The sequence below is a fragment of the Mesoplodon densirostris genome, chromosome 15, assembly GCF_025265405.1.
Source record: "Mesoplodon densirostris isolate mMesDen1 chromosome 15, mMesDen1 primary haplotype, whole genome shotgun sequence".
Classification (NCBI taxonomy): Eukaryota; Metazoa; Chordata; class Mammalia; order Artiodactyla; family Ziphiidae; genus Mesoplodon; species Mesoplodon densirostris.
In genome coordinates this window covers 24,642,030-24,785,254 of record NC_082675.1, presented here as the reverse complement: position 1 = coordinate 24,785,254, position 143,225 = coordinate 24,642,030, and the positions used below count along the sequence as shown (strand labels likewise).

The 143,225-nt window shown below is 48.7% G+C and overlaps 2 protein-coding genes across 5 annotated transcripts; both read right to left on the bottom strand.

Annotated features, from left to right (window-relative positions):
- Positions 1-11,785: 11,785 nt before the first annotated feature.
- On the bottom strand, positions 11,786-23,162 carry YWHAH (tyrosine 3-monooxygenase/tryptophan 5-monooxygenase activation protein eta). The gene is made up of 2 exons (XM_060118270.1): positions 22,895-23,162; positions 11,786-13,225 (listed from the first exon to the last, which is right to left on the bottom strand). The coding sequence occupies exons 1-2, from the start codon at positions 22,979-22,981 to the stop codon at positions 12,572-12,574; spliced, it is 741 nt and encodes a 246-aa protein (XP_059974253.1). The 5' UTR covers positions 22,982-23,162; the 3' UTR covers positions 11,786-12,571.
- A 26,612-nt stretch (positions 23,163-49,774) lies between these two features.
- DEPDC5 (DEP domain containing 5, GATOR1 subcomplex subunit) lies at positions 49,775-142,626 on the bottom strand. 4 transcript variants are annotated; one of them, XM_060118713.1, is made up of 44 exons: positions 142,418-142,575; positions 141,611-141,728; positions 138,099-138,186; positions 137,440-137,486; positions 135,897-135,982; positions 134,924-135,007; positions 133,310-133,359; positions 129,731-129,800; positions 125,541-125,619; positions 124,612-124,673; positions 121,852-121,921; positions 121,415-121,487; positions 117,391-117,494; positions 116,662-116,736; positions 115,034-115,168; positions 114,190-114,251; positions 113,975-114,048; positions 113,119-113,188; positions 112,892-112,928; positions 111,901-112,021; positions 109,177-109,397; positions 105,358-105,561; positions 103,130-103,265; positions 102,030-102,127; positions 93,824-93,889; positions 90,277-90,433; positions 89,926-90,086; positions 86,720-86,837; positions 86,080-86,247; positions 83,925-84,144; positions 82,472-82,605; positions 77,048-77,156; positions 74,046-74,189; positions 68,111-68,265; positions 65,808-65,885; positions 65,205-65,337; positions 63,989-64,097; positions 62,067-62,291; positions 59,845-60,014; positions 56,329-56,500; positions 53,504-53,564; positions 51,473-51,555; positions 51,002-51,325; positions 49,775-50,921 (listed from the first exon to the last, which is right to left on the bottom strand). In XM_060118713.1, exons 2-43 carry the CDS (start codon positions 141,666-141,668, stop codon positions 51,033-51,035), a joined length of 4,860 nt encoding a protein of 1,619 aa, XP_059974696.1. In that variant the 5' UTR covers positions 141,669-141,728; positions 142,418-142,575; the 3' UTR covers positions 49,775-50,921; positions 51,002-51,032. The 4 variants fall into 4 exon arrangements, with proteins under 4 accessions (XP_059974696.1, XP_059974695.1, XP_059974694.1 ...); XM_060118712.1 differs by lacking the exon at positions 142,418-142,575 and adding an exon at positions 142,587-142,626 and having other exon boundaries at positions 49,775-51,325; XM_060118711.1 differs by having other exon boundaries at positions 49,775-51,325.
- Between the last annotated feature and the right edge of the window lie 599 nt (positions 142,627-143,225).

Sequence of the window (143,225 nt, the reverse complement as noted above, 5' to 3'; positions counted from 1 at the left end):
TATGTTTTCTGGTTTTTTGGCCCCAAGCCATGTGGGATCTTATCTCCCCAACCAGGGATCGAACCCTCACCCCCTGCATTGGAAGGCGAAGTCTTAACCACTGTACCGCCAGGGAAGTCCCCAGACAAACCATTTATGTTAAGTGCCCAACAGCCACACATAGCTAGGGCTACTGTGCTGGACAGCTCAGCTCTAGTGCCTTAACCAGCACTGTCCCTGCTGGCCTAACCAGCACTGTCTTGTGTCCCAAGCCACCGGTAACTCTAGACCAATCTTCTCTCCTAAGCTCCAGGCTCAGAGAGCTAGCTGCCCTCTCAGCCCCTCCACTTGCCTAACAGAAATCTCTGTAAGTTCTCCAAAGCTACATTCTCATTTTCCACCCCCAAACCTATCTCCACAGCCCACTCAACTCAATGACATCACCATCCATTTGTTGCTGGAATTAAAATCCCAAGACTTATCCTTTTTCTTCACCCCCGCCCCACATCCAAACAGTCATCAAGTCTTATCGGTTCAGCCCATAAATACATCTGATTACTTGCCTCCATCTCCACTACGACCACCCTCGTCCAGGCCAACATCATCTTGCCTGGACTATTGCACTCACCTCTAAAATGTACCCGTTCCTACCCTTCCACCCCCTCACTCCATACCCACAAGGAGCACAAAGGGATCAGACCTCTCACATCCCTCAGACTGCTCACATCTCTCCATCAGCTTCCCAGTGCCTTCTAATAAAATCTAAACTCCTCTCCTTGCTTTGCCACACCCTTCATTAACTGCTCCCTGCACCTCGCTGCCCATCACTTTCCCACCAGACTTACACTGCAAACATGCCAAACTCATTCCCACTTCCCTCTGTCTGGAATGTTCTTCCTCCAGACCTTTGCATGGCTGGCTCCTGCTCATCATTCGGGTCTCTGAGCGGCCTTCCCTCACCACCCTATCTGCCATAGTGCCCTCATCCTTAGTCATTTTCTATCCCATAACCTTGTTTTTATTTTCTTTATAGCATTCATCACTCCTTGAAGTTGCCTTCTGTCTCCTTCCACTAGAACATAAGCTCCACGAGAGAAAGAATTTCCCTTCTATTGTCCACCTCTGTTCTAGCAACTAGAACAGTAGCTGGCACATAGTAACCTAGGAATGAGAGTGTGAGTGAGTGAATGTTATTCCCTCCATCTGGAACGCTCTCTCCACTGCATGGTTGGTTCCTTCTCCTTCAGGTCTTAGGTTAAGTGTCACCTGCCCAGGGAGCCTTCCCAAACTGCCCTGCTTTATTTTCTCTCTCAGTATCCCCTTTGCTACTCTCATAGCACGATTTTGACCACAGTCAACTTGTTTACTTCCTTTTTTGTCTTCTCTGACCGCTCTTACGACCACTCTATACTCTGCACCCCAGAAACAGGGCAGCATCTGTACCGTTCGCTCCCATCTCTCACCGCCTAGCTCAAAGCTGCACGTGTGGACGGCCCACAAATGCTTGTTGGACAGACAGCCTCCTGGCACCTCCCAGCCCCCACCCGGGGGTGTCCTGCCGGCCTCGCCCTCCTCCGGCTCCAGGAGCTGCGGCTCCCACCTCGTGGACCACGGGCCCCACGCCTGACGGGAGCAGGGCCCCCAGCTTGGAAGAAAGGGGACGGGCCGGGGCAGAAGGAGCGGACAGCAGTCTCCGGAGCGGGGCCGAGGCTGAGACCCCCTCGCCCTCCTCCCTCCCCCCTCCCCTCGCCGGCAGAGCCTCCTCCCTGCGAAGGCCTCGGAAGCCCCGCGGGCCGCGCTGCGGGCGCCTTCCGCCCCGGAGTCCCCGCCCCGCCTGGCCGAACCTCCGCCACCGGGTCAAAGCTGCAGGCCCGTCCCCGGTCCCCCGCCGTGGCTGCTCGGAGCGCCCCCGCGTCCCGGGGCGATTCTCCTTCCCCTCAGTCTCGGGCCGCGGGCGTCGCGGTCCGGCTGCCCCGTCACCGAAGCCCGGGCAGGGGCAGGGACGCGGCCCCGGTCACGCCGCCGGCCCCGGTCGACCGTCAAAGGCCACGGTATCCCCTGCGGCCCAGGTCAGGCCGCCTCCGCCCCCTCCTCCTCCTCCGCGTCCCTCCGTCGCCCCAGGGAGGCCACCGAAGCCAGGTGGTGACCCGCTCGCCCCCGGGCCTCCGCGCCCGCTCCCACCCACGGCGCGGAGCTCCCGCCACCGGCCCTCAGAGGCCCCGCCGCCCCGTCAGGGTCCCGCCGCCCGGCTCCTCCCGCCCCCGCCTCCGGCCTCGACACGGCGACAGAGCCCCGAGGTGGCCCGAGAGGCCCAGTGGCTGACGAGGAACTTCGGGGCCCACTAGCCGTGTGACTTGACCAACTGACCTTCTGACGGGCTGACTGACTGGCTGACTGGACCGACAGATTGACAAACTTGACTGACAGGATTACTGATGGGATTGACAGGCTGACTGGATTGACTGACAGGCTGACTGACGAGACTGACAGGTTAGCTGACAGGCTGACTGACAGGCTGATGGACGGGACTGACAGGTTGACTGACAGGCTGGCCGACAGGATTGACAGGCCGAGTGACTGGACGGCTGACTAGATTGACTGGCAGGTTGGCGGCTGCGGGTGTTGCCGTGGCCTCTCAGCCTAGGCCTCCGCCTGCCGCTCACTTCACGCCAACTCACCCACCACCAGCGGGTTCCTGAACCAAAAGGCGCCGAGGTGGGCGGCCCCGACGTCTTTCAGAGGCCGAGCCGGAGCCCTTACGCAGCCCACGGCAACACCTGGTGGCCGCGCCCGGAACGGAGGGGAGGGGTCGGGTGGGGGGCGGTAAGGGGTTGTGATGGGCGGGGATAACGGCAGGGCGTGGTTGTGGTGAGCAGCGTGGGTGGGCGGGGATAGAGGCGGGGCTACGGCTGGAGAATGGAGGGGCGGGACCTTCGCTCTGCCCCTGGGTCTTCTTGTCCTCCCCGGCAGAGCGCGCGCGGGTCCCCCCTGGAGCCTGAGCCACGCGGCAGGTCTGTCAGGCGACCTGATGGGGGAGCGAAGTTCCCGGCTTCCTTAGACCCGCTCCCCCCAGCAGCCTGGGCCTCCCGGCTGCGGCAGGGGACGGCGGGACCCTTCGGGGGCCGGGCCGACGCAGAGCTCCGCAGGGGTGAAACCTCTACACACGCGGGGCCCCAGAAGACTCTTGAGGAGCCTGAGGGACCTGAGTGAGCAGGTGGGGACAAGAACCGGTTGAATTTGCCTTGTTTCTGTCACTGGGCCCAGTCCTCACCCCCAGTTGCTCCCTACCACCGTCCCGGTGGCTCTCCGCAGCTCACCTGCCTTTCAAGGGCCTGTCTGGAGCGTGGCGAACACCGGCAAGCCCCCTAGGTGGCAGCAAAGTCCAGAGAAAGTGCTCCCAGAACGGACCCTCCCTTCCGCCCTAAACCCAGAAAGGCAGGGTAGAATGGAGCTACCTCGCAGAGAAGAACTGAAGTCCAGAGCGGCAGGATCCTGTTCACAGCACGCAGAGATTTGAACTGTGACTTGTGTCCCAGGAGAAGAGACACAGGAGAAGAGGACAACAAGGAGGGGCCAGAGACCTTCCATCCCAACCATGTGACCCAAGGGGCGTCCTCACCTGTCTGAGGCTCAGTTTCCTTACCTGTAGAATTAGGGACAAGAAGGGCACCTGCTTCACAGGATGTTTTGAAGATTAAGTGATATCCTGCAGGGAAATCACTTGGCACAGTGCCTGACACATGGTAAGTGCTCAGCAAATAGTCACATTAATAAACGTAAAGCAGCTTCCCATAGGCCTCCAAGACCATACCTAGCTGCTACCTGAGTGTGATGGTTCTGTTTAATGTGTCAGTTTGGCCAGGTTACAGTCCCCAATTATGCAATCGAACACTAATCTTGGTATTGTGATGAAGGTAGATGTAATTTAATCAATTGACTTTAAGGGAGATTATCCTGGATAATCTGGATGGGCTTGATACAATCCTGTCTGGAAGGCCTTAAGAACAGTTCTGAGGGGACTTCCCTGGTGGTCCAGCGGTTAAGACTCCGCACTCCCAGTGCAGGGGGTGCGGGTTCGATTCCTGGTCAAGGAACTAGATCCCACGTGCTGCAACAAATATCCGGTGCAACCAAATAAATAAATAAATATTTAGAGCTGAAGCTTCCCTGAGGAAGAAGAAATGCTGCCTGTGGACGGCAGCTTCTGCCCTTGGCAAGAGTTCCAGCCTGGTGTTACGACCACCTAGAGGGGTGGGATAGGGAGGGTGGGAGGGAGACGAAAGAGGGAGGAGGTATGGGGATATATGTATATGTATAGCTGATTCACTTTGTTATAAAGCAGAAACTAACACACCATTGTAAAGCAATTATATTCCAATAAAGATGTTTAAATAAATAAATAAATAATGGATTGTGGGATTGGGAAAAAAGAGAAAGAGTTCCAGCCTGAGCCTCACAATTTCAAACTTGCCTCACCAGCCCCATACTCACATAAGTCAACTCTTTGCAATAAATCTCTTAATTTGCATCTCCTATTGGTACCATTTCTCTGGTTGAACCCTGACTAATACACAGAGGAAGCAAGGGTATGTATGTGTGTGTGTGTGTGTGTGTGTGTGTGTGTGTGTGTGCTGGAATCACAGGGCCCAATCCTCATATTTATTCACTCCTTTTTAAGGTCAAGGTAGCCTGTGCCTTTAGGGGCCTGTAGTTGGAGGCTAAAGCAAAACCATGGCTGTTTAAAGGCAGGGCTGGAGGGTGGGCCAGGAGGTGGATGGAGCGGAGGGCCCAGGTGCAGGCCTCTTACTCCCTTGCACCACCCCTGCCCCCAGGCTTTGGCCTCAAGGGTGCGACCTGCTTGTTTCCAGGCTTTTTCTAAGATCCTCTTTTCCCAAGGGAGGCCAGGCTCATCCTCCTCCCCCTGCAGCCGGTGTAGGATTGGAAGGAAAGGTATAAACCGCGCTGTCTTCCCGGGAGCCAGCTGGTGAGGAGGCTTCTCCCTCGGTCACCAGCCAGTCCTCGTGTCCCCGACCCTGTCTCTCCCACCTCTGTACCACGGGCCCGTGTGTCACACGCACACCCACATCCCCACCCTCCTGCCCTAATCCCAACAGCTGCTGACATCCATCCATCCAGTCTACACTGGAGCACCATGCTGAGTGCTTTGCTCACCTCATTCAGCCTCAGCACAAACCGATGGGGTGGGAACTCCTACCGTCATTATCCCCATTTTACAGATGGGGAAGCTGAGGCACAGAGGTGGCTCCTCCTGGGGAGACCAGCCCCCAGGAAGGGCCCTGAAGATCCCCTAAGAACACCTGTGGTAGAGAGAAAGGGGCTCCGATCATGAAGCTTTGCAGAGCTGAGGGGTCTCGTCCCTTCTCAGATCCTCTGTTTGCGCCTCAGCACAGATGGTAGAAGCAAAGAAGAAGAAGGTGGCAGGCCTGAAGGTGCTTGGCTTCCCTTCCTTCCTTCTTCCACCAGGAAACTGGGGAGGCTGTGGAACATGGTCTGGGGGCCAGGGGGTGGACTCCGGGGTCAGCAGGCCTGAGTCTGAGGCCTGGTGTAGCCACCTGCGAACGGTGAGTCCTTCAGCAAGTTCTGGAACCTGTCTGAGCCTCGGTTTCCCCATCTGTGAGATGGGCCAGTGAGGAGCTCCCGCCCTGGGCTCCTGTGGGGACTGTGAAGCAGCTGGCACTCGTCGGCACTCAGGCCTCAGGCCTCCAGGCTGTTCTCCCCACTTTTATTAGAGGGCTGGTGGAAGTGAAGTCCCTTGTCATAAACACAAGAGGTGGTCATTATTACTGCTCCAGAGACTTGGTCCCCTAAAACCAAACCAAAGCCTGCTCCTCCGAGGTCGCAGCATTAAGGAGGCACTCCTTTTAGAGGCCGCCCCTACCCCTGCCCCTCATGCCTCCTTAAATGTCACACCCTGGACTCTTCTCTTGCCCACCTTAGCAGAGTCACTCTCCACCCCAAGGCCCTCGTGCCATCCAGGTGTCACCCCTACCTGACCCTTACTCCCTATCCAGTCCCCCAGCAAATCCTGTCAGCTCAACCTCCCAAATATATGCACCTCATCCCTCCATCTCACTGTCGCCACTCAGCTTCCCACCCCCCAATTTCCCTCCTGGGCAAACTGCTCCCCACTCTGCCCCACACAGATTTTGAAGATGCAAACAGGATTGTGTCTCCTCCTGCTCAAAACACGTCCATGGCGCTGCCCAGGGCTCTGGCCTCCGACGCCCTGTGAGGCCTGGTCCCTACCACCTCTCCACCCTCGTTTTACACCTGCCCGCTCCCTCCTGCCCTGCAATCGGCCACCAGCCTCCTTTCGGTTCCTGCTGCTCTGCACACTCCCTCTGCAGATGCTGTTCCCTCTGCCAAACAGACTTCTCCCCATGCCATTCCAACCCCCGTACTAACTCCCCTCCCGCGCTGGCTGCTTTGGGCACTTGTGTTGAACACGTCCCTGGTGCTCTCTGCCTTCCCTTCTGAGCGCTACACTCGGGCTGCACAGCAACACTCAACGGGTGACTGCGCGTTTACCTAGGCCCCACCACACACACACACAAGACTGTGAGCTCGCTTAGGCCGGTTTGCTCACTGTGGTATCCCCGGTGCCCGCACACAGAAGAGCAGAATCCATGCTTATAGGATGAGCCATAGGTGAGGGAGTGAGGCCAGGCACCTGCCTGACCTGGGCAGGGGACACATGCCCTGGTTTGCTGGGGGAGGCCCAGTTTTCATCTGTCATCCGGTATAATAAAAATGGTGCCCTTATTCACTCTCAAGTGTCCCAATCTGGTGACATAGTAAATGGTCTGCCTAGTTATTAGAAAGGAGAAGGGCTTCACCCCAGAGCTTCTGCTCCTCCCCAGCCCCCGCCCTGGCTTCCCATTTTTTCCCTACAAGCCCAAAGCTTTTACTTCTTGTTCTTGATATCTTTTTCTTCTGTTACTAATCTCCCTACATTGTCCCCAAGCCCCCAGAAATAAATAAGAATTCTATTTGCCCATTTTACTGCAGAACTGTCCCCCGGAGGGTTGCCATGGTGACCGAATGATGTCACTGCCCTGGAAACAGTTGCCCAGGAGATGAGTGATGTCACTTCCAGGAGATGATTGCCATGGAAACCCTCTTGGAACTAGGGGGTGGCCAGGAAAGTGAAGGGGGGGTGGAGGGCGGATGCAAAAGGGACAGATGTGAAAGGAGGAAGGAAAAGGGAGGGGGGAGAGCAGGAAAAAGGCCAGGAAGAGGATGGGGACCATCCCACATCCCAGAGCAGTTGAAAATAACAGAGAATCACAGAATCTCCAAAATGCAAAAGTGCCCAGAGACCACCCCAAGCACCTGCCTCGTTTTTAGAGGCCGCTGAGAGGTGAGGACACGCTCAAGGTCACACCGCCAGTTTATAGGTGATGTTAGAACCAAGCTCAAGGGCTCACGGTCCTCGGTTTCCTACATGGCTCATTGGTAGATATGGGCGCAGAAATGAAGGATTCCTTTTGGTCACTTCTTTTGTCAAAATTCCGGCCTCAGATCAGTCATTTACTCATGAAGTCAACAAATTCTTACTGTGAGCTGTGTGCTAGACGCTGAGAAGAACCTGAGTGGCATTTTCATAGTTACTGTATTATTTTATATTTTTATTGTATCCCCCACTAGTGTTAGCCCCACAAGGACAGGTAATTCACCAAGGTATCCACCCCCAGCACCCTGCCCAATGCCTACCACATAGTAGGAGCTCAACATGTTTGTTAACAAGACAGGTGATGAATGCCATCATGTGGTGCAGACCCACAGTACAGGAGCCCAGAGAGGGGCTCACAGTAGCTGGCAGGAAGGTGGGATTTCCTAAGTAGGGTTTGAAGAGGCCAAGATCAGAAAGCCATTCCAGAAGGCAGAGTAAAGACCTGAGCCAAAGTGAGAGCAGGATGAACAGGTGGGTCCAGCTGGGCATGCTGTGGTCCACCTCTTCAGTCACCCTGTAGCTGTAGTCCCTACACGTACCTCCCTTCTGGAAGAAGGAGCCCCGAGGATCGGAGGAAGACAAGCATCAAGGTCCATGTCCCTGGATATGCCTGGGGGTGGGGGTGGGGCAGCAAAAAAAAAAAAAGGTTGATCCGGCTGAAGAGGCAAATGTAAAGGAGAAGGTAACAGAGAAGTGGGCTGGAGGGAGGAAGAGGTCCCATCAATGGAGACCTGGACTGTCAGGCTTCCAGCCTCTGCCTGAAGGTGACACATTCATGACAAGAGCAAGGGCCTTGGAGCCCCACACAGATGCTCTGCCCCTTCCCAGCTGCATGACCACATGAAAGTCACTTTTCCTCTCGGAGCCTCCTGACTGGAGCTACAGCTCAGTTCACAAGAATGTTAGCTCTGAATTGAAATGCATGTAAAGCCCCACTTTGCAGGTGACCGCTGAGTCACCAGCAGAAGGCAGTCGGCAAATGTCCTTTCCCTCTCCCTCCTGGTAACAGCCTCTGCCCTTCAGACCAGCATGGGAGCTGTTCTTTGGGAAGATGAACTTGACAGTGGATTCCTTCGTCTTTAGCTCCCCACCTTCTGGAGCCCTTGCTTTGCTTGGCAACACAGGGGCCCATGGTCCAGGGGAGGTGGAGGGGAGAGGTGCCCGGTGACTAGGAATAATCAGTCAAGTCTGACTCACAACCACCCGGCAGGGGGGCCTCAACCAGATCAGAGGTTTCATAAGAGACACCATTTCATTAGGCCCTGAAGGAAGGATTTGATTTGGGTAGGATGTCACAGAGGCTGGAGAAGAAAAGACAGAGACCAGAGGGGCAGAGGGGTTAGCTATCGTTGACTTTTCTAGAACTCCTTTACTTCAGGTGGGGATCAAAAAACCCATGGTGTGGTGGGAAAAGCCTTGAGGTAGGACTGACCCGGTTTTATCTCAGTGTTACCTCTTACCAGCTACGTATACCACCTGATACCTCATCTCCTCATCTGTTAAAAATAGTATCATTCTGGGACTTCCCTAGCAGTCCAGTAGTTAAGACTCTGTGCTTCCATTGCAGGGGGCATGGGTTTGATCCCTGATCGGGGAACTAAGATCCTGAAAGCCGCGAAGCCCTTGTATCATTCCTACCGTCCAGGGTTGCTGTAAAGACTCAGAGACCATGCACTTAAGGTGCCCAGAACACACAAGGTGTTTGAAATGGTTGTTTCCATCAGCCCAACGGCTGTTCTTTGTAACAGAAGACGATCTGTTCAGTCCCACTCAGCTGTGACTCAGTGCCTGTGCCTGCCCCATAGTTTGGAAGTCTCCTGAGAACTGAGGACCCCCCCTCGGCCTCTGAATGGCAAGTCCTGACAGCTGAACGTAGCCTATTTTACAGAACCAAGAGGCATCCTGAGCTTCCCAATCCCAAGTGACTTAAGATGGCCAAGTATTTACCCAACAATAGCTCCATTATCAAGAATCCTACCCTTTCCTCCAACTCAAACAAATGGACCTTTGAGCAGGGTTTGAGGAGTAATTGAAAATCTGAGCATTAGTTAGCATCAATGTATTTAAACGTTCCTTTCCAAGTATAATTCATTCAACTCTAAGTGAAAATATTAAAAGCACTGAAAGTGTCCCCATAATAGGATGTGTGTCATATCCATTTTTTCTTCTCAACCCCAAGACTGTGGCCCGGTGAAAAGAACCATAAACAAGGATTTAGGGGATCTGAGTGCTAGTCTAGGTTCTGTCACTAACTTTGCATTGGGAAAGCCATTAATTTCTCTGGTCTTGTTTCCCTTGCAGTAGCACTGAGATGACCCCATCTCATTTCATAAATTTATATTGACAAGATTTTTTTGTCTTTTTTCTTTGATATTGACAAGTTTTAAAACATCAGAGTGTGCAGAACTGGAAGGAAGCCTTTGAGATCACACAATAGGGAAGGCTTCAGCTTTACGCCATGTGTAATTTCAAGTCCTCTCAAAGAACCCCATTTACCACTTGTAGGGCTGATTGGAATTATGGGCCCATACTTCCCCACACCCCATTCCAAGACCCAAGAGGATGCCTTGCACATGGTACTTTGGGTTGAATTAAATCTTATATTCCAAATCCTACTCTTAAAAAACGAGGGGCCTGGGGCTTCCCTGGTGGCGCAGTGGTTGAGAGTCCGCCTGCCGATGCAGGGGACACGGGTTCGTGCCCCGATCCCGGAGGATCCCGCGTGCCGCGGAGCGGCTGGGCCCGCGAGCCATGGCCGCGGAGCCTGTGTGTCCGGAGCCTGTGCTCCGCAGCGGGAGAGGCCACAGCAGTGAGAGGCCCGCGTACAGCAAAAAAAAAAAAAAAAAAAAAAAACGAGGGGCCTGAGCCTCAAAGGTTGTTGGCTGCCTGGAGCCTACCAGAGGGCAGTTAGGACTCTGAATTAGAGGTCGTGGGCAGAGGCCATCCTGTGGCACCAGCTGATTCCAGAGGTCCACCACCTCTGCACCTCAGTTTCCTCCCCTGTAAGGTGGGGACAAAACTTTTCACAAGATGGTTGTGAAATGGAAACGTTAAGTGCTTTTTCTAAAGCCCTTTCTGTGAAGTGCACTAGGCACATAAAGCTCATGGCTTTAAAATACCTGACCTGCTAATTGGAGCAAAATCCAATAACGATTTTTACTGGCAATTAGGTCAACTTGAAATAGGCTTCCTAAGGACTACTTATTAGCATGTGGGTCATCCCTCTACTTCAGGATGAGAAAATAGGTTAAATGTCCATGCTCCACCAGTGTAGGTTCAAGGACAGAGACTGGGTGTGGCCACCTCCACCAGGCTAGTGTCAAGCTTCAGTCAAGAATAAGGTGTTTAGGGCCTTTGTGTACCTGAACCAATCCACTCGACAAGCACGTCTGGTCCCGAGCACCACGCTGGAGGTGACAGAAATCTTGAGTGGCTGGAGTCCACATCACCCAAGGAAGGAAGAGTCCACTTGGGGACGCAGGGCCTCAGGAGCAGCCTGAGGTGCAGGCAGATGGGGAAAGTGCACTAGAGGCCAGGCCATTCTCTTTCTTAAACTCAGAGGGAGGTCTGCTGTCTTATTTTTTTTTTTTTTTTTTTTTTTTTTTTTTTTGCGGTATGCGGGCCTCTCACTGTTGTGGCCTCCCCCGTTGCGGAGCACAGGCTCCGGACGCGCAGGCTCCGGACGCGCAGGCTCAGCGGCCATGGCTCACGGGCCCAGCCGCTCCGCGGCATATGGGATCCTCCCAGACCGGGGCACGAACCCGTATCCCCTGCATCGGCAGGCGGACTCTCAACCACTTGCGCCACCAGGGAGGCCCTGCTGTCTTATTTTTTAAATACTCAAAGCTTTCTTAATAATGATCACTAAAGTTTATTTCAGGGATCCAAGTTGTGTCCCTAATTAACATTTTATTCCATCTAGTGCAAAAGAATATTAAGAAAAACTGAGAACATGTACCTACTTTGAGTGATACACAGCAACCAATGTTCCAGTAGGCTGAGTGGAGCTACACCCTCAAAGTCAGACACACACACACCTTCCAGAGGGGCTGTGCCATGGAACACGGCACTGGGGTCTGCTCAGCTCCTCCCGTACAGGTACCAGCAACAGGAAGAGGGGATCAGAGAGGCTGTTAGCTGGGTTCACACAAAACTATTTACAATTCATGAGTCTTTTGTGTACGCTGCAAAACGTGTGACGGAATCAGGGGGCACCAAGACTTGCTATTCCAGAAATGCTTCAGGGTTTGAGAGATCAAACCAGGATTCAAAGCGGTGAGCCATGATAGGGCTCCTTGAGAGCAGGAAAAACAAAGACCATACACACAGAGACAATATCCCCAAAGCAGCATTTATTTACCCACTGAATTCCAAAACATTTAATTTAGAAGTCTGGCATTTCATAATTACCCATCTTGGTTGGCATGGGCTGACACACATGGCGCTGTCAGGATACACAAGGACAATAGCCAAATAGTTACAAAAAAATAAATCCATGATTCTTAAACAGTCGCAACCAAAACAAAAAAGGTTACAGGTATCAAAACTTTAGATGCATTGCATTGAAAAGAAGGTTTGTGCACATCATAATTTAAAGAGGCAAACAAGGCGCTACTGAAACCTCACGTTAAAGTTTATTATTAAGCTGATGGAATGGAGCAAGTGGTCTCTCATATCAGCTTCCCTTAACAGTTTTCCATTAGCTAAGAAAGAGGTGGGAGGGGTGAATTCACTTTTGCATGCACAGATGTACTGCTTTAACAAAACACTAGCAGCTGGTTTTAAGTGGACCATTTAAATACCAACTGTAGCCTGTGTGGTTAATTCTCCTAACTTCCCCGAGGCTTTCGCCTGCACTTCACCTAGATCAGCAGGCACAGGAAAATGCCTCCTTCAGAATGCACCTGTCTGCACAATTCAGAAAGGGAGCTCCCGTGGGCTCAAAGCAACCATCAGTCCAGCAATGCCCATAAATTTACCTGGAACTGCTTCCCGGGGGCAGAGAGCAGATCTGAGTAGCTGTGCTGCCATACAGATAGGTTTAGCACTAGATACTTAGTGACTGTGGTGAGGAAGGACCGGTGGTGATGGGGTGGGGGCGGGGGTGGGCCGAGGCGCTCAGTTGCCTTCTCCGGCTTCCTCGTCCTGCTGGTCGCTCGTCCAGAGGGTGAGGTTGTCTCGCAGCAGCTGCATGATGAGCGTGGAGTCCTTATAGGAATCCTCGTTTAGTGTGTCCAGCTCGGCTATGGCGTCATCGAAGGCTTGTTTGGCTAAGAGGCAGGCCTGCTCGGGCGCATTCTGGATCTCGTAGTAGAACACGGAGAAGTTGAGGGCCAGGCCCAGCCGGATGGGGTGTGTTGGCTGCATGTGCTCCTTGCTGATTTCGAAGGCTTCCTTGTAGGCTGCCTCCGAAGCTTCGACCACACTGTTTTTCTTCTCGCCAGAAGCCACCTCTGCCAGGTAGCGATAGTAGTCGCCCTTCATCTTCAGGTAGAAGACCTTGCTCTCATACTGGAAGTCATTGCAGTTCTTGATGAGGAACTTGTCCAGCAGGGCCAGCACGTCATTGCACACTGTTTCCAGCTCCTTCTCGATCTTCTCCCGGTAAGCCTTAACCTTCTCCAGCTTCTTCTCATTCCCATCAGCCGTGGTTTTCTGCTCGATGCTGCTGATGACCCTCCAGGAAGACCGCCGGGCACCGACCACATTCTTGTAGGCCACGGAGAGGAGGTTTCGGTCTTCATTGGAGAGAGGTTCGTTGAGCTCAGTCACCTGCAACATCCCCAAAAGATAAACACTGAGACCCGAGTCTGAAAACCCTGGAGAGAGATCTTCCCTTCAACCCAGTCAACAACCCTCCTCAAAAACAGGATTACGGACAAGCCACTCAAGAAAAACCAACTGGACAAGGATCCTATCTGAAGGGAGACTGCAGTCTAACAGAAGAGATAGATATTAACTCAAAATATTAGTGATAAGGACTGAAAACGTCATAATTTAGGCCTTCTAAGATGCCGCCTTCACCTTGGCGGAGGTGTGGGAATAAAGATGTTGATGGAAGGTTGTGAGGTGCTGGTACACAAGGAGGTAGTGGGGAAAAGCCCTGAGGCTCAGCTATTCTGCGTAAGATATTCTCACAGTAAAATCATACAATTCCTTTGTCAAATGTTCAAAGGTTATCACAGACTGGAAGTCTACTTCCAGCTTTGTATTCTAGAAAGAACCAATCACACCTCCCTCAAACACTTATTAACAAAGAAGAGCTTCCCAGATGAGCTCAAACACCACACAGATCTAGTGGCCAGAGTTTCACCCTGGTTACACATGGAACCCCACCGGTAAACCCAGCCCTCCTCCAACCCAAAACGGATGCATTAGTGACAGTAAAGTGTCCCCAGCCTCTGCTGAAAGGAGGCATAACTACTCAGCAGCAAGCTTTACTCCTACCTGACAGGAAACCCTGACTGCCCATCAAGGATGGAAGCACCAATTATTGTAAGTGGAAACGTTAAACTTCAAATTCTTCATGATGCCAACTGCAAGTGAGCCAGCTGTGTCATCAGTAGAAGCAGCACTGGACTTTGCTGTGCTGAGCTGTGCCACCAAAAAGTCATGTTGAAGTCCTAACCCCTGGTACCCGTCAACGTGCCCTTATTTGGAAACAGGGTCATTGCAGGTGTCATCAAGTCAAGATGAGGTCATACTGCATAAGGTGGATCCTAAATCCAATGACTGGTGTCCTTATAAGAAAAAGGGAGATCTGGAGACGAAAGCCATTGCCATGTGATGATGGAAGCAGAGACTGGAGTGATGTGTCTACAAAGGCCAAGGATTATAAGGATTACCAGGAGCTACCAGAAACGAGGAGGGGCAAGGGAGCATTTTCCCCTAGAGCCTTCAGAGGGAGCACAGCCCTGCCGACACCTTGATCTCAGACTCTAGCCTTCCAAACTGTGATAAAATACATCTCTCTTGTTGTAAGCCATCCAGTTTGTGGTGGCTTTGTTTGGTGGTCCTAGGAAACTAATACAGACTTAGAATCAGAAAACTCTGGGCCCCAGCAAAGCCACTAACACACTAAATTGGCCTGTATCTTCTATAAAGTGGGGGGATTCCTCAACTATGTGACCTAGTGGGAAAGGTCTTTAATTTTTTTTTTTTTTTTTTTTTTTTTTTTGTGGTACGCGGGCCTCTCACTGTTGTGGCCTCTCCCGTTGCGGAGCACAGGCTCTGGACGCGCAGGCCCAGCAGCCATGGCTCATGGGCCCAGCCGCTCTGCGGCATGTGGGATCCTCCCGGACCGGGGCACGAACCCGTGTCCCCTGCATCGGCAGGTGGACCCTCAACCATTGCACCACCAGGGAAGCCCGGGTCTTTAATTTTAAAAACAGAAAAAGAAAAAAGAAGAGCACTTAGAAAACCACAAAACTCAACAAAAAGGCATTACTTAAATCAAACTATAAGGACAGAACTTGCTCCAATGGAAGGGAACAGCCAAGTCTGATGGAGAAACTTATTAACAACATAATAAAACAGACATGCTTACCATGGATTAAGAAGACTGAGAAGTAGAGAATCAGAAGTTTTAAAAAAATGAATTAAAAAGGATGATAGGTCTATTTGAAAAATTAGTAGTTCAAGAACATAAGCAACAAATGTAATCATTAAATGTGCAAAATTAGAAAACTTGTGCCAAATTCTTAAAAGTGAAACACGCAACTGTCTACCACCACCTCCCTCCTCAACAAATCCCAGACAAAATAAAAATACCAGCTCCCTCTTCTAACTTCCCCATTTCCCTGTCCCCAGAACCCCTACTCTTCTGCTGCAAATCATTAGCCAGGGATGGCCTCTCCCTCTTTGCCTAGTCAATCAACCCAACCCACTTCCTCCTTCAGTGTGGTCTTCAGCTATAAGCTGCCCCTGACATTCCCCAGGACGGCTGCCTGCAAGCCCGGCTCCTCATTCCTCCCCACAAAGACAGGAAGGTCTCCACGCTGGTCTGGGGCAATCCCCTCTTCTCTACTAATCCACAATCCACGCTCCCCTCAAGACCTGTAACCCCACTGGTTTTCTCCTCCAGGGAGTGCCTTTAAACACACTTCCTTACTAAAAATATAAAGAGACATTGTAGATATTTTTCTGATAATTTGGCCTTTTAAGGAAGCAACCCTTATAAATCAAAATTCCATCTCAAATACTATGACAAATCTCAGAATGCTTGAGTCCTTTAGCATGACACTTTTCTAGGCCAATATTCAGTAAAAACAAAACATGAGGCAAGAAAAGAATTTGAAAAGCTCCTCAGATCTTCCAGTAAGTAAATCCAACTAAGGCCACTTGATGTTAAAAGGTAAATTTGTTAAAAGGAGCCACTATATACTTCATCCTGCGACCAGTAAAGCTGCTTTTGTTGGACTACTGCAAAGACACCTCAAGGTATGTCCCCAGAGCACATCATTAAAATTGAGTGCATATTTGAAATATTTATATATCACACAGTGTTTGCACAAGGGGTGGTATCATTACTCAAAAAAAATCTTAAGACATCTGGAGTTTAGCCTGAGCTAGCTGTGTGACCTTCAACAGAACACAGTTTTTCTGGGCATCAAAAGTCAAATAAGGGGGACCAGCCCAAACAGTCTCCAAGGACTTCTTCAGCTCTGAAATCCTAGGATTCCATTTTTCCTGAGCAACTATAACAGGTGTGGTAAGGCTTGAGGTCAATACTACTGAATATCAACATAAATGTGGGTGTATCTGTGGGTTCCAGGAATCCAAGGATCCCTTCTCCATCAGGAATAAAATGCCAAAAAAGGCTACTGGGCAATATTTATGACACCTTCACAAGAAAAATCATTGACTAGGAGCGTCAGTGTTTATGTAACGATCACCTGGTCGCCCGCCAGTCTGAATGAATCACTATCGGCATCAGCTGAGTGTGACTAACAGCTACACAAGCATTGTTCTCAGAACCCCAGCCAGGGCCTAACTAGGAAATAACTGGATACGTTTAAATATAGTGTGTTTTAATACTCCTGGATTACAGCTCGGTTAACAAAAGGAAACTTATGGGAGGAAGACAGTTTTATTACTTGATCGGATAACTAAAGAAAATTGGGAGTTTTCCCCAGATTGGAAAATTACGGACTGAAGTAAAATCAGATGGCCTATTAAAACAAGATTTACAGCCAGTCTTGGCTGGTGATACTTACTGCAAATAACCTTCGCTAATGTTAGTTAGCACGAGTTCCCAACACTTCAAATTCCAAAATACGGGAGCCAGGAGACTTCAAGAGAAGTCTCATCACCCACTAAGAGGCGCAGACACTGGGAGGCAAACAGTGTAGGGAAAGGAAAGCAGGAACGGGTCCCAACCACCCTAAGACTAAACCAGCGGGATGGCCACCTGCGGAGTCTACGGAGATGATTTACTGCATCTCAACAATCACAAGTTTCCAAATGGTTTCTAATAAGGAACAAAGACTAGACACGGATTTCTCGAGACAGAAGAGAACTAGACAAAGGTTCTCAACATTCTTTCTACTCCAACGCCAGTTTCAACACTCTCGTTTCTGGCGCACACCAGCTGCGCCCAGTGCGGCCACCCCAGACATTATATCTTCACGTGGCTATACCAGCTGCAAGGGGTTCCACCACCTCTGCTTGCAGCCACTCTCCTGCCTTGTTCTCCTGCCCACCTCCCCACCCCAGGTAACCCTACTTACAGGCTTCCTGAAAACCTTAAATTGATGGACCCTTCCCATTCAGGAAGGCTCTCCTCTCATCTCCTTTGAGGACTGGACCCCCTGCCAGCCATTCTGCTCGTGTAGGTCCTCACCACACAGCCTATGGCTGCAGCAACTCCTTTCACCCATTTTCTCTGCTCTGGACTACACAGCACTTCTGAAAGTCACGAACAACCTGGTCGGCTATGAATTCATTTATCTTCCCATGACACCACTGGCTTACTCAAAAATCCCTAAGGGCCTCCTCCCACTAACTCACAAGGCAATAAACTATGTGTTTGTGAGTAAAAATAGACCCGCTGCCAAAAACAGCCCAGAGACTATTTGGGAAAACTTAAAGTTCTCAATCTGGGAAACATCCAACCTCAGAAGGAACACTGAGCAAACAAAAAAACATGACCCCTGAGCTGCCAAGCCATGCTGCTCAAGTTGGGGTTGATGCGACTCCTCCTGAACGGCGCTCTCATCCTTCACAGCTATACACACACACAGCCATCACCCTGAACTTTATAGCTACCCACATCCACATGCTACCAGCAAGCTTGCTTTTGATATCAGAGCTTATAACAGAAAAAAACAATCCTCATGAATAATTATGCAAACATAACCACATCATAAAATCTTTAAGCTTCTTTGGCAGAACCCTGTATATATTAAAAAAAAAAAAAATTGAGCTTGAGGGATGAAAGCTTTTTTGGCTGATTGTTTCCCAAGTTAATGCCCCGAAAGTGAGGATTCTGCCTGTACCCTAGCTGGCAAAGCACCTGCCATTGGTCACCACTTGCCCAAGCCTGCAAAGACTGCCCTCTGTCTAAACCAGGGCGAGGCCGCAGTTCTGCAAGGCTGGGAGAGGGGCCAGCTTCAAGCTCAGAGCAGGTGAGTTCAGGTTATGAATATTCACTCTAAGCTTAACATGGGTCAAAATAGCTCCCTTTGTATCGTTAAGAGACCACCTTTGTCTTGCTCTAAACACAAGTAAACATTTTCACGGGTCTTGGCAGGCATTATATACAACCCCATCTGAACAGCGTCACTCTACCCTACTGCCCCGAGGCACCAGGACCCAAGGCTTCAGAAGCTGTGCCAGTTGCGATCACAGGGAAGTGCCAACACCCACCACCAAGGAGGGGATGCCACTGCGGCGAGGAGTGGGAGGGGCAGCCTCAACCTGGACACTTGGGAGCATCTCAGCAACAACCTAGACACTGAAATTTGGGGGCCTCTAGGCTTACAAAATATACTAAAAGCAATATGGAGAAACAATTTCCTAAAACACCACAACTATAATGTAACATAGTCTTGCACTTCTCAATTCAGAGCAAGAACTCAAATTCAATTAATACTTTGCTTCTTAAGCAAAAAAACTGGTCTTCAAGAGAACAGCACAATCCAGATGAGTCTGCCTTTCATGCTCCCCTGCTGCAGCTAAGAACCGTAAGTGGTAGATTCTGTTTTTAATCAAACTTGGCAAAAATGACTTACATCTAATAGAGGGAATTATTTGTTCAGTAAGCCCACTTATGTTAATGGCTTGGAACTTAGTCACCAATGATGACAATGGCTAATAGACCAGAAAGTATACTAGAAAGAAATATGATTCCTTAGCCTCATGGGGCATTGTCACAGTGGTTAAAGTGAGAGCTCTAAATTTGAGAGTTCACATCTTCCCTTTACAACTCGAACTTGAGAAAATTAATCTCTTCAAATCTCATTTGTAAAATGGAGTTAATAACAGGATCCATCCAGAGTTGTTCTCAAGATTAAATGAAAATGTACACATGGAATAAAAGCTACCATTTACTAACTGCCTAATAGGTAAAATGATAAATTTCATAAACTTGATGAATTGTAACATGGAAAACACATCTGGGGTATCCCCTCCCAAACCGTTTTTCTGGAAAAGTGTGACACTGCAGTCTACCACTAATATTAAATTCCAGACAACGATGAGAAAAATACATTTTTGGTTTCCTTAAGGGAGTAGTGAGGTCCTTGACTGTGGGAGCTCTTCCAGGGATAATGCAGCAACCCCAAATCCAGATGGGGACCACAACTCCCACATGAGTGCAGCAAAGCTATGTGAACTGTTCACCAACTGAAGTGTCTTTTAACTGAGAATATTGCAAGAATAATGCAGAGACTTCTTCCTTCCTCAGTCAATACGTGACAAAGCGATACTTACATGGGAAACACGACTTGCTATTTTACATAGATTTCAAACGGTAGTACCAACGTGGCTTTAAGATGTCACACTAACCACAATTCTGGTACACCTCAAAATCATCCTTAGTTTCAATAACTGCAACACGGGTTAGGTCTCACCCTGGGCCACTCAGCTGTGCTCTCCTTTTACATACCACCTGCTCACTTCCCCACTTCCCAGGATCTCACAGTTGTTGGAATAACAGCCTCTGGCCACTGGTTTGGACCTCTTCCCCTCCGACCCATTTCCTTAAGCTGCAGCTTTGTTGCCTGCACTTAAGATTGCTACAGATATTCTTCAAGTCCTTCAGACATATTTCTCCCGTCCTTTGTCGATTTTGTAATCGATGTTAAAACACACCACGCCATCCCAAACAATTTTGACATTTTAAAACTTCATGATTGCCCCTATGTTTTAATATAAACGATGACTAAGGGCAATAAGTGACATGACTGAATTATGTCTGTCCATGAATATTCACTAGAAATCTATCTGGTTAGTAGAATCACTTAGTATTATGCACAAATATTTTTATGCCACTTTATGGGTTTATCTCATTGTTCTCATAAGATGGTACTGTACTCATTTTATAGAGGTTATGAATTGTATAAGGGCATTCCAAGCCTGGTCTAGAAAGGACTTGGGTTTGAGAATCTTTCACAGTGTTTCTTTCTACTTAAGGGACAAGGTACGAGATGGGGAGAGCTGGAAGAAACGTCTTCACTTCAAAAACATTCCTTGCCTCTTCAAATTAGGAGGAGAGGCAGGGAACTGCAGTTCTCAACTGATGTGAACCAACACCTTTGTTTCCAACATGCGTGATTTCTTAAAGCCTTACTGACAGCATCCTCCAGGTGACGCTGGTAGCATACGGAACATCAGTCATTACAGGCAGGCAATGTTATTAGCTACCATTTAAATTATAAAGGAAACCGAAAACAAGTTAGAAGAATGAAAGCTGAAAGCCCACTTGATAGTAACACCAGCATTACAACTTTCACACTTCAGAGGACCAGAAGACAAGAGATGTGAGCTTCAAGGTCACAGAGTGGAGGCATCAGAACATCCCCTCACTCAGGTGCAGTAGAGAAGCCTACTTACCTGCCCTGAAGAAAACCCACACAACCCCAGAGGGTTATCAGAATTCCAACTCTTTCCAAAAGCTATATTTTAGGCCTATGATATTAATGAAATAGGGACTGAGTCTTCTCAATAACATTAAGAATTTAACGTACAAACATCAACTTAACAGGTAAAACATGAGAAACAGTTTTCCACTGACCCTTGCCAAGTCCTTTCCAATAAATATATTCCATTAATTTAGATGAGAAAAAAAAAATTCTTTAATAGAAGAAACAGGCATACTGACCAAAAAAGTTCTTATTTTTTAATAGGAGTTACCTTGAGGGAATGTTTATCACAGTTCTGAAATGACATAATTAGAGTATGCACTGAATTTTCAATGGCCTATCCAACCCATCAATCATCCCAGATACAGATATTACATATTCCCAATACATGAAAGGGTCCATTAGTTTGCAAAATCCTACCTTAATGTCTCAGAGAAAATCTGTGTACACAAGTAGGTAGCTGCAGGAAAGCATTTTTCAAGCCTGCTTTCGAAGACCAGAAAACCAATTATTTTCTCTCCACAAACTGTATTCCATTCGGTTACATCTCTGCATTCTTTCCTTACTTCCAATTTCAAGTTGCCTCGGGTTTCCTATAGCTCCAGAACTACCTTCTAGTCATTTTCCCTTAGCCTCAATTCACTTTGCTTCCAGCCCCATCCCTTCTTTATTCCCCAAAAGGCTCCTAAAACTGCGGCCTTCAAGTCCCACTTGCAGGATAGGCGAGGGCCTAGCTAACATGTCCAGAGAGCGGCCTCAACCCGCACAATCCCAGTTCCACTCGGCGACTGGGGAGAAGAGGCGCACTTAAGTGTCACTTGCTGTGTGGACAGAAGTGGCTTTATCCCAAAGAAGATTAAGCTCAGGACCTCTTCCAAGGAAATGCACTCAGTCAGTCCTGTTTCTGTAAAATTTGCTAAACTCATATACCCTACTTTTTTTTTTCTTATAAGACCCCCAGAATTACACAACTTCAGGTCCCAAACCTAAATCGTCCCTGGTCTGGATGAAAAGCTCCTACCTGGCCCACAACACCATGATCAACTCCGCATCACCAATGAATCAACAAATGGGTGGTGGTGGTTTCCAAACACCTGGTTCAACGTGTGACGTGAACGACATGGAAAAGATGGCACTTCTTACCTGCTTAATCCTAAACACGGACCTCAACATGTTTCATATATTAATATCAAAAGCTTTAAAAGGATTTTTTCACATGACTCTGAAATTTTACGGAGCCTCGATATTTGTAGTTTTTTCTCTAGGAAATCCCCTCCCAAGGCCCTACGAAAGGCAAATGAGCTATATAACCCAGGGCAGTAATTCTTGAACTTAAACCCAATAGCACTTGCCATGAGGGCTGGTTCAAGTGCAGATCTGAGTCCCACCCCCGCGAGTTTCTGAGTCCGTAGGTCTAGGGTGGGGCCCCGGCGGATCCTCCCACGTCTCAGGAGGTTGTGCACTGGGTGAACATGGCACGTTGGCGGCCGCAGTTGTGGCTCTACCCCTCTGTGACCTTGACGCAGAGATAAGTAATGTTCATTAAGATAAAACGTGAACTACTGTGAGGAGACAGGGACAGTGGGAGGGTCACCGGAACTCTAGGTCTCAGACACGCAGGTGGTATCTAATCCACTGCATTGGCCAGGGTGTGGCCGGCCGCGACTCCTTCCCCGGAAATGGAGCTGCAGACGAGTCTCCGGGGGTCTCGGGAAGGCAAAGGCACAAGGGCTCGGCTCCCCCAGGCGTCAGGACCCGTTTTAGTCTCCGGGCAGATGGGCGCAACATCCAACCTGGGAGGGGGCCCCACGCCCGCCGCGCTCCCGCCCGCGTCCTCGTCGGACTTCAGGATGGGGGGTCTCCGCACACAAAGCGGACCCCAGAACGATGCCGGCGAGCAGAGCAAAAGCGGATCGACATTACACCGAGTTCAGGTCGTGGCAGCGAAAACCAGGAGAGACAGGGCGCCACTCACTAGGTGATTCTTTATTACAAGTTGGGGTGTGTGGAGGAAGGCGAGAAGGGGTGACCCAGCCTGTTAGAACGGTCCAGGAGGAGGAATGCGGCTCCCTCACCCTCCCTCGAGCACCCTCCCCCACCCGCGGCTCCGAGCTGGGATGCCGCGACCCCCGCCCACCCGCGGGGTCCCCGCAGCGCCTCCTCCCTGGACACCCTCCCGGCCAGGCCGCAGGAAATGGCGGGGCGCGCGAAGGGCGCGGGAAGAGCAGGCTGAAAGCGGGCGGCCGCGCCCAGTGGGGCGGCGGGGTTGCCCCTGGCCCGGAGGGGGCCACCGCCCGGCTGCCCACCCCTCCCCTGCGCCGGGCCCCCGGCCGGCCGCCCGGGCTCCCGGCGCGCTCACCGCCTTCATGGCGGAGGCCATGTCGTCGTAGCGCTCCGCCTGCTCGGCCAACCGCGCCCGCTGAAGGAGCTGCTCGCGGTCCCCCATGTCGCTGAGCCCTGCCTCGCCTCGCGCCCCGCTCCGCTAGCTCGCCCGCTCGTCTTCTCCGGTCGCAGGGGAGGCCGCCGCCGCGCACGCGCACTGGCTCGCCGGCCGGCCGAGGCTGCAGGCAGCAGATAGCGCCGCTCGCCCTCTCGCTGGCTCGCCCCGCGCGCTGTGGCTCGCGCCGCTGACGCCGCCTAGGGAGGACAGGCGGCCGCGCGGGGGGATGGGAGGAGGAGAGGACGCCTGCGCAGTGGGAGCTGCCGGGCAGGGCGGCGCGGAGCTGCGCGAGTGGGGGGGGGGAAGGGCGGGCCAGCCCTAACGGTCTATTTCAAGGTGACGTCACCTTCTATAAATAGCTGAGGCCACCGCCCCGCCCCAGAGCCGCGCAGGCGCCTAGCGAGTGCTGCATTTTACCGCCGCAGAGGTGGAGGTGGGAGAGGGGAGGGCTGGGGTTGGGACGGCGGAGCGGGGGTGGGGTCTCGGTGATGGCATCCCTGCAGTCAGCGCACTGTCACGACCCCATCCGGAAAGGCGTGTCTGAGTCCAGGTTAGAGGTCTGGCTTGAGAAGGGCCCCAAAAGCAAATAAACCTAGGGCTTGGGGAAGCCAGGAGGCCGCGTGCCCGAGGGACGGACGTGCCCCGGACCCGCCCCCCGCCCAGCCTGGCCGATGGGTTTCTGGTGGTCACACCCTGAGCTTCGGTCAGCACTGGCCGGGCAGGATGAGGTCCGGCCTTTGGGGACAGCCCCACGTACATTCACTCACTGCGTCCACGTCCTGGGAGTGGCCTTGTGCAGACTGTGCCCTCCACAGGAGGAGAGACTGAGTGGCCCCGCTGGGACGGGTAGGAGTCACCACACACTTGCTAGGAGCTGGCCCGGTGCTATAGGCCTTTCCAGGTATGATCCTATTTAATGCTCACAACCCTCCACCCCTGGTGGGCCCTGCTGGCCTCCCCATCTGTCAAAGCCAGACTAGTGACTTGCTCAAGGTTACACAGCCTGTAAGTGGTGGCAGGTTCCTCCTGTGGCAAAGAGGAGAGTGGACCAGCTGGTCACTGAACCCAGTCCTGGCGTTCCATGCTGAGGACCCCTGGTGCCAGGCGCTGGTCTGGGTCCCGGACAAGGGAGGAAAATCCCAATCACTAAAGCATGGCCAGACTTAGTACAACATGCCAAGGAGAGTGCAGGCGAAGGGGCCTTATGCTCTCTGAGCATTTTATTGAGCACCTACTGCATGCTCAGCACTGGGGGAAGGAGTAGCCACGGAATAAGTAAGATACAGCCCCTGCCTCTGAGAAGCGGAGGTCTAAAAACCGAAGAGCAGGTAAGCTGGACCTTGAAGGAGGTGAGAGTCAGGGAAAAGGTATTAGGGAGGGGGGTCCAGCAAGGGTGAGGGCTTGGTACCGAGGATAGAAACAAAATGAGGAGGAGAGAGGCCTGGCAGTGGGACATGAGGTGGGGTAGAACAAGATCATGGAATGTTTTCAGTGCCAGGCTGAAGATTTAAGGCTTTATCCTTAGGTAATCAGGAACCACCAGAGGCATGGAAGCCATATTTCAGGCCCAGAATCTTGCTCCACAGAGTTAGATGCATTAGAAGGGAGAGGGAGGGACTGGAGACTGGACCTTTTCTGGACCTCAGTTTCACCATCTGGAGAACTGGACTTGAAGGACTGTTTAAAGCACTGTAGAATAGAAGAAATCCTGGAATGTCAGAGCTGGCAGGACCCTTAGACTCACCACTGTCCAACCCCTTATCTTGCATAAGGGGAGAGTGAGGTATCAGGGGGAGGAGAGGCTGACTCCAGTTTGCACAGCCAGCAGAGTGGGACCTCCATACTAGGTCTTCTGCCTCCTGGGCCGCCTTCTACCTGCTGTGATGCTACAGTGAGGACCTCAGTACCCATGACACAGCGTTTGGGAGGAAACCCCCACCCCAGCCTTCTCCATGCTTTGAGGATTCACCTTTGCTAACTACAAATGGAATCGAGGTTAACAAACCAGGCTGATCTTTCCCCTAGTGAATATCGTTAAAGAGTGTGGTAGATAATAACTTATCATCCACCGTGAGCCTGATGACAAGGTTCTCGTGAGAGGTGGGAGGAGGGCCAGCACTGGGGGGACCTCCACAGTTCCTTCCAACCCTTAGAGGGATTAGAGCCCTTCTAACTTCTGATCATGTTGGACTGAGATTGATTTCAAAACAGTAAAAATCAGATAGACTGGAGCATTCTAAATAACTGATTTTGACATTCATAAATGTCAAATGGGGGACAACTTTGGTTTGCCCATAAAGGTTTGCTTTCCTTCTCACCAAACTTCACTGTCTCCACCTCCTCACCACCCACCCACCACGCCCACCTCAGCCCAGTGTACTCTGGCTCTACCCCCACTCCTCCATCTAGGTGGCCCTTGCTGTGGCCACCAATCCAAGGTCACTGCACAGTCCTTACTTTCCTGGCTCTCTTGGCTGCACTTGGCACAACTGCTCGCCCCTCCTTGACAGGCTCTCCTCTTAGCTTTCATGACCTTGCACTCTCCTGGCTCCCCTCTACTGCTCCAGCCACTCCTCTTCTGTCTCCTGGGTGAGCTTGTCTTCTCAGCCTACCCAGAAATTCGGGGGTTCCTCAGAGCTCTGCCCAGGCCCTCTGCCTTATCCTGGGCGACCTTATCCACGCCCACTCTTGAACGGAAGGGGACATCTACCACGTTGCCAGCACTGGGCCAGGTGCTTTGCAGAGATGGGCATATTTTTTCCCTCAAGATACCCCTGTAAGGTAGGTAGGATTTCCATTCCCATCTTACAGATGAGGAAACTGGCTTGAAGATGTTCCATGCCTTGAGTATAATCACACAGCTGGTAATCAGCAGAGCCAGGATTCAAGCTCAGTTCTGTCAGACTCCTAGGCCTGATGGCCCCACGATGTCGTGACGTGTGAGCTGACAAGGGGTCAAGGTGTGACTCCCCTTTGGGGGTCATTCAGATTGTAAAAAGCACACACAAGTCTCCCTCTTGTAGCTTATACACGTATCAGCGTCCATCTCCTTCACCCTCGGGAGAGAGCTGCCCACTCCTCAAAGTCTTGTAAATAAAGCCAGGATGACCACCTTGGATAGGTCACCTACTCCCAGGGCTCTATCACCTACTCCCAGGGCTCTAAGTCCTATCAAGCAATGTAGCTTTTGAACAATTTCCAAGAGGGCCTCTGAACCAGGGGAAGGGGGCTGATGATCAAGGTCAGACACACTGTGTGGCCCCCAGAGCTCCAAGCAGGTACCCAGAGCAGGGGCCAAGTCCGCTGCATCTTTACCTGGCAGGGTCTCACTCAGGGAACAGAGCAACACTCTCCCCCCAGCTATCCAAGGACATGTGTGTGATGTGATGGGGAAGAGGATCTGAACTCAGGTCTAAATCTTGCTCTGCCAGTTTCCAGCTGAGGACCCTTGGGGAAGCCCCTTTTATTTTTGAAATTATTTTTTTATACAGCAGGTTCTTTTTTTTTTTTTTGGTTGTGTTGGGTCTTTGTTGCTGTGTGCGGGCTTTCTCTAGTTGCGGCGAGCGGGGGCTACTCTTTGTTGCAATGCGCGGGCTGCTCATTGTGGTGGCTTCTCTTGTTGTGGAGCAGGGGCTCTAGGCACGCGGGCTCAGTAGTTGTGGCGCACGGGCTTAGTAGTTGTGGCGCACGGGCTTAGTTGCTCCGCAGCATGTGGGATCTTCCCTGACCAGGGCTCGAACCCGTGTCCCCTGCATTGGCAGGCGGATTCTTAACCACTGTACCACCAGGGAAGTCCTTAGCAGGTTCTTATTAGTCATCAATTTTATACACATCAGTGTATACATGTCAGTCCCAATCGCCCAATTCATCGCACCGCCCCCCGCCAGGAAGCCCCTTTTAAATGGGACTGACCATCCTGTTTCTTAGGGTTGGGGTTCGCAAGAGCACATTCACACCCTGCCTGCACCAGCCATCACAACTGTAGAAAATTCCTTGCTGCACCCCACCCTGAGCCAGTGGTAACGACTGCTTCTCACGCAGGACTGGATTTCCAAAGCGTTGCCAGAACCCTCTGCCAGAGCCCCGTGAATAGGTGACCCAGAAAAGGCACGTCCTGCTTTTTTCCTCGGGTGTCCTGGGACACTTTGAGCTCCCTGCGAAGTCTGGACACCAAGGGACGTGTTACAAAGAAGCTCTGGTATTGTTCTGGAGAAATGGCATTCACACTGTCAGCATGGTTACCGGCTTGAGACGGAGGGGCCACCCACCCACAGATTCGTGTCACCCAGATAGGATTTTTTTTTCCCCCCCACCAAATGCAGGCCTCCTGCTGCCCGGGTGAGCCGGCTGATCCCAAGCCAGTGATGATAGCACCACCACCAGGAGCAGCAGCTCTTGCTGTTAATTGCTGGCTGTCTGATTGGCTTGGGGGTAAACACTTGACCCCCCTGTGCCAGCTCCCCAAATCCTCACAACTCTGGGAAAGAGGCTGTTAACCCCATCATATGGAAAGGGAGACCTAGAACAGTCAGGTGCTTACTCAGTGGTCAAGGCGGTCACCCGCAGCCTCCCACTCACGGCCACTCTCTGCCAACTGCCTGGGCCCCAGTGTCCTTTCACTGATACCAACTTCCACCCCCTGTGTCTAAGATCAGCCTGAGCGCACAGATTTCAGGATCAGCCAGAGCCTCCCGCCACTCTTTGAAAGCCCGCTTTGGGAGCAGATTGGCTTCCATGGCAGCTTTTGGCATTAAGAAGTGTGAAAATGTCCTGGTAGCTGCAATCTGTGAGCTGGCAGAGCTCAGAGCCCCATTCTCAGCACATCCCCCCCGCCCTACACACACACACAGCTTGTTCAAAGGAGCTCAGCTCTGGGGGAGAAAGTGAAGCTGTTGCCTATGGAATCGCAGTTAAAATGAGGGCGAAAAAGGCTTTTGCTTCAGTTCTGCAGATGGTCAAGGAACTTGTGTTTCTTAGCCAGAATTTTCTAGATCCTTTGGCTGGAACCATCTGGATAATTGCCTCAAGCTTCTGTGTGGTTCTCACTTGGTCGGCCCAGGTGGGAGGGGCTGTGGTGGTCCAGGGAAAGCTGGAGGTCAGAGCCTGGAGTGCGGTGACTTCCAGTCTCTGAGCCTTGGATTTCCTGTCTGTGAAATGGGAGGCTACACTGGCTTGGATGGCAGAGTTCTGTCTTTTTTCCAGCTCTGAAGGCCTAGAGTATGTCACCACTGGAAGTTCAGTAAATGACATGGCAGCTCAAGAGGGTGAAGCAGGGATGCCTCACAGGCCCAGTGTCTGGACCACATCCATACAAGGAGTGGAGGAAAGTAGCAGGACCTACTCCACAGCAGGCCACGGGCAGCGGGTGGCCAGCGCACTCCCACTTGGTCAAGGAAATGTCGGTATTATCGTTCCGACTTTACAGATATGGAAGCTGAGGCCCAGGGAGGTTAAGTATCTTGCCCAACTGCAGTGCAGAGAGCAGGGGGCAGGAACCCAGATCCAGACCCACTCCACCATCACCATTCTTTCCATGCCCACCCCTGACCTTCTGAGCGCCTGAAAACGTTCTTTCAGTCTTTGAGCTGCACACATCAACTGCTGTCATCAACTGCTGCTTAAACCATAACCTTGGAAGTGAGGGTGAGGTTTGCTGAGTTTCCACCAAGGTTCCCTGCCAGGCAACTATGCTACAAAACAGCTTTTCCTCCCCAGTATGTTAGTAGGAGGCAAGCAGATTGCTACAGCCTTCTGTCTTCTTCCAGACAACAGTGGTGGGCTGGCCCTGACTCAGGAGACAAAGGGATCTGGCAGCACCAAAGCCAGAGGAGAAGGCTGACTCCAGGGGGCTGGTCTCTGCAGATAGCCCTGAGCTGCCACTGGGGTCATAGGTAGGAAGGACACCCTTTTCCCCCTAAAAGGTACAAGCTCCTCCACCTGGCCCTTCATGACCTGGCCCTGGCCCACCTTTCCAAGCTCAACACCTACTTCCTGGACATCCTAGGGCCACCAGGCTCACAGAGCCTGCCCACAAGTTTCTACCAACTTTACCATTCTTCTACCTCTTCCTCTAAGTCTTTAATACCCAGCTGAAATCTCACCTCCTCTAAGGAGCTTTCCCAGGTCTCCACCAAGAAGCACTCTCTCCTTCTGCTCACTCCCACTGTGACTCTGGAATCCACCACCTGCACGGACTTCTTTTGGTAGGATTGGTGTTTCCTGGCCAGCTACTAGGCATCAAGCCCTGTGCTATGCAATTTCATCTAATCCATGATCTCGTTTAATCCTCATGACAATTGTGAGGTGAGGAATTCCTCTTGTACCCATTTAAGCAGATGGGGAAAAGGAAGCTCTCTTACCCAAGGTCTTGGAGCTAATAGGGGCAGAGTCACTCTTTGTCACTTATACTACCTGCTTCCCACTTCATAAGGAAGTTGGCATTTCCCTCGTAAAATGTAAACACTGGAGGACAGGGCCTGCGTTTCATTCATCATCTGAGGCCCTGGGGTGCCCCTCTTCATGAGTGCTGAATCGAATCTGATCACACCTTGTGCCTATTGCAGAAATGCCACCACGAGAGCCTTCTTTGTGAGTGGCCAAGGCCTTCCAGGAGGGAAACGCTTTAAATTGGCTGACAGCTAACTGACTGGCAGCCTCGTGGAAGATAAGACTGGGGAGAGAGCCAGGGGGAGGGAGGCAAGATTGCAGGGGCTAGGAGGGGGCTGAGAGGAGGAGGAGGAGGAAGTCTCCCGGTTGAATTTGGCCACCTTGCAGTTACTTGGAGTATAAGATCTGGAGTTGCCAGACACGGCCTCAAATCCTAGCTCTTCTGCAGTAGCTGGGATAGCCTGGGCAAGTCGCTGCACGTCTCTGAGCTTCAGTTTCCTCATCCGTAAAGTGGGCGTGTCGCTCACGTTGAACCTCCCACCCCCCCGGGGCTGATGCCGGGAGGAACGAGGTTGTGGATGAGGGAGAGAGTGGGTGCTGCCTGCCAGAAGCCTGTGACAGTGCTGTTATCGCCTTTATTTTATTTATTTATTTATTCATTCATTCATTCATTCATTTTTGGCTGCGTTGGGTCTTCGTTGCTGCGCACGGGCTTTCTCTAGCTGCAGCGAGCGGGGGCTACTCTTCGTTGTGGTGTGCGAGCTTCTTATTGCAGTGGCTTGTCTTTGTTGTGGAGCATGAGCTCTAGGCGCGCAGGCTTCAGTAGTTGTGGCACGTGGGTTCAGTAGTTGTGGCTTGAGAGCACAGGCTCAGTAGTTGTGGCGCACGGGCTTAGTTGCTCTGTGGCATGTGGGATCTTCCGGGACCAGGGCTCGAAACCATGTGCCCTGCATTGGCAGGCGGATTCTTAACCACTGCGCCACCAGGGAAGTACCCTGTAACCTCCTTTATATGGGACAGTTGGAGAATCAGCCCAAGCTGAAATGCCCTCCCTGTGAAACCACTGGGCCCTGAAGGCCTGGGGGCAGCATGGAACTCACAGAATCACAGACTCATACTAAGGATCTTGGAGACAACTCAGGCTGGCTTTCTTTCTCTGAGAGACAGCACTGCGTGATGGGCTGTTAGTCAGCTCTGCCAGCAGATGGGCCTGGCTTCAAATCCAGCCCCCACTTGTATGTGGCCTGGTTCCTCATCTTTAATATGGAATTAAAAATAATTCCTCTGCCACAGCTCTTTGGGAGGATCAGAGACCCAGGCAATGACAGCTGGTTTTAGTGTTAACTATGGGGAACTGAGGCTCAGAGAAGGAAGAAAATTCACTCACAGTCACACAGTAGATTAGCAGCAGAACAAGGTCTATGCCCAGGCTCCACCCCAAAGCCAAGGCCTGGGCTTGTCCTTGGACAGCTGCAGCCTTACCTCAAAGAAGGCCGAGATGGGGAGTGCTGAAGGCCGAGGAATTCACACTGAGATCTCTTGTGGTATTCTGTGTCTCGCTGAGCTGAGGCCACTGCTTGGGTTGCCTATGGCCAGAGAATGTCAAAAAGCCCACGTCAGAGCCTGGGATCTTGTGTCCAGCCTGGGGTCTCATCCACAATATTACCCAGGGCTTTGTGATGTCACCCCTCTGAGCCTCAGTTTCTCATCTCGCCAAATCAAAGTAAGCCTCCATGGCAAGGTGAGGAATTCTGTGAAGGCACAGAGCTATTTTCATAACAGCTACTGCTGAGCTCTTGTCCTGAATCAAGCCCTGTGCCCTCACTCGCCATGGCTTCGTTTGGTCCTCATAACACCCGTGTACAGTGGAAACCCAGCTTGCAGATAAATGGCTGGGAAGGGGTAGAACCAGGGTCTGAGCTCCCATCCTGTTCCCTCTTCCTGAAACACTCACCCCTCCTCTTTCCAGACCTAACTCGGGCTCCTTCTTTGGGTTCAGCATAGACGTAGCTTTCTCTGGAAGGATCCCTCGGCCACAAGCTGGGCCAGGCACCCGCTCTGGCGCACAGTGCTGGGTCTGCCCTTCTGCGTTGAGACTGTTTTTCCCTCTCCTCCACCAGACGGGGAACCCCATGATGCAGGGACCTTATCACGTTCATGACTGTATCCCCAGAGCCTAGAACTGTGCTCGGCATACAGCAGGTGCTCAATAATTATTTGCCGAATGACTAAAGGCATCGTGCCAGCATCGGGATGCCAGCCGGGCCCCGAGGGAGCAGGGGAGATGGAAGGAAAACTCCTGGACTCCTGCCACGCCTTACATTAGCGGCATCTTCTCCGAGTCCGACAGCCGGCCCCCTGGGACGCCATTTGAGCCAGCTGAATTCCGGGCACTGCTTCACTTTGGAAAGGAAGCCACAGCCCTCATCAAGCAGCCCGGTAACTGACGTCACAGTGGTGCCAGGAGCTGCCCCGTTAATATTTAATGCAGACTCCACTGCGGCAGAGCGGCAGGCTAGAAGGGCTGAGGGGCCTGCAGAGTCCCCAAAGGGTCATGAGGAGGGCACAGATGGGAAAGGGCTTCCTAAACCAGAAAGCCCCCAGCAGATAAGCATTACACCAATGCGTTTTAGCCCCTGGCTTAACTCAGAAAGAGCCAGGGCAGCACGTGCCTGCCGTGGGACAAGGAGACTGCTGACTGAGCCCTGGTGATAACTATGTGGGGGATTAGGGACTCCCGGGGACGTTTCCTGGAGACAGTGGAGGACAGAGCCCTGGCGCCGGCCAGACCTGGACTCCACCCCAGGTTTGCACTGCGCAGCGGTGTGACCTGGGCAGCAGCTGCACCACTGAGCTCTCAGTTCTCTGATCTGTGCAATGGGCATAATGATACCCTCCCTGAGAGGCTTTTGTGAGAATTAACATAAACGAATGACGCAAAGGACCCAGCTCATCACACAATAGGACCTCAGCAGATTCTGGAGTGCCTTCTCCCAAACCAGGTGTGTGGGTGTTTCATGCATTCATCGGCTGAAGTGATGTTGGAAGGGAGGAAGGAGCGAGGTTTGGACTTGTCACCATGGTGGGGCACCACCCCAGAGAGACATCAGACAGAGGATGGACAGAGAGCCCAAGATAGCAGGAACAGAAGGGCCCTTTTGCACCATCTCTTCTGATTGAACCCCTCATTTGACAGAGGAGGATGCTGAGGGCCCCGGAGGGAGCAGACCAGCCCAGAGGCTCATGCTGCAGAGCTGGGGTCTGACCTGGTCTGCAGTCACCGGCCTGAGACTGCATCCACTGAGGGATTTACCCAAGGCCACCCTCTCAGTGGGGGAGGCAGGTGACATGATGAGATGCTCTGTTCCCTGGCCTCTGCTTCTCTGGCCTGGACAAGGCAGGAGCCTCATCTTCCCCACCCTCTTCCTGTTCTCCCTCCAGCGTGTTTCCCCACAAATCCCGGGAGCTTCACAAAATGTAAATCTGACCACGTCATCCCCTGCTTAAAACGCTTCTGTGGGCCCAAACTCAGGGTTGCCAGAGAAAATACAGGAGGCCCCATTAAAACTGAATTTCAGATAAACAATGGTTTTTTAGTATAAGAATGTTCCAAATACTGCATGCACATAATTATACTTAAAAATTATTTGTTGTGGGCTTCCCTGGTGGCGCAGTGGTTGAGAATCTGCCTGCCAGTGCAGGGGACACGGGTTCGAGCCCTGGTCTGGGAAGATCCCACATGCCGTGGAGCAACTAGGCCTGTGCGCCACAGCTACTGAGCCTGCGCTTCTGGAGCCTGTGCTCTGCAACAAGAGAGGCCGCAATATTGAGAGGCCCGCGCACCGCGATGAAGAGTGGCCCCCGCTTGCCGCAACTAGAGAAAGCCCTCGCACAGAAATGAAGACCCAAACGAAGCCAAAAATAAATAAATAAAATACTGAATACATAACTACTTAAAAAAAATTATTTGTTGTTATCTGAAATTCAGAGTTAACAGGACAACCTGTATTTTTATTTGCTAAACCTGGCAATCCTATGCAAATTGGATTCAGGAAAATGTTGGAGTGTTTAACTGGCCTCCGAGGCCCATTTGGGCCCCAAGCTCATCCTTTCCCTCTCTTCCACGTGAACTCTCTGCTTCAGAAACAGCTCTTTACCTTTACTTGAGAATCCCGAGCTCTCCCTCTCCTCTGGCCTTTGCAGATGCTGTTCTTCCACTGGAACCATCTCGGTGCCTCCACGCCTCCTGCTGCCCCACTGTGCTTGACCTGACATCCTTCAGGCCTCAGAAGGGTTGCTGCTTCCTTCTGGAAGCCTTCCTGGCTCTCCAGGCCTGGGTAGTACCTCTTCTGGGTTGCCTCCGTGCCTTGGGCAGGTCCTCCGTCTGTTCTGGTCCCTTGATACAGAGTAGGGATTCAGCAGACATTTGTCGCATTTGCTAAATTCCACAGCCCCTCGCACTTCCCCTAGCAAAAGTTTCCCCTCTTTCATCCAAGTCCTATGTGCTCAAATGTCACCTCTCCTCAGAGAGGCCTTTCCTGACCATCCTGGCTGAAACAGGACACACACACCTGCTGTCCCACCCCACCCTGCCCCGGCCCCACCAGCCACTCCCTGTCCCATTACCCTGTCTCATCCTGTCCACAGCTTTTACTGCTCTCGGGAATCACGATTTATTCACTTATGGACCCACCGTCCATCTCCTCCACTGGGCAGCAGCTTCCACAAGGGCAGGGGCCATAATGGCTCGTTCCTTGCCATCTCCCTAGCGTCTGTGGGGTGTCTAGCCCAGGGAAGATGCTGCAGACCATGGCTTGTGGTGAACTCATGGGCCTGCCCCTTGCTGGTGTGGGCCTTAGGGGAGCAGAGTGGTGGGCATGAGCTCCCACCTTCCGTGTCCTCCAAAATCAGTACCCTTGGGAGGGCAGGAGGGCAGGCCAGGTGGCTGGCCTCTGTTTCAGGGGCAAGAGCTTCTGGGAGCACAAGCTGAGCAGGAAGGAAAGAAATCTGCCAAAACATTCATTTTCGGCGGGGGCTCAGATTCAGAGCAAGGAAGTCATTGGGTTTTCTCTCCTCCGTGTTGATTGCCAAGTACCAGCTGCCCAGCCACATCCTCCTGAAGGGTCGCAAACCTGGGACACTAGGCAATGGGAGACAGTGTTGGGGGTACCGAGTCACTCCTTGGGGGCCAAGGATTTCTAAATCCCTAACACAAAGCAGATCCTCTGAGCCTGTCTTTTCCAGCACCAAAAAATAGGTCCAGCCACTGCCTCCACTGAGGGAAAAATGCACACCCAATAGCAAAAGACTCTGCTCTCCAATGCCTCTTGGAGCTACTGTTCTGCATCAGAGAGCCCATCACACTGTTCAAGCCAGCCTGCTCTCGAGTCAGGTGGCCTCCTGTCTGAATTGTGGCCGCACTGTTGACTGTGTGACCTTGGCATGCAGCCTGACCTTCCTCAGCACCAACCTCTGCATCTGTAAACAGTGGACAGTGAAGACCCAAGGCTGCAATGAAGAGTCAGGCAGGCCCTCAGCACAGCTTCAAGCACAGAGCAATGTTAAACTGATTGTAGTTAACTTACTAGTGTTTCTTCTCCTGTCCATGTAGGGGATGGACAGCAAGGTTTGTAGTGAAACAAGGACCCTTCCTGGGGACTAGAGCCAAATTTAGGAGTTGCCTGGCAGGGACTGGGGTTATGATGTGAAACCCTTGATCCATGTTGGAGACATCGGAATGCCTGATTCTATTCAGCCACTGTTCTCTAAACAGATGAGAGGACCCCTCAGAGCATCCCTCCGACCCTCCTGGAGGCCCCCTGGTATGGATAAGTCAATGGTTTTTGGGTAGAGCCCTGACAAGGATTCAGGAGGCCTGGGTTGTAGTCCCAGCTCTGGCACAAATATGCTGTGTGACATGCAACAAATCACTTGCCCTCTCTGGGCTCTGGTGTCCTCATCTATAAAATGGGTCATTCCTCCCTGACTTACCAAACTCACAGAATTGTTGGGAGGATCAGATAGGAGAGTGTTTTGGAAAGCATTAGCTGTTTGATGAATTAAAGGAAGATTGTTACTGAAACTGAAAGGACTACGGGAAATCTCTGTACCTTCAGCTCTGTGCCTTTGCTATGAACCTAAAAGTGCTCTAAAAAACAAAGTCCATTAAAAAAAAAAAGGACCCCTAGATTTTCCACCAAAGACCCTCTAAAGCCTTTAAGTCAGGCAATATAATGCGGGTTCAGGTTCTAGCTTGTAACTTGCGTGACTTTGGGCAAATGAGTTAACCGCTGGCACTGCCAGAGGTTTGGTTTTCCTTCTGCAGAGACAGTAGCCCTGGAGCAAGAGAAGGACTGGGAAGATGCTGCAAGATACAGGATAGATGAGATGAGGCGGAGAAGCCCAGCAGCCTCTCAACACCCTGGACAACCAGGGAGGAGGGTTCCCCACCTGAATTTGAGCTGAGGTGGGGGCTACCTGTTCCAGTTTGCATCCCCTGCAAGCAGCCCTCTGGATCTCAGCTCCACCCCAGGTAGATAGTGACTCAAGTTGTTCTGCAGAGACTGGTCCCTCTGCCCCTGTTGCTATGGCGCTGCAGCACAGCCTGGCCAATCAGGAAGGAGATGTGTATCTGAGCCTCTGTTGCTAAAGCCGGAGCAGGACGCCCAGCCAATGGGAAGGGCAGCAGAGTGGAGCCACCGTGGAAACCTCAGCCGCGAGATTCCAACCGGGTTTTTGTCTCCATGTCTTATTTGCAGGGGGTAGGCTGGGTTTTCTACATTCCTTTTTTGTAAAGAGCATCTTACAGCCCTTGGAGGACACCCAGGAGTCACAGCAGGGGTGCATGACCAGAGGCATCTTCAATAAGTCAGAAAAGACCCCAGCTCAGCAGGACACAGCTTCAGATGTCCCCTTCATCACTCTTCCCCCAGATGCTCAGCATCACCTGTGTCTATGATCTTAGCCCATCCCCACAGCTGTGCCTAGCCCCATCTGTCCTAAGACATGGCGGTAGGCTGCAGAAAAATCCCCACCCCCAAAGTAAGAAGAGGACCATGGGGCTCACCCCGAAGAGTGCTCTTCCTCCCTGTAGCTTTGTGGCTCTACACAAACTGTTCCTCCTCTTCTGCTACGTGCAGGGTCGGGCAGGAAGAGGGAGAGAAGGATCAGACACAGGTGCTGCACCTCTGTAAAATCAGAGGATGGGGCAAGCGGGCTCTGTGAGTCCTTTCAGAGCTCACATTCTAGACTCAATGCTATTTTAACCTTCAGGCTCTGGATAAAGGGGATCTACAAGGACTAACTTTCCAAGGGGGAGCCCTGTAAATAATGCCAGTGGACATGAATAAGACTCAGATTGCTTTATGCCTTTAAAATGCCTGACCAGCAGGGCTGTCAGTTGTAGAGCCGAAGCCCACAGGGGTGAAGCTGCCCCCACCCAAGGTCACACAGCTACCTGGATGCAGAGCCAAGACTGGAAGGCTAGCTCCCCGGCCCAGCTCTTCAGCCTGCAACGTGCAGCCTCCTTAAACCAGCCTTCTCACCCCTGAGCAGGCGTTCAGGGAGCGGTGCACGCCCACACTCCTGACACCCTTATTTTGCAAACACAGACATAACAACAGCAAGGGAAAGTGTGTCCCACCCCTTCCCTGCTCTCTCCTGGCTTTCACTCTGTTGCCTGGCAACAGTTCCATCCAGAAACCTGGGTATCATCCTAGGCAACTCCCTCGCCCTCATTCTTCCCACCACACACATCGCCCCATCATGTCCATTTATCTCTTAAATGGCCTCACGCACTCCTCCCCTCCCCAACCCCTTCCCAGTCCAAGGTTCCATCATGGATTTCCTGGACAACTACATTGGCTTCTCACAGGTCTCCTGTTTTACAACTGCCCATCCCATCCCCCCACTTCCATTTTCTATAACCATAGCCAGACAGTCTTTAAAAAATACAAGTCTGAGCATGTCACCTGATGCTTGCTTAGAACCTCTAAGGATAAAAATCGAAATCCTGAACATGCCCAGGAGGTCCTGCATCATCGGGCTGACACCCCCAACTTCATCTTGCCATGGCATGTGCTCTGCCCTCTCTGCCTGAAACATTCCCCAGCCCCAATACACTTGCAATTCTTCTAGTTACTCCAACTTGCCCGTGAGTTCTCAGTTCAGTGGTCACTTCCTTGGGGAGACTTTCCTGACCTCCCTGTATAGGTTGAATTGCTCTGTTTTGGACTCTCCTGGCACCATGAACCCCTTTGACCTGTAGCACTTACCACAGTTGCAGTTTTACACTTATTCATGTCATTATTTGATTCATATCTGCAAGCCCTGCCCCCTTTGATGTAAGCTTCGAGTGGCTTTGTCTTGTTCTCTGCCTGAAACATATGGATAGATGGATGTGTATGTATGTATGTGCGTGCTATTGGATGATGGACAGGTGTATGGCTATATGGAAGGATGCTCTTATTTTCCCCAGGTCACTTAGAATCTAATCATATCTCCTTCTATTCTGTGGCAGGCAGTCCTGCTCATACAACATGCACCAAGCATCTCTCATGACCCAGGAATGTGCCCGCAGAGCCATGGGAGCCCAAGGAAAGAGAGATTGCCATGCCCTTGAAATTTAGGTAATAATAATAGCTACTGAACTTCCCTAGAGGTGCAGTGGTTAAGAATCTGCCTGCCAATGCAGGGGACACGGGTTCAAGCCCTGGTCTGGGAAGATCCCACATACCGCGGAGGAACTAAGCCCGTGAGCCACAACTACTGAAGGCCACGTGCCTAGAGCCCGTGCTCCACAGCAAGAGAAGCCACCACAGTGAGAAGCCTGTACACCACAACGAAGAGTAGCCCCCGCTCGCTGCAACTAGAGAAAGCCCGCACGCAGCAGTGAAGACCCAACGCAGCCAAAATTAAAAATAAATAAATTTATATTTTAAAAAAATAGCTACTTACTAGACCCGTACTTTATAGACCACTATATGCTCTCCTCCCTGGAAACTCCCCACTCCTTCCTCTCTACTTATCCAGACCCAGGCAGCATCTCAAGGTTCAGTTTAAGTGTTATCTACTTCCCTGATCGCCCATACTCAGAAGCGCCCCAGCACAGACGTCTGGGCCACTCTTGCCCGTCCTTGCTCGTAAGTTGCTTCACATTATCCTTTCTCTGTGATTCTGCTGCTCTCTACCAGACTCTAAGTAAGCTCCCTGGGGGCAGGATTCACATCTCCTAGAAGGCCTCGCTCCCTTTTTTAATCCTCACAGGACCCTGAGGGTGGCAGTAATTACCCCCATTTTAAATAAGAGGAAGCAGACTTGCCCAAGGTCACTTGGATAGTAAGTGGTGAAACTGGTGCTGAAAGCAGGTTGAATCTAAGACCAAGACCCTTAATTGGTACCCCCCTAGGCCTGAATATTTTCTCCACCAGGTCCGAATGGAGCGGCCCCACCTGTGCCTGAACACTGCTGGGTGGGGCAGCCTTGTCTGTGGTTGAATACTTGCCTGTCAGAAACTATTCTAAGCCATGAACATGCCCACCTAAAACTGCTCCCCAGAGACCCCAAGGGTGCAGCCAGAACAAGCGTGTCCCCTCTTCCACATGGCAGCCCTTCGGTAATTTACAGCCAGCTCTCATGTCTCTCCTGCATCTTATCTTCTCCAGGGAGGGGCTGCAGAGCGGAGAGACAGTTAAACTGGAACCAGGAAACCTAGGTTCTCATCCCTGCTCAGCCGCTGTCCACGGACCAGGAAATTTCAAAAGAAATTAAGTAGGTGATTTGACAAGCCAGGACTTTAAGAAGAAAGAAAGAAAGAAAGAGGGAGAGAGAGAGAGAGAGAAAGAAAGGAAGGAAGGGAGGGAGGGAGGGAGGGAGGGAGAAAGAAGGAAGGAAGGAAGGAAGGAAGAAAGAAAGAAAAAGAAAGAAAGAAAGAAAGAAAGAAAGAAAGAAAGAAAAAGAAAAGGAGGGAGGGAGGAAGGGAGGAAGGAAAACCTATCACTGGGACTTCCTTGGCGGTCCAGTGGTTAGGACTCCGTGCTTCCACTGCATGTGGCACGGGTTCAATCCCTGGTCCGGGAACTAAGATCCCACATGCTGTGCAGAAAAAAAAAGAGAAAGAGAGAGAGAGAATCTATCATTACCTCCATCAACCTTATTTCATAAACGAAAGGGCATCCTGACACACAAAAAAGGAGGACAATCTGAGAATTAATTTAGCTTTATGAGAACACCCTATAGTGTCCCTATTTTTCTCATTTTGCCATGTCCTGTCTCAGACTCGAGGCAGGGGAACTGGCCCAGGACTGAAGCCTGCAAGGACCTCTGTTCCAAGCAATCAAAGGAAATACCATCAGTCAGAAAAACCAGAGCAGAGCGCTCGGCCTTCAGGACCCCAGAGTTACCCTGTTTTGAGAGGGAAGGAAGAGCTGGATGTCTGGCCGTGAGCCAGCAGAGCTCAGGAAGCCAGACAGACTTCCCCATCGCGTTGCTGCTTCACATCCAGTTTCTATCTTGGCTTCACCGAGCAAAGGCTCTCCCAACTCCTGTAACTCTGTGGGCACTGTGTGAAAGAAGGCAGCACGCAAGCAGCGGCTGCCCCAGGCCACGTTGCAAGCAAGTGGACCCTACTGGAAGTCAGGAGGGCTGTTCCAACTCTGTGGCCAGAGGCTGGTGAGAAAGGCTGGTTGGTTCTGCAAAGGCAGCAGATTTTCTCTTGGGGCATTGTGTGCCCAGCCCAAAGGCTTTCTCCCCACTCCTTCACTTAATATTTACTGAACACTTACCATGTGCAAACACCGTGAGTACAAAGGTAGGCAAAGGATGACTGGGTCTTTGCTCTCGTGGAGCTTTGGGTCTCGTAGGAAAGGCACGGATCGATCCAGGGAAGGAATGAGTGCCCGCTCACAGCTATGACAAGGGCTGCAGCGCAGGTTCACAGTGCCTGGGGGCGTGCAGGGAGGCTGAGAGGCCATGGCCACACTGAGGAGGCATCAACCAGGGGCAGGAGGAGGGAAGGGTCATTCCAGGCAGAGTGCCTGACATGGGATGAGCATAAACCACACGAAGAACTGACATGAGGCCCGTGTGACTGCAGGGAATGGAGCAAGGGGGAAAGTCATGCAAGGTGAGGCTGGAGAGGGAGGTGGGGCTGCCAGGTTACTTCCAGGGGCTTGGTCTCTTCCCAAGTGGATTAGGAAGCCACTGAAGGGTGCTGAGCAGGCAAAGTGGCCAGGTAAGTGTTATTACTTGAAGGCAGAGAGGAAACACCAGTCAAACTGGTGATGACGGTGGTGATCACAGCAGTAGAGCTAACGGTACTGAACGCTGGGTCCCATGCACTGCAATTAAGCCTCTTCCTGCATTAATGTAATTCTCACATTCGCCCTATGAGGCAGGCACTGTTACTATCCCCACTTTACAGCCGACAAAACCGAGGCACAGAGAGAATAAGTAATTTGCCCGAGGTCACGTAGTTTGTAGGTGGTAGAGAAGGCAGGTAAATGAGCAACCTCTGAGCACTTAAAGAAATTACTGTCTTCAAGAAGTCAAAGGACAGGGAACTGCTGTCCTACAAGAGAGTCCGGGAACAGCAACCCGGGATGAACCTGATTTGTAGCTTAGGCCCTTGTGGTTGGTTCTGTGAACAATCACTCATTGAGTGCCTACTGCATGCCAGGCACACTGTGGTAAGTACTGAGGACGTGGAAGGGATGAAAAACAGTCCTGGAACCTGCATTCCAGTGAGGAGAGAAGACAGTGTACAAGTGTGCCAGTGATGCAAGTGGTTTTGGGTGATGACAAGGGCTGTGCGGGGGAGATAACAAGGCAGTGCGATGGGCAGTGGCGGGCAGAGGGGTGGTGCTTCTCTAGACATGGGAGTTAGGCAGGGCGACAAGCAACACCAACAATGAGGAAGCAACGGAGCCATGATCTTGGGAGGAGGATTCCAAGAAGAGGGGAGAGTCATGCAAAGCCCCCGAGTCAGGGGCAACCTTGGGACGTCCATGGAACAGAAAGAGGAGACACTGCATGGTTCAGAATGAACAAGAGGAGGTGAAAACGGAGATGGAGGCTTCCAGAAGCCCAGGCCCCATAGGGCAAGGAGTTGGGGTTTCATTCCAAATTGTTGGGAAGTCACTGGAGGGTTTTCAAGCAGGGGAGGGATGCAACCTGTTCTGTGTTTGAAAGACAGTATGTTGGTTGCTGTGAGGAGAGTAAATTCTTCAAGGCAAAGGAGGATGCAGGAGGACCAGTTCTGTGGCTGCTGCATCAGATAAAGGTGGAGACAGGAAGAAGGGTCAGATTACAATATATTTTTGCTGATGGATTAGGTCTGGGGGTTGAGAGAAGGAAATACAGAATAACTCCAAGGCTTTCAGCCTGAAAAACTGGGTAGATGATGGTACAGTGACTAAAACTGGGAAGACTGTAGGTAGAGCAGGTTTGGCTGGGAGCTGGGAGGACGCAACTAAATCAAGAGCTGTGTGTATTTTTTGTTTTGTTCTTGCTTTTTTTTTTCGGCCCTGTGGCGCGGCTTGTGGGATCTTAGTTCCCTGATCAGGGATCGAACCCCGGGCCCTCAGCAGTGAAAGCATGGAGTCCTAACCACTAGACCGCCAGGGAATTCCCAAGAGCTGTGTTTTAGACACAACCAGTTTGTTATGCTCTCAGGTCTCTAGAGACCGGCCAAGAAGGCAGCTGGACAAATGGGTTGGAGTTCAGAGTTCAAGGCTAGAGGTCTCACATGGAGATTCACAGGCATGTAGATGGTAATTAGAATTACAGGACCAGGTTGCCCGGGGAATGAAATGCAGAAAGGAGGTCCAGGGGCTCCAGGCTGGGATCCTCCAATGTGCGGAGGCTGGACAGGGGCCCAGAGGCCAGCAAGGGAGGTCACGAAGGAGGCACAAGGAAAGCCCACCGGCTCTGTGCCAACCAACCCTGTAACCTCAGGCAAGCTGCTCTCCACCTCCAGACCTCAGCTTCCTCTCTGTAAACCAGAAGGGTGGCCCCACCCATCACCGAGGTGCCTCTAGCTTGTGTGACACTCCCACGGCCCCTTGCTGGATGAAAAAACCAAAGCTCAGCCTTGCCCACCTTGTTTCCAGGCCTCCTACAATACCCTCACACCGGATGAAATACAAAAATACAGCAAAACCCAGCCCAAAGGGCCACTACCAAGGGGCAGGGGGCAGGGCAAGGTCACGGTGACCTGGAGTAGAATCCAGACTCTGCCACTTGTCAGCTGGGTGACCCCAATCCTCAGTTCCTTATCTGTAAAAGTGGCCAGTAATACCCAGCATGAGGGGTTGTTGCTAGAACAAAGCCAGGTAGCAAGCAGAGCACCTGCATGGCTCCAGGCACGTGTGCCCCGGGTCAGGTCCTTTCCCCTCTAGGGAGATTCCTTCCCTGAATGAGAAGAGAGGGATTCCAGGGTGGCTCTACTGTTGCAGAATAATGCAGTCCTGCTGCCAGTCAACCCCGGGGCTGCCAGGTCTGCGTCACCCCCCGCCCGTCGCCTGCAGGCACGTGGCTGCCATCACAGAGACTGGCTGATCAGTCATCTGCCGGAACCTGGGGCGCCGCGGGGGCTGGGAGGTGGCAGGGGACATCGGCTCCTAGGCTGGCCATGGCTGTGGACCAGAGCCTCTTCCCAGGCTGCATTAGCGTGGCTGGCAAAGGGCAGTGAAATGACAGCAGGGAAATGCTTTATCAGAGAGCTAGTTGGAACTCAGGCCAATGTGTTCAGCCCCGATGAGTGCTCCTGGCTCCGTGTCTCTTAAAAGCAGCCCTGGGCGGGGGGCGGGGGGAGGCGGGGAAGCAGGAACTGCAGGCACAGCCATTGGAGGGGGAGTCGGGCTGGAGCCTGGATTCCTGGCCTGCCTCGGTCACAATTAGACTAATGGCTGCACTTACAGGGCACCTCCACCGTGCCAGACGCCGTGCCAGTGCTTTCCATAAAGGCTCATCAACACCCCTGCAAGGACTGCAAACATGTTCCTACTGAAAAGATGAGGAAACTGAGGCAGAGGAAGGAGGAGAAAGGCTTGCCCAAGGTCCCCCAGCCTTCAACACTCCTCTTGAGGACGCATCCAACAGGTGGAACCCTTACATAGCTTGCAAGATCTTGCGTGATCCGGCCTCTGCAGTGACACCAGTGCCCCCGTCCCTCTCCCTCCTGCCCCCCAAGCTTGTTTCCATCTCAGGGTCTCAGCCTCTTCCAGCCAGCTATTCTCCCTCTCTGCCGTCTCTGCCCTTTGCAAGCCCTGCCATCGAACAGGTCTCCACAGAAATGCCCCGGAGCCTCCCCTGAGCCCCATATGTGGTCGGGGGCCCGTCAGACCTCCCACAGTGGCCTCTCCGTGACCTTTGGAGCACTTTTCATAACTATTCTTATTCCACAGCCATAACCATAGTTATTTGTGTGGTTTTTGTTCGTGCCCTTCTCCCTCCTGTATCCACACAATGCCTGGCACACAGATGGTTCTTAATGTCTTGGTTGATGGGAGAGTGGAGGTTGAGTGTGTGAACAGTGAATGAGTGAACAAACCACAGATGAACCTCCCTCGTGCAGCAATGGGCTGGCTGTGGCTCTGCCGGGAGACCGTCTCCCTTAGAGCCTAAATCATAAAAACTGGAAACTATCTTCCAATCACAGGGATGCTGCCCAAGGAGGCGTGCATGGTGGGAAGTAGACCCCAGCTCCCTGTGTGGTTCCCCAGACCAGGCCGGCTTCTCTTTGTCGTCCCCCAGGCTCAGATCCCAGCGGTGGCAGCCAGGCTCCTGCAGGAGGTGGTGGTGAGGGGGTGGTCGGACTTGCCTCCTGTCTTGCAAGGGGAAGTGTGCCCCATTTCACTTCTGGTTTGAGGTGAGACACATCCCGTGTGTCAGACCACCCTGGAGTGCTCCCATCCTCCGAGTGCCAGCAACCAATGGTGGCTCGTGCGGTGGTCAGGCCCTGGGGAGGCCAGACACGGCCCTCATCACTGTGCAGGGAGTCTAGGCCACAAGCCCTGTCCTCCCTACTTCCAGGACGTGGCTGCCCCACCCTGAAAGCCACTGTCGGTGGGCTGCTTTCTCCCACATCCCCCCCTTCTCTAAGGGAAGAGCTGTGAGGTGGAGAATCCCTGAGCCCAATCCTTCCTCTGCCACGTGTGTGCTCAGTAACCCAGGGTAAGTCCCTCCACTTCCCTGAGAAGTGGGGGAACTGTCCTCAGGCTCCAGCACTAGGACAATGGATGCACACTAGCTTAGGGTCCAATGTTACTTTTCTTCTGCTTTCTTTCCCTCCCTTCTCAAGCTTCCAGCCAGCTGGTGGTGTACCAGGCTCAGACACATTCAAATCAGAACGTTTGGACGGCCTCAATGCCCCTTTCTCTAGTCTTCCCCAGCCCCCCTGTGCAGAATTAAGCCCCCTCCTCTATTTCTGTAGTGCTTTACATGTCTGCTGCCCTCCACCAAGAAAGCAGGGCCGCCTTGGTTCGGCTTTGCATAAATGTTGGGCTGAAAAAATGAATTCAACCGATTCTAAATGAACACCTTTGTGGGATGGGGACCCGCAGTGGAGGATACAAGATGAGCAAGATGTGCTCTCTGCTCTTGGGGAGCTTAGATGCAGCTGGAGAGGCAAGCCATGTGTACAAGGGAAGGGAAACACAAGAGCCGCAGTGTAGCACGTGGGCGCTAAATACGACCAGGATTCTGACCCTGGTTCTGTCCATAACCTGCTATGTGTCTCTAAGCAGGTCTCTTAGCCACTCTGGTCTTGGAACCCAGCAAGAGTAATTGCTACAGGACATTGGGGATGGGGACGCCATCAAGAAAGGATTCAGATCTCCACCATTAGGGGCAAGTGGCGGGCCCTCTTCCTCCAAAGTCACAGGAGGAAGGGGCCCCCCATCTGTACCTCTTTCCCCATCAGAATCTAGTTCAGGGCTTCTCAACATCAACAGACATTGGGGACTGAATAATTCTTTGTGGCAGGAGCTGTCCCATGCACCATACAGTGTCCAGAAGCAGCCACTGGATGCAGGTAGCACCTCCCACAGTTGTGACAACCATCTCCACATGTCCCTTGGGGGTCAAAATTGCCCCCAGCTGAGAGGCCGTGGCCTCTCCTGGTTCTCCTCCAGCACTGTAGCCAGGGGCTGGACAAAAGTCTCTCGGGCTTGCCTCTGGCAGAGCCCTGCCCGCCCCCTTGAGCTTGTGTCAGCTCAGGTTCTGAGGACACAGGACTTGAGGAAAGGCAGGACATGACACCTTGAAAAGGGACCCCTTCCCCAAGACAGCAGCTGATCACGCCTCCCAGAGCTCTCATCCTGGGTAGGAGGAGGATCCAGGATGTGAACCACTAGGGTTGGATGAACATCAAAGGCACTAGGGAAACGTTTCTCTCCTGGGATGCCACGGGCTTAAAAATAAAATTTTCTGGTGCTTAAGAGACATTTGAGGATGAACAGGGATGGGGGGCAGGGGGACGGGAATGGAGCCTGGATAAGCAACCTGGTACGTGAGACTCCATTCCAGTCACGGCTGCCACGAGCTGCTGAGGCATCGACAGGGACGCCAGCCTTCTCGGAACTCAGCTTCCCGTCAGTTGAGAAGGGGAGGTCTGGAATCTTGTGGGCCCCCAGGTTTCACCCAGACTCACTGCCAAGGGAGACAGTACTCAGAGAGTAAGGGGCCTCTGGGGGTGGCACCGCAGCTCCCCACCTCCCCTCACCCTCGTGGGGGAAAAGGGCACCTTCTTGGAAGGAGTGTCGTGATTCACTGAGAAACAGATGGATCTTGCTGCAGCCAGAGAAGCAGGTGGAGGTCAAATTTAAAGGCTGGTGTGACTGAGTTCATGGTACCTGCACATTCCAGGCCAGGCTTGGGGCCAGTGTGAAGGCCAGGAGCTGCCTGAAGCACTTGCAGGCTGAAGTCAGGGGCCAGAGGGGAGGAGCCTGGGGAGAGAGGAAAGACCCCGCACCCTTCCTACCAGAGCCTTGAGGCCATGCCCACACCTGCACCCCAGCAGGGCCACACCACACACGGAGCATAGTCAGCCCAAAGGGAGAGAGGGGCCCCCAGGACGGAGCAGAGGGCGACGCCTCACGGTCCCAGCTGCAGCCGGAGGGGAGGGCTGAGTTCTGGGGTCCCACAGACATGATTCCAGCCGCTGTCAGCTCTGTGGCCTGAGGCTCCTACCCCACATCTGGTGTGACTCCGCCAAAGATTACAAGATGGAAAGGCATGTAAGGTATGCTACGCTGCCCAGAACGCAGGGAACGCTCGAGAAATGGGGCAACCATTTTTATTTCATGCATCTGAAACTATTCAGTCTTCCCTCCCACTCTTTCCACTTTAGCAAAACCTCGTGGTGTCGCAGGTGTGTATTGTGTACTTGTTCCTCGTAATACCTGAAGTTTCCATTTTGTTTTGATGGGTCTCTTCCTACAAATGGGAGACGGGCTTCCGTGCCTCTCCAACATAGAATTTGGCAGTGTTGGCCCATCCTTTGGGGGTCCCGTGCCTGTAGGGGTCCCGTGCCCTGGGAGGTTCTCTGTCCGCCCCTGCTGCCATTGTGCTGTCACTTGTCGTTTCACCCTGCTCTTGAGTTCTCTTCCGGTGTGTGGCGACCTCTGCTCTGCTTTGGTCTGAGAACCAGATTTCCAGGCTGGTTAGGCCTGCGTGTAAAGTAAGAGGGAAGAATCCCAGAGAAGGGGTCTGCAGCAGGGTTTCTCAAACGGACCACCAAGACCGGAGTCACTCGAGCATCTGTTTACAGCGCAGAGTCCAGACCCCTTGAATCAGAATCTCTGGGGTAGGCTGTGGAATCTGTGATTTAAGCAGCTCTTAGGCACAGGAGCCTTGAGGAATCACGGGCGGGACTAACACAGCTCCTTCTGCTTTGAAGCCCCTTTGGCTGATTTCTCGTTCCTTCGGTAAAGGCATGTGTTTCTTTCCCCATCATGTTTTCTGCACCCACACCTGTGTGGTTCCTCACCCGACTCATTTCTGCATCCAGGAGGCTGACTGGCGCCGCCCCAGGTGTACAGGGGCCCGTGTGCATCCCCCTGCCCCCAGCACAACCACAGAACTGAGAAATGTCTCCAGAGCTGCCAGCCTCGGGCCACAGCCCTGTTCCCAGTGGGCAGGAGCCAGGAGGCCCTTCTTCCTGCTCTTAGCAATGCGGCACCTCTGCCAACAGAGGAAACTTCCCAGCAGAAGTTCCTGGGACCCAGATAAGGCAGAACAGCCACAGCTGTTAGAGGAGTGCAGCCTCTTGACCACGCCAACTCCTACACATCCTACAAGGCCCAAGGCTCCTTCCTCTTTAAAGACTGCCTCGTCCATTCCTGCCCTCTGTGGTCATTTCCATCTCTAATCCCCTGGGGTTCACAGAGTCCCAGGCAGTCATCATCGTCATAACAGCTCATGTTTAGGAAGGGCTCACAACCTTCCAGGCATTGTCTTAGCTCTTTATGCGAATTCTCTCGGGCAATTTTCACAACCCCACGAGGGTATTATTGTCTCATTTTTCAGATGAGAAAACCAGGGCTCTGAGAGGCGCAGTAACTCACTCAGGGTCACGTGCTGGCAAGTGGCCCTGCTGGAATCTGGATCCGTCACCTAGAAAGGTACTAGGCCGGGAGCCGGAGGTCCTGGGTCCTCCTGCTGGTCCCAACCTAAACCTGGGGCAGGTCACTGTCTTCTTATCTGGGAGAAAATGAAGAGGTTGGACCAGATCTCCAAGAACTCCCTGCTCTGGGGCTCTTGCCTTATGGGACCAGCCTCATCTCCACCCGCGGTGGGGTAACCCAAGGCATGTCACACATGTGTCGGGGACTCAATGGCGTCAATTCTCAACACAAATGAGTGCCTTCCAGGAGTCAATTCAGGAAGCCAGACCGGGGATCCCTTCAAGGTCTTTCTCACAGTTCTTGTGTCCCTCCTACATGCTGGACCCCGTGAGGGGCCCTGCAGTGTGCACCAGCTCCCTTGATCTCACCAACTCACTCCTCTCTCATTAGCTGAAGAATGTGCCAGAAGAAAGTCCCAGCAAGTGAGCTGAAACGGGTCAGCAAATAATGACAGTGTCGCAAGCACAGAAAAAGAGAAATACTCAGAGGCATGCTCGCAGGTTTGTTTGTCCGGGTGGGGGCTGTGGAGGAAGCTGAGGCCACACCATCCCTATTTAATAGGGGAGGAAACAGGCTCAAGAGACAGAACCATCCCTGGTTCTCACAGCTAAGAGATGGCAGGGCTAGAATTTAAAGCCAGGTCCTCTTGGGCCCAAGCCCACTGCTTTTCTCTTTCCACCAACTAATGGCTATCACATCCTTACACCCGGTGGTGGCCTTGCGATCCGCACACATCTTCCAAGTCTAATCAAACCGTGCCCTTCCCAAAGGCCGGGCTCCGCACCTGGGCAGCAGGGAGGGAGGGAGGTGGTGGGCGGGCCTGAGGGACAGGTGGGAGTCTGATGGAGGAGGAGGACTGAGTTTTGACTCCCAGGTTCGGTCTTGGACAAGTGGGTGGAAGGCGGTGTGGAACAGTGGGAGGAGGGATGCGGGGGGACAGTTCGAGGGCACATGTTTCACGCCTGGCTCCCAAGGATGGGTGACTCGGGATTCTAACTCGTCAGCTGCCCCTTCTCCCACCAAATCATTCTCTGAGCCTTCTCCCGGGTCATCTTTGGAAGAGGGAAGAGGGCAGAAAGCAGGGGTGATTGCTGGCCTCACACGCAGGACACCAAGGATCACAGGTATGGCGGTGGGTGACCTGATCTGGATGGGCCAGCGGCTGCCGTGTCCACACAATGACTCAGGAAGCTGGCTCGGAAGCACGTGAAGACTCCCGGCCTGGGAAAATGAGGGTGGGCAGCCTGCATTTGTGTACTGCCTGCTGGTAAGTCAGCTCTTTCATATACATCTGTCTTTAGATCCTCCAACCACCCTGGGAGACAGCCTCCCATTTTATAAGTGAAGGACACTGATGCTTAGAAAGGAGCAAAGATTCAGCAGAGGGAAGGGAAGGAGAAAAAGGAAAAGAAAATGGGTTTTTATGGAGGACCTGCTACATGCCAGGAATCAGCCAGTGCGTTCTCACATATGTTAACAGACCTATTCTTTCAAAATCTCTACAGGCAGCATCAACACCTGCATTTGCAGAGGAGAAAACAGGCTCTATTAAATAAGCTGGAAGCCCAGGGAGTGAGGGAGAGATTCAGACGGGACACCCAGTGCCTGGCCCTCAAGCCCAGAGCTCATTCATTCACCCCATGCGCTGGGCCAACAACCACTTCTCCAGCATCTTCCATTAGGCCAAACATTTAGGAAAAAAGGCTGAACCAAATAGTCAAGCGCCCTGCCACGTGCCGCGTGTGATGGGAGGAGGGCAAGGTGCCGTGGGAAGATATGACGGGGTCCCACGGAGCTTCTCTGGAGAAGGGACCTTTGAGCTGAGGGCGGATGGATGACAGCCGGGATGAGTGAGGAGTGTTCCAGGCAGATGGAACAGTGTGTGCAAAGGGTCTGAGCCCATAAAGAGTTTCTGACGTTCCTGGTGGCTGGAGAGGAAGCCTGGGACCAGATTGTGCAGCCACGTCTAAGAGTTTTGAAGTTCAAGTCACCAAAGAGGTCTAAATAGGTGGGGGGAACAATCAGAGTGGTGACTGCCGAGTGGAGAAGGGCCTGGAGGGAAAGCAGAGACCAGGTGGGAGGTGCTCCTAGCCATGCAGGAGGTGGAAGAGGAGGTGAGGGCCAGTCTGAGAGTGGCTGCAGGGCTCCTGGGAGAGGGGGATGGATTTGCAGGCCATTGAGGTGGTAGATCAATAGGACTTGTGATGAACTCGGGGGGGAGGGAAGTGGCGGGAGGGGAAGTGGTGGGAGCTGTCAGGTCCCCCACCCCCACCCCCTGGCCAGTGAGGGCGGGGCTGAGGTTGAGGACCATGCTGAGTCTTATCCCATCGAGCAGTGGGTCCTAACCTCAGCCAGAGTCAACAGAGACTTCCTTGGATTTTTTTCGGAATGCCGCGACATCTGCACGCCATGCCAGGCTCACCTACTTAGCAAGACTCACCTCCCACAACCAGGCCCGCGGGATCCCAGCACCTCGTCCTGTCTGCTCATGAGGCCTGCCCGGAACTCTCCTCTCCTGCCCGAGGGCCCATGAAGAGAAACCTTTCAGTAAACTCACAGCCAGACCCCCAAGTGAATTCTGGAGTCCTCCCCAGCGTCTGTGGCCGCCTCATCGGCCTCCAGGGCCCCAGCGACAGGGCACGACTGCCCAGCCGAAGACAGGATTGCTGCTGCCCGGGACCAGGCTGGGGACAGAGATGCCACACGGGCCAGTTTATTCCTGTTTCTGTTCTGTACAGGTATATACAGTTGGTGTGAGCCTATGGTACATTATTTCACAAAGTTATCTTACATCCTTTGCACACTCCTCCTGGGCGGGAAGTACCTGCGGACGGCGGAGGAAAGGACGCTCAGCGGAGCCACTCTGTTGCTGAGGACGTGCAAGGGGGCGCCTTCCCACCTGCTCCCGGGTGCCGGAGGCTTCCGCAGTCTTCCTCCTGGAGCGGACGGAGGCTGGTGGGGGCCAAGCAGCACCCACAGCCCCCACCACCCAAGCCTGCCTGACCCCACCGAGTACCATCAGTAGCAGGACAGTATCCCCCGGCCCGTCACGGGGCGCTGGCGTGCATCTTCTCCAGGCAGCTCGTCCAGAAGGTCACCAGCCGGTTGTCACGGTTGACGCAGAAGTCCGTGAAGTCCTTCAGCAGCCGGTCAGCAAACCTCTCATCGCCGGTGGCGCTGGAGCGCCAGGTCTTGGTCAGCATGGTGTTGTAGGCCCAGCTGTAGCCCACCCTCTCCTCGCAGAACAGGCTCTGGCTGGCGGAGCTGGTGGAGTTGCGGCGCCGCCGTGGCTGCCCCGAGAACTTGCGCTTGGAGTAGGGCAGCTGCAGGAACACCGTGCCTGTGGGGACAGGGGACAGGTCACAGCGCTGGGAAGGAGGGAGGGAGGGTGCCTGAGCCAGCCCCCCCGCCCCGCCCCCGGGGCTCCCGGTCCTACCTCGGCTGCCCCCGACCCCGCCCCGTCCACGCTGCGCCTGGAGCGCCTCACCTGTGACGTGGATGTACTGAGGCTTGGTCTCAGCAGGGAAGTTGAAAGCAGAGGCAGAATATTTATCTTGAACAAACCCAAACCTAAGGGAAGGACAGGGAGACAGGCCGATGAGGGCCCCCTGGGCTACAGGGACACGGGGCGGGGCGCGGGGGGGCGCGCTGGGGGGAGCGAGAGTGTGGACCGCCAAGGGATCTGGAAAGTCTCTTTCAGGTGGAACATTCAGGCTGCTCCTCACTGTCCTCACCACTTCCCACCATCCCGGCCCCCTTTCCTCTCTGGGCGCTGAGAGCCTCTCACCTGCCCAGCTCTCCCTCATCCAGCCTTCATCTCCACCCAGCCACCCCCAACTCCATCGCATCGGCCCTCCCCCCTGCGCCCACCCCCAAGACTGTCAGCTCCCCCGGGGAAGGCCCTTATCTTAACTCTGCTGAGCCGGGGCCCTCTCCCCTTCCTCTCAGTTCTCCCACACTAAGCACACAGTAGTTCTCAATAAAGGCTTTGCATTGAGAAATATCATAACTGAGTCCCTTCCTTAAGGCGAGGAAAGCTGGGACCCTGCCTCGCTGCGTTCTGGAAATAGGCAGGAGGGGCCATTTTTCATCCATGGCTTGTTCTATTCCTGGTTTTTTTATTTCCACAAAGTGCATTTATCACACTCTACCTGCTAAGTGCTGTAAAGAATGCATTGGCAGATATGGCCCCTGCCCTGAGTCTGAGGGGTTTATGTAATGAAGCCTGTGATGAGGCAGAACTAAAGCAGGGAAAACCCTGTCTCCCTTCCTGGACTGAGCTCCAGGGAGGTGCTGTGTTGCATCCTCTACAGAAGCTTACACGGGCACTTGGTAATTATTTACTGAAGAACATGTGAAGTCAGACACATAAGCAGATCGGCTGATGGGCACTGCCAGCTCATCACTGTCAGCTGGTTCTAGCACAAGCAGGAACGGCTCTGGAGTCTGCCCTTCCTCCTCTCTACTTTCCAATCAAGGCTCTCTATTTACTCAGCATGGATCAGCAGGACCTGCTGACAAACTCGTCTTCCTCATAATAACTACCATCTCCTGGGGTCCTACTAGGTGCTGGGAACGTCAGGGAACTCTCCCAACAACCCTGTGAAGGGGGAGAACTCGAAGGCAAAGCACCTCACGGTTCCTCAGCCAGATGCTGGTGGAGGCCGAGGTGAAACAGGCCTGTCCGCTTCCCACATCAAAGTCCTTTCCCACCGACCGCTTCATTGACCGCCCCGAATCGCACCCCCTCCTCCTGGATGGAGGAAGTCAGATGCCCTGGCATTCATTTCACAGCCTTTACCAAGCATCGAAGAAAAGGGCTGAGTAAGGTCTAAGGCAGGCCTGGGCCGGCTTGGGTGGGGGAGGCTGAAGAGTCCGGACTTTATGCTGCAGTTGGTGGGGGGCTGTGCAAGGAGGGGGGTGTGCCAGGTGGGGCGGGGACAGCTGAAGGCGCCTGAACAAGATGATATGACACTGAAGCAGGTACAGGAGGCTCTGATTTTCTATGAATAACACAAGGCAGCAACCGGACACTGAGTTAGTGATGTTCTAGAGACACAGCTGGACTGGCCTGGGGGATACAGCTAAGCCTAGGAAAGGCTCTCCCTGGTATACATATTAGGTACCAATAAATACCTACTGAACGTATCTATTGCTTTTTAACCATTCATTGTCTTCTCAACATGTGTCAAGAGGCTCCTGACAGATTCTACAGTTTTTCATCTCCTGGAGAGTTTGGCTCCAGGTCTTGTAGGAGGCTGAGGAGAGAGCTCTCTGCTCTCCTACAAACTGGAAGAGGGAAGCAAGTCTGAAAAACTACAGCTCCAGGAACTGGACAGGTGGTGCTCATCTCTGAAACCAAGGCAGAGGGACTAGTCGGAGATAAGCAGTGAATCTGTCACTGGTGGACTGGGTCCATCTCCCCAGAAAGGGAATGAACTGGGCTTCGCTGTGGTAACTGCTATTTGAGACAAACACTGATGCCTCCCCATGCTTTCCCTCTTGCTAAGGGACAAACCTGTGTGCGATGGCTTCCTGGAAAAGGTGCATTCGGTCCCAGTATGTTTCTGGTTCAAAGCCTAAAAGGAAAAAAGAGTAAATGCCGAGTTGTGATTACAAGATTTGCAAATCTCCCTGGGTCCAGCCGTGGGTATCCTTCACTACTCTTGGCAATGCTCCCCCCTTGAGCCTGAACTCTGCTTTTTCACACCACCTGCTTTCAGAAAGACCAGCCTCCACCCCAAGGAGGGATATCCTAAAGACAGTGACAGCCCTCAAGCTTCATCAGGGTCTAGAAAGGAGAGGAATATGAGTCCTCAGCGACCAGTGTGAGCTACTAGAACTTGGTATAAGCTCATTCTAATGACTGTTTGTGCCAAAAGCGGAAAGGAGCAGGATGTTAAAATACAACCAAAAGATAAGCTTGAAATGAATGTTATTTGCTTCTAAGGAGAAAAAAAAATCCCAATCTTCCATTATAGGGGTGGGGAAATTGAAGCAAATCAATAAAAAATGATTTTTGGAAACGTGATCAGCTGGGGAGGGGAGGGGAGGGGGCGGGGCAGGTGAGTGCCCGCCCCCACCGCCCACTTCGTGCTCCAGCCTGGCTGGTGTGAGGACAGGAGCAGGGTGAAGAGGTGGCAGGGCTGAGGCAGCTGTCACACAGCAGAGGCAACAGGCCAGGGCTGCTCTCGGGATCAAGGTGCGGAGGGCTGGGGCAGCAACCACACGAGACCTTGTCCCAGAGGCCAGGGGTGCCTGCAGGGGCTTTGTTGCTCTTTCCGTATTTGGAATTTTATATCTAGGTTAGATTTGAGGATTCCGGGTAACCAAAGAGCAGAAAAGAGAAAGGACTTTGGCTTTAATAGATAAAAACAGACACAGTGTATTCTTGTCAGATTTTTAAGATTTTGAATTCCCTGTTATCAGAATGGGAGATAACAGGAAGAGAGGTGGCACAGAAGCAAGAAAATTGATTTTTAGATTCAAGTCTTTATTCCTTTCAACTAGGACTCCTTTCGTTCAGCTGTAACCATGGCAACCAACTGAGATGCTGGTCTTGAAGACTGGGTTACGACTGGCAGGGAAAACCATCGGTTCACACAGAAATGTCCTCCAGTGCCAGCCCTGAGAGCACCCCTGTGCTGTTACAGCGAAGGTGGAAAACCCCAGAAGAGTCTTTGGGTGGTATGGGGGGAGATCTTGCCTTCCCCTCAACATATTAAAAACAGCAGTAGGAGGCGGTGCCTGGCTTAAAGTCATCAAATGCAGACATAATCACCTGCCATTTCAGGACGGCAAAAAACAGTCCCCCCTCGGCCACACCGTGAGGGTAAATGAGAACGTGTGTGTGGGGGGGGTTGGGGGGGTGCTTTGTAAACCCTAAAGATCCCGGCATCTTCAGCCTCCAGGGGCCGTGGGGCTCACCTGGAATCCCAACTATCACTTAAAACAGTGTCTAAACACAAATGTCTTCCAAGATGTAAAGAATGTACAGGTGGGCCTTCGGAACAAAAGCTCTTTGCACCCCAGGGGTGGGGGGGGGGCTGTTTCTCTGTCACCGAACACAGCACAGACTCATAAGAACTCAGGAGAAAGCATCTCCTTCACCTCAAAAGTTTTTCTCTCCACACTGATAATTTCTACGCCTGAGAGTCTACAGGGCTCTGACACACCAGCAGCGACTCTAGCTTTTCGTTATAAAAAGATCATCCATGAGCTCATGGGGTGCTTTGTAGGAGCTAATTACATGCTCATCGAAATGAGTGCTTGGTGATGAAAAGTCCGTGCTGTGTGAAGTCAGCTCATCCCTCCATCTGTCTACACCTGCCCTCAGAGTCTGGTGGATGAGGGTGGAGCAGCGAGTGGGGTCGGCCCCATGGTCTCCATTCGGGGAAGCACTCTGAGGGGGTCCCGCGTCTTCCAGGTGCTGACGCATCTCAGCTTTACACAACAGCACACTGTGTCCTGTTTTTGCTTTCAATGCCTCCCATTTCTGGCCTTTATTCATGGAGCAGCAGATCCAAGCCTCCAGTGAGGATCAGATTCCTGCCGCCCAAACCAGTAAGGCTGGAGCAGAGAGAGGAGGGTGTAGGGAGAAGCCTGGTGCTGCTCGAGATTTACAGAGCACAGCGCCCTCTCCCACCCACCGTCCCCTCCAGGCCTTACGAGGGTCTTCCTGAGCTAGTGAGGCAGCTTTGGTCACCCCCATTTTAGGAATAAGGCATTTGAGGCTCAGAGACATTAAGTGACTTGTCCAGGGTTGCTCAGCCACTAAGTGAAGAATCAGGATTAAAACTCTGGCCCCAGCACTTCCCTGGTGGCACAGTGGTTGGGAACCCACCTTCCAGTGCATGGGACACGGGTTCGAGCCCTGGTCCAGGAGGATCCCACATGCCACGGAGAAACTAGGCCCGTGTGCCACAAATACTAAGCCTGCACTCTAGAGCCCGCGAGCAACAACTACTGAGCCTGCGTGCCACAACTACTGCAGCCCACGTGCCTAGAGCCTGTGCTCCGCAGCAAGGAGGGGCCACTGCAATGAGAAGCCCGCACACTGCAACGAAGAGTAGCCCCCGCTCGCCACAACTGCGCACAGCAACAAAGACCCAACGCGGCCAATAAATAAATAAATAAATTTATAAAAAACAAACAAACAAACAAAACCCTTTGGCCCCCTGTCTACGAGGCTCCTTCTTTTCACTGGCCCGTGAAAAGCTGGCCTCCATTTTACCAAATTGAAAAAAAAAAAAAAAAAAAGTTGGCCTCCAGGCGCCTAGAGAGGCGACCCTGCGGGAAGGGTCTACGCGGGTGACAGGCCCTCCGGAGAGGGGTGTCTCTTACTGTCAAACAGGTGCTCACTGCCCTCCTTGAGCAGGCAGCTGATGTTGAGCGGGATGAAGAGCTGGGCCCGGAGCGGGTCGCCGTACAGGTAACTGGGCAGCGCAAAGGGACCCTCCAAAACCGGCACCAACAAAAAGCCACAGGAGGTGGCCTTGCGATGCCAACCTTGGACCTGGTGGGAAGCACAGAAACACACAGCGTCACCTCCAAGTTCACTCTGACAAGAGAAGTAACTTCCTGAGGAGCGAAGCCACCCGAGTGATGGCCTGCGTATTGATCCACACGTTCACTGATTAATGTCCGCCGGCTCCAGACCCGCCCTGGGAGGAAGAAACACAGCTGAACCTCCTGTGAATCCTTGAAAGACCGGGAGGTAAGCGCGTGGCTCCTCACGGCCTGAGCTTCTGCAACTTTAGGGGCTCTTTCGGGAGGAACAGACTAGAGAGAGCTATGTCCTGCCCCTTCTTGCTCCATAGGATGTTGGAGGAAAGTCACAGGATATAGGTTAAGTCCTTCTAATTTTGTCCTTTATCAAAAATTTACTAAGTCCAAAGTATCAAATAGGAAAACAATCCACTCAGGCTGGCTGAGAGGGAAAGACGCGGGCTGCAAGATGATCATGGTGGCCTCTGGCCAAAAGTGACAAGCGCTGACCTCGCAGAATGAGAGCTCTCTGCAAGCTCCCAAACGCCATCTGTCTGAAGACTGACCGAGAATGAAAGTTACTGGGGCTTAACGACAAACCTCCCCACTCTTAAGCTTTTCTCCCAGGAACACTCCTAACCATGACCAAAACACCAAGGTCTCTGCTTGACCAAGTAATTTCTAAGGCTTATGTAATATTTATCTAAATAAAATGTGGTTTATAACAAATGTGGACATGGCCTTAAAATAATAATTAACCTACACTCGAGATTCTTAAAAACTTAATAAAATCATGATAAAAATATGAGCAGCTTTCAGTGGGTTTTACATGAATTGATGTGAAAAGTGTACTTTTTAAAAGATAGATGCTAGGGCCTCCCTGGTGGCGCAGTGGTTAAGAGTCCGCCTGCCGATGCGGGGGATACGGGTTCGTGCCCCGGTCTGGGAGGATCCCATATGCCGCGGAGCGGCTGGGCCCGTGAGCCATGGCCGCTGGGCCTGCGCATCCGGAGCCTGTGCTCCGCAACGGGAGAGGCCACAACAGTGAGAGGCCCACATACCGCAAAAAGAAAAAAAAAAAAAAAAAAAAAAAAAAAAAAAAGATAGATGCTAAACTCCTCTGAGGAAATAAATACTCTTCTTCTCGCCAAATTATAACTGTATCTGTGTGTGTGTGTGTGTGAGTGTGTGTGTGTGTGTGAGAGAGAGAACACTGTGGCTGTGTGGTTCTGAGACAGTGTCACCTGGTGGGGCTTCTGAGGAGGACGCTATCGCACTGGGCCAGAGGGTTAGTTCTGGCTGGAGGGAGTGGTCATCCCGGCGCTGACCCGCTGGGGAAGAGCTGGTGTCCCCTGCAAGCTGAGTGAAATGGGCAGCTGGGTGTCTTTTTTGATTTGGACCTTAACAATGTTCCCTGGATGGGAGTGTCTCCATGGGAGGGGTCCTCAAAGACAGTAATGCCATTTGGAGGCAGACAGAGATGTGGACCAATCTCTTCCACATCTTATAGGGATAAAACTAGGCTTTTGAACCCCGGACAAAAAAACCTGTACGTTGCCAGCCGACACTGTGCTCCTTTCCCTTTGGTCATCTCCTAGGCTCTTCACAAACTCTTTTTGAACTTTCCAGCTGCTTTCAGCTGTGCAATGAGATGTTTGGGCCAGTGTTGGAGGGGCATGGGACTCAGTTGAAGCCATAGAGAAATACTCTTTGGGGCTGAAGGAAAGAGCATATAAAAAAGAGTAGGAGACTGTAAAGATGGCTCAAGAGGGCTCCTGGAAGACACTGACAGCTCGGCTAAGGAGCATTTATTTTAGACACACAGCCTGGGATGTGGGGTGGCCAGGAACAATGAGTGACCTGATGAGGCAGCTGGACCAGGGTGGACGAGAAGCAGAAACAGGCAGGAGACCAACTGAAACAGAGCTTCTCAGCTTTGGCACTCGAGACACTGGGGCTGGGGGATTCTTTGCCATAGAGGCTGTGTTGTGCTCTGTGCTATAGGATGATGGGCTACATCCCTGGTCTCCCCACCACCTGCTAGAACCCAGGGGCACCCTCACCATTTGGGGCAAGTAAAAATGTCTCCAGATATGCCAAATGCTCCTAAGAGGTCACAACCACACACCTCCCCCATCCCTGTAGAGAACCAGAGTTAACAGCAGTGATGTTCACGAACAGAGGATTGTGTAGATAAACTATGATACAAACAAGCAATAGAGTATTCTGTAGCCCTTAAAAATAATGAGGCAATGTCTTCCAAATTGAGCTGATGTAGTGTGTTCTTGGTTACCAAAATACTCAGGTAGCTTTGGAACTTTGAAATGGTAAATATTCATGATGTATAAAAAAAACATGATACAGGGACTTCCCTGGTGGCCCAGTGGTTAAGAGTCTGCGCTTCCACTGCAGGGGGCGCTGGTTTGATCCCTGGTCAGAGAAGTAAGATCTCGCATGCCACACGGTGCGGCCAAACAACAAAAAAAAACACATGATACATAACTGTAGAATCTTAATTACATAAAAATTGATGCTTAGTTGCATAGATACACAAACGGGACCTAGAAGGACATGTCAGACTCTAAAATACTTGTGATTACGGATGACTTTGATTTTTACTTCTTGTGTTTTTTAGTTTCCTATTACACACATGTTAACTTTTAAGAAACAAATGTTATTTTAAAAACTTTCCCCCCAAAATGAGGCAAAACAAATTAAAAAAAAACAACAGTGAGGCCGACTTATTTATATTGATACAGAAGATATATAGGTGATAGGAAAAACACAACATGAATAGTAAATATTCTGAGCTACTATGTCTGTTAAAAAAAAAAAAGTAAAAGTAACAGGGCCTCTATATGCACAGGATCTCTCTGCAAGTAGCAGCAAAGTGGCAAGGCAGTAGATGGAAGTCCCAGGGAACAGGGTGAGGGTGGGAGAGAGGGTTACGTTCTGCTCTACACCAGTGATTCTCAACTGGGGGCAATGCCTCCCCTCCCTGGGGACATCAGCAATACCTGGAGACATTTTTGGTTGTCACAGGAGGGTATGCTACTGGTATTTGGTGGATAGAGGCCAGGGATGTTGTTCAACATCCTACAATGCACAGGCCAGGCCCCCCATGACAGAACCATTGGCCCTACGTGTCAGTAGCACACCAAGGGTCAGAAACCCTGACCTACATACCCTTTTCGACTGTTTGAATTTTTCACTATGTTTAATTTTTTGAAAGAGGCTATTCCAACAGTCCACGTGAAGGTAATAGGAGCCTGAAGTGAAAACAATTTTTTAAGTGAAGTGGATCTCTACCGAGCACCCGTGCGCCCATCTGCCAGGTGAGCCCAGGCCTGACCGTACATAAGGGGGTCTCACCATCTCAAAGAGCACAGCGGCGGTCACCGCCATCCAGTGCAGCTTGATCTCGAAGGCCGCGTTCAGTGAGAAGTTGCCGTGGTAGTAACAGCTACACCACTCCAGTCGGTCTGTGCGGTTGTTCACGTCCACGTCCAGGGTCACGGTCCTTTGCTCTGGGACAGTGGCAGCTACATGGGGGTGGAGGTTGGTGGCCGGGGGAGGGAAAGGAAGGCAGGGGGTGAGGAGGAAGAGAAAACAACTGAGCATCCAGATGTGAAACTGCAGATTCCAGATGCTTCCTGGAAATCAGCTAGTCCAGGGCTCGACAACTGCTTTCCATAAAGGTCCACATAGTAAATATTTTAGGTTTTGCAGGCTACAAGGTCTCTGTTCCAACTATTCAATGCTGCCATTATAGTGCAAAAGCAGCCTCAGATATTACCTAAACAAGTGGGCGCAGCTGTGTTCCAGTAAAACTTTACTTACAAAAACAAGTGGATTTTTAGGGCAGTCAGGCTACTCTGTGTGATACAATAATGGTGAATACATGTCATTATACATTTGTTAGCGTTGCTAACGCTGGGAACCTTCTTCCCCTTCTATATCATGTTGATTTTTTTCTGAGAAAAAGACTCAACACTACAGATAGACCAATTTCACTTAAGTAAACAATACAGTAAAAGTCTATATTCTAACCTGAAAAAATGCTGGGAAGAAGGATCTCATGTCCTAACACAGAGGTGGGAGGGGTGTTACTGGAGAGAAGTAGCTGTAATAATGCCGTGTTGGGTTTAAAAGGAAAAGAAACCCACTTCCTGTGGGAGGGGTGGTGGGAAAGGAAGCTGATGGAGTAAAATTCCACTATAACAATCATGGGAGCCATTGAAAACCTGGTAAGTGGATGTTTTCCCAGAAAACATGCATATATGAAAGATTTTGCCTAGTTTCAGAACCTCCGACCCTCCTGACACCCCTGAACAGGGTGAAGAATACCCCAGGTTGATAAACTACCCGCTGTAGACATAAATCTCTTTGCCCCTACTCTTCCTCTTTTTTGGACATATTTTCCCATATGCTTTTCCTTTTTGACCACACTTTTTGAAGTAACTAAGAACCAAAGCTAAACCAAATGACACAAATCTCATCCTGAGCTTCAGATGATGGCAGTCACGAGAGGGCTGTACCAGCAGCTGCAGAAGACTTTGGAAATGAGGATGTCCCTATAGAAACTGTCAGGATAGCCTCCAGAACCAAAATGACGACGCATTTCCCAGAAGCAGTAACCCTAACCAAGGGGTAAGTGCAGCACATGGGCTGGGACCCTGCACACACCCCCGTGGAGACCTTGGTGAGAAGCGGCGGTCTGTCCCCTGCCTCTCACACAAAGCACTGGCCACGCTGGCCCTGAGCAACTCTGAAAATCTGGAAACAGTGACGACTAGTAACGTTTCCATTCCACCAGCTAGGCAAGAATTCCAATTAGCCAGGCACGTCTGGGCTAACCAAGTAGAATAGGGAATTTCCCTGGAGTTCGGCCTATGTTACGTTTGCTTCCCTCCATCCAGAGGGTTTTGAGGGTCTCTCCAACCTGCCTTTGAGGGAAATCTCACGACGCCCTGCCTAGAGCATGCATTTTCTAAAGACGCTCACATCTCGACCCATCAGTCCGGTCCTTGAGAGCAGAGGTCACCACTGTTCAATAAGCAGGTGCTCACCCCATCTTAGGGCTGCAGGAACCAAGGAGGGGAGAGAAGAATCCCAGTGTGTATCCCTTGATGGGGTAAGCACATTTGGGGAGGGAGGGCAGAGAGGAGGGTCACGCACAGGGTGAGTGCCTGGAATGGACCACCTCTGAGGTCCCTTCTTCTTCTGAGGTCCTAGGATGTTATAGTCATGGGACAGCCTCTGGCAAGAGCTAAACCAGCAGGGAGCACCAGCTCACATCCATTGTGTCCTGAGCCTCTTGGGAAAAGTGGCCACACTGTCTGTCCCCTCCTGTCCATGGAAGATTAGTGTCCTGCCCTGATTTGACAACTGCTGAGCCCTGTTGGTTGGCTGGGACAATGATGAGCTTGACCCACTAGGCTGGTGGAAGCCGCACAGGAGCCGTGGTGCTAACAGTCACAGTGTGACAGCCACGGGGGCCCTAACCCTGGTTCCCGTGGCACTGCCCCTTTGGCTGCCCCTCTGCTCAGCCACCTGCCAGTGCATCCCCGGGCTCCACCTGCTTGGGCACCTACCTAAAAGCGCAGCCGCCTGGCTCCGGCCCCCGAAGCTGCGGCTGAAGGAGCTGTGCCTGCTGGCGTAGGAGGCCGGCCGGCTGGGCAGCCAGGGCAACAGGAAGGCAGGGATCTCCGAGTGCAACAGCTCCTCGGCCACGAAGGCCACCTCAAACCACTTGCGCTGGAAGCTGGCGAAGTCGTCCACCGCTGTCGTGTGCCAAGCAGTGGGCTGCTGCACGGCCACTGGGAAGGGCAGAGGGGAGGGGGGAGCCCTCAGTGCAAGCTCTCGTGTTCTCACCGGTTCACGCCCAACATGGGTGAATCTGAAAACACAACGCTAACAAGCCAGACACAAAAGACCACGGAGTGCGTGAGGCCGCTTGGGTGAAATGTCCAGAACAGGCCAGTCTTTAGAGACAGAAAGCTGACTGGTGGTGGCCAGGGCCTGGGGGAAGAGGAGTTTTGGAGGGAGCCCTAATGAGGACAGGGTTTCCTTTCAGGGCGATGGAAGAGGTCTGGAACTAGATAGAGGTGGTGGTTGCATGACACTTAGAATACTCCATGCCATTGCCCTTTAAAATGGTTAGTTTTGGGGGCTTCCCTGGTGGCGCAGTGGTTGAGAATCTGCCTGCCAATGCAGGGGACACGGGTTCGAGCCCTGGCCTGGGAGGATCCCACATGCCACGGAGCAATTAAGCCCGTGAGCCACAACTACTGAGCCTGCGCATCTGGAGCTTGTGCCCTGCAGCAAGAGAGGCCGCGATAGTGAAAGGCCCGTGCACTGCGATGAAGAGTGGCCCCGCTTGCTACAACTAGAGAAAGCCCTCGCACAGAAACGAAGACCCAACACAGCAAAAATAAATAAATTAAAAAAAAAAAAAAAAAAAAAGGTTAGTTTTGGGAACTCCTTGGTGGTCCAGTGGTTAGGACTTGGTGCTTTCACTGCAGCAGTGGCCCAGCCAGATTCAACCAAGATCCCGCAAGCTGTGCCCCAAGGCCAAAAAAAAAAAAAAAAAAAAAAAAAAAGCCAAATAAATAACTAATTAAAATGGTTAGTTTTATGTTATGTAACCTCTCCTTCAATTAAAAAAATATTTTAGCCCCGGTTTCAGACCTCTAATTTCAGAGCATGTGATAGTAACTGGGGGTTTTTCACCTTGAAGGTAAGGTGGGTGTCTACTGGTCAAACTCAGAATTTAAGGGAAGAGGGGTGATGGACACACTTGGTGTCTACGAGGAAAAAACCTAGACGGATCCACTTCCAATACATGCTTGGATAAGAGCGCCAGTGAGTGGCACCAGCCGCTTCATCTGATGGAGTATTCCTGAAGCCCAGAGGCCGAGAAGCCATCTGTCTGCAGGGTGGGAGTCACTCCCCTCCAAGGTCCCTGTGCGCTCGGGAGGGACTGGAGATGCTGGTCAGAACCCTGGGTGCCTGCAGCTCTGACCAGGCTGGAAATTGCTCCCCTTCTGGGAATTCCTTTTATTCATTAAAAAACAAAATACTTGAAATTTATCTTGGAAAGCTTGCTCGTCTTCCTGGGGGAAGAGGTGGAGTTTGAAGGCCCAGCAAGTAAAAAGTGCTCTCAGTTAGATGAGAGCTGTCATGTTATACTCAGACCCACCTGCACTGAGTGGGGGTCGGGGGCGCTGTGAGTAAAGACAGAGACCAGCAAATGAGCCGCGGGCATTTCCTCATCATTTCCCTCAGCCTCTTTTAGGTTTATCTTCCATCCACATCGTGCTCACCAAGAATGTACTGTGGCTTTAAGAAACCCTTTGTCACTCTGGTGATGCTCAAAGTAAGTACAGATGCTCAAGGAGGCTGACGGATCCGTCAACTTAGGGGACAGCATCACACGAGGAGCCCGAGCAGCACCGTCATTTAACGGAGCATGTCACCAGGAAACACCTGCCCCACGGGCAACAGTTCGCCTCACCTCGCTCAGGCTCTCTGTCCATCACTATCTTGTAGAAATAGAAGCCGTATATGAAGGTCCGCCAGACTTCGCCAGAGGCGTGTGTGATGAGCTGCTCTTCCAGCATTTTCTAGAAGGAGAGACAACGAAGCTCTGAAAGTCCTGCAGGGGAACATCTCAGAGGTGCAGCCCTCAAACCCCACTCTCCACCCCCATCAGCAGTGACGACTGCACTGTGTTAAATGCTGTGCCTGGTGTAAATTATATTATAAAATGCAAATGCATAATACAGTATCATCAGATATTTCAAACATACAGAAAAGTATAAAGAAAATCCAAGTCATATCATCAGCCCACTTCAACTAATTTAACTTTTTGCTATACAGACTTCAGAGCTTTTTGTTTAAAAAAAAAAAAAAAAAATCTTGGGAATTCCCTGGCAGTCCGGTGGTTAGGACTTTCACTGCCGAGGGTGTGGGTTCGATCCCTGGTCGGGGAACTAAGATCCTGAAAGCTGCGCAGCGCGGCCAAATAAAATAAAATAAAAAATAAAAAATCTCTGTGGAGTCTCCCATGTCTCACTCCCTTTCCTCTCTCTCCAGAAATAAATGGTTAGCGAAATGTAATTTTCATGCATGTTTTTAATAATTTTATTATATAGACATGTATTGATCAAACGGCACTGATTCCCCATGGGGCCCTCTGTGTGGACAGGACGGTGTGAACCGGCTTCTCCCTTTCCCCTCCCCTCGAGTTTAATTCCAGTTCAGAACAGTGTCATTAAATTCAGCGAGTGCTTGCTCAGTGCCTACCATGTGCCAAGCAACACAGCGGGCGCTGGTGATGTGGAAACGCACAGTAAGGGATGGCCTGCGCTCGGGGGGCCTGGTCAGGGCGGAGGACGAATGAGATGTGGACAGACCCCACTCTGCTGTGCCCAGTGCTCGACAGAGGGCGCACAGGGTGCCAAGAAGATGCTGAGGCAGAGGGAGGGCACTGCCTGGGGATCCTTCACAGAGATTCCCCCAAGGTTCAAAAGCACAGATTCTGCCCAAAACATTTCAGTTCCGGTGGCAGATTATGCCCGATGTTTAAGTCAAGGTAAAGTAGCGCCTTTCGAACCAAGACCTGCTCTGTGATTCGCTGATCCCAGACAGGCCTCACACTGACTAAAAACAGACTCTTACTCCACCTGGTGACCTCGTTACTGGCGAGGGCCCCTGCTCTGTGGTCTTACCTGCATGATGTCGATGGCCATGGCCTGCGTCTGCACCCCGTCCACGTTGTTCACCAGCCAGTGTACCACCTCCGCACTGATGAAGCAGCACGGTGAGAGGCCCTTCTGCTCAGGGAGCAGCTGGACTCCTGTCCTGAGTTCCAAGGCAGCAACAAGCAGGAAGAGAAGGTAAAAAAGAAGGGACCCCACTAAAGCATTTGATATCTGAAGTGACGATCCCCACAGCTCAATTTCTCCACACTAATCCTAGACTCAGAGAAATCCCTGTGACAGGACAAAAGAAGGTGTTACAGGGGAAAAGGAGAAGGGGGAGGAGAGAACCTGGCCTTCAGAGAACACCTATGCTTGTCGGGCGTTACACTGGGTAATTTACATGATTATTTCATTCAATCCTCACATCGATCCTGTGAATCAACCATTATAATCCCACTTTACAAACAAGGTAACAGAGGCTCAGAGAGGTCAAGTAACTCGCCCAAGGTCTCACAGCTGCTGAGCAGTAGTCAGGTATAAACCCACCAAACCACGCTGCCTGAGCACCACCCCAGCTTGGGCCATGGGATCCTCCCACCCCTGCACTCATTCATGAGAGAAGCCACTTACGAGGGGTGCTTCATGGCCTCCAGGATCTCCACCAGGGTGGAGGAGGACGTCAAGGAGCTGGCCACCAACTGCTGAGAGCTGTAACACAGAGGAGAGTGAAATCCCCGAGTCTTGACCCTCTTGCTCTGCTTCTTACAGAGTTGGAAACCAGGATGATATGGACACTGAAGGCATTCAAGCAAATTCTGGACAGTTACATCCTGGAGATATCTCACAGGGGGGTTCCTGCTTCCAAAGTGTATACGTTTAAAAAAAAAAAGGATTCGAAGTGGTTTTGTGTCCAAACTTGCTTCCTTTAATAAGCATCTCCTCTCTGAATAATCTGTCAGGCTTGACCCCTTCCAAGAAATCTCTCTAGAAGAATGCTCTGGGCCTTTCACACATCACATCATTTAATCTCACCAAAGAACGCTAGGTAACATGGTCAGAGCACAGGGGGCAGAATCCCAGGATCACCACCATCAGCTGGAGGGCCTCTGGTTTTTCTTGGCCTAAGTTTCCCCGTCTGAAAACTGGGGATGATACTATTCCTGTCTTCCAGGGTTGCTGTGAGGTTAGTGTGTGTAAAATACTGTACAGGGGACTGACACCCACAAAGTCCAAAATGGTAGACCATACTAAACACAGTAACAGTAACATCCACCCTTTGGAACTTGGAGACGTAAAAGGAGCTGGTGAAAGTCAGAGCTGGGAAGCGTCAGGGTCGACATTTGAATCCCGTCTGCCTGCTCTGGCGCCCAGATCTTTCCGTCACCTGCTGCCCGAGTTCTTCCTCGATGGTACTATGGTCCCTTAAACATGCTTAATACTCAGCGACCGAGCCCAGATTACTGGGCATGGGACACACAGGGCCACCCATCACACCAAACCTGGGGCTTATCCGGAAGCTCCTTAAACCCCTCCCATTCCTCAGTCCCAGCCTCCTCTTCCTACTAGGTGGGTCCAGGACCCACTGGAGCATTTCAGAATCTCAGGGTTAAAGAAGACTTTAAAGACCCCGGAAGTGAACTAATGCCTGAGTCCTCGCGACAAGAGTCTGGACAGAGGCCGCTCCATTGTGTGAACATCTTCAGTGGCAGAGAGCTCGTTTCCCTGAGGCAGGACCAGCTGCTTGGGAGCTCTTTATCGTGAGATGGAGTGTGTTCTCTGTAATTCAGTCATTGGTCCTGATTCGTGTTGTTTTTGGCCTTCTCATCTCCAGCCTAAACATTCCCAGTTCCTCTTCCAAAAGCAGAAGAGAACCTGCCACGTGAGCAACGAGGAAGCAGAGAAGTGCACGCCTTTCCTGTGCCCTGGGCTGCCGGAGCCGAAGCGTCTGCCAGACTTGGCAGGGACGTGGGCCTGGGGAGACGACAGAGGCCAGACAAGGCCAGGCCTGCGGCCGCCTCCAAACTGACCACCTCTACCAGCCAGTATAGTCGAGATGCAGGTAAATCCAGCACAGGATGTGTGACATGCAAAGGAAACTGCGTGGCCGCTGACGGGGACCAGCCAGGTGAGCTGCCTCAGATGACCTTCTGCGCTCAGGTGAAAAGGTCCAAAGTCATGTCTCTTAGACCACTTAGCTGAGGACCACTCAGTCAGTGCAGTGAGGGAACAAGAGCAGACTGGACAGAATTACGATAAACCAAACGCAGCTGGGAAGGATATAAAAAAGAAGTTTCTCAGATTTGACAACAGCATTAAAAGCTGGGCACTTCCTCCAGCAAATGAGCTCCAAGCAGCTTCTTTTTCCCCTGGTTATTCAGGAACAAGAAAAGAGCCAAGGAGGGACTTCCCTGGCAGTCGAGTGGTTAGGACTTTGCACCTCCACTGCAGGGGGCACGGTTTCCATCCCTGGTTAAGGAACTAAAATCCCACATCCCGCACAGCGCGGCCAAAATAAAAAAAAAAAAGAAAAGAGCCACATTGGGGCACGATAATCCACCCATTCACTGTTCGTCCATTTCCTCAGGTGGCGTGGACTGACTGCACCTGACATAGGCAAGGCATCAGGCCACGGACGCCCCGTGCAGCAGGACGGGTTCACTCCGGGCCCCCTTCTCGAAGCCCACTCCTGCACAGTGCCTGATGCTTCTCTGTGTCTCTGCGGCAACCTCTTAGCTGTCCTGTGAGGAAGGCAGGGCACTGACCACTAGCCCTGTCGAAAGGTGCTGGTGAGGACTGACTGTCTGGGCTCCCAGATATAACTTGTGGCCGAGTCAGACCTTGGGCCTGGGATCCGGACCCCCGGCCTCTGCAGCCTCTGAGGTCAGACCAGCCCCACCGCCCAGGAGCATGAGTTTGGCCTTTCTGAGTCTCACCTGCTGTCACTGGAGTTTGCAGAGGGGAAGCCCTGTTCCCCTGAGCTCTGTGAGTTCCCAAAGGTCTGGCTGTTGCCTCTGTCCACGGACTGGCCTGTGCTCACCCCCATACTGGTGCTGTCTGACATCGGGGTGGCCGTCTGGTCCACAGACACCTGTAGGAGATTTAAAAGTTAACACCAAAGGGAAAAAAAAAATCAGGCTATTCACACGCACGGTCCTACCCATTCCTCTCATTCCCAGTCCCCGCTAGTCCCTGGTTGAGGAGCTAAAGGAGTCCAGGGACCACCCTGCTGGCGTGTGCCCCCTTCTATTGGAGCCAGTGGCGGGGGGATTCCTGTGCCCCAAACTGAGGCCACGGGAGGCCAAGGTGCACAGTGAACCCCTGGGACCAGGACCTGACTCAAACCACAAGATTTACACTAAAGAAAACCCCCACCAAAGGAGTAAAGAAGTCAGCATCATTCCTCGGGGTTGGGAGAAGGGAGAGAGCATGGTTAGAGACAAGCAGCTCTCCTGGCCCCCAGTCTTCCTCACTCGCGTCTGTCACAGGTGCAATCAGTCTTCCCATTTGCCCAGGTTCACAGCTCAGGTGCATCTGAAGCTCCCTTCTCCAGGTTCACCTCTAAAGAGAGGCTTCGTCCTGTGGCCTCCCCTCCGCCGACTCCCATGACCCCTCAGGCGTGCCTGCCCCACCGCCTGGCTCCCACTGACCCACCCACCTCACACACACCCTACCTGTGAGCACTCCAGCTTCATCTTCCTAAAGGATAGCTCCAATCCCATCACTCCGTTACTCTGAAATCTTTCAAGTCTCCTCACAAGCTACCGAACTGAGAACTGACTCGTGGCACCGGAGCTCTGGCTCAAACTGTCCCGCCCACGCTCACCCATGGCTCTGTTTCCAGCCAAGTCAACCCTGTGTGTTTAAAACTGTCTGTGTGCCCCACCAACCTGGGACTCCCTTCCCCACCACCACAGGCTACAAACGCTGTGTTTCAAACGCTGCTCCCTTAGTGAAACGTTCCCTGACTCACTCTGCCCCCACTGCCAAACAGAAACTGTCTCTCTACTTTGGGTCTCTGACCCCTGCCTGGGAGCTGCCAGGTTTTGCTTCATGTCATGGTTTTCTATCTGTCTCATTCCCTTTAAATGGCCTGGAGGGCAGGACTATGACCTGCCCACCTAGAGAGGCTGCACCCCACAGCAAACATCTGGAGAGAACAGCAAGCCTTCCAGAGCACTTCTGGAAAAATCTAAGACTCCTAGTCCCTCTTACATGGGGTTCTTGAGTACTTCCAGAATGGAGCCTTATATTATCAGATACTCTATTGGATGATGGAAAAATCACTCCTTCTAAAACAGGATATCTCGGGACTTCCCTGGTGGCGCAGTGGTTAAGACTCCATGCTCCCAATGCAGGGGCCCCGGGTTCGATCCCTGGCCAGGGAACTAGATCCCACATGCATGCTGCAACTAAGAGTTCACATGCCACAACTAAAGAGCTAGAGAGCCGCAAGTAAGGAGCCCACCTGCTGCAACTAAGACCCAGCTCAACCAAATAAATAAATAGTAAAAAAAATAATAATAAAATAAATAAAACAGGGCATCTCAACCATGGCATTATTGTCATTAGGGGCCAGATAAGCCTTTCTTGTGGGGACTGTCCTGTGCATCCTGGGGTGCTGAGCAGCATCCCTGGCTCCTACTCACCAGATGCTCCACTGCTCCAGCTGTGACAAATAAAAATGTTTCCAGGTATTACCAATCGTCCCCTAGGAGATAAAATCACCCCTGGTTCTAAAAGAACCAATTTGCTCTCCTATATCAGGCTCAATGAACTGTCAAAAAAAAAAAGGACCAACAAGTCTTTGCCAGCACCATAAATACTGAGAAATGCAGCAAGAAGCAGCTTGCAATTACCAGCCACCACCTGCCCCCAACCAGTAAGACTTAGGAATAGATGCTACACCGTAAAATTAAGTTAGAAGCTAACAGAGGGGACTAGACTCAGTTCTCAGGCACAGAAGCCTCTAGATGCTGCCTCTCTGGTGGGGTCATCTCTTGTCTACTGCCCCTGAGAATTGCCCCACCAGCCTGAACCAGGAAGTGGTTAAGAATTATCCTCTAAATCAGAAATTGGCAAATATTTTCTGTCAAGGACCAGATGGTAATTATTTTAGGCTTTGTGGGCTATAAAGCCTGTTGAAACTTATACAGTTTCTGTATAAGTGAAAAAGCACAAAAGCAGCCATCGATGATGTAAATGAAGGGGGGGTGGCTTTGTCCTGATAAAACTTTATCGACAAAAGCAGATGGTGGGCCAGATTTGTCCCACCCCTGCTCCATATCACACAACGTCCATCTTTCAAGAGGCTGCTCAGATGGGACTCCTCTGGTGGTCCAGTGGGTAAGACTCTGCACTCCCAATGCAGGGGGCCCAGGTTCAATCCCTGGTCGGGGAACTAGATCCCACATGCATGCCGCAACTAAGAGCCTGCATGCTGCAATTAAAGATGCCTCAATGAAGATCCTGTGTGCCACAACTAAGACCCAGTGCAGCTTAAATAAACAAACAAATAAATATTTTAAAAAGAAAGAAAAAAAAAGAGGCTGCAGAAAAAGGCATTTTGCTCAGATCTTAATACCAGGAAAAGTTATGCTTCTCCCCAGCAACTGGTTTGTCTTTATCTCATGACCACTCTGAATCCTGGAACAGATGTTTCCCACTTTTCTTTGGCTACCAGGAAGTGCAGAGCTGAATTTAGCAGGAAACTCTAAGTACGTTATAAGACCTCGTAGGATGTCCTGTCTTATTTTTTCTTTTCCTGAATTTCCCCATCTAGTCACATTTTTATTCTGGAGGTTGCATTTATTTCCAGAATCCACCTGAAGAAACTTTTTGGAATAAGACCAGTGGGAAAAGACAGACAGACAAAGAGATGGACAGAACTGTCGTCGTCTCACACAGAGAGCTGAAAAGAGCCAAGCAGAGGGAGGTGCTTGGTCTGGGGTGGGTTTTGTCTTAGGAACCTCGTTCAAAACCTTCCTTACAGAAGGACCCCAGTAAACCTGTGCAGATGGGACCTTCCAGAGGTGAGTTTAATCTCCCATCTCCTCTTTGGAGCGGGCTAGATTTAGTGACCTGCTTCCAGAGTATAGAAAGGGGAAACAGCAGCTTCACAGTGGAGACAGCTGGCAAGTACCACGTCACCAAGCGATGACGGTTCACGTCACCAGTGATGTTGTGTGAACCTTGTAGACCTCCATGGGATGTGATGAGATGGGTACTTCACCTCTGAGGATTCTTTTCAAAAACCTATAACTCCCGTCTCGCCATGAGAAAAACATCAGACCAACCCAGATTTGGAGACTTTCTACAGGATATCTGGCCAGGACTCCTCAAGACCATCAAGGTTATTAAAAAAAACAAAAACAAGGAAAGACTGAGAAACTGTCACAGACCAGAGGAGACTGGGGAGACATGGCAGCTAAATGCAACGTGGTGCCCCGGAGTGGACGCTGGAACACAGAGGACGTTCACAGAAAAACCGGTGAAATCCACATAAAGTTTGGCATTTAGTTAATTAAACAAACCAACCAACAACCCTCACCGGCAACACCAACCCCTTCTCCTCCCACCTTCCCACACGCCCAAAGCTGTGGGAGAAGCTGAGGGAGGGGGCTTTCCCAAGGACGCCTCTGGGATGAGCATCAACCACAACACGTGCCCCCATGGCCCCCAACCCCATGCCTGTCAGAGCCCTGCTTGCTCCTGCTGGAGGACAACCAGCCACCAGGACACAGCAGGACTCGCCAGCCCAGTCCTCAACTGTGCATTGAGGCCAGTGTCCCACCTGGAGACAAGGTGGGTTATAAGCAGGGCTCCTGGCCTCCAGCCACCCAGCACCATCCGGGCACAGAGAGGCCTCGTAAAAGCACTCGTGACGGAATCCCATATACCTTGTAGAGCTGGAGAATAACCCCAGCCCCACAGCCAGGATGTTTTCCAAGGTTTATATCATCAAGGAAGGAAGGAATATCACCCCTCATCAAAACCCTCCCCTGGAGTTTGCGATTGACATGTACACACTGTTATATTTAAAATGGATAACCAACAAGGACCTATTGTATAGCACAGGGAACTCTGCTCAATATTACATAACAACCTAAATGGGAAAAGAATTTGAAAAAGAATAGATACATGTATATGTATAACTGAATCACTTTGCTGTTCACCTGAAAGTAACACAACATTGTTAACCGGCTATACTCCAATATAAAATAAAATGTTAAATAAACAAACACCCCCCCCAAAAAAAACAAACTTCCCCTGCCCTCATGGTGCTCACCATCTGGGGGTGAGGAGGGGGGAACAGACATCAAACAAGCAACGTCCACAGGGCGTCGTGTTCATCCCTGTATCTCCCACGGCACTCAGCACAGCTCAATTTAATTTCACGTCAGTACAGAGCGCTCCCTTACTACATCTTACACGGGATCATTTTTTTTTTTAATGGTGGGTAACATAAACTCCTCATCTCTGTTTGCTGTTTCCAATTCCAGGAACTTATCCACTTCTGTTCTTCCGGTGAATTCCACCACGTGAACCTGTGTGGAGTATTATAGGATGTATAAAACAATTCTCTCCCGGCTCTGTTGATTTTTCTTAGGTTAAGTTCTAATCTAAGTCTGAAGCTTTTCACAAGAGGGTCTATTGTTAGAAAGTAAAAGGTTAAAAACTGCAACCGGAGTCTGTTTTAAACCACAAGGGCAGGTTGCCTCCTACAGATGGTGATTGCTGGATTAGGACTCAGAGGCCCCGACGGGGACCTGCCCAGGGTCACACTTTCACTGGGAAGAGCCCAGCACAGACCCAAGATGCCCTCTGGCCTCCCAAGAAAGGAAAGACACCAGTGTGAACTACAGAACAGTGGAGGGGCTCTGCCACTCGCTAGTTCCGGGCCCTCTGACCAGGCAACATACTTAAGCCTCAGTTTCTTCATCTGGAAAATGGGGTGATAGTACATGTACCTCATGGACTCACAGGCTGTTTGCAAAGCCCTTTGCACAGTAGCTGGTGGAGCAGGTCCTCAATCCATGTTGGTTTTCTCACTTCCACCAAATAAGTGTTCCTAAACCTTTGCCCCGAACCTCCCACGTCCGTCCTCCTGAGCCTGCCCTGCTCTGCATAAACCCTCTCCTCCTTTTCAAATCTCTGCGACCAGGTCAATCACATATACTCAGGGGCCTCAATAAAGGGCAGGGAGCCCAGGTTCTCTTCACCAAGATCTGTCAGCACAGCAATGACCGATGCTAATTATGGGGTGGGGGTAATGAATCAAGCATCTTGGTCCTGATTTAAATCCCAGCTCAACCCTGTACTGTGTGAAGCACAAGTTCTTTGGCCCTCAATTTCTCCATCTGTAGAACTGGGATAAAACATCTGCTTAACTCATCGGCTACGCTGTGAGGATGAGATGAAATAATACTATGAGCCTGGCACATAGTAACTGAAGAGTTTGAAGGCTTGGAAGCCCCTTGAGATGGGTCCAAACCCTTTATGTGACACGCGAGTTCAGGACAGTCCAGAGGCAAGCTGCCCAGGGTCGCACGCCCTCAGTCTATGACAAAGCACATGCCTGGTAGTAATTGCTTGCTCTGTTTTTCACCACTTCCTGCCACACTGCTATAAATTTATCTGCTTGTACTAGGAAGAAAAAAATAAGAGTTCTGTCCTTAAGTCAGCATGTATCATGTTGCTTATGTCATATGGACAAAAACACCTAAATAGAAAGATGCTGCCCCGTGGCCAAGAGTCAGTGGCAACACATGACAAAGACGGGAACACGTAAGCCACACGTGCCAGCATGTTTTCTGACGTTAATCTCCTCATCCCCCTGTGTCACCACAAACACCAAGAAAGGAAATGCACCTCTGAGACTGAATTCAGTTTCAACTGCCCCTCAAACTCGGCTTCGGCCCAATTCCACATGTTCAGAGCCGAGCTGAAGGCCAGGTCGCGGCTTCTGCGACGGACAGGCATGCACGGGCCTCGGGGCCCTGGGGTTGGACTGACCTGCGGGTAGAAGGTGGATGATGCTGTGCGCGGGCTGCGGACAAACTCCATAAAGAAGGCCCCGTCCTGAGGTCAGAGCAGCAGGAAGCAGCAGCAGGTGCGAGGGGGCGAAGGGACGGAACGCGGCCCAGCAGCGAACCATCGGGGAAGGAGGGGGGGAAGAGAGCAAAAAACAAAAACAAGGAGGGAAGGAGAGAAGGAAGGGCACATGAGGGGAAAGGGGGAAAAAAAAAGAGAGGGAGAGAGAGAGAGAAAGAGAGAGAGATCCACCCAGGAGGAAAATATCCAAATGCGAAGCATTAGCAGAAACTCACACCTTCCTGGGCAGAATATCCCAGTGGGGTGGGAGCCAGCACCTGGGGGAAAAGGTGTGTCCAAGCACCTCAGATCTCATCAGAGCCTGGCTTGGCTGCCTGCATCCTCCCACATAGCTCTGAACATCCTCAGACCTATGCCGAGGGGAGGAGAAGGCCACAGGGTAGCTTGCAGAGGGGGGCATGGGGCAGGATTGGGGGCAGCGTCCTGGCCTCCCGCCTGGCTGGGTGAACAGCAGGCCTCTGGGAGACGCACGGAGGCCTGACGTTTGCGTTTCCGCCTGTAACATGGCAGCCAGATGGGAGAAGAGGATTCACTGCAGGAAAAGTTCTTGTTTAATTTTCTGAGCAACCTCAGGACACAGGAGCAGCAATACCTTCTCCCCCACTTGTTGTGTAACAAAATCATATGCAGTCCCCGGGAGGGGCTCCTGAAGCAGCCTTCCCCTCCCCACCCTATTCTTGTGGGGTTCAAGTTGCCCTGTACTTGAAACATAAATGACAGAGAGAACTTTTCCAAAGACCCACTCCCTCCCTCTTTCTTAAGGTCAAGAAGTGTCCTCTTGTCCCTTCAAAATCTTTTTACTTTTTATGCTTTATTATCACTGAAATTCAGAAATGCCACTTGATACACCTGAAGGTCCCTGCTTTCCTAAAACTTTTTAAATTCTAAAAGTAGAATCACTGAAGTATTTCGGTGTCCATTCTACCAGGACTGCTGCCACGCCCATCAGCCACTACGAGCTCAAGTAACGAGCCGAGGAAACGCGTGTCTGCGGAGATGCACACTCAGGTACCCTCTACGCATCCGGACACAGCTGCTGCCTGGAGAGTGCTGGGCCATCTCCTAACACCTCTGCTTCTCTTGGACCACTTGGGAATCTACACCCAGCAGACAGATGGCTATCCACATGGATTTCAGTGTCCAGCTGGAAGATGAAGGAGTGTTCTAGACCACGATCTCCTATTTGGCCGTTGGTGTATTTTAACCATAATGCTTGTGGTTCTGTAATTTCTGTACTTCTCAGTACTGTCCCCCGCACTGTTTCTAATCCTCAAAGACGGCAGTGGGTGGACGTAACAGCTAGTGAACAGCACACAGGCACTTATGTGTTCTCACGTTCTATTTGCGTCCTTTCTCTGCCAGAACATACAGAAGCAGAGGTGCTAACGCTGCTGAGATGATGTACCCGTGAGTGAGGACAGGTGAAAAGACTTTCTTCACCAACAGGTCATTCTCGACGCACAGACTATCCTTGGGACTGTACCTAGAGTCACTGCCTTAGAGCTGGGTTTGCGGAAACGACAGCCTACAGCCTAATCCAGTCACCTGGTTATTCCAGCCTGTGAGCTGAGAACCATTAGGATTTTAAATGGTTACAGAAGAGCCCACACAATAGCCTTGATCTTCCCTCTCAGCCCACAAAGCCTAAAATACTTACTGAGGTTTGCTCTCTCTGGCTTATGGATGCTACACACTGCCTGCAGCCTCAGTTGCTACTTTTTCTCAGATTTTAATCCCTCCATCCTAGAAGTCTAATTCTAGGAACTTACCCTGAAGAAACAATCAGAGATGTGATCAAATAATTATGTGCAAGGATGTTTGCAGTATTACTTGTAATTGTGATACACTGCAGAATAATTATACAAACTTATGGAATAATTGCCAAAAACTATTTTTTAAAATCCAGAAAAAAAAATCCGAAACCACCATTTTTTTGAACAAAAAATGAAGTTATAAACAAAGGTCTATCCATATGATGAAATATTATATAGTTATTTTTTAAACTCAAACTTTGGAGAAATAATGACACGGGGAAATTTTCATGATATGAAAGTAAAATAAATAAATATGCAGATGGATATACAAGTTGACCACAATGTTGAAAAATAAAATACATCTATTGAATCTCCTTCATCTCCGAGTGAGAGAGACCAGGTAAGAGAATGTGCGGCCAGCTCACCCTGCCACATCAGAACGATCTCAGATTCTGAATTTCCAAGGAGAAGGAGTTGGCAGAGACACATCTATTGGTCTTAAAAGCTACAACAAGCCTGACCTGTGGAGCTTTCAGCTCCTCTACTGTACTCGCTATTCCGTATAGAGGCCAAAGCCTCAGGTTTTGGTTTCCGTCTCCCAGGATGCTCCCGTCTGACTACTTCTTAGGAGTCTAAGCAAACTGATGGGAATTTCATTCACTAAAGAGTGAGCTCTCCCAGAAGCTGCTTCAGTCATTTTCTACCTCCCTCCCGCCACCAGGAGGGCTGAAGATGGGGCTGAGGGAAAACCAGAGGCCAGTGTCACAGCTTGAGCCAGATCTCGGATAGATAGAGTTTAGCTTGACTGATTTACATCTGCTTTCATCTAGCAGTTAGCATCCTTACAACCGTGAGCAGGCAAGTCCCTGCACCAAAATAGCAGTGCTGCGAAGGGTTCCTCCAAATCCTCAGCACACTTAGTCCTGGACTCATGGGCTGTGTGTTACCCTCCATACTGGGTCCCTGAGCGCACACGCCAGCCCCCCGTCGGAGGGGCTCCTTTACCTTTCGTGGGCTGTCCACGTAGGTGGGAGTCATGGCTACACCGCTGCTCTCAGCCGGGGGGGCGGAGCTCTTGCCCCCATGCACCGCCGCCTGCTGTTCTCCCAGGCACCTAAGAGGGGGGAAAACACAGGGCGGTACTTGCTCAGAGCCCCCTGGGGAAGGACCCACGTTAGCCACAACGAAGCGAACACAGCTCTGTTGCCGGCACCTTCGAAACACCCTCCTCCGCTTTGTTAATCCTCAGGCCCTATGTGGTGCCCTTAATTTCATTCATTGTCCTGAACGATCACCAGCTGCCATGGAAAATCAGAAAACAGCTCAATTTTAAAAGTCTCTTGGCAGCACCTGGGCTTATGTATTAATTTGAAAAGGCAAGTGACATGGTTTGAGTGACTCTGTCCATGAATACCATTTTTTTTTAACTCTCTGGGAGAAACTTTTTCTCAATTTTTATTAAATATACCAGCAGAAGTACATTCTGAACGTTAGGGCTGCGTTACCATTCGGCATTAACTAAACAGGGTGAAATGTGTCGACTCTTTATACATATTGAAGATTCGTTAATCTTGCAAACGCACACACTTGAGCCCTCCCCCCCCCCAAAATGCCACACGCTAATCTAACAGGCATTTATCTCAGACACAAGACAACTATGGCTTTCTTATGACATCTCCTCCTACCTCAGTTCTGGTATCCATAAATGCCTACTTTCACATATATTTCCCTAATTTTTTTTTCCGTACTAAGATAAGCCATGAACTATGGTAACTTAAATGCTACCCCCAAATTAGACTGTTTTAATATACCACTGAATTTTTATTTGGTAAGTTCCAGGAGGCTCACATTACAGTCTAAAATGCTTCATTGTTACCATAACACACACTTTTTGTGGTGGGCACTTCAAGGCGCCACCCAGACCCTCTGCCGTGGCCCTGCTGACACGGGAGCTGGGCATGTTGTCCCCCTCCAGAGACGGCCCAGCTGCAGAGCCCGAGCCCCTCCCTGGGCTGCCTGTGGACAGTGAACCATCACCAAGGGGTGTAAAGGCCTGGCCCTGTTGGTCCAACCCGGCTCATCTCCCAATGTGGCTCTAGCTCCAGGGCTTGAGGGAGGTGCCCGAGGCTGTCACTGGGCTTTCCTGCATCGCAGCTTCTCCCTCTGTCCCCTCCGCCTTCCGCCCCCTCCCTCCCACGGGGGCTGAGCCCACGACTAAATTCTGTCTCCATCCGTTTCCCCGGGAAGCCAATTTGTGACATTTCCCTCATCTTAAATCCTGACACATCTCTTACTGATGGTGAAGTAACCTCATATCGGAGATTAAAAATCAGTTTCCATAGTAACCTGTTACATTCTCTCTTTTTGGTTTTTGTCATGGAAAATTTTCAAACCCATATGAAAATAAGGAGGATAATGTAATTGAACTCTTATCTACCTGGACCCCAGAATTATTTATTGATAGAGCCAATCTTGTTTCATCTATCCCTATCCACCCGATTATTTGGAAGCAAAACTCACACATGCTCTTACTTCATCCATAAACACTTCAGTATATATTGTATTTTTAAAAGATTTTAGGACTTCCCTGGGGGCACAGTGGTTAAGAATCCACCTGCCAATGCAGGGGACACGGGTTCGATCCCTGGTCCAGGAAGATCCCACATGCCGCAGAGCAACTAAGCCCGTGTGCCACAACTACTGAGCCTGCATTCTAGAGCCCGCGAGCCACAACTACTGAAGCCGGTGCACCTAGATCCCGTGCTCTGCACAAGAGAAGCCACCGCAGTGAGAAGCCCATGCACCGCAACTAGAGAAAGCCCGCACGCAGCAACGAAGACCCAACACAGCCAAAAATAATAAATACATTAAAAAAAAAAGATTTTACTGTGTGTTTGTTCAAAACAGGATTCAGTTAAAATCCCTACAATGCAGTCAGTTATGTCTCTCAAGTCTTCTTTAAGCTAAAAGCTCCACTCATCCCTCCATCTCCCTGCAATTTATTTGTGGAAGAAAGTAGCTCACTCGTCCTATAAATTTACAGTCTGGATGTGCTGATCATATCCCTTTATTGTTTATCGTGTTCCTCTGTGCCCCATACTTCCTGAGCACTAGAAATTATATTTAGAGGTTTGAGCACATTTAGGTTTGATGGGGCAGTAATTCTTCCTCAGTGTGTTGTGTGCTTCTACATGGAGGCCCCCGGCATCTGGCGATGTGAGCGGTCACTGGTGATCTCTGCTAGGTCCGTGAGCGCATCAGAGCCCGCATGTGGTAACGTTCCAGCGCTCCTTCTGGACCCATTAGCTGGAATATTGGAGAGAGACACCTCCTGCACCAATCACTTGGGTACTCTGAGGTGTAATTCATAAAAGAAAAGCAAACTAAAAGCCTGACTCTGCCTGGTCCACGTACAGCGCACTGTCTCTGCACCACATCGCGGTGTGTTCCTCTGGGCCTCATCCGCAAACACACACTGGGACGCTCTCCTGCGCCTCCTGGGGGCTGTGGCCTAGCCCGTGGTTGGGACGGTGGTGGCAGGAAGCCTTGGTTGCCCCCCAGGGTCCCCTCGTCTGATGCACATGACAACCCCCATGTACTGAGCTGCCATCTACGTGCTGACCCGTGGACTAGGAGTCAGGGATTCAGAGACAAGTAGGACCCGTCCTTGCCCTTGGAGGTTCCTTGTCTCATGGCTCAGGGGAGGGGATGTCACAAAAGGACTAGCTATACTGTGCAAGCCCACACGCGAGAACACGCATGGGGCACGCTGCCTTCTTCCCAGAGGCCGTGACGATTGCCACGTGGGCTCTCTCCCTGCTCTGACTCCCTGATATCAGTTTATCCCCATCTAACAGGAGCCGCAGAGCTGCGGACTGGCACCTGCAGCCCAGACTGCCCACAGCCACGCTCCTGGGGCCTCTGCATCCCACAAGAGCCTGACAATAGGTGCACGCCTCCAGGCAAAGACCTAGGGGAAATGGAGGAAAGAGACATGCGTGGTAAGATGACAGGACTATGGGTGAAACTTCTGAAACTCTTCTTCGTATGGCTATAACAGTTTTCCATAATAAAATTGGATCTGCTTGGTGTAGCAAAACAATAAAGAAAAACACAAAGTAAAAAATGCTGTGTCAGCAAACGTCATGTAAAGGTCTTGCTCCCTCTGCTCGGCCTCTGGCTCTGAGAAAACGCACCACATCACCCGGGAGCGGTCATCTGGGGGGAGAATAAAGCTCGGGGCTCCCTGTCCTGCTGCCTGCTGTGGGGTCAGCTGAGCTCCCCACACACACCCAGGGACACTGCCACCCCAAAGTACCCGTCCTCTTCGAGTCTGAGCAGAAAGAGGCTCCTTGGGGTGCACTGAACAATGACTCACTGACACATTAAAATAAGATTCCCCTGCCCCCAACTTCACACCCCTCCCAGCAACGTATGTTCCTTGTTCTTTTTTCCAGTGGGAAAGGTCTGTGATTAGCTACAGGGACAACCTGCCAGGTGGAGTTCTGGGGTCTTTCCTTGGCCAGATAAAGGTATTTTCTGGAGGCCCCAGCGCCCTCAGTAATGAGCTCGACCTACCCCAGCTCCCCTCCTCTCATCTGCTCCCCTGTCACCACAGCCACGCTCTTCCCTTCTCTCCCCGCATCCCTTCCTCTCCATCCCATCCTCACCCTCTAGCCTCTGCTGCCTCTCGCCTGGACTAGTGAGGCTTCTGCCTCCTAGGCCCACCCACCAGGCCTTCCTGTACGCAGGACCCATCTCTGCAAACACCACTTCTGCCAAAGATGCTGAATGAGTATTACATGATATTAAGGAACTGCTGTGACTTTTTAGGTAAATTATGGTATTACAGTTTTGTTTTAGGAGTACTTATCTTTCAGAGATGAACACTGAAATATTATAGACAAAGGGGTGTGATGTCTGGGATTTCATAAGAAATAAAAAGGAAGATGAGAGCAAGCGGGATATAAGTGAAACAAGATTGGCCGTGAGTTGATAATCATTGAAGCTGGGTGATGAGTAAACAGGGATTTATTACACGAGTCTACTTTTTTTTAATCTGTTTGAAATTTGCCATTAAAATAAACTTTCAAAGCGTCGCTCTTGCTATGAGAATGTGTAAGAACAGCCTGGAATCCGACTTCCCATGCTGTCTTTGCAACTGCATCTCCCACTGGGCCTCAGGCTCACTCATGTTACCTTCTGAAAGCTTAACATATTTGGGCTCCTGTGGGCATGGCATGGACCCCCTCACCAGACAGACACCAGGAAGTACAGCGGGGATCTGATCTGGCTGGAAGGATGGAGGGGGCAGGGAAGGCCTCCCAGAGTAGGTCCCACCTGCTCGTGGCAATGTTTTCTCCTTTTCCCCAAGTCCTCCCCCTAACCCCCATATAAATGCATCCCTTTCTACAAGGACATCTTAAATCCTACCTCCTATGACACTGTCCCTGCCCTCCCAAAGCAAGATGTGGTCCCACGGGGGTCCTAAGAGCTGCAGCACCTACTGTTTACAAAGGGACCACACACTCAAATGCCTAGAGAAGCTGGTCAGGTGGCCCTTGTCTGAGGGGCCAAGACAAGTCCAAGAGCAGACGGCGTGCTGGTTCTATGGTAAACCAGGGGCACAAGTCCACGTAAAGGGCCAGCCCATCGTGGCTGGGCTTGAACGTGGACCCAGTGGTAACTGAGCCTCCACCACTTCGAGCAAAGCTGGATTTTACATATTACCCATAATATAATTTCGTATTACATTATCTATATTTTTTGTACAATATAACCATAATGTTATATATTTTTTCATGTAAGAATTCATTAAAAAAATCAAGATTTTTATATGAAATCTTCAAATGAAAAAAATTTGGCTCAAATATTTAAAAAATATTTTGTGTTTTTAGGGCAATGAAACTACTCTATAACGGTGGCTACATGTCATTTTAAGTTTGTCTAAACCCACAGAATGTGCAACACCAAGGGTGAACCCTGATGTAAATAAACTGTGCTCTTTGGGTGACTATGATGTGTTGATGCAGGTCCATCGATTGTAACAAATGTACCGTTCAGTGAGGGATGTGGATAATGTGCAGGGACAGGGTATAGATGGGAACTCTCTGTACCTTCCACTCAATTTTGCCTTGAACCTAAAACTGCCCTAAAAAAGAAAGTCTATTAAACAAAAGACCAACCAACCAACAAAAAACACCTTGTGGACCAAACCAACTGTATCTGTAGTTCAAATCAAGCCCCAGACTGCAAGTTTTTAACTTCTGACCTACTTCATGACATTCGACACTTACTAGGTATTAACCTAGCTTTCTTTTCAGGTATGTGTCTTTTTGTCAGTTACTGGCTCCTTGGTAGACAGAAGTCACATTTCACCACACTGGGGCTTGCGGGATGGGAATGAGTCTCTGTCCACCAGGCACTTACTTCTGAGTGGCTTCCATTTCCAGCAGGGCAGACAGAGCTGAGGTTCCCTTCTTCCCAACGGGGGGGCCGGTCGACTCGAGGGAGTGGGTGGGGATGGGCCCAGCCATCTGCAAGCCTTTCATGGCGGCCCCTTTCTAAAGCACAGAGGAGGAGACAGGCCATCAGATGCTGCTGCATCTGCTGTGCCTCAGGCTCTGGGAGCGCATCAGTGCAGTCGGGGAAGACGGGGTCTCAGGATCAGGAAATGCCAGGAAACGGGTTTTCGGGTTTTCGCTTGAACTGAAGGTCCCAAATAGCTGTGGACTCAAAACACACTGCCTCCTTGAGGCGGTTTACGGATAGCATCTCATTTTATTCTCAATCACCGGCTCAACAAAGTAAATAACATCACATCTAATTTATGGAAAAAGAAGCTAAGTATCAGAGAAGTGAAGTAACTTATCCCAAATCGCACTGCAGCTGGAATTCAAACTCCAGTTAACTGACTTCAAAACCAAGGTTCTTTCCACTACATAAGCTCTCCCAGAAATGATGCTGTGTACGAGCGGCAGCTGGCCTGGGTTAAAGAACACTGAACTTGAGGTTAAAAACAAAAAATAAAAACACAGCTGATGATCAACACTACTCAGCAATGGAAAGGAATGAACCGTGGATTTGAGCGACAAGTTGGATGAACACCAAAGGCATTATGCTGAGTGAAAGAAAGCAGCCTCGAAAGGTTACGTATCGTATGATTCCACTTATAGGACATTTGGAAAAGACAACAGCATAGTGATGGAGGACAGACCAGTGGCTGCCAGGGGTTAGAGATGGGGGGACAGTGTGACTCTAAAGGGTAGTGTGAGAGTGTTTTTGCACTGATGGAACTATTCCATGTCCTGATTGTGGTGGGGGTGGGGGTTATGTGAATCTATACATTTGTAAAATTCACAGAGCTGTATGTGTACACACACACACACACACACACACACACACACACACACACACACTCTGAATCATCCCAGATCAGCCCTTTATTAGCTCGGTGTCCTCAGACACATCCCATCACCCCCACGAGCCTCAGCGTCCTCACTGGGGAGTGAGTGGTTGAATGAAGGCCCAAGGGTGCAGGAAACGCTACAAGTGACATAAGTGACATTGCTGCTGTCACCCTCTAGAGCGAGTTTCTATCCAGCAATCCAGTCACATAAGCAGCTGTGCCTGACGCCGGGTCCCCAGTGGGGAGCTCACAAAGGACTGTGTCCTTAGGTCAGAGGCGTGGCCCCAGCCCGGTGGCTGGCTGTGTACCCCCCTTCACCCTGCTCTGGAGGAGAACCCACTGCTTTGGACTGAAGATAAATGCTGGGAAGCTGTGTAGTAAAGAAACTGGCCGGCGAGAGGCCCCAGACACAGGAGGAGACAGTCCCTGTATCCCAGACCGGGCCCAGCCCCCAAGGGGCCCGTGGTGCCTCACCCGCATCATGCGATCAGAGCGGTGCCGCCGGCGGATCCGGTTTAGGCCCTCCACGAATCGGATGAAGCCATCCAGGAGCTGCCATTCCTCCTCGTCCGCCCGGGGCCTGTCCCCATAGATGTCACAGTGGGCCTCCCCCTCCGTGATGCGCTTGGTGGCGGTGACACAGGCCGGCAGCAGCAGGAAGCGGGTCCTCCAGAACTTCAGAGACTCGATTAAGCTACAGAGGGCCAGAGGGGAAAAGGGGTGGTGGTGAGAAAAAGTAGATGATAAAAGCACCCCAGTAAGCATCCCATCTCAACACCCACGCCCCTGGGAGTGAGGATGCGAGCGTCCATCTGCCCAGGAGCACGTGCTCATCTGATGCTGCATTTCACACAGGCTGAGAGGGAAGAACTCCAAGGCTGCTTTTACTTTCTATCCCAGAGACGTCAGAATGCTTCTGTGCACCCAGGCCCAGTGCCGCTGTGGCCTTTTATCATCACAACCATAAATCATGCATAAAAATGAAAAATTAAAAACAAGATGTCACAGGGAATTCCCTGGTGGTCCAGTGGTTAGGACTCGGCACTTCCACTGCTGTGCGCCCAGGTTCAATCCTTGGTCAGGGAACTAAGATCCTGCATGCCTCGCAGCATGGCCAAAAAAATAAATAAAATAAAATAAAAACAAGATGTCACAAAGCTTTTATATATAGAATGGATAAACAACAAGGTCCTACTGTATAGCATAGAGAACTATATTCAATATCCTATGATAATAAAAAAGTGAAATAATGCCATTTGCAGGGATATGTTTGGCCCTAGAGATAGTCATACTGAGTGAAGTAAGTCAGAGAAAGACAAATATCATATGATATCACTTATATGTGGAATCTAAAAAAAAAATGGTACAAATGGACCTATTTATAAAATAGAAATTGAGTCACAGATGTAGAAAACAAACTTATGGTTACCAAGGGGGAAAGGGGCGGGAAGGGACAAATTGGGAGATTGGGACTGACATATCCACACTACTATATATAAAACAGATAACTAATAAGAACCTACTATATAGCACAGGGAACTCTATTCAGTACTCTGTAATGACCTACATGGGAATAGAATCTAAAAAAGAGTGAGTATATGTGTATGTATAACTGATTCACTTTGCTGTACAGCAGAAGCTAACACAACATTGTAAATCAACTATGCTCCGATAAAAAAAAAACAAAAATCTATATTTATATGAAACCATTATGTTGTACACCTTAAATATGTACAATTTTTGTCAATTATACTTCAATAAAGCTGAAAAAAGATTTTTTAAAAAATCCTATGATAAACCATAATGGAAAAGAATACCAAAAAAAGAATGTATATATGTGTATAACTGAACCACTTTGCTCGACAGCAGAAATTAACACAACATTGTAAATCAACTAGACTTCAATTAAAAAAAAAAAAGATGTCACAAGCAGTCAGGAAAATGTGAAGAGCATTGACATTCCACCAAAGAGCACATCTTGGGACTTCCCTTGTGGCACAGTGGTTAAAACTCAGCACTCCCATTGCAGGGGCCCAGGTTCGATCCCTGGTCAGGGAACTAGATCCCACATGCATGCCGCAACTAAGAGTTCGCATGCCGCAACTAAGAATTCACATGCCACAACTAAGGAGCCTGTGTGTGGCAACTACGGACCCAGAAAGCCACAACTAAGGAGCTCATGTGCTGCAACTAAAGAAGCCCATCTGCTGCAACTAAGGAGCCCACGAACCACAACTAAGGAGCCCACCTGCTGCAACTAAGAGCCGGTGCAAGCAAATAAATAAATAAATATTAAAAAAAAAAAAGAGCACATCTTCACCAGGTTTTTTGCAGTTGTTTGTTGTTTCATGCGGTAAAATATACATAACAAAGTTTACCACTGTAATGATCTCTAAGTGCACAATTCAGCAGCATTCAGTACATTCACACTGTTGCACAACCATCCACGTCCATCTCATCACTGAGTTTTTAACCCAGTGCAGATGTGCTTTTTCCCTCCATTTTCTTTTTCTTTTTCTTTTTTTTTCTAAAACAGGCATCATTTTGCAATCAGGAGAAAGGACAGAGACATTAAAATACGGACACACGCAAGGCGGCAAGGATGGAAAGTGAAATCGGGGTCTCTGACCTGAAGTCCTCGGAGCCGGCAGAGCAGATGTACTGGTCTAAGTAATTCCACTTGTACTCCTCCAGCCGCTCGTGCGAGAATTCCACCCAACAGGAGACAAACTCCGAGTCTGAGTGGGAGGGGCAGAGGCTGTAGGTGTAGTGGATCTGGGCAGATTCGTAAGGGTACCTGAAAAACAAAGGGCGTGGCCTGAGGTCCAAACAAGGATCCCCCCCTCCCCACAAGTCTCCTGTACCTTTTCTGTCTCAAGACACTTAGCAGTATCCTTGGCACTTGACCCTCGACCACAGTAACTAAAACTCATCCCAGGGGACTGGTAATGGAGATTTCTCAGTTCTTCTTAAACTTTCTCATTCTTCTAGCCTCATACTCTTTATTTTTAATTGGCATGTTAAGGCTCATGCTAAACATTATAAGCTGGATCAAATCCCTTTTGGAAGTAGGTGAGCTACAACCATAAAATACAACCCTAGAGAGCAAAACAGTAACTCTGAAAGAAAAACCAATGACTCAACCTCCTTGGTTTGAATTACGTGTTATACACATAATTCAGTATGTGGACAGTATGTGTTAGAAACATAACTTAGTAGTTGGACATAATTTAGGACAGAGCTGAAAACTTAAATACCCAAGGACTCACTTGGGAAGGTATCGTGTCACTGTGATCATCTTATCCTTCAGTGTGACTTTGTGGAAAGTTCTGCCCATGCTCAGCCAGTACTGGTCTTCCTCCTCAGGGCGGTTTCGGGACACAAGGCCTAACAGGGAAAAAAATAAATAATTTCCTCCATCTGGTTGAGGGTCATTCCTTTAACAGGCAATTGCTTCTCTTCCATATAGATTTAGAAAAGGAGAAACAAAAGAGGCAACACTTTCTTTCCAGGGGCAGTTTCATGGAAAAGAAATATTCTTGGTTTAAAAAAAAAAAAAAAAGTCCTGAAGTGGGCAGATTTTTCTGTTACTGAACCAGCCAGCAGGAGATTAGAGCCTGGGGGTGCCTACAACAGCTGTCCGAACAGCCCAATGCCTCAACTTAAATGGAACTCCACTCCCCTCAGGCACAAGCTGCCACCTGGCATCTGAGGCCCTCAACCGCGGGGGTGGCCAACCTAGCTTTCAGCCCTCAGCCCCCGTGACGCCCACACTGCTGCACCACGTTTCAGACTTAAAGGACCAGCACGTTTCAGACTTATTTGCTTGAATTTCCTCCTCCAAACATTTGCTCCTGTTGCTTCTTCTGCCTTCTCTTCCTGGGTGACTGTCGAAATCCTAGGGATCATTTAAGGTCACCATCAAATGCCACTTCCTCCAGAAAGCTATCAGACCCTATCAGCGGTGAATTCTACCCTGGATGTAGCTCCTTGTGTGCCTCTGTTTCACACCCTGACAAACCAAAAGTTCCAGGAGGCCAGGACCCAAATCTTGTTTGTCTTTGTATTTTCAGTAGCACCTGATAAAGTGCTATTTCACAGAAAAGGAAGTAGGCAACCTGGATGGAGCGAGCCACTGACACGAAAAGCAGATTCATCTCACTGCTCTTGGGATAAGAACAAAATCCTTCACGTGGGCCTGTGCAGCCTGGGTCTCCTGACATCTCCGGCCACATTGCTGGCTTATTCCCAGTGCTCTCCACGCCGGTCTTCTTTTGGGTGCCCAGAAAGTCTCACGAGGTCTTCCAGCCAACAGGGGTTTTGCACATACTAACCCTGCTGCCTGGCATGCTTGGCCCACCTGTTCCTGCCCTCCACTCCTCTCTCACTAAAAACTCCTGCATGTGTTTCAGGTACAGCAGCAGCTCAAACATTAACTCCTCAAAGAAGCCGCCCCTGACTCTCCAGACCAGATCAGGTCCTGTATTAAATATTCTCCCAGCCCTCTGATTTTTCCCTCATAGTCTTTATTGCAACGTGGAATTGTATATCATAGTTTGACAAATGTTATTTTCCCCCACAGAGCAGGAGCTTCAAAAATACTAATGAGGGGCTTCCCTGGTGGTGCAGTGGTTGAGAGTCTGCCTGCCGATGCAGGGGACACAGGTTTGTGCCACGGTCCGGGAAGATCCCACATGCCGCGGAGCGGCTGGGCCCGTGAGCCATGGCCGCTGAGCCTGCGTGTCCGGAGCCTATGCTCCGCAACGGGAGAGGCCACAACAGTGAGAGGCCCGCATACCGCAAAAAAAAAAAAAAACTAATGAGGACTTCCCTGGTGGCGCAGTGGTTAAGAATCTGCCTGCCAGTGCAGGGGACACGGGTTTGATCCCTGGACCAGGAAGATCCCACATGTGGTGGAGCAACTAAGCCCGTGCACCGTAACTGCTGAGCCTGCGCTCTAGAGCTCGCGTGCCACAACTACTGAAGCCCACACGCTCTAGGGCCCATGCTCCACAACAAGAGAAGCCACCGCAATGAGAAGCCCGTGCACTGCAACGAAGAGTAGCCCCTGCTCGCCACAGCTAGAGAAAGCCTGCGCGCAGCAATGAAGACCCAACACAGCCAAAAAAATAAATACTAATGAACGAATGAATGAACACAGTCATATATTCATCAAGGCACAATGTCGTACACCAGGCGCAGTCGTTTCCGTGGTGGAGGACAACAAGATGCAGCTGAAATCATCCTGGCACTCAGAAAGGTTACTATTCAGTAGAGTCTATAATGTGCGAAGAAAGCATCACGTGATACATATCGCAAGGGGCTTTTAGAGAAAATCCAGAGGGAATCCAAAGCCTTATCGTGAACAACAGGGCCTGGACCGGAGGACTGCTAAGCCTCCATTAACAGGTCCACGCTTCTTTGATCCTCTAACCAGAGGAGGTTTTTAAAAAATTTTTGGTTGCATTGGGTCTTCATTGCTGCGCATGGGCTTTTCTCTAGTTGCGGTGTGCGGGCTTCTCATTGCAGTGGCTTCTCTTGTTGCGGAGCACGGGCTCTAGGCGAGTGGGCTTCAGTAGTTGCAGCACGCAGCCTCAGTAGCTGTGGCACATGGGCCTAGCTGCTCCGTGGCATGTGGGATCTTCCCTGACCAGGCTCGAACCCATGTCCCCTGCATTGGAAGGCAGATTCCTAACCACTGAGCCACCAGGGAAGTCCCCAGAGGAGCTTTAATGAAGCCAAAGATGGCCTGAGGTTTGGTGCTGGCTGGTTAGGGAGCAGGGGAGCTCATTAGCTACAAGGAGGAAGCAGGGGACTATCAGATGCTCAGTGATGGTTCCAGGAAGTGACTGCCGCTGTGTGGTTCCAGGCTCCTGCATGTAATTCTCGCTGCCTGACTTGTTTCAGAGGAGCCCTCCAGAGCCCAGGTCTGACTCAGCCGGTGCCACTGAGTCTCCGCCACTCACTAGCCTCTGCCACTCACGGACAAACCATCCCGGCTTCAAGTCACTGAGCTGCAGTGACAAACAAGAGGACATGAATCCAGAATGGGAAAAAAAAAACAAACAAGTATAAACTTGAGGTTCAGGTAACATGAGAAGACCCACTGTGTCAGGCACTGTGTGAGACATAAACCCAGGCTCCTGGGTCTGGAATATTCACCCTGTAGTTTGACAGCTCAGCCCCTGCTTGGCTGCCTGGGACCCCGAGGTACTGCTCAAGCCAGGCTGGAACTTCCTGAACTTGGTCATACCCTCTACCTTAAAAGGAGAGTTGGAGATCAAAGAGGGTTTTAAGATAACTCTGAACCCAGTGGAGAGTTTAATTCTCATGTAAAGTTAGATTTAGAGGGAAAAAAAAAAATGTGTGTTGAAAAACAATGACTCCTAAATGTATGTATTCCCTACTATCTTGAGAACCTGCTTGCACAAACTTAGTAGAGAAGAGAAACTACAGTCCAAAGAGGAGAGCTCACCACGGCCATAGAGTGGACTGCTGCTGAGCGGGGGCGGGCCAGCGGGGCTGGGCTGCTGCGCCCTGGGCTGCACGATGATCTGGTAGCCCTGCATGAGCCGCTGGCAGACGAACTCCTCAAACACCTGCTGAGCCGTCATCTGCACACCCTCCTCGTCCCTCCTGAAAAGACAGACGGCTGTTCACAGGACACGCCTGGCCCAGGGCCGTGTGACACTCAGAGTCCCCCGGTCCTTGGCTTCATCCCCATGAGCCAGCCCTGATGACCTTTCCGTGGTGGTACGTGAAACTAACGATTTGTAGACCAGCCTTGGGAGAAACAAAAGCTGTGCATCTTTCCTCTGCCACTGACCTGTCGATGTCGGCCTCCGGGAGGAGATCATAGCAGCCCTCTGTGTAGTCGTTCTGCAGGCCCTGGCGGTCGGGGAAGTAGTCCGTGGTGAGGGGGAGGCACGCCGGAGTAGTGAGAGACTTCCAGTCCACGCCAACTGTGCAACAGAAGCCTGGCACTACAGGGGGAGCAGACAGCGTCAGAACTGCCTCGTGTGAACAGGGAGGAAGGTACGTGTAGTCACCAGGCAGGTGTAGGATGGCGAGGGGGGGGAGGGGGGACAGGGGGAGGGACGGAGGGAGGGGGAAGGAGAAAGTAGGTGGTGACAGGTGATAAAATTGCCAGGAAAGGGGTGGTGGGGGGGAGAAAGAGAGAGAAACAGAGGCTGTTAGACAACGCAGTGCTTATCCAATCCCATCATGCAAATGGGATGCACAGCCGATACTTTTCATTTTCTGCTGATTATGAGCTACAGCCGCGATGCCAGTGAGGTTACCGCAGGGCAGGCCAGGCCAGGCAGTTACACATAGAAGCAAATCAACATTCCGAGCCCGGAAGAGAGGCTCGAGCTGGAAGCCTCCCCTGGGCTGATGGAGGGGCTGGGTGGGGAGAGGAGGAGAGTGCAGCCGGATTTTGGAGCCAGATTTTGGAGCGAATAGCACACGGGAGCAGAATTCAGGAACACTTTCAGGATTGCAAAAATAAGTCACAGATCCAAAAGGGTAGGAAGAGGAATTAAGGAAGGATGTCTGGGAGTTACAAGGCCGGAACTTTAGGAGACAGAGTTTAACAGTCTAGAAATGAAAGCTGCCATCAGCAGAGTGGGCCCAACCACACGGGTATGTCCAAAACCGCCTGCTCTTTGGGTAAAGCAGGGTTTCTCCACCTCGGGGCATGAAGGCTATTCTAGACCAGATAACTCTTTGTTGTGGGGGCTGTCCTGGGCATTGTAGCATGTGAGCAGCTTCCCTGGTCCCTACTCACTAGATGCCAGTGACATCTTCTGGTTGTGAAAACCAAAAATACCTGTAGACATGACCAAATGTGCCCTGAAGTGCAAAATATTCCCCGGTTGAGAATCAGAGTTAAAGTAATGGGGCGGTTATCTCTCTAAGTCATTTAAGTGAAAATTATTTGTCAAATCTCCATGCGAGGGAGCAACGAGCAACAGAAACACTCCACGCCTCTGCCTCTGCATTCCCAGTGAGACCCTCATTCACCTCACTTCTCGTGGCGCCCTGTGGCTTACCGTATGCTGTACCCCCTCACATCACCTCCTTCGAGCAGGTGTGGAGGCATCATCGGCCCCTTTAAACACCTGGTCAAGCCACCAGAGGTCACAGGGCCAGAAGCCACTCTGCTCAGGGATCTTTCCTCCATACAGTGACCGACACACACCACCCAGGGCAACAGAGCCTCCCTGAGCCCGGAGTTAGGGGACAAGAAGGGAATTGCACCCTGAGTCCCAGCAGGAAACATGCCCTGTGTGGCAGCCCTGCTTTGGGGAAGATGACTTGACCTGCAACAGGCCTAGCTCCATGGTCTCCACTCCAGGTCCTGGGCTGACTTTTGGTTGGTTGGTTTGAATTTTATTTTATTGTGGTAAGAACACTTAGCGTGAGATCTACCATCTTAGCAAATTTTTAAGTGTAGTGGAGGGTAGGGTGAGGCGGGGTGGGATGAATTGGGAGAATGGGATTGACATATATACACTAATATGTATAAAATAGATAACTAATAAGAACCTGCTGTATAATAAATAAATAAAATTTAAAAAACAAACAAAAACAACAACAACAAAATTTGTAAGTGTCCAATTCAGTATTGCTAACTGAGGACAGGGCCGAGCAGCAGGTCTCCAGAACTTACTCATCTCCCAGGACTGAAGCTTTACGCCCACCAATCAGCAACACCCCTCCCCCCACTGCCCACCTCCCCACAGGTCCCAGGCAATCACCACTCCACTCTCTGAGTCTATGAGTTTGACTCTATACAGGTCCTGTTAACTCCTTAATACTTCAAGAACTCAAAACACAGCCAAGGGGGAAGGGGGGGACGGAGAGGGATGGACTGGGAGTTTGGGGTTGGTAGATGCAAACTGTTACATTTAGGATGGATAAATGACAAGGTCCTAATGTATAGCACAGGGAACTACACTCAGTCTCCTGTGATAAACCATAATGCAAGAGAATATGGAAAAAAAAAAGTCTATATGTGTATAACCGAGTCACTTTGCTGTACAGCAGAGATTGGCACAATGTTGTAAGTCAACTAGACTTCAATTAAAAAATAAATAAATAAAAAATTTAAAAAAACAACACAGCCCACGATAACCTAGTTAACACCCCAATTCCCCATAGGGCAGACGAGGGATGAATTTGCTCACACTTCTTGGTTAGAACCAGCAGCAGAAGGTGGGCACACAATGTAGCCCCCGTGGGGAGGCCAGAAACAGAAGATACTCTATCACTGTGCCTTCTTACATCGTTCTGGCCGTCACCAGCTTCCTGACCCTCAAGATTATAAAACCCTTTTAGAAATGGTGTCTGCGGGCATACACTGAGATACGGAGAATTCCAACCCCGTGGTGAGAAAAGCTCCCAATTCTTAGCTTGATGATGTTCTTTTCATGGGTAAAAGGTCTGTGTGGCCTCTTTTCTACCTCCAGTATCTTCAGGCCCTGCAGAGGCCTCTGAGGAGGTCCCACCTCAGAATCATTCAGTTAACCGTAATAAACACAGATGACAAAATCCAGTGCTGGGGTTGTAGAGGAGAAACAGGCTCATCTATTCAGGGCTGGCAGCTTTCTAGAAAACAATCAATCTGCCAACTATTCTTTGGAATATATTCCGAGGATCTGAACCAAGAGAAAAAATCACACCCACTGTACCATGCATTATATGCTAAAAAACTAGAAATCACCCAAATGGCCACCATTAAGACATGATTATCCAAAGCACGACTTAATAATGTGTCTGATATTGCCATGAAAAATGACCAGTATGCCGTACCTGGAGAAGTAGTGAAATGATTGTTAAGTTACTTAAAAGTGAGGATAAAAAGACTTGGTGATGTACATATATCCACTGGTCACAGTGAAGTAAAGCAAAGTCGATCAAGCAGTAAAATTTTTTTTTTCTGGTCTTTTGCTATTGTTGATATTTAGATGTTCAGCTATTTCAATAGACAAGGATGATCAAAGCAAATGCAACCCAGACAAACACTTCCAACTACAGGGATGTAAACAGTTTCAGGTCTTATTCCTTCCGACTTCTCCCCAGAGCCATCGTTAAGCATTTGAGAGCCAAGGCCAGCTCTGGGAATTCCGCTACCCTTCCTGTGTGGCCCCAAATCACATTCCAGAACAGGTCATTTGGCATCCCTGCCGCAGCTCATGTTCCATTGGAGAGGCTGCAGAGTCTCCCCTCTTCCCTCACCACCTGGAGACGTGTGAACTTCCAGACCATTCTCTTCCCACAGGGCTCCCTCTTGCTCCCTCAGTGCCTTGACCACCCACCCCACGCCCCCACCTCCCTGCCACCTTCCCCTGTCAGCAGGCCCCTCTTACTTGGGTCTGGAGACGTAGAAACACTGTCCTCTAAAGAATCCTTATTCTGGGTCCTAGGATTCATACCTGTGGAAAGATGAAAAGAATCTGTGTCAGTGAGACTCATTCTGCAAAAAAAAAGTTCTGACCAGTTATGGTTTAAAAAAAAAGCCCCAAACTGTAGCTAAAAATAAAAAACCAAGTACAAATTCTGTGCTGAGTATCTCCAACAGCACAAAAGAATCCATCAAAGAAAAATGAGCAATCTAAAGTTCGGGAGGGAGCCAGAACTTTACTCTGAGGTTATCAATACTGTTCGCCTAACTGGACTTTTAGGGCACATGCACAAAAGCAAACAGCAACCCACCACTTAGAATAAGAAATGGGACGAATTTCAAAGTAATTTCAACTAATTAGGGCAAACTTTAGCAAACACAAGATGACCTATTTAAATTTAGTCCACTTAACAGTCATCCTCTGAAATTTTCTTTCCTGAATCATGGCTTCCTGGAATATGACACAGGACATCAAAACACTACTGCAAGAGAAAAGCAATGATTTTGCCTGTAACTGTGCTGAAAGGAAAAACAGAGAGTCTTTGAAATGCAACTTATTGACTGAAAAGTAATAGAACTAATTTCAAAACACACATATCAATATTTAAATGTCCATTTCAAAACACATTTACTAGGGAATTCCCTGGCAGTCCAGTGGTGAGGACACCGCGTTTTCACTGCCAAGGGCAGGGGTTCAATCCCTGGTTGAAGAACTAAGATCCCGAAAGCCGCGCATTTACATTTACTAGAAAATTAGGATAGGACTGGAAAGATCCTCACGAAACTGTCAACAGTGGCTATCTCCTAGAAGAAAGCTGGAAGAAGTGGTGGGAGGGAAAGGAGATCTTTGGCTTTTTACTGTAAATACTTTCGTGTCAGCTGAATCTTTTATAACAAGAACAAATACTTCCAAATCCCTTGTGAAATTTTTGAAAGGACAAGCTACGACCTGTGAGAAAGTATTTGCAAATCGCACCTCTGGCAGAGGACGTGTATCCAGAACACATAAAGAACTCTAAAAACTCCAGAGCAGGAGAACAACCTGATGAGGAAATGGGCAAAAGATATGGACACACATACAGAAGGCACGTGAAAAGATGCTCAATGTCATTAGTCATTAGACAAATGGCAAATCAGAAGTTCGGTGGGATACCTCTGCACCCAGGTCTCTTGGGATGGCTAGAAGGACTGCTCATGCCAAGTGCTGACCAGGATGTGCAGCAACAGAAACCCTTATCCACTGATTGTGGGAATACAAAATGGCGCACCACTTTGGAAAACAGTTTTGCAGTTTCTTTAAAGGTTAAACATATATTGACCATTTGACAAAGCAATCCCACTCCTAGGAATTCACCTAAGAGAAATGAAAATTGATGCTTGCACAAAAACCTGTTATGTAAGTTATGTAAGTGTGGCTTTATTCACAACCCAAATGTCTTCCAACTGGTGAAGGGATAAACTAATACATCCATACAACGGAATACGATATGGCAATAAAAAGTACTGAACACGACTGTGGATGCCGGCAACAACTTGGATGAATCTCGAATTATGCTCAGTGAAAGAAGCCAGACTCAGAAGGCTCCAAGTTGTATGATTCCATGTGCAAGACTTGCTGGGAGAGACTAAAGGGACAGAGAACAGATTGGTGGTTGCCAGGGGAAGAGGGAGGGATTGAGTACAAAGAAGCAGCACAAAGAATCTGAGGGGTAATGGAAATGTTCTGTATCTTGATGTCTTTGTTGGTGCTTATGACTCTATGCATTTGTCAAAACTCATAGAACGGTACACTAAAAAGAGTGAATTTTACTGTATGTAAATTTAAAAGTAAATATATATTTTTTTAATTCAGAAAGATGATGTCACTTGGCCAAAACAATTTTAGAACTTCTCTTTTGGAGCTGCCTTCAGTAGGTTTTTAAAAATTACTAGCCATCATAATAAGAAGATACAATCTATTAAGTCAGAAAAATAACAGTGCTTCATTTTATTCAAACCCACACTAAGAGGCAAATGTGAGGTAGGTGTTATCCCTTTTCCACAGATAAAGAAACTGAGGCACAGAGAAGTTAAGTAAGTAACTGAAGATCACACAGTAACGAAGTGACACCTGCATTTAGACTCTTTCTGCGCAACTCTACAGATGCTTTTTATTTCCTGACTATCCAAAGGGGGCACCAGTTTTCATCTACTGAAAACGTTACCTGTTCTCTGTCAACAGCCAAAAGCCATTTATAGCTAAATTTTCTGAAAAAGCTAGCCTGACTGACAGCATCCATTTTCACACAAACTCAAAGCATAACAAAGAAAAAGCAATGGGGTGGTTTTTCTTGTCTGGCCTGAGAACTGGTATGAAGGCAATTATAAAACCGGCATTCTCCGAGCGATGCGAGCAATAGAATTACTAATACATCGCCTCATGGGTTTGGATTCTAAATTTCATCATCAGAGCACCTTTTTTTTTTTTTTAACCCAATCCAGACTTCGTCTACGAAAACTGAAATTCTTACCCTCATAAAGAAACAGTTCAACTTAGGAACTGTGTGAGCAATTGTTTGAGTTCAAAGAGGCAACCAACCCATCAAAGGGTTCTCGGAGCACCTTTGGCTTCTAGGCCCAGAGCAGACCTGCCCATCTCTAAGGGATAAAGCATGTTCAGCCTTTTGTGCCTCCCCGGTCTTCCGTCCCCAAACACATTTTATTTGAAAGAAATGAAAAGAATTTAATGAAAAGAATTTGAAGAAATAAATATTTTAAAGGCTTCTTCGAAGCTACTTTCACAGTTTCACTGCAGCTCAAGCGCAGTACACAGCCTTTCCCTGCAGCTCTGCCTCTGAGGCTCAGCTTTAGGCCCGCAGACTCACCACTGGCATGTGAAGAACCCAACGACCTGGGAGGGCGGGGGGGGCGGGGACACCTCCTGGGTGGGCGGCTCTGCTCCAACCCAACATTTGGGAATGAACCTCCCTCTCAAAGTTGAAAGCCAGACTCACCGCTCAGGGAGCCAATGCTCAGAAGAGCCAACTCAGCTCTGTCTCTTTTGACAGCTGTTCGGAGTCAAGCAGTGTGAATGTGTTCTCTGGTTGCTAACGTTCGGCCAAAAAAGGTAATCCGTGTGGGGCCTTTGGGGCTGCTTCCAGGGGACACCTGTGCCTGGGGCGAGTCACTTCTCTCTGGGCTACAGAGATGGTACTTCCCCACAAACACCCAGCCTGGCCTGGGTGAGTAACTCTGTGCGCTCTGATTTACTGGTAGCTCTCAGGCCAAATCTGCTGCACGTACCTAAAACTCAACACAAACACCAAGTTGCAGATTCTGAGTCCCGACAGTAAAGAGAAAGAAAACTTGGCATCCACTGATTTTCTTTATCAAAATTCTCTAGCACAGTTACCCCCATCAGGGGGATGACACTAACAAGTCTTATAAACGGGTGCCCAGTTAAAGAAACAGAGGGATAAACGCTGCCTGCCCAGACCAACCAACAACCTGGTTCCTGCTGGGCAGCACAGGGCCAGGAGGGAAACCCGCAGAAGTGCCAGCCCTGTGAACCACAACTCACCTATGAGTCAGGTCCAAATGCAGGCAAAATCGGAGTCACGCCTGCATGCCTGCACATGGTGCAAACCGCCAAGGCCAGGAGGCAGAGGTGGGTCACAGATGAGGTTTTCCTGTTTCTCTTCCATTTTTTTTTTGTTTTTTTTTTTTTTTTTGCGGTATGCGGGCCTCTCACTGCTGTGGCCTCCCCCGTTGCGGAGCACAGGCTCCGGACGCGCAGGCTCCGGACGCGCAGGCTCAGCGGCCATGGCTCACGGGCCCAGCCGCTCCGCGGCATATGGGATCCTCCCAGACCGGGGCACGAACCCGCATCCCCTGCATCGGCAGGCGGACTCTCAACCACTTGCGCCACCAGGGAGGCCCTCTCTTCCATTTTTTAACGAGTGAAATGTTCACTAGTATTGTTTCGGCCCCCACTTTGTCCCCAGACAAGGAACCGATGTGATAATTTTGCCCTTAAGGAACCCTATCTACTTCTGATCCTTCAACAACTCTGTGAGGCAGGCAGGCAGGTGAAGATCTTTATGTCCATTTCATGATCTAACTTCTATTTTCCAAGGGTCTCTCTGAACCACTGTGCTGAAAATAAACTCTACGGAAGGGCAAAGGGAGGAGGCTGAGAGACCAGTTAGCAGGCCACTGCAACAATCCAGGTGAAAGATGAAGGCCTCTTGGGTTGGGCTATGACTGGTGGAAATGATGAGACATGCTAAGATTCTGGATATACCTGAAGGTAGATCTGACAGTAACTGGTCATTGCACATGGTAATACAAATTAGAATGATTTTCCCTAATTTCTCTCTGTGGCTAGCTGACATAATTGATCAAGAAGTACAAGAGCGGGTTTCCTTGATGGCGCAGTGGTTGAAAGTCCGCCTGCCGATGCAGGGGACACGGGTTCGTGCCCCGGTCCAGGAAGATCCCACATGCTGCAGAGCGGCTGGGCCCGTGAGCATGGCCACTGAGCCTGTGCATCCGGAGCCTGTGCTCCGCAACGGGAGAGGCCACAACAGTGAGAGGCCTGCATACCGCAAAAGAAAAAAAAAAAAAGTACAAGAGCAAAGACTAGAGTCAGCTCCCACACGAGGCCAGTGCTAGACCACCTCCCCATGAGCCCCAGCCCCTTAATTTTTTTTAAATTAATTAATTTATTTATTTTTCTTTGGCTGTGTTGGGTCTTCGTTGCTGCACGCAGGCTTTCTCCAGTTGTGGCAAGTGGGGGCTACTCTTCGTTGTGGTGTGCGGGCTTCTCATTGCGGTGGATTCTCTTGCTGAGGAGCATGGGCTCTAGAGCACAGGCTCAGTAGTTGTGGCGCACGGGCTTAGTTGCTCCGTGGCATGTGGGATCTTCCCAGACCAGGGCTCGAACCCATGTCCCCTGCATTGGCAGGTGGATTCTTAACCACTGTGCCACCAGGGAAGTCCCAGCCCTGGCCCCTTAGAAAACACATGCTCCTGGTCACAAAGGGACTGGGCAAGGGTAAGGATGACCCCATTTAACTATATCACCCTGACTGGAGAAAGAACCCAAGGAGCCGACACCTGCTCTAAGAAGCTAAACACTGTAGGACATATTTACGAATTGATAGCTCGTATACCAGTTAAACGGAATAATTTGGTGGGTTGTTCAAATGCTGTCATTCTGGCAGCTTGGTTTTAGAAGTATAAATGTCTTTGTCAATAAACACACTAAATACTGTGAGGAGAAGATAAACAAAGATAAGCTCTTTCAGTCTAGTGGAGAAGCAGACACAGAAACAAACAGTGGGCCCGGGATATGCCAAGTGTACAACTGCGTCTGGAGTTACGTGGAAATGTGCCTCACACCTCCTGGGAGGGCGTGGGGGGAAGCAAAACCACCAGGGAGGGCTCCAAGGAGGAGGTGTTGTTGGAGCTGATCCATAAAGACCAAGTGGATGTTTACAAGGCAGAATCAGGGGTTGAAGATAAAGGAAAAAGCATACTCTGTAGATGGACTAGTCTATGCACAGAAACATCAGGACAAAGATCTTCTGAGGAGGCACGACAACAGCTGGAATATAAACTGTGTTCATCTAATAAGAGTAAATGACAACAACAGCTCTCGTTTGCTGAGTGCTCACCATGCGTGCCAGGCACTGTCCTGAGCGCTTTGCGTGGATTATTATCACACTTAATACTCAACCCTCCTCATAGATGAAGAAACCAAGGTACAGAGCAGTTAAGTACCTGGCCCAAGGGCCTCGCCGCTCTTTAGAGGTGGAGTCAGGACTCATGTCCTATGATTCCAGAGCCTGTGTTCTTCCCACATGCAGGGCTACGTGGGAGTGGAGGCAGGTGAAGGTGTAAAGGCAGGTGGGGCCCAGGTGACGACAGGCGTTACAAGCTGTGAAGAACCACTAAACGGTTCATATGTGGGACAGAGAGGGTGATCAGACCAGACCTGTATTTGGAAGTGGCTCACTGGTGACAGTACGGGAGATGGATCGGAGGGGACACAAACAGAGCAGGAGGATGATTTCAAGGCTACGGTGACAATCCTGGCCAGGAATGACATGGGTCTGAAACAAAGCAACGGCGGTGAGAATGGAGAATGTGGCCCAGAGTCAGAAAAGGAGGGGCAGGTGGGCAGGCGGGGGGACAGCAAGACGTGAGCTCAGCTGCCGGTAATTAAGGATGAGGTAGCCGGGGGTCATCCGGGTGGGGAGGCCCATCAGGTAGATGGATCTATGACTCAGGAGCCCAACAGGGAGAAGGTGAGCCCAAGGTGCAGGGGGCAGCAACCGCTTTCCCAATGCATATGCACCAGGGAACTCTTAGCTCAGAGGCCTCCAGGATGGTGTCATTTGAGGATCTTCCACACCAATTGCTGAATAAGGATTCTTTGCAACTTCCTGCTTTTCCCCAGACCAGATTGTAAAATTCCAAGACTCGTCTTCTGAGGAATCATCTGGTCTACGTGAGCTACCCACCCCAGGCCCGGAAGTACTCCACGACCACTGTGGGCAAATCCTGGTGCTGTTACCACCTGAGCCCATGGTTCCCCAGCTTCAGGTCACCAGGAAACTTGCTCAAAGTGTGGTCCCATGAGCCCCAGAGCAGCCCTCCTTGGTACAACTTGACCCCAAACAGCCAGGAAGGTCAAACTCTGGGTTCCTATAAAATGGCTCCTTCTTTTAGCAAAACAATAGAAACGTTGCCTTTAGCATACTCTGAAGGTACTTTAAAAGAGTCTGGTCGGGGGCTTCCCTGGTGGCGCAGTGGTTGAGAGTCCGCCTGCCGATGCAGGGGATATGGGTTCGTGCCCCGGTCTGGGAGGATCCCACATGCCGCGGAGCGGCTGGGCCCGTGAGCCATGGCCACTGAGCCTGCGCGTCTGGAGCCTGTGCTCCGCAACGGGAGAGGCCACAACAGTGGGAGGCCCGCGTACCGCAAAAAAAAAAAAAAAAAAAAGAGTCTGGTAGACAAGTAACATTTTTAGCCCCTTGAGTACAGGGATAAAAAGTATCTTACTCATCCCCAAATTTTTATTCAATTTGTTTTCTCATTCAAAATGAATGACAGAAAAGATGCACTAGAAATAGGAAAGAAATAAGCATAATCCTTTAGTAATTCTCTCACTGCCAGTCCAGTTTCCGAGCCTTAGCTATAGGCCTCTAGAAACGTCGCTGGCTGAATCCACCCGTGAATGGAGGAAAACTTCATTCACCAACTTAATACAACTTCACTTTCATTACGCCTTCCTTAAGCCAAGTTCCACAAATGCAAGTTAACTGATAGAAAACTAAGACACAAAGTAGCAGCACCTTTTCTTCTTTCAGTTTTAATGTTTTTCATATTCATTTTGTACAATTATCTGTCCTTTGAGGCTTTCCAAAATCTGGCCCCCACCCATCCAAATTCATGTTCCCCTACCCCTGTAAAGGCTCTCTGAATACTGCTGCTGAAATCAAAAACAGCAGGACACCTGGCTACTGGCTTGAGAGATAAGTGTAACATCTCCACATCTCTGGGTGTTACGTTGCCGCATATGTAAAATATACTTAATAACTTACTCCCTACTGGGATGATCGCATAAGATAACAGATATACAAGTGCTTCCAAAAAGCATAAACCCTGTATTAATACAAGTTCCTACTCTCCCTCCACTTAGAATCCCTCACCTTCTCACTCTCCTCCTGACCAAATTCTACCCCTTCGCGTCCGAGATGCGTGCCCACTTCTGTAAGCAACGTCACCCTTCTCTTCTCTGAACTCGTAGCTGGAACCACACTGCTCCCTCTGGGTCTCTCCTGATTGTTTTTATGGGGGTGGGTTTGCCCACACACACACATAATTTAAAGCTCCCAGGCCTGGTGTTGCCCACTACAGTGATCTCATAAGCAGCCCTCAATCATGACTCACTGACAGTCCAATGATAAATGTGTTCTTGACCAACACATTCTCGGCTAAAAACGTAAAGTGCAGCCCATTTATAATTCCATGCATTATACAGCACTGCTTCTAAATAGGTCATCCGAAATTGTGGCTGAAATGATCCGGAAATAGACATGGCCCTGCTTTTCTGGTTCCCACCTCGCTTCTAGGTGTGGGCCTGCTCTGAGCATCCCCACTCTGTTACCTCTTGGGTTGGTTACCTGCACCACTGCTGCTGAGCAGGCTGACAGAAAGCTCTTCTGTTCCAGTAAAGTTCAAGAAAGATGTGCCATCGCCAGGCTGGTGGGAAGTGCTGTGCCTGCAGAGAACAGAGCCCAGACACCTGGCTTAATGCAGATCATATCCTGCATTAAGATCATATCCTTTTATCCTGCTCACCCTGTCTCCAGGGGGTTTTCATCAAAACCAGGCCTGAACATTTGGCCACATAGGCTGGCAAACACTGAGACCCATACCATGGCCGCCAGGCTGCGGGGCTTGAAGTGTGTGCCAGCTCTGGCCTCCTGCCCTGGCACCCCAGCTGCTTCCCCACTGCCACGTCAGACGCCTGCCCCCTCCGTCCTAAGCCTCCCCTTGCTGATACCCACAGGACAATGTGAGGTGTTTGAATAGAGGTACCAAGTTAACCTGGGAAAGAGGTTATGCCCTGCCTGTATTCCTCATCCATCCCATGGGATGTTGGGATGACTGAAAAGGGACCAAAGATTGCTCTTTGCAAAGGTAACAGATCACAGCAACAGCAGGTAGCGTAGCATGGACTCGAGCATGTCAAGGCTTAAATGACTTTCTTCCTAGGCTGACTCTCTTCGGATGCCTTGTAACACGTTTAGGATCCTGGTTTGAAAAGACTTGTTTCTATAAACACAGGCCTTGGTTTCCATTGCTTTTAGCATCAACTTCTTCTAAACCCAACAGTGGAATTCCTCAATGACCAAAATGACAGAAGTCATAGACTGACTGCCCAAAACACACAGCGGGAACCACATGCCTTGGAACTCGTTTTCTCCCATGACTAAGGATTAGGAGAAACTCATGTTTGAGGTTGACAAAGCGTGTCTTGAATTAAAGCAGAAGCTAAAGCAGGGCCTGGGGAACATCTCTGGCAAAAGCATCTCAGGCTATTTGCTGTGCACTGGCCCGGTGGCAGGGACGATGCTGACAAAGGAAAGACCCTCACGCATGCAGTGTCTCCGAGTCTCACGAATGTGACGTTTCGCGGGCAGTCTATTCTGCTGTTGCCCTGGGTGCCCGAGCGCGTTCTCGCAGTACCTCCCACCCAGTACCCAGTGCCCAGCCTCACCTTCCAGTGGCTTCATGGTATGCCAACTCCAGCAGCTCTGCAGAGGAGTGGGTCGGGTCCCTCTGCCCACTGCCCTGCAGCTCTGCCATGTTCTGTCGGGTCTGGTGATGGATCTGGATGGCCTCTCCAGATGGTCCTGCCCAGACAAAGATCCACTGAGCATCATTCCCCCGACAGCCAGTGCGGTGCACTTCACCTCAACCTTCCTTCCTTCCCACTGCTGGGATGCAGGTGATTGAAAGGCGACCACACCACAGAGGCATGTCCTGTCTGTGACCCTCTGGCTCCCAGATGGGACATCGCCTCTTCCAAGCAAGGCTCATTCTCCTGTGAGGCCTCAGTCTAAGAATATTTTGGGGTCCTCTGTCTCGCACATGTCAACTGAGACACAGTAAAGAAAGATAACAGTGTGGGAGACGAAGGTCCCTCCCAGGAGGGTCAACATGGGCGAAACGAGAAGGGACACACGAGAGAAACACCAATGACTCTGTTAGTACCTGAGACGATAACAGCTCCTACTTCAAGAGCAGAGGACACACAAGGACAAAACGGACATCGAGTAAGAGATAAGTGAGAATTAGTCGCATCTACGGAAACATGCTTCCTGGAGAATGATAGGTTTCAGAGCTGAGTGTCCAACCAGGCTAGCAGGGATTGAAGGAGAGGGTATTTGGGCAAACCCCAAACGTGGAAGAGGCAAAACACAAGCTGGAGGCCACAAACTCGCTTGGGAAAGAGAAAAACCTCTGAGGATGGGGTTGAGGAGGCAGGAGGTTGGGGAGCCTGGCAGAGGAGGGCCTTGGCTCTTAGAGGGCCAGGTGGGCAGAGTATTTAGTAAATACATTTAGCTTTAGAAAAGCATGTGTGATGGGGGTGGGGGGAAGCACAGAAGCAGGAAAAGCTGACGGTCATGGAAGAAACATCAATAGCTCTCATGAGAGAGCTCGAAGGGAGCCAGTGGGGACGATGATGGGGAGAAAGGGACACCAGAAAGAAACAGGTAAGGTGACAGATTAGGATAGAGATAAGAGGGGCAAAAAGGGGGTTGGGAATGACCCCCAATTACAGCCAAAAGAACCAGATTCATTGCTCACTTATTTAACTTGTAACTCCGAAAGCAAGTACCAAAGAAAATAACTGGACACTTGCAGGCATCCAGCAGGATGGCTTCATGAAAACACCCAGGAGGTGAATGTACCTGTTCCTTCCCAGCCCAGTAAGAGCCCATCAAGCTGAAGTTTAATTTTAGCCACAACTTTATGAAACCTAACTTTTATCTTCTTTAGGACAGAACACAGATCAAAAAGGATGACCTAGGAAAAACAGTGAATTTGAAAAAAAATTTTTTTTTTTTTTTTTTTAGTTTTGATTGGTTTTGAACTTTATTTAAATGGTATCAAACAGAAAGTACACTTTTATGGCAGGCTTCTTTCATTATGTTTGTAAATTTAAACATGGTTTGGAATATGGCTGTAGTTTGTTTTTATTTCAGCTTCCCATTATAAAAAATAGAACTCGGGCCTCCCTGGTGGCGCAGTGGTTGAGAGTCCGCCTGCCGATGCAGGGGATACGGGTTCGTGCCCCGGTCTGGGAGGATCCCATATGCCGCGGAGCGGCTGGGCCCGTGAGCCATGGCCGCTGGGCCTGCGCATCCGGAGCCTGTGCTCCGCAACGGGAGAGGCCACAACAGTGAGAGGCCCACATACCGCAAAAAGAAAAAAAAAAAATAAAAAATAGAACTCGTTTATTTTAAGCTTTTTTTCCCCAATTTATTTAAACTAAAAAAAAGAAAAAGAAAAAAAACAAGAAATTGTTCACTCATTTCTCAAAAAAAAAAAAAAATTTTTTTTTTCTGCTGTCAGAGACCCTGAGAGGAAACAAAGTAACATAACTCCGTGTAACCAAGACTGTAACACTGACATCCAGAGAGTAAGGAAAGGAAGGAGTGAACAAGAAGAGGGACATTCGCCTCAGGAAAGAAAGCAGGTGGCAAAGCACAGTCCTTTTCAAACAGAAAAAGGAGCCCTTGGGTCTACACAGCTGGCTAGCTACAAAGTCCTCAAGGATCCTCACAAGAGCCCCGGGACAGACAAAGTGGGCGTGGCCACCCCATCTTCCAGGTGGGGCACCGCAGGTGCAGAGAAGACGACACCCTTGACCAAGGCCACTCAGGGGACGCCAGGACTAGGAGTTCCCAGTCGGGGCTCTTTCTCGAGCGCCCAACTTACCCACAGGAAAAGTGTGCATCCAGCGCCTCCTGTTGGACGTAAGCTTCATGGGCATCCGCGAGGGTGCAAAGGGGTTGATCAGTGCCCGCTGGGGCATGTATCCCCCAGGTCGAAAGTGCAGCATGGACTCTGCGCTGCCCACGTGGAACCTCCCCGGCGCACTGGAGTCCCGCTGTGGTGGCTCCATCATGTTCTCCAGGACATCTGCCGGTTACCGTGGGGTGGGGGAGGCACAGAGAGAAAGCACAGGGTCACGGTGAAAGCAGAACTAGAAGGACGATCTGCGGAGGCTGACAAGGACCTTGGAGAGCGTACATGTTAGGGAACGAGGGAAATCAGTGAAATCGCCAAACTATAAAGGAATGAAATATTGGGTTTACTTTTTAAATACCTGGGAGAAGGGGGTTCTAGTTCCTAAATTACTGGCCCAGTGAAGCCACACCCAAACCTGATGGGGAGGACCACACATTGTCTGGAGACCTTAGATGTTGAGCTGGATGCAATGACTCAATAGTGGGTCTTGAGTTGTCTCCCTTTGGGGATGGGGCAGGTGCATTCTGCATGTGGGAGGAACAATACATGTAGATATTTGGTGACCAGAAGGGCAGACCCTAGCAGAGATAGCCAATGTGTTCACTAGACCTGTTTGATTTTCCTCTGAGACACACAAGGAGACTGTAGTTTCCAGTCCCTTTGCGCTGGGGCCAAATAACTGAGTTCCAGCCAAGAGAACACAGGCAGAAGTGACATGCTCCACCCGAAGGCCTGGACCACAAACCTCTCTATGCGTGATCTCCATTCTCCTTTGCCCTGCTGTGGAAACTTTGGAGACCAGTGTTGATGACCATGGCATCCGGGATGGAAGGACCATGGGGCCCTGAGTGACTGGGTGGATCAGAACCCCCTCCCATTAATGCAGTGGCCTGGAACATGAGTAAGCAATCAAACGTTACTGTGTTAAAAAATCTAAATTCTTGGGAGAAAAGAATGAAGAAATGGATGCATCCAGCCTTGACCAGGTAAGGAGATGGCATGATATTTAGACTCAACCTGTCCCATTCAATGGCAGACAGGTCCCTAACCTGAGTGGATCAAAGAGCTGAAACCTCCAACCAACTCCGTTGGTGAGCATCCTATGTTTACTAAGCAAACACCCAGGTTAGAAAGTGGGTCCAGCAGATACAAATTCCATGGTATCAAGGAATGTCTTGTCCACCATTATCTACCCAATTCCTACCAAAGAACATGGTACATAGTAATATTTAGTTCCTCAAGCCATTGTGCATGCAAGAAGAGAACATTCAGTTCTCCATGAAAACTGTATTTTTCACTGTAAATTAATGAATTGATGGTCCAATTTATCAAATAAGAAAGAATACAGTCTAGTTAGTTATCATGGAAATAAAAGGAGAGAACTCAACTTTAAAAAGTTGAGTACACTCTTTGAAAAGAATAAGAAATAGGACTAAGGGCTAAAATGGGTCAAAAATATGGGTAGAGGAAAGGGGAAATGTTTCCTATGCTACATTGGGTAGGTGGATGGGTGAGAATCCTTAAATATAACAGAGAAACTGGAAACAAAGGCCATGTGGATGGTACTGCCTGACACCATTCCAGTGAATTGCTTTTTGGCTTTTCCAATAAACTCTCACATATCATTAAGGTTGTTGAAATCAATTCTACCATTCAGATCATTTTTAAGAAAACTTGTTTTCAGGGGCTCCCTGGTGGCGCAGTGGTTGAGAGTCCACCTGCCGATGCAGGGGACACGGGTTCGTGCCCCGGTCCGGGAAGATCCCACATACTGCGGAGCGGCTGGGCCCGTGAGCCATGGCCACTGAGCCTGCACATCCAGAGCCTGTGCTCCACAGCAGGAGAGGCCACAGCAGAGAGAGGCCCGTGTACCGCAAAAAAAAAAAAAAAAAAAAAGAAAACTTGTTTTCAAAGCTACTTGGATTGGGACTTCCCTGGTGGCGCAGTGGTTAAGAATCCGCCTGCCAATGCAGGGGACACAGGTTCGAGCCCTGGTCTGGGAAGATTCCCACATGCCACTGAGCAGCTAAGCCTGTGCGCCACAACTACTGAGCCTGCGAGCCATAACTACTGAAGCCCACGTACCACAACTACTGAAGCCCGCGCACCTAGAGACCGTGCTCCACAACAAAAGAAGCCAACGCAATGAGAAGCCCGCGCACCACAACGAAGAGTAGCCCCCACTCACCGCAACTAGAGAAAGCCCACATGTAGCAACGAAGACCCAATGCAGCCACAAATAAATTTAAAAAAAAAAAGCTACTTGGATTAAGAGCAACTTTATCTCCTCAGAGGAGAACTGGCTTTTAGAATAACCAAGGTTTTTAAAGGATTAATGTGTAGCTTAACTTTTACTACAGATCCTTCTAAGAATACACTTAACAGAATGGGAATATAACTGTCATGCAAACTCAGAAATTTCCAGAAGGTGGGAAAAAGTTAACCCAGAAATATTTTTTTTTGGCCGCAGAGCTTGTGGGATCTTAGTTCACCAACCAGGGTTTGAACCCGAGCCCTTAGCAGTGAAAGTGCAGAGTCCTAACCACTGGACCGTCGGGGAATTCCTAGAAATCTTCAAATGTATTAAAATTCTTTTGAATACTAACCCTAATTAATGTAGGTGACATAGATTATATTCTATAGTCGTGTAATTAAATATCTCCTCCTTTCTCTTTCAGAATTTCTTTTATACTTTGAACCAGTTTAAAAAAAAAAAACTTTTTTCAGCAGTCAAAAGATTTCTGGCTGTTGGCTCAGTGTCTATGGTGCCTAATGAATGAAAGATGAAAGCGCCCTGCTCCTTGGTCCTCAGGCCCCAGGAGCCACCAGCTTCCCCTTCAAAGTGCTGGGAAACACCCCTCACCCTTTGGGAATCCTTCCAGGGCAACAGGAGGCAGCTGTGTGCACACAACAGTCCTAAGTCAGTGATTAAAAGTCAGGAGGGCTACTTCTCCATTTAGAAAACATTCTTGAAATATCAAAATTATGGAGGAGAATGATTAGTGGGAGGGTGTGGCTCTAGAGGAGTAGCAGAAGAGAGGCCGCGAGGATGGAATATCTTAATTGTGGTGTGGTTACATATGTCTACACATGTGCTAAAACTGCACAGACACACACACACACACACACACACACACACACACAAATGCATGTACGACCAGTGAGCTCCGAATAAGCTCTGTGGATTGTACCAAGGTCATGTTCCTGGTTTTAATACTGTACTAGTTATGCGAGATGTTATCACTGGGGAAAATGAGTGAAAGCTACACAAGACCTCCCTGGATTTTTTTGGGGGGCATTTCCTATAAATCCATAATTATTTCACAACAGAAAGTTTTCCAAACAGGCAGGAGGGGGCTGTATACTTGAGTTGCAGATGCCACTGGATGGGTAAGATAAGATACAAGAAAAGCAGCACCTGTGCTCCCTGGGCCATGCCAAGTTAACAGGTCACTTGAAGTGGAATAGAGGAAAGAGGCTGTTTTAAGTGTGGCTCGAATGGAAATGCTAAGGAAATAAGTAAACACTTTAACCTTAGGTCTAAGAAAAGCTCTACCTTAATATATGGAAAGGTAGACAGTTACAGGGAAGAGAGAAGAAAGGGTAAAGACGAAAATAGTATAACACACACACAAACAGTTAAGGACATTCGTACTCACTGCACCTGCATGGAAATAATTAACATGTGGGATTACAGCCCACACCTATCCATAGCCCCGCCCATCTCCACTACAGGAAGGCAGCTGTCCCCACCCTGCCCAGCCCTGCCCAGCCCTGCCCTCTGACCTCGAGTGCTGGTGTAGCCCAAGGAGCTGCTGACTTCATACTGGTGCAGGTGGGGGTGAGGGATCATCAGGATGTTGGCGCTCCTGCCCAGGGAACTGTCATCAGAAGCCTGGCTCCTCACCTCCTCTGTGGGCAACGCCTGGCCAGGCAGGGAAGGGCTGGATGAGACATCGCAGGAACTGGCGCTCTTCCGACTGTGACTCTCCCGCTCTCGCACGGACCTGGTGGGTGAGAGACCAAGTCACACCAAGCGGGGGATGCTGTCCCACCTCCAGTTACAACTCCCAAACGGATCCCCAGCCTGGGCTACATGGGAGGCCAATAACGAAAACCTCCAGTGGGATCTCCGAGGAGGTACTGTAGGAGGGACTCTGCCCTGAGCAGCTGGAGACATCGTGGAAGAAATGGGGGAGATGACTGACAGTCATCCAATGGCCGGAGTCCCAGGATCAGAGCTGTAAAGAAGCGATCGCTCAGCCTGACCCCACCTCATCCCACCATCAAGCTCATGTCACTGAGAATGGGGTTGTGAACTGATGTTACCCAAGAGGAAGCACACAGCACAGCCTGAGAAGTCTTCCAGCATCAAAAATTGAACCTAAATCTAACCAAGCCTCTAGAGAGAACTGCCAGTTTACAGCAGATTCAGAGACAACAGGAAAAGTTAAATGTCATATGGAAATAAACAGACAAAGGAAGAAAGCAAGACACTCTGCAGTCACAGAAAATGACATAAGAGAAAATGCAACATGTGCATCTTCTTCAGATCCCAACTCAAACTAAGTAACTGTAAAAATCACAGTTTTGAGACAATTGGGAAATCTACAGAGGGACTGGCTATCAGGGATATTAAGGAATTAGTGTGAGTTTTGTTACCAGTGACAAGGGTACTGTGATCACATTTTTTTTGTTTTATTTCTTATTTGTTAGAGAGACACATGCTGAAATACTTACAGGTTTAAAAAAAAAAAGAAAAGGGGTCTTCCCTGGTGGCGCAGTGGTTGAGAGTCCGCCTGCTGATGCAGGGGACACGGGTTCGTGCCCCGGTCCGGGAAGATCCCACATGGCCGTGGAGCAGCTAGGCCCATGAGCCATGGCCGCTGAGCCTGCACGTCCGGAGCTTGTGCTCCGCAACAAGAGAGGCCACAGCGGTGAGAGGCCCGCGTACCGCAAAAAAAAATAATAATAAATAAATAAATAAAAGGATAACTGAGATCTGTTTTAGAATACTCAAGCGAAATTTCAGATGTGGGAGAAGTGATAAAACAAGATTGACAACACACTGATAACTGTTCATTTCACTGCTCTGTTTGAATGTTTCCTTAATAAAAATTTTAAAAACAGTATGCCCTTATTAAAACATGAAACTCCCTGAGGGGAAAACCTCTGGAAACAGCAGGAAGAAGGATCAGCAGGAGAGGAGCCCAATGGGGGGGACAAAAATTCAGAATGGAAGAGTCAGCAACTGCCGATAGGGCCACCCCTCTGGCATCAGAGCTGTTCTCTTTCCACCTGGAAGGATTTTAAGGGAGAGCTTAAATGGAACCTGAAAATAGATCCCAAGGGCTGACTACACTTTTCATTATTTCAACAGTAAATATTTGAGCGCCAGCATAAGCTCAGCCCAGCGTGGGGATAGAGCACAGATTAGGGCACAGTCTGTGCCCTCAAGGAACACAGCCTGAGTCTCTGAGACACCAGGTGTTGCCGTCTTTGATCAGAAGAAAGAAAACCAAGGATCTTGGACCATGAAAGGGTTCTTAGACACTCAGAAGAAAAGCACCGCCAAGGCCCTAGGCAGCATCTACGTGCAGGGGAGCTGCTGTTAACGGCACTCACTCTGAGCTCTAAGCATTCTCGGGACCAGACATCAGGATGGGATGAGGGGAAAGGACAGAAGAAGAGCACGTGGCCACTCTAAGCCCATTTTTCACAATGTGAAGAGACGGAATATTCCTCCAATCAGTGATTCTTCCAATCAAAGCACACTTGCCATGTCTAAGAAATGTGGAAAATGGACTTGTGGTACTTGGTCAACTAGGGAAAAAAATAAGCTAGAGCTCTGTTTCACATTTCATTAAAAAAAAAAAATTCTATACAAAGAACTAAGTATAAAAACCAAGACCAAAAAAGTATTGGAAGAAAATACAAAAGACACGTTTCTAACCTTGGAGTGGGGATGGCTTTCTTACACAGGACCCAGAAATGAGTATGTTGGTAAATCTGACTATATCACAATGAAAAACTACTACATGACCAAAATACCATGGAGCAAATTTTTAAAACAGGAATAAAGAAAGAAAAGTCTCTCGCCCTCTGGGAATAATAAACCTAAAAGAAACTGTGGGCCCTGGGATAGATCGATTGATCAATCTATTTACCTATCTATCTATCTATTATCTATTAGTGGCTGCCTATCTATCTATCTATTAGTGGCCTCCCAATGAAATGAAAATTCCAGAATTCACGAATTGCTTCTCTTGGCTAGAAAAAGCAGAATGCTGTCCTTATGAGGGGACAATACTTCATAGCAAACATAGCTAACAAAATGGCTGGGCCAGAGAACCAGAAAACAGACTCCCTAATGATCCACATACTATGGCTTCCACTTGGCTAATTTTAATTTAAGATATTTTCAAGGTTGCTCTCATGCAGGTCCCTACTGGGCCTCAGGTTTTCCTAATCAGCTTTTACATCCACCCCAAAGTGCGTCTGGCAGAAAACCTGCAGGTGGCGAGGCGCTGAGCCCGGGATGGGCCTGGCAGCCTGAAGACTTGCGCGTCATAAGCATCGTAATCCACTTGGATGGGAAGGGTGTTCTCAGATTCTTTGGGAGTCCCCAGAGCTGAAACACACAAATAATACAAACTGTCCTCAAAACACATTTCAACAAGAGGCCTTCGGATGGTCTTCATGAAAATCTGCAAGATATAGGTCATCATCACCATCTCCCCCTGAAAAAAATGGGATAATAACCCATTCGTCAGGTTACTAAGATTAAATGATTTATATGTCAAAGTGATATAGAGATTACTATTTACAAGCATTAAGTAAAGGCAAGATGATGGCAGCATTTCCTTCTGTGATCCCACTTTAAAAATATCATCTTGGGCTTCCCTGGTGGTGCCGTGGTTAAGAATCCACCTACCAATGCAGGGGACACGGGTTTGAGCCCTGGTCCGGGAAGATCCCACATGCCGCAGAGCAACTAAGCCCGTGCGCCACAACTACTGAGCCTGCGCTCTACAGCCTGTGAGCCACAACCGCTGAAGCCTGCACACCTAGAGCCCATGCTCCGCAACAAGAGAAGCCACCGCGTTGAGAAGCTCGCGCACCGCAACAGAGTAGCCCCTGCTCACTGCAACTAGAGAAAGCCCGCGAACAGCAACAAAGACCCAATGCAGCCAAAAATAAATTAATTAATTAAAAAAGTATATATATATCATCTTAATGTGTATATTTAGTCCTTTAAAACTTGCCACCCGATCCCTACAATTGACCTATGGAAAAGAAAAATAAGGTTTTGTTATCACCCATTTTGCAGCTGACAGGACAAAAATATACAGGATCACTAAGGGACCTTCCAAAGATCACACAAGGGGAACTCTGGTCTCCCAAACTTGGCTGTGAATTTTTTACGCAACCTCACAAAATCTTGTTGCCATGGGTTAGCTGACTCTTTCTAAAAGTGATGAAAGGAGAAAAAAATACTCACACGTATCACGACCATTTTTTGCTTTCTCAGAGGCAGGCTGCAAAATTAAATAGAGTTAATCACTCCTGGGATTTGCCTTGTTGTTTATTTAATGCAGAAAACTATAAAGTTCTAAGACAAATTTCTCAAACGCTATTCATGACCATTGGGGGATAGGGGGCTTCTTAGGCCTAAAATAACAGCATCAGTGACAGGCCCTAAAGGCTCTGCTGGTGGGTGAAACCTACCTTCTTTCCGGCCAGTTTTATTCGTGGGGTGAAACTATTACAAAAGAGCTGGCTTTTGGATGTGTAGAAACTGCAAAAGAAACAGACAGGGTCATTCATCTAAACCCCTTTCTTTCTTTTTTTTTTTAATTAATTTTTTTTTTTTTTTGGTCATGCCACATGGCATGCGGGATCTTAGTTCCCCGACCAGGGATCGAACCCATGTGCCCTGCAGTGGAAGCATGCAGTCTTAACCACTGGACCACTAAGGAAGTCCCTAAACCCCTTTCATTTTAAACCTCAAGACACAGCTGGAATCCCAGCCATGGATCAGCCCTCCCAGGAACACCTTTGTCTCAGGCCTCACTGATCTTCCCAATTCTTTCTTTTGTAATTACTACAAAACATTAATTATGTTTTAAAATATTGTTCTATTCCTTTTTTTCCTATAAATTGTCTCATGTGCGCTAGTCCTGATTCCTAACTGGATTAGAATCTCCTCCTTGAGCTGAAATTAGCAGGAACACTGAGGCCTGGTCTCATGCGAAGAGGAGGCATGGGGATTTTTCTGCAAATGGAGAGGCCCAGGCCCCGTGTTGGTCCACTACGGTCTGTGCGAGTTGGGAACAGGGGGAATTGGGAATAGTTGTGGAAATAAATCCTTCAAACTTGTTTTTATGTTTTTCACCATAGACTGTTCTTATGTCACAGACATGGCTTTGCATATAGAGATGCTTTAAGCAAATGTTAGAACTTTGGTTTCCACATTCTCTTGACAAAAGATTTTATAGTAAGAATTTAACAGGTTTGAAGAAAAAAATGGCAAGGAAGCTAATGGAATCCCTGATCCTCTATGGCGAATCCAGATCTCACCCACCTGTGGTTTATCCAGTGAGGGATATTGTAGTCGTCGCCCAGGCGAGAGTCGCGAGGGCCGCTCCGATTGTGCAGCTGAAAGGGAACAAAGCAGGGCCCAGGTCAGCTGGAAAGCAGGTAGGACCCGGAACTGCTCCAGCTTCTCTGATTCTAACTATTCTCAAGATCACCCTGCGCTGGAACCTGGCCTTTAGTGAGCACTGCAAAATCAATCACCTTGAACAACGGGACAGCATGCAGCGGCTGCTCCCCCATGCACACCAAGTCCACACCAATTCCTAAAAAAGGAAAGACAGAAAGAGTTGGTGGGGGGGCACTGTAGCGATACGTATCCCAATCTATTAGCCGTGTGATTTAAGTGGGTCAGGGTACAAGGCACAGCTGACTTATTCTCCTCACCAGCTCTGCCCGCGCGGTTAAGAAGTAAGTAGGTGCATTTTGTCTGTGTCCTCTTTACCAAGTCCCACCACATCTGCCACTAATCAGTGCTTGACAGCTTTTGACTGCCTTGCAGATCGTGATTTGTCAAACAGACCGCCAGGCCTCCATGACTACAGTTTCAAGGCCCGAAAGGAAAGGGAACCTTGTCATCTCAGTAAAAAGCAAAATAATCCACATCATTCAACAGAGTTTCTTTACTGGCCATCGGGATTTACGTTCCCACCTCCATCTTGTTATTAGAACACAAATCAAATAGGGGGAGGGGGTGCAAGTTGGAGACGCACGGCACATCACAGAGGGAGGACTGGATGATTCCATGGTGCTTCCCAGGATGGGCTGATGGACACTGGATCCTGGAAACAATCCCCAAAAGGGGTTCTCCAGCGTCAAGTATGTTTGGGAAACTCAGAGTGCCAGTTATGTCCCCAGAGATAAACAAGATACACTAACATATTCAAACTGGCAATTAGGAACTGTGCCAAACTGTGCATGACCCAGCATGTCCCAAGCCGACTGACCATGGAACTCTTTTTTGTCACCTGACATTACTCATGTCCCCAGATTCCAATGGGTAAGGGTAAATCAGGCTATAAACACAGCAGCACCTCAGAAGCATTACCGTTATCTATCATCCGCTGCTTGGTCAGGATCATGAGTAGCCGGTCCACTTCGAACACACCCACCCCGGGCGTGATCACCACAGACATCTGGCCAGTTCGGTCAAAGTTGCGGTTGATGTAGTGCTTGTCAAACACTTGAAACAAAGCAAAAAGTCCTCCTGTGAAGATGCTACAGCTTATCAGAAACCAGCCAGTGGCAAGCGTCTCCATGCTCTCGGACCATTTCATCCATGTTTCTGTTAGAGCGGTTGTCACCTCCTGGCCTGAATTCACTTCTGTCCTTCCCCTTCTACAGTAAGAACTGCTTGAATACAGGTCTATGTCCCTGTTGCCTTTGTTAATATCCCTCTTCGAGGCTGAATACTTGCCTTGTGCAGCCTTAAATATCCAAATTTCATGTCGTTAATTTAAACCATCCATAAATGGATCTGTATTGAAAGTTAGAAGAATCAAATATTGATTTAAGACAATATTTGAGAGAGTGGACCAGAATCTTGTGATGACTTTGTATATTTGGCAAGTTAATTCTTCTTTCTTTTTTTTTTTTTGGCTGTGCCATGCCACGCAGTTTGCAGAATCTCAGTTCCCCGACCAGGGATTGAACTTGTGCCCTCAGCAATGAAAGCACAGAGTCCTAACCACTGGACCGCCAGGGAATTCCCTAATTCTTATTCCTGAGCTGTGCGATTTTTACTATGGAAATTTAGTGCCATTCAAATGTGACAAAAAGGTTTACTAATAAAAGACCCTGTGCTCTAGAATCCCTAGCACCTGGGTACAGACACAGGGGCAGGCGATACACACAGTGAAGTGACCACACACCATCTCTTCCGTCAGTTGCCAGTGATGGACAGACACCTAACCAGAGCTGGGAATGTGGAATTCTAACCAGAGAGCAGAGACAGGGTCACTGCGAGCTGAACTCGGGTCTAGGAATTCCTGATGCTGCGGTTCCCAGAGCCACCCTCGTCCCCATCTTCCTCAACAAGGTGTTCAAGCCTTTTCTGGCTGCCCCCAAGAGTCCCTGTATCCTTAGAGTAAACTTCCTTTTTTGTTTGAATTCAGTAGGTTTCTGTTATCCGCAAACAAAGTATCTCAGCTAACACATAAATGCAGGGAGAAACGTTCGGAAGAAATCACATCACACTATTAACAATGGTCCCTCTTGGAAGGGTCGGACAGTGGAGGGAAGGGGGAGATTTTCATTGTACTTGATATACTTCTCTATTATTTGAATTCTAGGAACAATGGGCTCCTTCTGTAATTTAAAAAAAAATGTAGATTAAAAAAAATTACCTGGAAGCAACTGAAGGATGGAGTGGAAAATAATAAGAACGCAGTTTTTAGGAAAACAAAGGGCCCAAGGAGGACTTTCTCCAGCTCTTTACTCTTGGATCACCATGAGAAGCAGATGAGAAGAGCAAGTTGATTCCCAACAGAAAACCCAAGAGCTACATGGTGGCCATTAAAACCATCCAAACAGAAGTTACTGCTTTCAGTTAATCTGGGGGGTAGGTGGGTGGGGGCATCACCAGCTAGGTCTGGGTCTCTGCACATTAGTAAAAAGAAGGTCACAGCCATGTGGTCAGCAAGACATCCGCTCACTGTGGCTGGCGCCCTTACTCACCATTGAATGACAGATTGATGGCCTCTAGGTAGTTTCCTTGTGCTGAGGTAGAATTGTCTCCTTGAGGAAAGCCCTCTGAAGCAAAAGACACAAGAGAAGGAAAAACATCTCATGAAAGATGGACTCGTAAGAAGCAAGTGGGGGGATTTCTCTGGTGGCGCAGTGGTTAAGAATCTGCCTGCCAGTGCAGGGGACACAGGTTTGATCCCTGGACCAGGAAGATCCCACATGCTGCGGATCAACTAAGCCCGTGCGCCACACTACTGAGCCTGCACTCTAGAGCCCACGAGTCACAACTACTGAGCCCATGTGCCACAACTATTGAAGCTCATGCACCTAGAGCCCGTGCTCCACAACAAGAGAAGCTTCTGCCATGAGAAGCCTGCGCACCACAACGAAGAGTAGCCCCTGCTCGCTGCAACTAGAGAAAGCCCAAGCACTGCAACGAAGACCCAATGCAGCCAAAAATAAAATAAATAAATTTATTAAAAAAAAAAAAGAAACAAGTGGAAGGTGCCTTGCTCCACAGGCCCCTCCCCCTGCAAAAGGGACGTGACTGAACTTACTGCACATGCAGTGATCAGTGGGACCCAACCTGACATAGAAACCCGGCCAGAAGCAGAAGCCATACTCAACACTGGAAGGGAAGCAAGCAGGAACCTCTTGGTCCCCCAGCCTCCATCTGACACCTCCTCCCCTGCCGCACCTTCCAGCACATAAATGCAGTACCTGCCTGTTCCAGTCGCACCAGCACTGGATACTGGATGAAGAGCTTTTTAATGGTCACGAGGAGGGAGGTCCACTCTTCTCTCCTCTCATTCTGCACCACCACCCTGAAAGGAGAACAATCACAAGATAGGTATCGAGCAGTGATGACACACAGGACATAGGGTCCGTTACTGGGCTTCAAGGAAAGGAGAAGAGGGGACGCCTGGAGCTGGGGTCATTTATCATATAGCAATATGTAGTAAAGTCGAATGCATTTAACAAACGTTAACAAAGAAATGTAATCACATCAAGAGAGTGAAAATTAAAAATTGAAAACAAAAAATATAAAAACATTTCAAAATTGCCTAGAGATTATATAAATGCCAGTGTTGTGCAGGGAGATGAACATTCTTACAGACTGAATTACAATTAGGTAGCATATACGAAAAGCCTTAAAAGAAAACATCCATATATATGTTTTTACACAGACAGCCAATAAACATATCTAGGTCAGGGAACTAGATCAGTGGAAAGGGATGGGTGGGAATCTGCTTACTGTATACCTCTGAACCTTTAAAATTTTGAACCATGTGAATGTATTCCAAAAAATAAGTAAAATTTAAATTTAAGAAGAGAAAGATACATTCCCATGTAATGTTAGGAATTTATCCTAAAGAAACACACAGGATCCAGAATAGCCAACACAGTACTGAAGAAGAACAAAGTTGGAGGACAGACACTATCCAACTTCAAGACTTAAAATTACAGTAATCAAGACAATGTGATATTGTGAATGAACAAATAGATCAATGGAACAGAATGGAGACAGAAATAGACCCACACAAATATAGTCAACTGATCTTTGCCAAATGAGAAAGGCAATACAATGGAGCAAAGATAGTCTTTTCAACTGGTGCTAGAACAACTGGCCGTCCACATGAAAAAAAAAAAAAAGAAAGGAAGGAAGGAACAAGGAAGGCAAGAAGGAAGAAAGAAAAAAAGAAAGGGGAAGAAAGAAAAAAAATCTACTTGCAGTCTACCAATCAACAGCATTGGGATCATCAAACTCTCAGGATCCATCCCAGAACTTACTGAATCAGAACCTACATTTTAACAAATTCCCAGTGATTCATTTGTACACAGAGGTTTTAGAAGCACTAGTACAGTGGACCACAAACACTACAAAGGTGCTTTATAAATAACTCTACTGAGCTGAAATTTAATGTACTCTCTACAAAAAAAAAATCTAGACACAGACATTATAGCCTGCATAAAAATTAACTCAAAATGGATCACAGACCTAAATACAAAACATAAAACTATAAGACTCTAGAAGATAACACAGGAGAAAACCTAGATGACCCTGGGTATTGTGATGACTTTTTAGATTCAATACCAAAGGCATAATCCATGAAAGAAAAATTGATAAGCTGGACTTCATTAAAATTAAGAAACTTCTGCTCTGCAAAAGACAGTGTCAAGAGAATGAGAAGACAAGCAGCAGACTGGGAGAAAAGACTTGCAAAAGACACATCTGAATAAATGACTATCATCCAAAATATACAATGGACCCTTAAAACTTTACAATAAGAAAACAAACAATACAATTAAAAAGTGGGCAACAGGGCTTCCCTGGTGGCGCAGTGGTTGAGAGTCTGCCTGCTGATGCAGGGGACACGGGTTCGTGCCCCGGAGCGGCTGGGCCCGTGAGCCATGGCCGCTGAGCCTGTGCGTCCGGAGCCTGTGCTCCACAACAGGGGAGGCCATAACAGTGAGAGGCCCACGTACCGCAAAAAAAAAAAAAAAAAAAAGTGGGCAACAGACCTGAACAGACACCTCACCAAAGAAGATAGACGGATGGCAAATAAGCAGATGAAATGATGCTCCACCTCATACGCCATCAGGGAAATACAAATTAAAACAACAATGAGACAACACTATATACCTATTAGAAAGGCCAAAATCCAGAACACTGACAACACCAAATGCTGGTGAGGATGTGGAGCAACAGGAACTTTCATCCATTGCTGGTGGGAATGCAAACTGGTGCAGCCACTTTGGAAGACAGTTTGGTGGTTTCTTACAGAATTCTTACCATAAAATCCAGCAATTGTGCTCCTTGTTATTTAGGCAAATGAGTTGAAAACTTATGTCTACACAAAAACGTGCACATGGATGTTTACAGAAGCTTTATTTATAACTGCCAAAATTTGGAAGCAACCAAGACTCCTTCAAGAGGTGGATGGTACAACCAGACAAGGGTCCATTATTGAACGCTAAAGAGAAACGAGCTATCGAGCCATGAAAAGACATGAAAGAACCTTAACTGCATACTACTAAGTGAAAGAAGCCAACAGGAAAAAATTACATATTATATGATTCCAACCATATGACACTCTGGAAAAGGCAAAATTATGGAGACTCTAAAAAGATCAATAGTTCCAGGGGTTGGGGGTGGAGGAAGGAATGAGTAAGTGGAGCACAGAGGATTTTTAGGGCAGTGGAAATACTCTGTACGATACCATAATGATGGAGACGTGTCATTATTCATTTGTCCAAACGCAGTGAATATACACCACCAAGAAGCCCATTTTTTCATCTTGTTTGTTTTTGGTCTTACCCCTGGTCTGACTTTGCAATCCAAAGGGAAGTACTTTTAACACTATGATATGTGTTTCTCCAGACCCTTTTCAGTTTAGCCTGTTTTAAAATTGGACGTTCCTTTTTTTAAATTTGTTTTTGTTTTTAATAAAATCAAATATACTTTGGTAGAGAAAACAGCACTGTGAGCCTCCATGTACCTACTACTCATATCCAACAATTATCAAAGAGGATTACATCATTTTTAATGGGATGGCTGTATAATATTTTGTCAGTCTGAAATTCTACCATAATTTAATTCTTTATTGTTTGATATTTAATTTTTTTCTAATTTTTAAAATGATATGCCACTATGAGAGACAGATACACAGTTATGCATCCCTGAGTGTTTCCTGCTTTTTTTTTAATTCAGACTTTTTAAGAGCAGTTTTAATTTCACAACAAAATTGAGAGGAAGGTACAGAGATTTCCCATATACTCCCTCCCTTAACACATGTTTCATGCCCCCCTCACCCAATTACCAACATTCCTCACCAGAGTGGTACATTTGTTGCAATCAATAAACCTCTAGTGACACACCATAATCACTGAAAGTCCATGGTTGTCCTTATTCTTTAGGAACAAAATGTTTTAATATCTATAATTTGCTCTTAAGTAAAATTTAGCCAAAAAACAAATGAAGTGGGGCTTCCCTGGTGGCGCAGTGGTTAAGGATCCGCCTGCCAATGCAGGTGACACAGGTTCGAGCCCTGGTCCGGGAAGATCCCACATGCCGCAGAGCATCTAAGCCCGTGTGCCACAACTACTGAGCCTGTGCTCTAGAGCTCATGCTCCGCAACAAGAGAAGCCACCGCAATGAGAAGCCCGCACACCGCAATGAAGAGTAGCCCCCGCTCTCTGCAACTAGAGAAAGCCCGCGCACAGCAACAAAGACCCAATGCAGCCAAAAATAAATTTAAAAAAAAAATGAAACAAATATGGCATGATAATAACTGTTTAATCCAGGAATTGGGTATATGGGTTCATTATATTAATTCATTATTCTTTTCTGTGAGTTTGAAACTTTTCACAATAAAAAGTTTGGAAAGTCTAATTGCAATGTGGTATCCTGCATTCGATCCTGGAACAAAAAAGGTGCCTAAGCAGAAAAACTGATGAATCTGAGAAAAGTCTGATATTTAGTTCATAGCAATGTACCAGTCCTCATCTCCTAGTTTTTTTTTTTTTTTTTTTTTTGCGGTACGCGGGCTCCTAGTTTTGATAGATGTACCTTGGTTAGGAAATGTTCACAGAGGAAACTGGGTGAAGGGTATATGGGAACTCTCTGTACTATCTTTGCTACTTCTCCTAAAATTATTCCAAAGTAAGAAAGTTATTATTATTTTTTTAAGTTAGGGAAGAAACAACCAAGGGAAAACAAAAGGCAAAAGCAACCCAAACATACTTATAGAAATCTTCATAGAATAGCCCCTTGTGATCCTGCCTAATTGAGGCTCGGTTTATTTCAGGAAATTCATCTGAAATAGAGAAAACAACATATACAGATCAGATTAAAAAGAGAAATTCAGTTTCTCCGCTTCCCCCTTATGGGTTGAAGAGTTGCATCACACACACACACACACACACACACACACACACACACACACACACACACACACACACACTTATGTATCTGTTAAGTTGGTTTTAAGATGAATCACAGCCCACAGACTCCTCGAATCTGCTAATGGACTGTGTCATTTTCCACTCTACCCTACCCTCTAACAGAAAAGATGGGACAGATAGAACAGTGCCAAAGGAAAGAAAATGATAAGGAATGAATCGGGATGGGCGTGTGGAAAGCTTAACAAAAAAATAACTGTAGGAGAAAGACTTACGCACCAAGAGATTTTGCATCATAGAAAGTCCTAGAAAATAGGACCACTGTCACTTCATGACTACAGTTCTTCTCCTAGGGATGAGTAGAGAAAAAGAGGACTCAAGTTTATTCCATTTACTTCAATTCTGGGAGGCTCAGGGGCTCAGGCATTGGGTAGCATCATGTAATTGTAGGCTGCATAATGCAGTACACACAGCTCTGCCAGAGTCAGAAAGCTGGGACTGACTCCTGGCTCTGAAACTACCACTACATGACCTTGGGCAAGTTATCTAAAGTCCTAGGAATGTGGAAGGTGTTTTGAAAACTGCAAATCACGGGACTTCCCTGGCAGTCCAGTGGTTAAGACTCCATGCTTCCACTGCTGGGGGCATGGGTTCCATCCCTGGTCAGGGAACTAAGATCCTGAATGCCACGCAGCACGGCCATTAAAAACAAAAACAAACAAAAAAACCCCCTGCAAATCACCAATAAGTTGGGGGTGATGTCTCCCAGCTCTTGATTTGGCATAAAATAGATCAGCCCATTGTCAGAGGATCATGGTATTTGTACCTGCTTCATGGTGTTTTTTAACTTCTTCAGGACTGTGGTTTAGGGAAGAATGGAACCCATGGTGGTGGATGTAAGCACCAGACACTCCCACCTACTGCCAGGGCCACAGGACGAGGACTGGGTGCTGCTCAAGATGCACGGGTTGAAACCAAGGTAATTACCTTTGGACTGTGATGGGGACGAGTGAGAATACACATTTCCATGCAGTCTGGAGTTCAATATTCTAGAAGTAGGGTGTTTACAGACGGCATGAAATTTGGCTTGCACCAGTGAGCCAGAAAGCTCAGTTTCAGTTCCTCCTGGGTCTTTGAAGACAACAGCCCACACTGACCAACCCCATCTCGAACTCAACTTACTAACCACACAATTCAGCATTCACCGTATAAGACAACATAATGAACATCACGTCACCTTATATTCTTCCACCGATATCTCTCAAGTAGACAGAAATTCCTAAATACAAGCCACAGTACCAAGAGCAGACCTTCACCAGCCACCAACTAATTTATTGGACGCCTAGTGCTCCAAACACAGCTCCAAACTGATCTGATTTTGGTGCAAGTTTTACACAGGAAAAATGCCTGACAGTGGGCTGGTGTGGGCATGAGAGCCTCTCAACTCATGTGCGATGGAGGAGGTAACATACAACAGTGGTGACGTGAATCAGGATTACAGAAACAGACAGGATGGCCCAGGGGTTATGACCTCAGGTGAGCACTGGATGAATGGATGGAACTGGATTAGAATCCTCGCTCTGCTTTTTCGGGCTATGGATCACAGGCAAGTTACCTAACCTCTTTCAGCTGTACTTTCCCTACCTGTGTAAGAGTGACAAGAGGATGAAGTGAGATAAGGCGGGTAAAACACTTACCACAATACCTGGTATGTGCTCTTATATTTAGGTCTCTGATTCACTTTTGAGTTAATTTTTGTATATCATGTGAGGTAAGACTCAAAATTCATTCTTTGGCATATGGATAGTCAATTGTCTTGAATCCATTTGTGGAAGAAGCTATTATTTCCCTCACTGAGTGGACTGCACATTCTCATCTAAAATCAACTGACCATAGATGTATGGGTTGATTTTTGTATTCTCAATTCTATTCCATTGATTTACATAGCTACCTTTATGCCAGTACCACACTGTTTTGACTACTTTGGCTTTGTAATAAGCTTTGAAATTAGAAAGTGAGAGTCCTCCAACTTTCTTCTTCTTTTTCAAGATTGTTTTGGCTCTTCAGGATCCCTTGCAATTCCACATAAATTTTAGAATGAGCCTTTCCATTTCATAAAAAAGGTCATTGGGATTTTGATAGGGACTGTACTGAACCATAGTTTGCTTGGGTAGTATTGCCATTTTAACAATATTAAGTCTTCTAATCTACGAACATGAGCTGTTTTTCATTTATTTAGGTCTTCGTTCATTTCTTTCAGCAATGTTTTATAGATTTTAGTGCATAAGCCTTGCCCTTCCTTGGGTGAATTATTCCAAAGTATTTTATTCTCTCTGATGTTCTTGTAAATGGAATTGTTTTTTAATTTAATTCCCTTTAAAATTTTTTATTCCTTGTTTTAATTTCCTGATCAGATTGTTCACTGCTGATGAAACAAATGATCTTATGTGTTGATTTTGTATCCTACAACTCTGCTGAATTTATTAGCTCTAATAGTTTTTTTGGTTTTTTTATGGATATTTGGGGGTTTTCTACACACAGGATGTCATCTGTGAAGATAGTTTTGCTTTTGCTCTTCCAATCAATATGGATGCTTTCTATTTCTTTTCTCTTTTCTTTTCTTTCTTCCTTTCCTCCTTTCCTTCTTTCCTCTTTCCTTCCTTCCTCCCTCCCTCCCTCCCTTCCTTCCTTTCTTTCTTTCTTTTTTCTTCCTTTTTTTTCCCTAGTTGCTTTGGCTAGAATTTTCAGTAAAACAATGAATACCAGTGGCGAAAGCAAACATCCTTATCTTGTTCCTGATCTTCTTAAGGTGGAACATTTTCAGTCTTTCACCATTGAGTATGATGTTAGCTGTGGGTTCTTCATAAATACACTTGACCATGTTGAGGTGATGAAGGTAATTTAAATCTAGAGTCTTATCAATTTAGACTTCAGCTAAGGTACCTCAATTAAATTCAGCTTAATAGAAAGAGTAAGTTTTAAAAATCTGCATTGAATAATGTTTACACAATGAGATTTAATACATGAGAAGAAACGTACCTTCCATTTGGTAAAGAGATCAGCAAGGAAACCATTCACAGCTTTCTCAAAATACAGATCCCCTGAAAAGAAACAATAGAAAGAAGGTGGGAATTATCTTTATTTCTTGCTTACATTTTCTTCTCTCAGTAAATTAACAGGAATAGGACTAGTCAAAGAGAAGGTGGGTACTGCTACATCCTAAAAGCATTTTCAACCTAGACTTTCTATGGAGCCAAATTTAATATTTACCTCACTCAGTAAGAGGTCATAGCTTCAAGGTAAAATACAAGATTGAAAAGCTTTGATGATTGAAAAAGACAGTGTATCTTCAAAATGAGAGAACTTTTAAATATAATTATTCTCATAGTGACGCTTCAAGTTTGCTTGAAGGTGATCGGGTAGCCCCTGGGCATTCACTAAATTACCATTTGCAGTTTCTGCTGTTCTTGAGCATCCATGATGCCCTACATCAAAAATTAATTTGTAATTTTGCTAAACACAAATTAGAACTGCATGCACCATGAGGCTGGTGTGTTGGGCACAGTGTCCACACCTCATAGCAGCTTTATTGTACTCCACTTATTGTGTAGTAATTCTAATAAAATGAGACAAACTTGGTGATTTCTGTGAGTGATAGGACATAAAATGAAAGATATCAAAGAAGGTGCTGGTTCCTGGCCATAGAGTCACTCCCTCTATGACTTTTGATCTATGCTTATAGAATAATTGAAGATCTGAGAATTCAGATTTTTCATTAATGCTTTACCTCATTTCATGCAATTCACTAGATATATAAAATATTTATTTATTTTAGCATTTGTGGATTTGTTAAGATCTCAGGACATATCTTCAGAGAATGCTAAGGGATTGCTGTAAATGATACCAACTTGGGGGAAACCAGAAACTTCTCCCCATTAGCAGTTACGACCCGCACGTAGGAACAGTACCATAAATATCAAAATCCCACATTTCACAGCTCATCTGAATAAATATGTAAACCATAGCTGACGTAGAACGGAATACCACCTGGAAGAAACAAAGACATAATTGCATTAAAAAGCAATGATGGATAGAATTTCAGTTCTGCAAAATGAAAAAGTTCTGCAGATCTGTTTCACAATGATGTAAATATACTTAAAACTGCTGAACTGTACACTTAAAAATGGTTAAGATGCTAAATTTTAGGACATCCCTGGCAGTCCAGTGGTTAGGACAAGGCACTTTCACTGCCGGGGCCCGGTTCAATCCCTGGTCAGGGAACTAAGATCCTGTAAGCTGCGTGGCGCAGCCCAGGAAAAAAAAAAAGCTAAATTGTGTATGTTTTTTACAAAAAAAAAAAAGCAATGCTGGAAGATTTCTGTTAATTGTGAGACATGGAACTTCTAAAAGCAAGCTCCATCCCTGGCATCACAGGCCATGAGGGCAAGATCCTGTCCCTACCCTCTAGGAGCTCATGGCAGAGGACAAAGACATGCAAAACATTGCAACTATATACAAACATTCCTTGAAGCTTCCCACAAGAAACGTTGGAGAAGGGGCAGTGAATATACTGGGAAAGTCGATGAGACCTCATTACAGAAGGAGAACTTGGGCTAAGATGCGCCAGTTGATGAGTTGTTGATCTAATAACTAATCCACATCGTACCCCCCTCCATACCCAGAATGCCTCCAGGAAAAGCCCTAGTGGTTTCCTTGGCCTGTGTGCTTTACCACGAAGCCCTTTCTTTACCCAGCCCTTCCCTCCTCCAGCAGACTTTAAAGAGCCTTGGTGGAAAAGCAAAATGTATAAAATGTGTAAGTTGTAGGCATCAATACTCCCTTTCCTTTTACATTTGCTCCTTCGAATCTTTTGTGTGCCAGGTAATTGAACTGATTATAAAGATTATCTCAAGTAAAAGAGCCTTGGGACATTAAGTGCCAGGAGCTATGCCAGACAACAAGGTAAAAGACACAGTCCTTGCCCTCAAAGCGCTTGCAGTCTGGTGGCAAGGCAGGTAAGAAACGCATCCACCAGAGTGTGACAAGTGTTGATATAGATACATGTCCCAGGTGCCATGGGGGCACTTCCAGCCTGGTGCATCCAGGGAGGCTTTCCAGGAGCAGGGAAGCCTGAGACTAGTGCTGAGGGATGGATGAGAGGCTTGGGAAAGGGGGAAGGCGAGGAGCAAGCACCGCAGATGGGAGAGAGCAGCACGCAAAAAGACACGGAGGCAAGAGAGCACGCTGCATGTTGGAGGGATGGTGAGCGGTTCCCATGGCTGGATGGGGTGGGGGGCTACATGGGAGTAGTGACAGATTAGCTCCAGACTCAACTGCCTCCCCTGATTTTTCCACTCAGCTGTCCAGACATCTCACAAACTGAAGTTCCCCTGAACGACTCCTCCCCGGCCTTATCCATATGCCATCTCTCCACCAGCTGCTCAATTATTCCTTTCTTCACTCTTCACACCCAACGCATTAGCAAGTTCTGTGGAATCGACCCCAGAATGTTTCACCAATCTGCCCGTCTCTCCCCTGCTCCAGTGCCCAGCCTAGCCCACGCCACCACCTTCTAACTTCCTAACTCATCTCTCTGCGTCCACTCTTGCCCCGGCAATCAACTCTCTGCTCCAGAGCCAGAGGGGCTGCAGCAGGTACTGTGGACGCCTAGCCAACATCCTTCCTTCCTAAGTCAGGGGAAGCCAATTCTATTCTGGGAGGCAAGGGACCGCCAAGAGACGAGACCTCCAGGTATGCTGAGCAGTTCCACATGACTCAACCCTGGTCAGTAAGGTATAAATGGAAGTGTGTCCTGAAAGGAAGCCGACTCGGCTGAAGCATGCCCCGTTGTCTTTCTTCCCTTCTTCCCTCCTCTGCCTGGCATACGGATGTGGTCACAGCAGCTCCAGCCAGACCGCGGAAGCCCAATCCTGAGATAGGCAGAACAGGAAGGCAGAAGGGGCCTTAGACCACCAGTAACTGTGACGCTGTCACACCAGCCATAATTTGCCTACCCATGGACTTCTTTTATATGAGAGAATAAAGCTGACCTTTAAGTATCAATTTGCCACTGTAACTTTGGGAGTTTTTTTTTATACAGTATTATCATTTTTAAAAATAAATTTATTTATTTTATTTATTTTTGGCTGCATTGAGTCTTCATTGCTGCATGCGGGCTTTCTCTAGTTGTGGCAAGTGAGGACTACTCTTTGTTGCGGTGCTCGGGCTTCTCATTGGGGTGGCTTCTCTTGTTGCAGGGTGCGGGCTTAGTAGTTGTGGCTTGCGGGCTCCAGAGTGCAGGCTCAGTATTTGTGGCACACGGGCTTAGTTGCTCCGCAGCATGTGGGATCTTCCTGGACCGGGGCTCAAACCCGTGTCCCCTGCATTGGCAGGAGGATCTTTTAACCACTGAGCCACCAGGGAAGCCCACTTTGGGAGTTTTGTTCAACAAAATCCAACTGAATGAATAAGTGATCTTTTAAAAGCGTAATTCAGGTATCGCTCCCCCACTTAAAATCCTTCAGTGGGGAATTCCCTGGCGGTCCAGTGGCTAGGACTTGGCGCTCTCACTGCCATGGCCCCGGGGTTCAATCCCTGGTCAGGGGACTAAGGTCCCACAAGCCGCTCAGTGCGTAAGCATGTGCCAAATTATCGTGGTCTTTATAAGCCATACTTAAGAGTCAATTGCCAGAAAACTGGGGGAAAGATCACTGTAAAATACCAATGTATGCCCAGTAGAGTGGCAAAAACTTTAAAAATCTAAGACCTGGTGTTGGAAAAAGTGAAAAACAAGATTTTATATATGGCTACTAGGAGTATAAAATGGTCCGAAGAGTTTGAAAAATAATTTGGCATTACCTTACAGAGTAGAACCTAGGGCCTCCCTGGTGGCGCAGTGGTTGAGAGTCCGCCTGCCGATGCAGGGGATACGGGTTCGTGCCCCGGTCTGGGAGGATCCCATATGCTGCGGAGCGGCTGGGCCCGTGAGCCATGGCCGCTGGGCCTGCGCATCCGGAGCCTGTGCTCCGCAACGGGAGAGGCCACAACAGTGAGAGGCCCACATACCGCAAAAAGGAAAAAAAAAAAAAAAAAAAAACAGAGTAGAACCTATGACCCAACAAATGTACTCCTAATCAATGATGAAAAATATAGTGAGTACAAACGAGATAGCTAAAGTGGTGGGGGGGCGGGAAGAGAATACATTTTAATCCACTTTAATAAAACTCAAACGTGAGCAAAACAAATAATATACTGTGTAGGGTAAAATACATATGTATTATCACTATGTAAACAAGGGAATTACAAAAATAAAATTCAGATAGTGGTTACCTCTAAAAACGGCCCCAAGTTCTCAACTATTTTGCTTGCCCAGGGGACATCTGGTAATGTCTGGCGACATTTCTGGTGGTTATGACTTGCAAGGGGTGGGGATGGGTGCTACTAGCATTTAGTGAGTAGAAGCCAGGGATGCTGAACACCCCACAACGCACAGGACAGTTCCCCACAATGTTACTGCCCTTGGGGCCCAGGTGACCCTTTGTTCTGGAGGGCTGTTCTTTACACTGTAGCGCGTTCAGCAGCATCCTCCACATAACCCCAGTTGTGACGACCAAAGATGTCTCCAGACTTTGTCAAAAGACCCTTGGGGAGGCAGGATCACCCCCAGGTTGAGAACCACTGCTCTCAAGGGAGGCTGGGGGATAGGAACACAGAAGAGCAGACAGGTGCTTTCACCAGCGTGGGTAACGTTCACAGCTGTTCAGTTTGGATTTTTCCAACTGGAACAGAGTCACAGGAGGAGATTCCTTGAAAAAGGTCTTTCTTCGTGTTTACCAACACAATCTTCTACTGAATTTAACTTTCGCTATGTATTAGTGGGCACAGAAGCCTGCAAGCTAGATGTTCCATCTCTACATCTGATACTAAACAGAAGAAAATGAAGATCAACGCCAAACTGGAGAGATCCAAATGTAAAACACTAGAATTTCAGGAGTCCCCAACTATATTACAATATTATCCAGCTGAGCTGATAGTAGCTGGTCACCAGCTTGATCACGAGATCAAGTTGTTGCTGGTTTCTGTTTTGTTTTTGATTTCACGACTTATAGACATCATATCACGGGGAAACAAACCCAAAAAAGCACTTTATCACCCTTACCCTGGTATCTTCGCTTATATAACCACACATGACCTTCTCATTCTTGACCCACAGCTCCCCGGCCTGAGCCCTGAAAGGAGAGGCACACACGTTATTACGAGTCCTACATAAACCGAGAAGAAACAGGGGTGCCTTTGGGGTGTCTCTCTCTACTCTATCATTTACACCCAAGTGACCTGGCCAGTTACAGATTTCCAGAGGGCCATGAACAGATTACACAACATAAAGAATTCTCAGAGTACGATGAATCTGTACAACAGGAGCTCTTAATTTGGGGGTCTGCAGACAACATGTGGGTCTAAGGAAGGGCTTTGGGGAACCCACGAACCCTCTGAAATGATGCAAACTTTCCTGAGCACAGAATTGTACCTTCTGGCAAACCTCAAAAGGGCACACGTCACAAAAACAGTTAAGAGGCACTGATGAACAAATTTGCTAACCCCAGCTTTGAGTCAATGAGTTTCAACAAAAACAAGATCCACTGTAGTATCAAATTAGAAGACAAGAAAGAAGTCAGGGGGCACAAAGGGACAGGGTCCCTATTCAATGAAGGCCATTTTGCTGAAAAATTTTTATGTCAATGTTCAGTAATGTAATATTATGTCTTTTCCCCCTGCTTCTTTATTCTGTTTTTCATATTGTCTACAATGAGCAAGCACTGTATGTAAAATTACTTAGCATAGGCCTGATACATAGCATGTGCTGAACAAGTGGTACTTGACAGTATTAATTCTATAATCAGGACAAGTGTGTTGAGACTGGCCACCATAGAATCAGAGCTCAAGTCAGAGAAGATCCCAGAAGATCCTCTGCAGTGGGGCAGATCTAGCAGGAAAACACCCAAACTGGATGTTCCAATGGGCTTTAAGTATGACTCTCAAACAGATCTGTCTGCCCCAGGACAGCTGGGAAGTCAGGGCCAGAAATTATTCAGTGTTGCTCCCTCTGGAATGTGAGTTAGAAAAAACAACAAAAAAAAATTTTTTTAAGTTAAAAAAAATAGGCAGCTAGGGCTTCCCCGGTGGCGCAGTGGTTGGGAGTCCGCCTGCCGATGCAGGGGACGTGGGTTCGTGCCCCGGTCCGGGAGGATCCCACATGCCGCGGAGCGGCTGGGCCCATGAGCCATGGCCGCTGGGCCTGCGTGTCCGGAGCCTGTGCTCCGCAGCCGGAGAGGCCACGGCGGTGAGAGGCCCGCGTACAGCAAAAAAAAAAAAAAAAAAAAAAAAAAAGGCAGCTAGTCAGTAATACCCAAAATTATATCTGGGAAAATGGTATCTCTTCACAATAAGATCAAATAGACTAGGTTTCTAAGTTCAATTTTTAAAAAATATTTATTTTTTCACTGAAGTATAGTTGGGGTACAATACTACATGTTACAGGTATATAGTATACTGAGTCACAATTTTTAAAGGTTATACTCCATTTATAGTTATTATAAAATATTGGCTATATTCCCCCTGTTGTATGATATATCCTTGTAGCTTATTTTATACCTAATAGTTTGTACCTCACACTCCCCCCCCGCCTATAATGCCCTTCCCCACTTCCCTCTCCTCACTGGTAACCACTAGTTTGTTCTCTATATCTGTGAGTCTGCTTCCTTTTTGTTATATTCACTAGTTTGTTGTATTTTTTAGATTCCACATATAAGTGATATCACACAGTATTTTTCTTTCTCTGTCTGACTTATTTCATCTAAGTTCAATATTTTAAAAAAGCAGAGTGCTAACTGTTAGGAGATAGATTTTAGTGCAGTATTTTTCTTTTAAATTTTTCTTCAATATTTTAAAATACTGATTTTGAAGTTTTTTTTTTTAAGAATACATTGTGAATTTACTGAGAGAAAAACAAAATGTTTACCTTTAAGGAAAAATAACATTTCAAAGGTAGGGTCTCAAGGCAATGAAACTATGTCCTTAACTGTTGACTAAATTACCAGATTAAAAGGCTAAATTACAGAGAAATTCTCTAATAATTTATTATGATTTGATTTGATTTTCTCATATGAGGCCCAGAACACTTTTTGGGTTTTTTTTGGAAAAGAAAGTGACTTTTGATTCAATGTAGAAAGACTATAAAATTTTTGGAAAAATGGTAGAAGATTTTGTGGTTTAAATTTAACCATGAATGAGCAAGATATTAGGACAGATCTTAAAAAGTCTAAAACTGACATTATGTCAGGGTGTATGAAGGCACTTACATGGAGAAACAAGGAATTTAATTATGAAAGGAATTCTGAGAGGGTTTCTAAACCAGGACTCATCAAACTGTAGCCCGCAGGCCAAATCCAGCCCATCTCCTGCTTTTGTATGGCCCACAGCTAAGCGTAGATTTTACATTTTTAAATGTTAAAAAAAAAAAAAAATTTGCATCAGAGACCCACGTGGCCCAAAGTCTAAAATATTTACTATCTGGTCCTTTACAGAAAAAGATCCTAAACCTACCGCTTCATTTTGCAGAGGAACAGATGCAGAGACTCCCTGAGCTGCCCAGCATCACCCTGCTAACCACTGGTGCTGCAGGAATGGAATACAGGTTTCCTAACTCCTGGCCCACCACCTGGGAGAGACCAGCTTGTATTTGATGGCATAAATAGTTTGCATTTCTTGTTCTGCTTGAGACTTCATCACTTCTTGAACTGTGCTTTAGTTGCTAAAATTTTTTCAAAGAATTTTTGACCTTATAACAACTTCTAAAACATCCCCTTTTGGAAAGAAAAAAATTAATCTTTTATCCTTTCTTTCTTTCAGGATCAGTAATTCAGACTAACCAAATAGCCCTCATTGCTGGTGAAAGGTCTTTACAAAAGGATTCCGGACAATAAAGGTAGGAGGAATGGCTGAATTATAAAATCACCATCTTGCAATAATCATCAACAGATGAAACCATTCTGTGAAAAGCTGATGGGGAATTTCATTAACAGGGGACCAGGCTGCATCACCAGAATCCAGTGGTCAATCTCACATTAAAAGTGAGTCAAACAGATGTAAATATGCTTGAGTATATACAGTAAATTTCAAGAAAGACACAGTTTCCTCTAGGGAAAAGGACATATTTCTTACACACTTTTTTGGTGCTGTTAAGCCTTCACTATGTGGATATTTTGCTTTTTGAATTTAGAGGGGGTTTCAAAAAGCCCCCTTTTCTCTCTTCTTCACAAACTGAAATACAGAAATCATTTTAATAAATCAAGAGCAGTGTGATATCTCTAAAAAGGCAGCAAATCAGGAACTATTGTGATAGTCATTTTATGTCTCCAAACCTGTTTCTTAAACTGTAAAACAAGAAAGTTTGATGAAATATGTTCATCTAAGGCTTTTTCCAGTTCTAAAATTGTGAGTCTATCCCTCCTTTGTTCAGAATACCTGGCGGCTTTAGCAACATCCACCCATCTTAAAACTACTATAGTGCATTTCGGGGTCTTTTGGATTGTTTTAGCTACCACAATCTAACGTTTTAAGCTATTGTGTATTTTATTATAAGGATGTCCACATGCCTCAAAGGCTGTATGTAGCAGTTACTGCACTACATGCTATTTCCAGTTACAAGCTAATAAATCAAGAGTGACATAGTATCTACCTGATGCCAGCAAATTCCACCTTCTGAGTGATATAGGCACATGTGCTGACCTAAGGGAAAAGAGAGACAGATTCAACAATACATCAAGGCCAGGAAGGGTCACAAAGAACGTCTCCTGGCTTTCGAATCTCTTCTATTAACCCAAAGTTCAATTAACATGGGCGTAATAGATTTATCCCATAGGAAAACCTGCTGGGGCAGGTATAACAGTAGGTTCTTATGGGTTTGGCAAGTATAGACAATAGTAAAGACCAAGTGGATAAGTGGCCAGCTTCAGTAATATACTTATGTTCACACACACTTGCATACATATGTACATTTACATATGGAACATTTATTTCTCATTTTAGAAAATGGAACCTTCTCCCACCAAATAAAACATGAGCAAAGATATCTCTTTCTGAAAATATACACTGTGTGGACATTCTACCTATGATTTGTTGCTTCATAATAGCCAAAAAGTCCAAAAGGAGAATTTTCAGCAGCAGCTCACAATTCTGATGAACTGATCATGTTCAGCGGAAAATGTCCATTAAAAATAAATAAACAGGGGCTTCCCTGGTGGCACAGTGGTTGAGAGTCCGCCTGCTGATGCAGGGGACACGGGTTCGTGCCCCAGTCCAGGAAGATCCCACATGCTGTGGAGCAGCTGGGCCCGTGAGCCATGGCCGCTGAGCCTGCGCATCCGGAGCCTGTGCTCCGCAATGGGAGAGGCCACAACAGTGAGAGGGCCATGTACCGCAAAAACAAACAAACAAACAAACAAACAAACAAGGAAAATGGAAGGAGGGTAAAGCAAAAAAGTAGTCTAACCTGGAAGGAACAAGATCTGGGTTCCAGGGACTTCCCTGGTAGCGCAGTGGTTAAGAATCTGCCTGCCAGTGCAGGGGACGTGGGTTCGAGCCCTGGTACGGGAAGAGCCTGTGCACCACAACTACTGAGCCTGTGCTCTAGAGCCTGCAAGCCACAACTACTGAGCCTGTGTGCCACAACTACTGAAGCCCGCACGCTTCGAGCCCATGCTCCACAACAAAAGAAGCCACCGCAGTGAGAAGCCCGTGCACCGCAATGAAGAATAGCCCCCGCTTGCCGCAACTAGAGAAAGCCCGCACGCAACGAAGACCCAACGCAGCCAAAAATAACTAAACAAAATAAATTAATTAATTTTTAAAAATGTTAAAAAAAAAAAGATCTGGGTTCCAGCCCAGAGTCAATTGTTTACTAGCTTTCTCATCTTAACTCCTCAGTCTCAGTTTTCACATCTATAAATTCAGGGTAATAAATGCCTGTCCACAAGAGGAGATGTGAGGAGCAAAAGAGATCAAGTGAAAACCTGAAGACTAAAGTTCAAATGTAAAATAATATTACACTTTCCCCATTCAAACCAAAAATGCAGAGTAAAACTCTCTGATAACAAACAAGCAAAACAAAGTTTATAAAAACCATGAAAAGAGAATGGGAGGAGACATACAACATGTTTACAATAATTGTCTGTGATGCTGGAATCAGAAAGGATTTTATACTCTTCTCCATACTAGATCTACATCTCCCTGGTGACATGGATTATTAACATAATGGAAAAAGTAACAGACTTTTAAAAAAATAATATCTTACCAAACTTTTCTTCAGTCGCCACATATCCCCACGGCCAATATATTGATCCTTAAAGGTTAATTCCACTAGGTCAAGGGTCACATCCTAAAAGGGATAATCAAATATATGTCTCTGCTTTACTCTGCCATACTTTATAGTCTAAGATAACACTCACTCACCATGGAGAAACTTTTTGACAAAAGGACAACTACTGGAAGACCATTCAGTAGTAGAACCCTGACAAACAGAATTTTACCCTGCCCAAGAAGGCTTTGCAGGACAGGTAAGTCTCCAACAGATACTATATCTGCTATATCGTGCGTGGTTAAGTGCAAAGGGCACCAGAGTAGTGATTCTGTGTTTTAGTCTTGATTCTGGCACACAAACATGACATTGAACTGTGGGCTTTATTTCCCTAGATAATGTCAATAACATCTTTTGGGGCCTCCCTGGTGGCGCAGTGGTTGAGAGTCCGCCTGCCGATGCAGGGGATACGGGTTTGTGCCCCGGTCTGGGAGGATCCCATATGCCGCGGAGCGGCTGGGCCCGTGAGCCATGGCCGCTGAGCCTGCGCATCCAGAGCCTGTGCTCCGCAACGGGAGAGGCCACAACAGTGAGAGGCCCGCGTACGGCAAAAAAAAAAAAATAACATCTTTTGGACAACGATTTTTAACCTCTTAATTTTATAGCATCATTTCTCAAATTAAAAAAAGAACACATAAAGAAATGTTAGTATTTTTATAGAAAATTTTACATTTAGCTTCACAAACACACATATACATACAGACTCTTTTTAGGACAAGATTTTTAAAAAGGGGTGAGGATTTTAAATGCAACCTACATTCTATCTATAATCTAAATGACCTATGTATGACCAGGTATTTAATAGCCTAACACTATACTTAAGTAACTCATTATTTCCTTAGAGACCTAATCTTGAGGAAGGGTGTTAATCATTCCTCAAAAGATATTCAAATCCAGAACAAAGACACACCTTAGGGTCTACGACATTCACATACACATCTTGATAAGGTCTTAGCCGAAACACTTGAGTCACGGTCTGGTCCACACTGATAGTTTCTGAAACGGAGAAGGAATCTGGATCAGGTAAATATATTCGAATCCATAACTACTCAGACATTCAACAAACAACACCCAAGGGCAAGACATGTTCTCAGCCTTCAGCAGCTTAAAACTTAGAGAGTTCTCTGCTTTTCAGGTGAAATAAGACCTGAACCCAAGCAATTAAAAAATGAGAGAGACAAACAAATAATACAGAGAGACAGAGATAGAGACAGACAGAGAGATGGAAAGAAATTAAGAAGCAACATGAAGTTCGAAGAGTTGTGAAAATTCAGAAGAGGAAAGAGATCCTTTCTCTTTTGGAATGAAAGTAGCAGGGCTAGCTAAGGAAGAAATAAACTTTTCGATGAGCCCTTAAGTCTGGTAAGTAAGAAACTTAACAGGTGGCAGGAAATGAGGTAAGAGTAAGAAGGACACTCAGGATCTGGATTTTACTGACTGTTTTCCCAACAAGTTAAAAAATACAAAAGAAGTGGTTGACACCAAAATCCTTTAGAGCAAATTAAAAGTTTTTCTTTTTCTTTTAGGTGCCACTTAAGGAAAGACTTTATTAGCTCTCAATAAACATTTTAGTTCCTTGATCAGTACGGTATAGTCATTAGAGGAAAAAAGAAAGGATTTGGATCCAGAATGAGTGAGTAGAATCACTGCTCTGGCTCCTTCACTTACTGACTCCAGGCAAGCCCACTCATACCAGTAAGACAAAGTTTCCTCACTCTCTCAAGAATTGGTGGGAAAATCAAGAAAGATAAATGACAAACAGGGCTTCCCTGGTGGCGCAGTGGTTGAGAATCTGCCTGCTAATGCAGGGGACATGGGTTCGAGCCCTGGTCTGGGAGGATCCCACATGCCGCGGAGCAACTAGGCCTGTGAGCCACAACTACTGAGCCTGCGCATCTGGAGCCTGTGCTCCGCAACAAGAGAGGCCGCGATAGTGAGAGGCCCGCGCACTGCGATGAGGAGTGGCCCCCGCTTGCCATAACTAGAGAAAGCCCTCGCACAGAAACGGAGACCCAACACAGCAAAAAAAATAAATTAATTTTTTAAAAAAATGACAAACAGCTCCCAGTACAGTGCCTTGCACAAGTGGCAGGTAATCAACGATATATGTTCCTCCCCTGCCCCAACCCAAAGTAGGTACTTAAATATTTTGTGAAGAAAATATAATATTGAGAAAAGCATGCTTTGCCAACAATCTTTAAGTATAAAGCTTCACCTATTCAGATTAGCCGTCCTCTTGACTCTAAATATAGTTTTTTCAGTGCCCTCAAAATGCTGAGAAATGAGATTCCTTGGCAATTTTGATATCTGACAATTTTTTTTTAGCAGGAACACAATTTGATAAGGAGAGAAGTACTGTGCCCTCATTCCCAGAGATTGTGAAGAGGGGTTTCTTACAGTTTCTCAAACAGTAAAGTGTAAAAATCTTAAGAAAAGCGAGATGGAATTTTTACCTTTCTGCAAATCCTCCTTAAGTGACTTGACCTGCAAAAGCAGAGGGCTGGGGGAAAAAAGAAAAGCAACAGAGAGAAGGGATGTTGTCAGCAGTAACTAACCAGCTTTCTTCACCACCCACAAAACACAAACAGATCACTCTGGACATATTCTAACTGGCAGCACAATGGGAGAAAGTTCCCTTAGAAAACAAACCCTGCACTTGTATTCACGGAAATGGATAAATGCTACAGAATTGTTCAGAGTTGTCATCTCAGCTTTAAAAACAAAAAGAGGGCTTCCCTGGTGGCGCAGTGGTTGAGAGTCCGCCTGCCGATGCAGGGGACTAGGGTTCGTGCCCCGATCCCGGAGGATCCCACATGCCGCGGAGCGGCTGGGCCCGCGAGCCATGGCCGCGGAGCCTGTGTGTCCGGAGCCTGTGCTCCGCAACGGGAGAGGCCACAGCAGTGAGAGGCCCGCGTACAGCAAAAAAAAAAAAAAAAAAAAACAAAAAGAATGGACCACTTTTTAAAAGATGATTGGTTTATCAAATCCTGGAAGGCAGGAGCATTCTTATCCAAAGGCAAAGAGCCATCTTCCCCTTCAATCCCCTTAGACAACATATCAACTGGAAAGAGCGGGCTGCCCAGTTAGTTCCCTGCTCCTGTCGGACGCTCACCTGTACTCATCGTTGGGGTGAGCAATCTCCACAATGTCTCCAAGCTTGATGTAAGGAAACACTTTGGGGTTCACGACTAGCTCATCATCTGAAAGACAATTCAGCCATCTCAGGCAGCAAAGAACTCACTTGGGCAGCAGGTTGCTGTGTATGTTCTCACCCGGGGTCCCTTACAACCCCATCATTTGGTATTATGACCCCATCTCGCAAGATGAAGCTCCATTTAAAATTGAGATTTAGCTCAACTGAAGGATTTGCACAGGAATCCAGAGCTAGTGAGTAGTTGAGGGGGACGGTGTTCGGGGACCTTTGTCTCCAGAGCTTTTCCTACTAGCCCACTGCTCCCAAGGAGAGGGTAACTCTTCTCTGGGAATTAGGCCTCTGCGGCAATCCTTGACTCCCTCAAATAGCACGTATCTGGCATATGCCAGGAACAAAACAGCCGGGGTCCCACGTACAGCAAAATCCTTTCTATCTACAGTGTTCGCAGAACTTCTCAAAATACTGTCTGAATGTGACCCTCACAATAAATCTTTGGATCTAACAGAAGCAAGGAAATGACCTAGGAGATAAAGCAACTTGCCAAAGGGTAGATAGCTATTAACAGTACACCAGGACTGGTTACTAGTCCAGGGTTCCTAAACAAACCACCTCTTACACATGAAAATCAAGCCAGATAAAACACCCTGGACTTTGGAGGGCAGCACCTGATCAGGGGAAAACTTCATATATCAGTTCACATTAGAGTCCAATGAGACCCTTAAAGTATAAGGAGAGTGTGATTTCATGTTTATCTACCCCTGCCCCCCACTGGGGGTGGGGGAGAATTCTTTCAAATATAACAAACTCAGGATCATAAAGATAGGGTGATTTTTTTTTTTTCTGTTTTAGCTTCTAGGGAAAGACATGGCCTTCAGTTATGCTAAAACCATGACAAATAAGTATGTCCAGATTTCAAATATAATCAGACCCAACAAAAATTCAGCCTAGGAAAGCGAAGTACTGGGTTACTCCCACAGTTGCTTTTTTTTTTTTTGTATAGTTTCCATTGACAGATGTATACCAAATCCTCTATGAAGTCTTCCCCTCACTTCCACAGTCTGAATTAAGCTCCCTGAACACATATTCCTTCCTGTTCCATTTTATCATTTCCTTTTTGCATGTCTGTCTCATCAAGCTGAAAGCTCCGTAGGGAGAAGGGACCTTGTCATATTCAAAATCTTTATGTTTGATACAGGTATATACTTAATAAATACTTGTTGGATGTATTTTTTAAATTTGATTTTTACTTTACTCATTGAAATACAGTTGATTTACAATATTGTGTTAGTTTTCAGTTGTTCAGCATAGTGATTCAGTATTTTTGCAGAATATATTCTATTATAGGTTATTACAAGATAACAAGTGTATTCCCTGTGCTATGTAGTATATCCTTGTTGCTTATCTATATATAGTAGTTTGTATCTGTTAATCCTATACGCCTAATTGTCCCTCCCCCCTTCAGTAACCACAGGTTTGTTTTCTATGTCTGTGAGTCTGTTTCTGTTTGTTTTTTAAATGAATTTATTTATTCATTCATTTATTTATTTATTTATTTATGGCTGCATTGGGTCTTTGTTGCTGCGCGCAAGCTTTCTCTAGTTGTGGCGAGCGGGGGCTACTCTTCGTTGCAGGCGTGGGCTTCCCATCGCGTTGGCTTCTCTTGTTGCGGAGCACAGGCTCTAGGTGTGCGGGCTTCAGTAGTTGTGGCACGCGGGCTCAGCAGTTGTGGCTCTCGGGCTCAGCAGTTGTGGCTGTTGGGGTCTAGAGCACAGGCTCAGTAGTTGTAGTGCATGGGCTTAGTTGCACCACAGCATGTGGGATCTCCCCAGACCAGGGCTCAAACCCCTGTTCCCTGCATTGGCAGGTGGATTCTTAACCACTGAGCCACCAGGGAAGCCCTCTGTTTCTGTTTTACATGTATGTTCATTTGTATTACTTTTTAGATTCCACACATAAGTGATATAATATAGTATTTGTCTTTGTCTGACTTATTTCACTAAGCATAATATTCTCTACATCCATCCATGTTGCTACAAATGGCAGTATTTCATTTTTTTTATGACTGAGTAATATTGCTGGATGTATTTTATTTATTTATTTTTCTTTATAGTCCTGCAGCAGACTGGGTACAGCACAGAGCTACCTTTGTCTTGTACACATGAAAAAGAAGACTCGCATACATTGTATATACACTGTATATACGGTAGCCTTGTATCCTTCCCTCCTCTGTCAAAAGTTATTTCTGTTGCGTGTTCAATTCTGCTCCACAAACGTTTAGGCAGCTTCAGCTGCACACAAAGTACAGTGTTAACAACAGACTGTGGTTTTAGCAGAAATAGTGTTTTAAATATAGCAATGTTTAGTATATCCTTGTCCTGATAATTACAATGGCTACATTTATTAAGCAGGTCGAAGGAGCCTGGTACTCTACTAAATACTACACATACATCATTTTACTTTATTCCCATAAGACCTTATGATATAGAAACTATTATTTTCCCTTTTTGGCAGTCCTTGCCTTTGGGTGGCTTATACATATATAACACAGGAGCAAATGCATACTAAAATACAATTTTAAAAACACTCACTGTGTTGTTAATTCTAATTTCTGAAGCAAATAAGGTTGTTAGGACAGAGGGAAATTTATTCCTTTACGAAAGAAAAAAAAATCATATGAGTAGGTGCTTTCCTATTCTACAGGTTTATAGACTCAAGGTGCTAAGAGAAATGGAGAAATTATTCTAAAGAGCTGGAATTTGTAGTTAGGGTAAACTAGGGGCTTGCCCGAGGTCACAGGGAAAGTTAGAGGCAGAGCTGATACCTGGATTCATGTTTAACACAGGACAAGATGCTGTGTCCTGCCCCATCTCACCATGCTTCAGAGCCAGGCAAAGGTTCATGCTTTGATCATACCTGTCTTATGCACATCCACTACTTCTCTTTCATTAAACATAAGTTTCTCTTATCTGCCAAACCAGTGCATACTGGAATTCTGCAGAACATACACAGTAAATATGTAATAAAAAGATACAAACAAATCAACAAGGACCTAGCACAGAGAACTATATTCAATATCTTGTAATAACCTGTAATGGAAAAGAATATCTAAAAAAGAATCTATATATACATATATATAGGTATATATATCTATATATCTGAATCACTTTGCTATACACCTGAAACACAACACTGTAAATTAACTACACATTAATAAAAAAATTTTTTTAAACAAAAACAAATGAAGAGTAGTAAGCTAGCAATATTCACAAAGTTTGTTAAAATGCAGGATGCAAATGCTTCTAGAAAGGGCCTGCTACTCTCCCCACTACAGTATCACACTTGCTGCTTCACTCAGTTAAGCTACCTGCTTAGCCTCGATTGTCACAAGTCAGTTTGAAAATTTCAAGGCACCGGACACATCAGAACCTCGGCCAACTTACACAACCCCCCTAAGACCAATCAATACTGACCACTGCCCCCAAAGCCCTTCTTGTGGATGACAAGCTTGTAGACCTTTGTTGTTCTCATCTTGTACTGTTGTTTCCTTCATCTGTTCCAAGCTTGGGGGAGAGAAATCATCTTGCCTCCCTGCCAGTGAAACACAAACAAAAAGGCTGGAATGTCAGACTTTTCTTTGCAACTGCTCTTTGATTTCAGGGCAGTGAAAATACTGCCCTTGCTCAACTGAGAGGTGGCACCAACCCTCGGATGAAATTACTCCTCCAATTACCAGGAGGGACGTTGAACAAACAGAACCAATGAATCTGGGAACGAAAGGGAATTCGGGCCAGGGTCTAGTCCAAACTCCAAGAAGATATTTTATCACACCCTAAAGGGAAAACTTAGAGTGAATGAAGCATTCATTACCTTGCCTCTATATAAACCAATAACACCCAAATATTAAAGAGATCTTAAAAGAGATTAGGTACACAATCTGTAGATGAGGAAAGTGAGAGCCAGCGCAAGGGACTTGCCCAAAGTCTCTGAGACAGAGAGGCATTCCCACTGCTCACGTTTCGCCATCGATGTCCTGGGCAAGGAGAGTGTAAATAGAGGAAGGCTCATTCCCCAAACCTCCATCTGCACAAACTCTCAGTGGTTCCTCCCCGCACCCCCCACCCCCATTTCATAGCTGATGCCACGGATGCTCAGAGACGGAGAGAGACTTGCCTAAGGTCACACAGGGGGTTGGGGGTGGGGCCAGCTTTCGAACCTGGGCCCCGGTCCCCTCCCTCCTGATCCCCAAACCCGGGCCCCGGGCGGGCAGCTCCACTCACCCGCAGCTCCGGAGCCCCTTCCCGCTTGAGGCCGGGGTTCCGGGGGCCGGACCCTGGCCAGGGCCCCCGCGCCTCCTCTGGACGCCCCGCCTACGCCCGCAGAGCCTGTGCAGATCCCAAGCCCGAGCTCCAGGCGCCAGCCGGCCCGCCCCAGCCACCAAGCGCTCACCTGAGAAGCCGCGCGGCTCCGGTGGCTCCGCCCCGGGGCACCGCCCCCTTCCCGCCCACCCGCCCTGGGCCGCTCTGGCCGGGCCTCAGCCTCATCTCGGTGTCCGCGCCACTTCCCCATCCGGGGCTCGTGTCGGGGGTGGGGCCTCGCGTGCGGCCTGTAGGTCGGGCTGCCCACCTGCGTTTCCCGCTCCCGAGCCTGAGGGCCGTCGTTCCGGGGCAGGAAATCCTTTTCCTCCCAGACGTTCCGAAATAGATCCGAGCACAAGCGGTTCGCTTCTGACCTAGTGATTTCCTCAACAGGGCAAACTCGGTCGAATGTCCCCGGATCTGTAAACGATGTTATGGACCCTCGCCAGGCCTCTCAGGGCTACTGAGAGGCACAAAATAGAGTTTCTGGGAGAACTTTTGTAAAATGCAAAGGGCTAAGCACATGCGATGGCCCCTGCTGGGAAGTATCCACTTGGGGGGCTTTTCAAATCCTTCCAAACCCCAAGAGGTGTTCCATGCTTCTCTGGTTGTTAACAATAGCTACCATAGCTTTCACAGACATTCTTATGTAATTGTCACCTCTTTTAGGTGGCAGATACTATCTCATTTCACAGACAGGGGAACAGGCTGAGGACGCCAAACTCCTCCA

Coding starts and splice junctions, on each gene's coding strand:
- YWHAH (XM_060118270.1), bottom strand. CDS start 22,981: ATGGGGGACCGCGAGCAGCTCCTTCAGCGGGCGCGGTTGGCCGAGCAG. Junction 13,226..22,894: donor TGGCCTCCGCCATGAAGGCG/GTGAGCGCGCCG, acceptor GGGATGTTGCAG/GTGACTGAGCTCAACGAACC.
- DEPDC5 (XM_060118712.1), bottom strand. CDS start 141,668: ATGAGAACAACAAAGGTCTACAAGCTTGTCATCCACAAGAAGGGCTTT. Junction 105,562..109,176: donor GGGCTACACCAGCACTCGAG/GTCAGAGGGCAG, acceptor GGTAACCGGCAG/ATGTCCTGGAGAACATGATG. Junction 62,292..63,988: donor GGACAGAGAGCCTGAGCGAG/GTGAGGCGAACT, acceptor TGCCCTTCCCAG/TGGCCGTGCAGCAGCCCACT.